The sequence below is a fragment of the Salarias fasciatus genome, chromosome 18 (assembly GCF_902148845.1).
Source record: "Salarias fasciatus chromosome 18, fSalaFa1.1, whole genome shotgun sequence".
Classification (NCBI taxonomy): domain Eukaryota; kingdom Metazoa; phylum Chordata; class Actinopteri; order Blenniiformes; family Blenniidae; genus Salarias; species Salarias fasciatus.
In genome coordinates, this window is record NC_043762.1 from 28,971,651 (window position 1) to 29,091,406 (window position 119,756).

The following is a 119,756-nucleotide window of genomic DNA, read 5'->3' on the forward strand; positions in this document are numbered from 1 at the left end:
TTTGATCAGGTTTCATAGATAAATACAGTTGTGTGTCATCTGCATAACAATGAAAATTGATATCGTGACTTCTAATTATGTTCCCTAAAGGAAGCATATACAGCAGAAATAAAATTGGCCCGAGCACGGACCCTTGAGGAACCCCATAACTGACCTGGGAGCACGGTGAGGACTGTTGGTTAACGTGAACAAATTGGTACCTATTAGATAAATAGGATTTGAACCAGCAGAGGGCTTTTCCTCTGGTGCCAACCTCACATTCTAACCTCTGCAGGAGAATATTGTGGTCAATTGTATCAAAAGCTGCACTGAGGTCTAAGAGAACCAGGATTGAGGCGAGACCTGCGTCAGCCGCCAATAGCAAGTCATTAGTGACTTTAACTAACACAGTCTCAGTGCTGTGATAAGCTCTATATCCTGACTGAAATTTCTCAAATAAACTGTTGTCCTGTAGGTGGCGGCAAAGCTGTTTAACCACGACTTTTTCCAGGACTTTTGAAATAAAAGGCAGATTTGATATCGGTCTGTAGTTGGCTAGAATATCAGGATCAAGATTAGAGTGGACTGCCTTGGTTCCGAGACTTACTCAATGGTGGAGATTTCACTCAAACAGGACTTTTTCGACCTGCTTTCAGTTGGAAGTGTCCCAGCCATCCAACTTTGTCAACATGGTCAACCACAGACGTTGTGTGCTCCAGATGTCCTCAATGTCTTCCAATCCATGTGGTGTCCAAGGTCATATCCACGACCATGGCTTACTACTTCAAGTCAAACGTGTCCACGCTGTCGTGTGCTTTTTCCACAGGTGTTTCCGTAGTGTAGTGGTCATCATGTTCATCTCACACATGAAAGGTCCCCTGGTCGAAACAGGGCGGAAACATCCAGGTGTGCCTAAACGCCACCTGCGTTTTCGGTTGATGGCCTTTGACTCTAATCTGTGGGGCTTTGAAGGAGGCTGTCAGCTGAGACACTCCTGCTTCCTAATGGCCAGCCCTTGCGGACATTGAGGCGCAGTGTGAATTTCACAATGGAATGTCGCGCTTGATATGATGGACTGGAATTGATGATGTCTGCTGTTCATGCTGTAGAGCCAGAAGACATCTACCAAAGATGAGCCATGAGTTATAGCAGCACAAACCCCTTTCACTCGCAACTCGATGAACTTCATGCCACCCCTGAACTCCCAGCATGCAATGCAGCAACCAAAACACAAATGGCGAACCCCTGGGTGGCTACAATATGGAATAATTCCAGTTCATCAAAAATACAAAGAGGACAACAAATGCTTTAGTGATTTTATTCAACGATTTGAAAAACAAAAGATTATAGCTGCTGATTACTTCATTTTGTCACAATTCTCACCAGCATAAATTAACTCAACTCATACAACTTTAGACTTGGTTTATACACTGGCAAGTACCTCATGATTCTGAATGTAAACATAAAGCAGAATAATAATCCCCGAAAATACCACAGCAACATTTATTGCACAGTCGTCACTGTCAAAAGCAGTAAGAAAGAAAATATGACAAATATTCTTTGGTTAGTTCATAAATTTGGTGCTTCTGCCTCTACTACATGTTTAGTGCAGCATTTCAGTGCTCTTCCTCTCACTACAGGCAGCATTTAAGAGTCATCACCTCTGATACAAGGTCAGTGCAACATTCCATGTCATTATTACCTCCGCCAAAGAGGTTATATAGTCACGTCAGTTTGTAGGTTTGTTGATTGGTTGGTTGGTCTGTTAGCACCATTATGGAAAAAGTAATGGACGGATTGCAATGAAACTTTGTGGAAAGGTGGGTCTTGGGCTAACTTACAATCCATTAAATTTTGGTGATGATCCGGATCACTGTCTGGATCCAGGAATTTTTTTGAAGGATTCTTTGTCATTGAGAGATAGGACAGTCTTTGACATGGTTGGGCATAACTCAACAATAAATGACAAGGGAGCCTAGCAAAAAAATTACAGTCTAAGTTCTTCAATGACTCTAAGAGATATCAGCTGCTGGTCCAGATCAGGAAGTGTTCCGGATACCAGGATCCAGAACAGACAAAAACAGGGGGATTCCAGAGTGTCAGTTACTGTGAGGAAACACATTGAGATATGAACATGCAACAAACATCTTTCTCCCAGACATTGTTTGTGTTGGGGAGAAATAAAATGTTTTTTTGTATATCTGGTGTTCTTATTGTTGTTGGTGACTGATTTGAGCTGTGGCGGAGGTCTGCACTCTCTGAGTGCCACATTCTAGCTTTAACATGGAATGTTCTACAGGTGAATCCCAGAGAACCAGGTTCTCATTTTCAACAGTGCCTTTTAGTCCGGTTTGGTACGGACTGACGGGTTGAGAATGATGTCGTCCAGGGACCGGAGGCTGTGATGGGACTGTTTCATGCCATGTATGTGGACAGATAAATAAAAATGAACCAGTGAGTGGTTCTCCACATGGACAGTGAAGGCCAGTTTAATGAGGAGTGCAGTGTACAGTGAGGTGCGAGGCGTTCAAAACCAGTTAAGAATCTCAAGGCACCATGATATGCAGCGGCCACATGATGGAGGGAGTGAGCAGGGGCATTCATATGAACAACAACACCGCAAACCAGGAGCGGCAAAAAAGTAGCTCCAACAATGCATTTCCCGCTCAATGAAAAGAAAAACAGGCTGTATTTTTGAAGAAAAACCCCAGATTCAGCTGCATTTAAGCATTTGTCATTGATTGACTGATTGATTGATTGATTGATTGGTGTGTAAAGTACAGAGGATCACTCTTTCCAGGAGAGAATGTAGACCAGGCCGTATCCATCACCACAGACCAGCTCAGTGGGTTTTGCTGGATTTACTTCCAAAACCAGAACCGGTCCTTTACACACAAACATGCCCACCTAAAGGAAGAATTCACACACAGGGTAATGTTATTTTTGGGGTATTTACCTTTATGAAACTTGAGTAGAAAATAGTTTAATTTGATTTGATTTGTTGATTCAGAGGTAACTGAATTCCTGTTCATTTACTTCACTTCCTTAATCTGCAATTGCACACATTTCACTGCATGTTGCACCTCTGGACAATAACAGCTCTCTTGTTGCACGACCGTGATGAAGTACCTGTTTCTTGGAGCTGCGGTCCCACAGCTTCACTGTGCGGTCGAGGGAAGCTGAGATGATGGTGGTGTCAGTCAGTCTCAGCTGAGTGATCCTGTCACTGTGAACCTGACAATTGAAGAAACATCCCCATCAATAAACATCATTTACTGTATAACCATTTCTTCTCTGTGAGGTTTTGCTGGAAGATCTGAATTTATGGAAGTAATCTGAACAAAAATAAAACCTACTGGGCTGTCACATGTCAGGATCTGTCAGTGCAAATCTAAATTTTGGAGTTTGAGGCATTCTTGCTACATATGCAAATTGCCTCTGCAGTACGATTCCACATTGAAATGACCACTGACGATTTTACATAGTTACTCACAGAACTTGTTGCAGCACAGTCAGATGAAATACTGTACTCACAGTGCTTTTAGGTTAGGGCATGTTTGAAATAGAGAAGCCCATTAATGTCTGTTTAACTTTATCTGATGAAAAGGAATCATCACAAGAAGATGTTTGTGGACATTATAAGAATCAGCGTAGAAACTACCCGATGTTATCCAATAAAAATTTAAGATGCACTGAACACATTCTAGAAAAGATAAAACAATGAAAACCTTGTCTTGATTTGAAAATGATTTCTGTGAACAAGCAACAGATAACATCTGTTGAGCTTTGAAGCTGAATCACTCTTCTCTTACCAGTTTTTTGTTGCTCCACGAGAAAAGCTCAGGAGGCAGATTAAACCACATGTTGCCCTCCATGTCACCGCACACCACAAATTCTGACAGAAAAAGAAGAAAAAACATACTAAGCATCATGTATTTAAGTGACGAACAAATTATTTGTTGATAAATCGAATGAACAAAAGTTACAAATGTAACTAGAATTCAATGAATCCCTGATGACCGCAAGAAGGCGTTCCCTTCGTGCATGCACAGTTCTAGTGTGCACACCAACAGCATCACCTGTGACCCCTGAGTGACCCTGGAGAGATCTTAATTTCTGGTGTCACCACAGGTTCAGTCCTTACTAGGGGTGTAGCAATACATGTATTTGTATTGAACCGTTTCGGTTCGGTTCGGTACAGGACTGTGCACGGGTGAGTTCACGGGCCAAAGTTTTTTTTTTTTTTTTCCCCCGGCTCACGGGCCGGATGGTGCGTGTGTTTACGTTCTGCCGCTAGCATGTGCAGCTACACCTGCAGCCATGATTGCTACTGCTAGCAGCTTCGTCCATGCCTCACATGTCCGCGTGGCGCATTGGTCCTGGTAATGTCATGAATTTCTGTCCACGGACGTCCGCGCGCAGGACAGATTTTGTGACCGCGTTGCGCGTATGCGCACGTCGCGCCGGTACACACATGCGCCAGAGCGCCACAGCAAACAAACCATGACAGACGCTAACTTTGAAAAGTGAGTCTGTGAAGCGAACAGGCTGCAACTCTGTCTGAAGAAACTCAGAGAAAAGCTGGAGGACGGAGAGAGCAGACTCTGTCAGGAGGAGGAGAAGGTCTGTCACAGAAGAGAAGCAGTATACCGCGGCTGTCGGGGGGCTCACTTATTGGGGGGGATGCGCGTGCCTCGGAGGGAATATGTCTGCTTTAAGTGACGCTTAAGGCATAGCGCCCCCACGCTTCAATGGTGAGGACAAGTACTGCATGCAGGTCGGCATCTTTATTAAAGTGAAATCGTGATGCTCAAATCATCCATTAAAATTGGCCTAATTCTGCATATAATCCATGATTATGATCATACAAAATCAAGAATAATAAATTAAAGGAAATACATGGGGGAAACAGCATTTTTCCAATATTTAGGGCCCCCCCCAAAATTTCACAAATCATGTTTTCAGGGGGGCTCATGTCTCATCAAGGGGGGCTGAGACCCCCCTGGCCCCCCCATAATTCGCACCCTGATTGAAAAGTATCTAATCGCTCGGACGCCGCCCCGAGATTCAGAAACAGAAAACAAAGGCTAAATAAACTGTGATACTAAATGATAACGTACTGACAATGTATGTGCCTCATTTCCTATAAATAATCTGAAATAAAGGAGCAGATAAACAGTCTAGAGAGCCGGAAAAGCTTCTGGAGGATGTGTGGATCAGTGCGCCTGCATGGAACGTACACAGCTGAGCCCAAATGTAGCAGGAGAGAAGAGCGTTGGCATCGGTGATGTGCCGCAAAGCAGACACAGACACGCGGACATGGGAAGCATGGACAACAACAAGAACATTTAGGTTTTGCATTTTGTTCCCTACTGTATCAAAACCGAACCGAACCGTGACCTCAGAACCGAGGTACGTATCGAACCGAGATTTTTGTGTATCGTTACACCCCTAGTCCTTACAGAACCTTCTTGCATGATCATGAGGATTTTGCTATTTCATTCCTACTGACCGCCAGAAGGCGGTGCTGAAATCACGGAATGACTTATCCCAGCGCAGTCATGAGGAATTCCAGAAAAACCGACCTCACTGAGAAGCCTCTGCAGAGCCAAGGACCACGCCCACTGGGGTGGAGTGAGACATTTACCCTGTCACCCTTCTTCTAAACCTGGAAAGGTGCCAGGCGTCGTCCAGGAGGCACTGGCATATATTTCATCCAGGGGTACTCCCCTCAAGGTGGGTCTGGATGTGGACACCACCTTGGTGGAGAGGCACACCTGGTAGCAGAGGCGGCTCATCGCCTGGTGAGACGGGCGAATAGTGTCCACAACCCAGTGGGATAAGTGCTGCTTGGAGAGAGCACAGCCTCCATTAGGGCCTCTATTGCAGACAGAAAGCTGTTTGGACATATACATGCCTGTGGTAGCATCAGTGTTACATTTCAGAGCTCTGACTGGGCACAAGATCAAAAGAAAAGTTCTGCCCTGCCTCCAGGACTGCTCGATGGAGGGTCAAATCGAGCGAGCCTTATAGGTTGGTTAAAATTTAAACCCGACAGCACCTTCGGCCGCCACACTCCGGAGAGCTCTGTCAGATGCCTCCTTCAAGGAGGACTGCAGAAGACACACGTGGTGCCGTGCTTGGACCAGCAAAGACATCATCCGCCTGAGCTGTTTTGATACCAGAGCCTGTAGAGCCGTGCCGCTAAAGGTCATGGCAGAGGAGTTGACGCTGTCCTCTTGCAGGGAAGCAGAGAGGGGAAACATGAAGTGAGCCAAGGAGTTCCCAAAATGCCCAGATTTCTGCACCGGTGTTACAGGCTCCTGTAGGAGGTCGTCAGTTATCCGACCCTGGAGTCGAGGGGACTTAATGATAATGCATTGGTTTTATATAGCGCTTTTCAGGACACTCAAAGACGCTTTACATTGCATTATTCATTCTCTCCATACTGGGTGGTGGTAAGCTACTACTGTAGCCACAGCTGCCCTGGGGCAGACTGACGGAAGCGAGGCTGCCAGACTGCACCATCGGCCCCTCCGACCACCACCAACCATTCACTCTCACAACTTTCATACTAGGCAAGGTGGGTGAAGTGTCTTGCCCAAGGACACAACGACAGTTTTACGCCTGCGGGAGCCGGGATCGAACCGCCAACCTTCCGGTTATGAGATGACCTGCTCTACCAACTGAGCGACTGTCGCCCCCGACTTCACAGCTGATGGAAGAGTCCCCTTTGGAGACACAATGAGGGATGCTGTGGCCTATGGCTCAACCTTGGGCATGCATTCCAGGCCGGCTTCAGCTGCACCATGCATGGCCACCAGTGCTCGGCTGTCGACTAAAACTCTGAAGGAACCGTGCTATCCCTCCAGTAAGAATGCAGCTTCCTGAAGAAGTCCTCTGGGGGAGGGACAGCAAATGCAGAGGGGTACTGGGACTGCCTGCACTGGAAGAAGGCAAGAAGGTGTGTCTGCCATCGCAGCCTTGGAGGGCAAACTTCGCTGCTCCGACCAACACAGTCGTAAGGCTACCAGCAATGAAGTATGATGCCATATCGGCAAGACCCATTATCTTCAAAACTGTAGTTTACTGTCGCCGGCGACACTCAAGAAGAAAAGAGGAACCGAACCTGTGGTGACACCAGAACGTATTACCTTTCAGGGGTCACCCAGGGGTCACAGGCTGGTATGAATACAACAACTGTACATGCGCAAAGAGAACATTTCACGCTTTCAGCACCGACTTCTGGCAGTCAGTAGGAATGAAATAGAATTTCCAAAGATCCTTTTTTCAGTCTTACGTGGAACTGAATGGATTTTTTCCCCCGAAGTTTTTTGTTTCTTGAGAACAAATAGTTGAGAAATTAAATTGAAGTAAATAGTAAATACCTCTGTCCTTTGTTAGAGCAGTTATGAGGCTCCCCCCCTTCTTCAGCTCCTTCTGCTCCTCCTCATCTTCTTCCTCCTCATCCTCTTCGTTCCACTTCTCCTGGTTCTCCTGCTCCTCCTCATTCTCCTCCTGGTTCTGCTCATCATCATTCTTTTGGCTCTGCTTCTCCTCATTCTTCTTCTGTTCCTGATGTCCTGTCATGTTCTGCTTCTTCTCATCTTCCTCCTGATGCTCCAGCTCCTCCTCCTCCTTCTCTTCCTGACTCTCCACCTTTTCATTCTTCTCATTTTCTTGCAGTTGTGAGAGCTTCTCCTCCTCATCCTCCATGTTTTCATCTTTCTGATCTTCCTCTGCTTTCTTTACCTTCTCTTCCTCCAACTTTTCTTCCTCCTCCTCCTTCTCATCAGTCTTCTCTTCCTCCTCATCACCTTCCTGCTCCTCCTCTTCCTCATCCTCCTTCACACACCTATCAGCCTCCTTCAGAGTGATTGAGCTGAATCCTGAACTGTGTCTTCCTTTGGAGCCCATGTTGAACTGCAAGAGAGGACAAAGTCATGTTTCTCTAAAAACAGCCGTTAGTTTTGATTTGGAGATTCAGAAAAGATGCTCCTAAAGAAAAGTAGAACAAAGCAGAATTTTTCAGTGTGTGAAGCTTCAACTATATGAAGGAGCCTGTGATTGCAAGTCTAATTGAAGCTGATGTGTCTTATTGGGAAACTTGTAAAACAGGAATACATTCCCCCGAGACAGTGGAGATTATTGAACTATTTAGTTGAGGTTGACCAACAACATTAAGGTGTTACAGTCAAAGTAAAACTCACCAAGAAGCCGATGGTAACATTTCCGTCTTCTTCACCGAGCAGCCACGCACTATTGCTGTCTTTACGGATTACAGCATGGATACGAAAAGTGAAGCGCCAGCTTAAAATGAAAAAACACACACAGAGGTGTTTTCCTGAACGATGCAAATTCTTGAATGTACCATTATTACACATATACAAAGACATTTAATTAACAACGTGTGCTGTTGTAAATGTTTGCTGCATTCAACAATTCTAAAAATGGTTTACTCTGAATTTCCACTTCAAAAACTCAAGCTCTCTGGAATGCATAATTCCCCTTTTAAACCTCATCATGTCACTGCTGTATCCCATTGAACTGGTTATATAAAGTAATTTGACAATCCATGGCCAGTGTTTCAAAACAAAATTAAAATGTTTTCATTCTCACACAAAAAAAATCTGTTTCAGAAGCTAAAAGGTTGTGATTAGGTTACAATATCACTAAAGCATGAGCTTTTAATGATTTCCATTCTGCTGCTTTGGGGTTTTCTTGAATATAAACTCACTCTGTGATCACATGATCCCGTCTGTCGCTCATGTCAAGTGAGACCTCGGATAACCATCCACAGGAGGACACCCCCAGCAGTACTGAGCAGTAGAAGAGGTGCTGCACTTCCTCTTTCGCTTTGTAGGAGGTCACCTTCACCAGGCTGCAAGGAACAAACACAGAACAAGCAAACTCTCACCCAGTTTAACACGGACGCAAGATCTAATTATTAAACTTTTTCAGCAAGCAGCACCATGTTGGTTCTGCATTGAAGTAAAGCTCAAAGTTGTGCATTATGTCTGCAATACACAACTGCCTGCAATGTGTATTTAAGACTGTAATTATTTTCAGGACAAAAAGATTGATTTTGACTTCATGTGAGACAGGTTGAGGCATCTAGTTTGTGACTGAATGCTTGTACAGAAGTCCCAGGGTTCACCGTCATTAGTTGTATATATATATCAGCACAAAGCTCCAGTGGGGAACATTTTTTTTTTTTTTCAGTTTTTGAATTATTTTGAGGTGAAAATGGGTGTAGGATAAGGGGATAAGGATTACACCTGGAATATCCTGTCACAGGAGAAAGAACAAGAATGGAAGGGTCATTTTAGGATTCTGAGTTACACTTCTGGTGGTAGTTGCAGGGACAGTATATGAGAGCAATGTTTAAACATTTTCAAGAATGGCGAAAATAATTGAGGATCCAGGACGACGTAAAGTTGTGCCCCATTGCGACTTAGTTTTGGACTTTTGTGGAAACAAAATTCAGTGATGTGGGTTCAACAGTCTTGCTAAAATGGACATTATGGAAACTGCAAATACAGTAGTATTTGGTGAAATTAGATAGCCTTCTGTAATACAGAGAGTACACTGAACTATCTGGACTCAGGTCACATCTGAACATAAATCAAGGCTGTGATTTTTAGGTAAAGAAAGGTTTTAGAGTAAGATTAGATTGACCACAAAGAAGAGAGATGTCAGAACTCTGATATTTACCTGGCCTTGTTGTGTTCTTCATTCCACATCATCTGCCAAACATCAACCTGCAGCGATGTCTTGTTGCTAATAGCTAGCTGGTCTTTGGGCATGAAGCAGGCTGCTGTGATGGGGGAGTCGGACACCTGACACAAACATTCATCTGGTTCACTTCAACATGAAAACATATGTCTACATCGATAACCTTTCTCGTGGAAATACTCACCTGTTTGTGGGTAATAATGGCGTGGTGACGCCACACCTCCACCAAACCGGACTCATAACCAGCAACAAACATTTCACCGTTTTCAGAGTAGCTCATAACTGCAACCGAGTTCTTCTGGTCCTTGGGATAGTCTGTCCAGAAAGGGGATAATATGGTTTTAAAAATGAGTCTGACATGACAAAAGACAGCTGAAGAGGAAACTGTGCTCATCTGGCTGTGCTGCAACTGAACAATGTGCATCTGCATATCTACACTTGTGAGACTTTTATTCAGATTGAAAAACTAGATGGAAGCTGAAGTTAAAGGGGCTGTATCATGCAAAATTCACTTTTTGTATGTTTTAACCTTGTTATATAGTTATGTACTCACCAAAAACACCCCCAAAGCGTTTTTTTCCTTCGTGCCTGCGTGTTTGAGCTTTCCTCATGTTTGTGCTGCTCAGAGAGGCAGCCCCTCCCGCACCCGTGAAAACGCTCTGTTTTCCCACGTTCACGTCACACGGTGAAGATGGCTCCCCTGAGCCCCCCTCCCGCAGGCCCTCGGCAATCAGCGTTGCTGCTTTTTGTCACTCCGATTACGGAGATAAAGTTTAACCATCGTCTGAAAGCAACAATCAAGCAAAAGCAGGAGTCTGAAGAGTCTGCGCTTGGTGAGTTTCTAACAGGAAAAGAAGTTTTCGCGTGTAGAGAAGCTAGAGCTAAAGAGCTAAAGCTAGCTAGCGTATTTGTTTTGAAGCGCTGATTGGTTGAAGTACGCTGTCAGTCAAAGTCCACAGGGGGAGAGGCGGGATTTCAGTGAAACAGAGCGTTTTCTCTTCCAGGTTTCAGAATTAGCCCCAGAAAATCTTTTATTTCACACAAAATTACTTTTCCTTAGCGCCAAAAATAAACTATTACCATGTTAGAGCCATTTCTAGGGTTTGGACTAGCTAAAAAAGCATGATACAGCCCCTTTAAGTTCTGTAACTGTCTGCTTTTCATCATCTTAAAAATTTTATTGTGTGTGTGTCATTTCTGTCATCCTTTTATTTCAAGTCTATTTTCCCCCATTGTAATGTTCTCACATCCTCCGGTCCCCCTTTAAAAAAGGGGAACCACCACCCCAGTCTGCCAATCCAGAGGCACTGTCCCTGACCGCCACGCGATGTTGCATAGACGTGTCAACCAAGACAGTCCCTGAACATCCGGAGACTTAAAGCTGGGGTTGGCGATCTTGGAAAACTAGCATGTAGCACGAATGTAGCATCTCCCCAAGGCTCCGCCCAGCTCCCACCCCATTGGAGGAGCTCCGTTGGGAGCGGAGACGCGGAGACGTGCGCGCGGTGCGCGCAGCGCTTCCGCGTCCAGTGCGTTCCTGGCGTAACCTGTCCTCAGCGCTTCGTTTCTTCGTTTTTCTTTATTTGGACTACTCCAAGTTATGGCGCACTTCTCCGCCATTCTGCAACGACGCTCCGTCCTTCTACGCGCGCACTGAACCAGCACGCCATTGACATGTACGCGCAGGGGGCAGGTCGAACGGCGAAGGGATTTGATTGGTTTAAAAAAAGGTGTCCCGTCAAGACGATTGGTTGCTGTTTTCCCCGTTTTACTCCTGCTGTAGATAGCGGATATTTTCCAAACTACTTTAAGAACACGCCATGAATTGCTTCCTATCGGGTCATAAAGATCATTTTAACCAGTATTTAAAAAAATGTATCTCATTCAAATCGCCAACCCTAGCTTTAAGGTACTCAGGGCCAATCTCATCCACCCCCGGTGCCTTGCCACCGAGGAGCTTACCGACCACCTCGGTGACTTCAGCTTGGGTGATGGACGAGTCCACCTCTGAGACCTCAGTCCACCTCTGAGACCTCAGCCTCTGCTTCCTCCACGGAAGACGTGGCGACGGGATTGAGGAGGTACTCGAAGTATTCCTTCCACCGTCCAACAATATCCCCAGTTGAGGTCAGCAGCTCCTCCTCCACTGTAAACAGTGTTAGTAGAGACCTGCTTTCCCCTCCTGAGGCGCCGGACGGTTTGCCAGAATTTCTTTGAGGCTGACCAATAGTCCTTCTCCATGGCCTCCTGAACTCCTCCCAGATCCGAGTTTTTGCCTCCACAACCGCTCGAGCTGCAGTTCGCTTGGCCTGCCGGTACCTGTCAGCTGCTTCCGGAGTCCCATGAGCCAACAAGGCTCGATAGGACTCCTTTTTCACCTTGACAGCAGCCCTGACTTCCGGTGTCCATCACCGGGTTCAGGGGTTACCGCCACGACAGGCACCTGTTGAAGTTGAAGTTCCCCAGTAGAACAATGGAGTCCCCAGTCACCCCTCCCAGAGACTCTAAGAAGGCCGGGTACTCAGCACCGCTGTTCAGCCCGTAAGCCGAGACAACAGTGAGGCACCTATTCCCGACCCGAAGGCGCAGAGATGCGACCCTCTCGTTCACTAGGGAAAACTCCAACACATGGCGGCTGAGCTGTGGGCCTATAAGCAAACCCACACCAGTCCACCGCCTCTCACCACGGGCAATGCCAGTGAAGGGGAGAGTCCAGCCCTTCTCGAGAGGTTGGGTTCCAGAGCCCTGGCTGTGTTGAGGTGAGCTCGACTATACCTAGCCGGTACCTCTCCAGGGTTTCCGCCAGACCTTTTCAGTCCGGGTGCCCCGCCCGCGCTAAATTGTGCAGCGCCCGGACAACGGAGAGGAGAAAAAAAAAACAAAACTCTCCGACAGTCGAACACCGGCAGCGTTAGGCGTTAGCAGTGACACCACACGCCCCCACCCCCCCCCACCGGCCAAACTTTTCTCCTTCAGAAAACACTGCTCCCAACCACCCTCAAAAGGTCAGGCTCCTTTCCCCCCCAACGAGGATGTGCTCCAACTATAGGGGAATCACACTCCTCAGCCTCCCTGGGAAAGTCTACTCCAGGATACTGGAGAGGAGGATTCGACCGATAGTCAAACCTCGGATTCAGGAGGAACAATGCGGTTTTCGTCCTGGTCGCCGAACACTGGACCAGCTCTAGACCCTACATAGGGTGCTCAAGGGTTCTTGGGAGTGCGCCTGACCAGTTCACATGTGTTTTGTGGACTTGGAAAAGGCGTTTGACCGCGTCTCTCGTGGTGTCTTGTGGGGGGTGCTTCAGGAATATGGAGTCCGGGGCCCCTTGTTAAGGGCCGTTTGGTCTCTGTATGACTGGAGTAGGAGTCTGGTCCACTTTGCCGGCAGTAAGTCGGGCCTGTTCCCGGTGCATATTGGACTCTGGCAGGGCTGCCCTTTGTCACCGGTTCTGTTCGTCATTTTTATGGACAGAATTTCTAGGTGCAGCCAGGGGCCGGAGGGGGTCCGGTTCAGGGACCACAGGATTTCATCTTTGCTTTTTGCCAATAATGTTATCCTGTTAAATTTATCATACCTGGACCTGCAGCATGCACTGGGGAGGTTCACAGCCATATGTGAAGCGACAGGGATGAGGACCAGCACCTCCAAATCTGAGGCCATGGTCCTCGACCAGAAGAAGGTAGTTTGCCCTTTCCAGGTTGGTGGAGAGACTGCGGCTGTGGTGATGCAGTCGTTGTATCGGTCCATTGTGGTGAAGAAGGAGCTGAGCCGAAAGGCGAAGCTCTGGATTTACTGGTCAATCTACGTTCCCACCCTCATCTATGGTCATGAGCTTTGGGTCATGACTGAAAGGACAAGATCCCGGATACAAGCGGCTGAAATGATCTTCCTCCGTCGGGTGGCTGGGCTCCCTTAGAGACAGGGGGAGGAGCTCAGTCACCAGGGAGGAGCTCGGAGTGCGCCGCAGCCGCATCGTGATTAAAAAAAAAAAAAAAAAAAAAAAAAAAAAAGAGGCTTTTGGCCGAGTTGGTAAGCAGCTTACAGTCAAGTTGGCACCGACCAACTCGGCCACTTGAGAGCCCCCCCCCCCCCCCCCCCCCCCCCCCCCCCCCCCGCGAGGCCGACTTGGCTTTGATGCCGACTTGACTGTATCCCAGAGGCGGTGCCGAGTTGGCCAGGGCCGACTTGGATTGGTGCCGACCTGACTGTATCCCCCGGACAAGCGGTAGAAAATGGATGGAAGGATGAATGTAATGTTCTCCTCACCAGTCAGCATGAAAATAGTCATGAACTGACTCCAAGTCGTTGAACTGTGCAGCCCGAGCAGGACGAGAAGCATTTAATCCTGCTCATGATTAAACATAACTACACATGCTTGGAGCTCTGTTCTTTCAGTTTAAATAATCACTTAGTGTACCTTTTAAAATGTAGTTTTTCCACTCTTATCTTGAATTTTCACTTTGGTTTTTCATCCTTTTTGCCTTATCTCTATTCAATCTACTTGTCAGCCACTAAAAAAGATCCCAACCTGCACGGGAAGTGTCACATGAACACAGTTTGGATGATCAGCTGATCTGTACCTCGACCCGATGCCCACATGCGAACTGAGCGATCTTCAGACACTGTGATGATTTCGTTGAATTCCTCCCTCAGAACAAAACCTTGAACGGCTCCACTGTGACCATGGAGGGTGGCGATGTGCTCCACCTGGTCAGAAACACAGACAAAATACTGCAAATGTGAAGATTAAGTCAAACCAAACCTTTGTTTTGCCTCTCAGCAGCAACGATAACAAAATCACAAAACAGGTGAGGATAAATCTGAAAGTCAGTCATTACCATTAATGAGTGGGGCTGCTTTCATGTGACGTATTACTTAAGATATAATTTCATACCAACTGACCTGCAAAGGCTTCCAGACCTTCACCATCCCATCATTAGATGCAGTGAACACAGTCATCTCTCCAGGCTTGATTTCTTTTGTCTTGTCTTTAATTCAAAGCAAGAAAAAAAGAAAGTTAAAACAAAAACAAACATTGAGCATCTGCTCTGTCTTCCCCAGGAGTCCAGCACCTGTGTTTGCCTGGAGGCAGCAGTGGTTGATGCGTTGCTTGTGAGCAGCGATGTGGCTGACCTCTGCCTTTGTTTCCCACTCCCACACATGCAGCTCCCCGTCTGCAGACCCTGCAATCACATGTTCTCCCTGCTCACAGGGAGCTCAGTCAGTTCAGCCTCAACATGACAGATTCTCCTGGAGACACAGTGGAGCAGTTTACTCACCAGGCAGCAGACTGAAGTCAGGGGACTCTTCCAGGAGATTTCTCTGATGCACTGACCTGCCTCAAGGTCCCAGAAACAAAGTCTCCCATCATCTGAGGAGCTCACCTGAGACAGAAACCAGTCCATGAAGACAAAGCTCTCTGAGATAAATCAACAATGTTCAGTGCTGAGATTAGATCACGTGATCAGCTGGACAAGATGGCGGCTTAGCTCGATCCTGCTCAACCCAGCATTGACATTTTTAACGATTTTTTACCGTTGTATCAGTTATTTACTGTTACAATTGAACGTGCGGCTGGCTGTGCACGCGGAATGGCCGAGTCAAGTAAGAAATTTGAGACTGGTCTCACTGTGAAGACGAGAGGAATGTCCGACATGGAGGCCATAGCTGAAGCGGTTCTGGAGAAACAACGTGGATACTTGGAGGCGCGCTTCGGCAAACTCCAACAGGTAGCAGAAGACACTGAGGCAAAATTAGGAGTCATTCAAGCGGATTTACTCTCTCTCAATGAGAGTGTCGGCTGCGTCAACGTAGAACTTGACAAAATACGAGCTAATGTTGAGAGTAACCGAGGGAAGCTGGCTAACCAAGAGACGGTGCTGGAGATGATGCAGCGTAAGCTAGCCGACCTGGAGGACCGGAGCAGACGCTGCAACGTCCACGTCATCGGGCTTCCAGCAGGATCTGAAGGGAACAACGCCGTCCAGTTCCTCACGAAATCGCTGCCGAAGTGGTTCCCCACTCTGAGTAACATGGAGGGAGAAATCATGCGAGCCCACCGTGTTTACAGCGACGACAGAAAGAACTCCAGAGGTCCCCCTACCCTAATCTTCAATACACTCCGGTACACTACACGACAACTCATCCTTCGCGCTGCCAAGAAATCCCCGCTCGTAGTGGATGGACGGCCGGTGCGTTTCTCACCTGACTACAGCGGCCACACAGTCAAACGGCGACAGGCTTTCACCCAGGCTATGAATATGGCCAGAAAGAAAGGAGTGGAGTTTTTCCTGCTCTATCCCGCCACACTGAAAGTCAAAGCTGCCGGCAAGACGGAAATCTTCCAGTCCGCTGATGATGCTGAGGAATTCATCAGCTCCCTCCCGACACCGCGAACCCCGCCTGCTGCAGAGATTGATGACTCGGATCCTGGACCATCCAGCGTAGCTGCCGAATAACCATGCCTGCTTTGTACCGGCGCAGCTTAACAGGTGCGGAGACTAAAGTGCTGAATTTCGCCTGGAGCTCCAGCCTTGAGGATACCGGTTTGTTAAATAACTTTCAGTGCTGTCAGGCTCCTCTCCTCCCTTTTTTTTTGTTTTTGTTTTTTTGTAATAGAGACGGGACTCCTGTAGTTTGACATTAGCCAGTGCACTACCGCTATGATCCTTAATTACTTTAATTTGTTTGTTTATGTTGGCGGAGATTATGGGATAATAAGAACAATGTTATTCAAACTGTGCACTGATAATGGACGACTTCTTCCTTCATTTTAAGTCGCATTGCTCCCTATTTAGTTGTGCTGTCTCTCTTCCACCTGCTGCGCGTAGGAGAGAAAGCTTGACGGCACGTTACTCCAGGATGTGGTCATGTTTTTTGTCTTTTTCAGCACAATATGTTGCCAATTTAACTAGTCTATATTTGTTATACGGGCCTATGTTCGCAGTTAGTTTTCAAAAGACAGTTTGGCCTGATCTGATTCCAACGGTTCTGTTTGCTAATTGCTGGGTTTGAGGCTTAGGTTTGATTCTTTGCAGCCCATATCCATACTAGATCATGGATCAAAATTTGAGGTTTGTTTTTCATTTTAGTGTAGTTAATTTTAACCTTATTGTTTATTTGGTTTCATGCTTTTTGTTGGTTATCTGGCACCATCAGGAGATAATGGGAAGGGAGAGGATGTATGTGTGTGTGTGTGTGTGTGTGCGTGTTTGTTCTTATTATACAGTGGGAAACAGGATCTGGTCTTTAAACTATATGTTAATGTCACACATATGGTCAGTTATTTTGATGTTAACAAGCACTGATGGGTGAGTCGTCTATTTTGGTTTGGAATAGTGATGGGTTAAATAAACCACACAAAAGGACGAGTGCTCTTACTTTTATGCATCGATGTAAAATTGATCTGGCTTTATTACAAGAGACACACCTTCTAAGTAGAGACTCCAATCGCATGGCCAACAGATTTTATCACACAATTGCATCCTCTTCGGCTGAGTCAAAGTGTAAAGGAGTAGCAATTGTTTGGAAGCGCACTCTCAAAATAAAGGTGCTGGATGTATGGGCGGACACTGCGGGAAGGATTGCAGTGGCCAAGGTTGAACTATTTGGGAGGAAAGTAGCCATTGTTTCCGCGTATGCTCCAAACAAATATGACAAGGCTTTTTATGACATTCTCACACAGAAAATGTTAGAACTGTCTGAATGTTCATTCATAATAGGGGCCGATATGAATGCAGTTTGGCACTCAAATGACCGATCTAGTTCAAATGCCTCAAAGGATCAACAATTAGCAACTGCAGCTTTACATTCCTGGGTCGAGACTCTTGGTTTAATAGACGTATGGCGTTCAGTCAACCCAACACTGAGGGATTACTCCTTTTTCTCAGCCAGGCATAAATCATTCTCTCAAATAGATTTTCTCTTTACTTCACCACAACTTTTTTCAGAAAATTAATGATGCCTCCTTGTTACCTATTGCTTTATCAGATCACAAAGGAGTGTTATGTAGTGCAACATTGAGCTGTCTGTCTAAGCGTGCAGCTAGATGGCGGTTTAATATCACCCTGTTAAAGAATGATAATTATAAGTCTCAGTTTCTTTCCCACTTAAAGGAGTTTTTGGAATTTAATTTAGGCTCTGTCGATGACTCAAGAATTTTATGGAATGCGGTTAAAGGTTTTATACGAAGTAATGCCATTTGCTTCGCTTCATCCTTGCGTAAAGCTAGAACGGCCAAATTACAAGCTTAAGAAGCTGACCTGGCTAAAACAGATGCCGCCTTACAAAGTAATTACTCTCAACAAACCGAATCCCAGCGTGAGGTCCTTAAAAGAGAAATTAATAACATTTTAAAACAAGAGTCGGAGTTTTTGATACATAGGACCAGGCAGCGTTACTACTTTCAGGGATCTCGACCCAGTCACCTCCTGGCCTCCAAAATTAGGACCAACGAGCACTTTGCTGAAATTCCATCTGTTAGATCTACAACAGGCCAAATTGTGACAGATCCTAAGCAGGTGAATGAAACTTTTCGTACGTTTTATGCTAATTTATACCAATCAGAGATTCACCTGGATGAAGATAAGTGCAATTAGATTTACCACAATTACCAGTAACAGATTCTGCTCGAATTGATTTGCCCATTTCATTGGAAGAACTTAAAGCTGCGGCTTTTGACATGAAGAGAAATAAGTCACCAGGGTTTGATGGAATTCCCCCTAAAGTATATGTGGAATTCTGGGATGAGCTAGGGCCGCTACTCCTTGACATGATTATGACTTCTATAGGCAAAGGCAGTTTTTCAAGGGACGTCAACATAGCCCTAATATCCTTACTCCTTAAGAAAGACAAGGACCCTGTAGACTGCAGTAGTTATAGACCGCTCAGTTTATTAAATGCAGATCTTAAAATATATGCCAAGGTGCTGGCCAGACGCATTCAGAACTACATGTCAACATTAGTCAGCTGCGATCAGACTGGTTTTATAAAGTCGAGGTTAGCTTCAGACAATGTCAGACGTCTTCTACATATAATTGATGCATCTAGAGACAAAAAAGAACCAACTGCAGTGCTTTCACTTGATGCCATGAAAGCGTTCGATAGGCTGGAGTGGTCGTTTTTGTGGGCGGTCTTGGAAAAAATGGGTTTTGGTAACAGCTTTATTCAGATGGTGAAGGTTCTGTACTCAAATCCCTCAGCCTTGGTGCTCACCGGTCAACTTTCCTCTACATTGTTCCCAGTCACCAGATCATCCCGACAGGGCTGTCCCTTGAGCCCGGCACTGTTTGCACTCTCGCTTGAGCCACTTGCTCAAATGATTTGTCAGTCCTGGTCTGTGCGCTCAATTTCAGTTAACGATACTCAGCATCACCTATCATTATATGCTGATGATGTGCTGGTATTTATGGAGAAACCTCTGTAATCTCTACCTAATTTATTATTCATCTGTGAAGAATTTAGTTCTCTCTCAGGCTTTAAGATCAATTGGACAAAATCTGCACTGCTCCCTCTTAATGACTCGGCTAAAACGTTGCAATTTCCATCTGGAATTCCAGTTGTACAGGATTTTAAGTACCTCGGAATACACATTTTCCCATCTCTGAACCGTACGGTAACTTATAACTACACACAAACACTAAATAGAAACCAAGCAGAGTTGGACAGGTGGATCAGCCTTCCCAACTCCCTCAGAGCTCGTGTCTCTATAGTTAAAATGAACATCCTGCCCAGGATAAATTTTATCAGCTCAATGATTCCCCTCTCGCATCCTGTGAACTATTGGGACAAGATAAATTCTGCTATCTCCCGGTTTATCTGGAACAGGAAGCGCCCACGTCTCAAACGATCCACAATACAGAGAGGAATAGATAGCGGTGGCCTATCCGTGCCAAACTTTAAATATTACTTTTGGTCGTTTGTGCTTAGACCAGTACTGGTGTGGCGTAACACAGATGCTTCAGTCTCCTGGCGCAAGCTGGGAGAAAATTGTGTTAGACCCTGGAGCTTGCAGGAGGTTCTTTTTGCTAATCTATCCAATAAACAATGCCGCTTACGCTTTGGCCCAATTGTATCACAACTTATTCAGACATGGCGTGCTGTTGAGCTTCACTGTAAAATCTCCTGTAAGTGGCACACCCGTACGCCACTCTATAACAACTCTGGTCTCTTGATTGGAGGTAGATATGTGTCACGATCTGCCTGGATTAATAGTAATATTCGCACTTTGAATGACATTTATTCTGATGCTGGGCTGTGTTCATTCCAGGACATAAGAGATCGGTATAATGTTCCAACACGATCTTTCTTTTTCTATCTTCAACTTAGATCTTCGTTACAGGCACATGGTGCCCCGATGCAACAAGCATTACCTGTACATCCTTTACACAAATTAATTCTTACTCGTTGTAAGAATAGAGGACCAGTATCTGTATTATATTATTTTCTCCTGAAGGCTTCCTACACTGAACTTCCTCTTGACAGAATATGGAGGCGTGACTGTCCTAATTTGAACTCAGATTTTTCTTGGTCACAAGTTTGGACACATATTAAAGAGGCTTCCCGTAACCCAGACCATCAGCAAATTCATTTCAACTATATACACAGAACATATTTGACCCCCCGCAAACTCCACTGTATGAAGCTGATAGCTGATCCTTTGTGTAGCTTATGCCCTTTGAAAGTCCATGGTACTTTTTTACATATGTTTTGGGACTGTCCTCCGGTCTCGCAATTCTGGTCTGAAGTGGCAGCCAAGTTATCAGAATTAGTGTTAGTAACTATTCCAGTGTCTATATCAGTCCTTTTGTTAATTGATTTGTCAGAAATAAATATTTCCAAGATCAAAAAACGCACTGTCCTAGCTGGCCTAACAGCTGCCAAGAAACTGGTTGCAGTTAGATGGAAGCCTCCCCATTCACTTATCGTCAGGCAATGGGCCCTCACTTTCCTTGATGTAGTTTACTTGGAATTATCAACTGCCAGAGTCAATGGTGCGGGTGAAGCTACCACAAACAACTGGAACAGAGTAGCTGACTCGCTGAAAGAGTTTGTGAGTTGAGCTTTCTCCTCACTTGACCAGACTGTTGATTTCCTGTTTCCCCTGAATTGAATTTTCATGTATGTGTATATGTTGTGTGTATGTGGGTGTGCGCTCAAGAAGTTTATCAGAGACTTTGTGGTGTCACTAGTTTTGCAAGAGCGTGCTAGTGTGAGTGTTGTTTGTGGGGTGGGGGGGTGGTGCCCTGGTTTTGTGTTTTTTGTTTTTTTTTGTTATTATTTTTATTTTTTATTATTTATTTATTATTTATTTTTATATATATATATATATTTTTTATTCTTAACAATTTTATTATTTTATGTTATTACTTGCTACAGTCAGTCATTGACGACAAAATGTTTTGGTTGTACGGTCAATTCATGTCTTTGACTGTTTCTGTTTTTGTTAAATAAAAAACGTTTGATCACAAAAAAAAAAAAAACAATGTTCAGTGCTTTCAACATATTTCAAATACGTTCCTCTTTGAGCCACTGAGGGACAGAAAACACATCAGGAGTGAATATAGCTGCTGCCAGCATGGAAACCTTGGATAAGAGCCAATATGGGGCTGACACTGACAGGCAGGACTCCAGCTGTGCTGAAGACTCACCACACAGCCGTCAGTCCAGGCGCAGCCGGTGATCCAGTCCCGGTGAGCGTGATGCAGAGGTTTGGAAAGACGGCCAGGCACCGAGCTCACGTCCCACAGCATCAGAGCCTGAAACAAGCAGAGCATTTCAACATCATGTCTTATTACATGAGGACATTTTAGAGGGAGTATTAAAGGTTTCACTCAATGCATTAACCAAACTACTTTAGATAACTTACATTATTGCGATTCTTGAAAAATAAATAAGGCATGAAACAAGTGATTCTGCAGCAACTCTTATAAAAATGTCAACTATTTGCCAAATAACCTCTGATTAGATGATTTAATCATCCAAAAAGTGATGGCTCACTCCTCCTTCATTATTCATGGGGTAAATATTGTTTGCTCTAACTGCCCTGAATGAGCTGCGACTGGCTGCAGCTCCCTGCAACCCTGGACAAGATAAAGCAGCAGAGAAGACTGTCAAAACATTGAAGTTCTTCCATTCGATTCAAGAGAACATTAATCAGCATTTCTCTTGATTTTTTAAAAAACAACTGAACAATCAGAGGAATATTTGCGTTACCCGATCTTTCCCACCAGACAGGAGCTGTTTCCCATCAGGACTGAAGGCCAGGCAGGTGACTGCTGAACTGTGGCCCTTCAGCAGCGCACATGGAAGGTCCGGTGGGTCATGAGCAAGAGTCTTAATCCGCCACAGAGCAACAGTATGGTCCTCTGATGGGAAAAGAAATACAACATGACTGACATCTGAAAAATGTTGACAGTTGTCTTGAGTATCAGTGTTAAAACCAGTCCTGCTTACCGGACGCTGTTGCCAGGTAAGTGGAGTTTTGCGCCATTGCCAGGACGCCACCCGACTGCGAAGCAAACATGCCCACATACTCGAGGCTCCCCTCCTTGTTCTTGTACGCCCTCAGTCGTTGATCACTTCCTGAAAACACCAGTACTTCTGTCTTTTCCTTCTTTGTCTCCACAACGACCCACAGCATGCAGTGGATGGACAGTTCGATGAACTCAATGGACTGGATCTTCTCGCCTGCAGTCACATCACATCATGTTGTGGTTGGCAGAGCGTGGCTTACCAACAATAAAACTGGGATAATTTCTGCTCCGATACAACAGAAATCTGACATGGAGAATAGACAGGTTTGATCAGTATAAGCCATTTAATTTTTCACCATTACAATTAGACAGCCAAATACTTATTAATTAATATAGCAAGCTCATAGATCGACAATAAGTCATGCTATAATTACATTTAAAACATCATCTTCATTTTATCACATCTGGAACTGATCATTTATTGATTTTCCCCCCCATTCTGATTAAGATATATGTGACTTAGTGTAATACCGTATTGGCCCGAATATCAGACGATGTTTTTTCCAGAAATTGCGTCCTAAAAAGTGGGGTCGTGTTATAATCGCGGACTTACGGTAGATGGTCAATACGCATCCGCGCCGCTAGATGGAGCCAAAGTATCACTGACCAGAGAGCGATGAAATGAGATCAAATGATCTGATGAAAAATGGCGGATCATCTGGAACAAAGGGGCTGAACGCTGGACAACTGAGCAAACAACAGGCGAAGTTATGATACCAACTTTAAACTGATGGTGATCAACGCAGCAGAGTCATCAAACTACTGCCAAGCCGCCAGGAGACATGGTGGAGCAGAGCCTCGTTCTTATTGGAGAGCACAGAAAAAAACGCCTTCAGATGCTAACGCTATGAGAAAAGCTTTCTGTGGTCCTGAGAGCGACGCTTCAGAGAGACTAATAGAAGGATGAGTGAATACGTCTCTGAAAAACAGAAAGACGGAATGTCCACCACCAGAGCCTGATTCAGCGAAAGGCACTGGGAAGTTATTTACATCATTTATGCAGTTTGGACCCCTTGAGGCTTCTTATTTTTTCATTTTAATGCTCGTGAAATGTTGTCTCAGTAGTGAGTTTTTGAGTTTATAATAATCGTATAATAAAAATTTCTTTTATGGGTGACCTTACTGTCTTCAGCATTTTTTTTTTTTTTTTTTTTTCACAAAATGATCTTTGAAAAATAGGGGTCGTGTTATAATCGGAGTCGTCTAATATTCGGGCCAATACGGTAATGCTCCTTTTACCGTATAACTATGATCCATTTATGAGTGAAGCTTGAAGAACACTTTCAGTTTTTATTTCTTCTGATGTACAAGTTTGTTGAAAAACCATTCATATCACAAAAGCATACCCGAATGAAGACTAAAGATGTTGATGCTGTCAAGGTGGTATCCCACTGCAACGTAGTCTCCGTGTGCAGCCACACACAGAGCAGCAGGCTCAGATGTGTCAGCCTGCTTTTCCTTCTTTGTAGGCTCCTGCAGACTCAAACAAAAGGCGCTATCAACAGTTTGAAGAACAATAAAAACGCTCCCTGGCTATTCAGTCACATCGCTTCATTTGTCCCTTGAAGGGCAATTTGATTTGCAGCAGACAGCAAAAAGGTCACATTTATAAAAGACATAAATGTGTGAGAGTGGGCAGTGAATTGACTCAGGTGCAAAATGTGAAAAATACAAATAGCACAACATCATCAGGGAAAACAGAAAGCTGACCAGAATATACACTCAATAAATAGATATAAATACACAAGCATCAACCAGGTAAAATAGTCCACAGTGTAGAACAGTTACTTCCTCCACTCCGAGGCGTTTAGTGTCCTGATGGAGAGCAGCGCAAAGGAGAACCTGTATCTGTTTTTCATAGGTGGTCAGACACCAGAAGGAAGTATTTTTTATTCCAGATTGAGGGGATGAGTTTGATCCATACAAATGGTCATAGTTTTCTTAAGCAGCTGAGTTTTGAAGGTCTCCTCCAGGCTGCTGAATTTCACCTCAGCTGCTTTAGATGCTATCCAGACAGTTGTTCTGAGGGGGTTCTTATCTTCCTCAGACAGAACAGGCCCTGCTGGCCTTTCTGGCAGAGCATCTCACAGCTCATGTCAGATTTTAACTTGCTCTCGATTGTTGTTCCCAGATATTTATAGCTGGACACCAGCTCAACTGACTGTCAACAATCCTGCACAAAGGGAATGGGGATGGATGTCTGAAATCTATACAAACCTCCTTTGTTTCAGAGACATTGATTTGGAGTACTCCTGGACTCCAGGATGTAAAATCATCTAAAACCGAGCCATGCCCAATGTCATCGTTGCCAAGCCGGCTAACAATAACAGAGTCGTCAGAGTACTTCATTCTAAATCTGTTTGTTTGGGGGGGGGGGGGGGGGGGGGGGTAAAACAGTCATTTGTGTGTAAAATGTATAAAAAAGGCCTTGAGGTGAACCTATGGAAGAACTGGATAAGGTTCCATTTACTCATACTTGTTGTGATCTATTTGTTAGGAAATCAAGGATCCAACCGAATGAGTGAATAAATAGGTTTGTCTGCTAGAATATGAGGCTGGATCGTGTTAAAAGCTGACGAGAAATCGACAAAGAGCAATCTGGAATGGTTCTTATTACCTTTAAGGTGTTCATATACAAGATTTTGTCAGGTAACTGCGGCGTCCTGGACACCTCTGTGAGCTCTAGAAGCAAACTAAAGAGGGTCCAGTAGACTCTCAGTTTTTGATATTTCTGTTTTGACCAGCTTTTCAAATTGTTGCATAACCATGGAAGTTAAAGTCACCGGTCCAAAATCATGAAGTGTGATTGTGGGGTTGTTTGTTTTGGCAACAGGCACCACAACAGACCACTTCCATGAAGATGGCACCTTCTGCTGGATGAGAGACATGTCAAAAATGAAGTTAAAAAAAGAGCCAAGCTGCTCAGCACAGGCTTTTAACAGGTGACCACCAATATGACCTCGTTGTGGCTTTTCCTTGGTTTACATTTTTTAAAACACTTGACCACGTCCTCCTCGTCAAAGTAAGAGTTCTGAAAATGATTTGATAAGAGGCTGTTAGCTTTAATGTGGACACAGAGGTGATCTCAACTGGGAGCTCTTATTGTACTGACAACATTAAAGATGGTGATGCAGATAAATCAGGTGAATTTAATGTGAAGTATTGGTTGTGCAAGTTAAGTAAGAGTTTACTGACCTCAGCACTTTTCAACGTCGCGACTGAACGTCCGAGACCACCTGACCACAGACGGATCTGTTTGTTTTTTGAACATAAAAACAACAAAACAAGAATACATCAGAAATGGTAAAGCAAGAGAGTTTCCTTGTTCCACATGTGTGGATGTAAATGTTTGATGTACATGAGAATATAAATCTGTTCTGAAGCCATTTTGCTACAGCAGTGCAGCAATGGTTCTTCCTTCAGCCATCACTGTCTTCAGTATGCAAAGTAAAGCCTCACCGTGTGATCAGAGCCAGCTGTCAGCAGCAGCAGTTCTTCCTCCAGGAAACTCAGAGCCTCTGTGGCTCCGTCATGAGCCTGGAAACATCCCACACAGGTGGAGGTGGGCACCGACCACACCCGCACCTCTCCGGAGATGGAGCCAGAGCAGAGCATCGAGGACGTAGACGAGAAGGCCAGACTGCGCACGGACCGCTGGTGACCACGAAGCAACTGAGGAGACGAAAAAACGCAGAGGAAGGTTTTGGCCGAATGCTGCAGCGGTCTGGATGAACTGTAATTCTGGATCAGACCAGAGTCTCACAGGAAGCTGCTGATTCTGGAGCCAGTTCCACACCATCACGTCTCCGTTCCAGCAGCCAGCAGCCAGCAAGTGAGCTTCAGGGTCAAAGGTCACACAGTTCAGGGGGCTGATGCTTGAAAGAGAGGCCACTTCATGGCCTTTAGTGGAGGACCACACCTGAAGAGCAGAACGTTTTACTCATTGTGAAAGACGTTGAAAAGATCAGAATTGTTGAAATGTTTGAGACTCACTTTTAGCTTGAAGTCAAGGGAAACCGTCACAAGGTGCTTCTTGTCTGCACTGATGTTACTGGCTGTTATTGCATTATTGTGTCCTTCAATCAGAGCAGTCCTGCAGTGAGAGGAAGCAGAAATCAGGACACCAACAAGAGCATCATTTGTCGTTAGTTTAACTGAGGATGTGAAAGGATTTCCTCTGAACGCTCGTCTCACCTGCATCCATTCTCCACATCCCAGAGTTCGATGCGTCCATCAAAGGAGGTGGTGGCAAGACGCCCGTCCTCCACAAACATACAGCTTGAGATGCCATCGCAGTTGCTCACCAGAGACTTCACTTCCTGCTCACAAATGGAAGAAAGAAGACATGCAACATCATTTTTTTTCCCTGAAACAATGCATTCTCAGTTGTGGAACAGATGACATGTGACTTCCACCAAGTGGAACCGAACAGAAGGGAGAAAATAACATTTCTAGAACTTGTGTTCGTACCAGTCCAGTCTGTACATTGAGGAAATGCAGCATTCCCTCACAGCTGCCGACCACCATCTGCAGTTTATCCGGACTCAAGGCAACGCAGGTTGGTTCAGAATGGAGAGTCGACCTCAGCATGCTGAGATGAAACACAGAACAAAATAATCCCATCTCAATACAATCCCAGCTAAATATCTGTCAGGATCTCAAGTTAAGTTATGCTAACAGTTGATCTATCACAGAGTTATTAAGTTCGAGATCAGAAAACGGGGCATTGATTGAGTGCTACTATCGGACCAAGCCCAGTGAAACGGCGTACATGTAGAGAATGTGGGGTGAATGGTTGCTTAGAAACCCCACGTATATACTGAGGAAGAAACAACTAATCACTCAGTGCTCAAATATCTGAAGGGGAAAACTACTGTCACAGTTGTAGATTAATGGGACACAGTGTGCCTCATCCACAGAACAAATATTCTACAGCAAAGAGGAGTCAGGATGGGGTCAGGTCAGTATGGGGGGGATTTCAGCATCACCCCTAAGCAGCGAGATTGGGTACCAAGCTGAGAACCACTGAAGGGGAGAGCAGCTAATCTGAAAGAGAAGATCATGAATTCCAGGGGGAACAAAACTACCTCTTGCCTGCCAAAGCTACAGAACAAAGTACCAAAAAGACCTCTACTGAACGATGAAAACACAGCACTGCTATCCCTACCCAGGACGTCACCGAGACCAACCAGCTGATCTATACTACGGTATCAGTCGTCCTACAGACACTTGGCTACAGGATGAACAGCATGAGTCGCCAGAAGTCAGAACCTCCATGGAAAAGAAAGCTGGAGGCAAAAATGAAGGCAACACGGAAAGAAGTTAGCCTCCTGACAGAACCGAACAGTGGCGTGAAGCTTAAGAACGAACTGCCCAAGAAATACAGCAAGCTGTCCACAGCCGAGGCACTGGAGACTGCTAAACAAAGACTCAAAGCCCGAGCGACCCGTCTAAAGAGACGTACAAGAGAAACGGAAGCCAGGAGAATAAACACAACATTCTCCAACAACCCAGCAAAGGTAGACTCTCAATGACAGGACAGTAAGACAACAGCAGACCCACCCAGAGCATTGACTGAGCAATACTGGAAGAAAAAGGTGCCACACAACACTACCGCACACTGGCGAGCAGACCTGCAAGCAGAAATCTCCCAGAACAAGAACCAGTAGTCATCACAACAGCAGACATTCAGAAAAGAGTAATTAAGTAAGTAAAATTTATTTATATAGCGCTTTTCGCAGACAGCAGTTACAAAGTGCATCACAGGGAGAGAAAAAATCATACGAAGATCAGAAATCAAAGATAACAGAACATTAAACAGAGCATGTGGCATATGAGATCAGAGAGCGTAAGACATTCCACGTACATAAAAGCAGAGAGATAAGAAATCGTATAGACAGACCGTGACACACTGTGTCAGTGGGTCTGGGATGCCTTTTGAAACAGAAATGTTTTTAAGTGATTTTTGAAGGCATCCACTGAATCGAGGGAGCGCAGGTCTAGAGAAGCTCGTTCCAGAGGCGAGGTGCGGTGGATGTGAACGAGCGGTCACCCCTAGTTTTACAGCGAGTCTGTGGGACTCTCTGCAGGTTCTGTTCAGAGGACCTCAGGCTTCGGGCCGAGCTGTGGGGCTTGATTAGGTCTCTGATGGGAGCATGGCCATGTAGGGGTCAGAAGGTCAGCACCAGGATTTTAAACTGGACCCGGAACACAGCAGGGATTCAGTGGAGAGATTTTAAAACAGGTGTGTTGTGGGACCTCCTGCTGGAGCTGGTCAGTAGCCTGGCAGCTGAGTTTTGGACGTACTGAAGACGAGCAGCTCTTTCTTGTTGAGGCAGTGAACAGGCTGCTGCAGTCGTCTAGCCACAAGGATTTGAAGGCATGAGTGATCGAGGTGGTTACATTCTCCGTTGAAATGTGTTCAACAGTGAGCAAAGCGACATATCAAAGCGAGTTTGACTGAGGACGCTCCTCTTCACGGACATGCAGCACAGCGCCGCCACGACCGATGTAACCCGCTTGATCAGCGGGGTCCAGCCAGCTGGTGAGCCCGGCTGGTCTCCTGAGTGAAGTCCCCCACCGACTCTGGTGACTGACAGGTTAGAGGTGGATAATGTGCCTGAAGCTTCGTGTTTGCCGTTCTGTTTGAACTGGCTAGTGTAGCTACAAGCGAGCGGGGGCTGTTTGCTCATGTGATTACGTCGTAAGCATGATGGGAACCGTAGTCAAACAACTCGGACTGACAACCGGGTGGTCTTTATTACCGTATTTTCCACAAAAAATGGGCACTGTTGTTTTTTTGGGAAAATTAGAGGCTTTTAGGTGCGGAAAATACCGTATATGAAAAATAATCAGAATGCACTCTGGGGGCGGGACCAAATGGGGAGGTGGGCCGTATCCAGCCCGCGGGCCGTAGTTTGGGGACCACTGCTGTAAACAAAGTGCAGTGAGGGAGGCCGAGAACTGGTGAGTGTCAAAGCCGCCATCCAGGAGGAAACATCATCCCTCCAAGAGTACAACCAGAGAATGGGCCCCAATGACAACCTGCTCAGTGAACGCCTCAGACAGTGGAACCCGGTGAGAAAGAGGAGCAGAGGAGGGATCAGGGAAAGATAAAAGCCCTACACGGCATGAACCACCAACAAATTGCAGAAGCAGCTGACAGAGAGAACATACCAGTGGCTGGAAAAGGCAGGACTGAAAGACAGAACAGAGGCTCTGATCATGGCTGCACAAGAACAGGCCCTCAACGCAAGATCAATAGAGGCCGGGGTGGATCACTCTAGACCAGACCCCAGGAGCAGACTGAGACAGGAAGCCCCGAAACAGTACAGACCATACAGCAGGGGCAAGATGCTGGCAGGAAAAGCAGACACGAACGCCATAAACAGGCTGAGGCAGAGTATACAGAAACACCTGTGGCAAGTCCGGACTGGAGATCCCAGACACCCCTGTAAGTGGTGGAGAACAACCAAGACAAGATTCTGAGGGACTTCAAGATTCAGACTGACTAACTGGTGAAGTCGCCTGACATTGTGGTGGAGGAGAACCATGAGAAGAGAGCAGTATGATGGATGTAGCAATCCCCAGTGACAGAACATCAGGAAGAAGGAACAGGAACAGCTGGAGGAATACCAAGGGCTGGAAGAGCAGCTGGAGAAGATGTGGGCTGTGAAGGCAGCAGTGGTGCCAGTAGTGATGGGGGCACTATGGACAGGAACCCCAAAGCAGGATGCATGGCTCAAGGAAATACCAGGAACAACATCTGAGATCTCTGTCCAGAAGAACGCAGTGCCAGAACAGCTAAGATCCTGCAGAACCCTCCAGCCCCCAGGCCTCTGGTAGAGGACCCAGCTCGAAGGAGATACCGACCAGGACGGGCGAGAACACGGTTTATACACAGTATAAATGTGATTCACTCCTGTGCAAAAGAAAAAAATCTCCTTGCGATGACTGAAAGCCAGTTTTGAAAAAGACGGGTTTACCTGAACTCTTGAGGATCATATTTTAGACGAGAACGACACTCAATAATCCGGTTTCCTCCTTTCCCCACCAGACCTTTGGCCCAGGACTGAGCAGAGGTCTCTGGAGGACAGTGAAGGGCTTCTTGGATGAAAAGAGCCGGCCAGGAGGAGAGAACGGCACTGTGGCCCCAGAGGAAGTTGTGGCAGTCCCAGACGTTTCCACAGAAGGGTCCTGACAAGACAAAGACGTGATGTGATGAGGACTGAAAACACACTGAGCAACAATTCCAAGGCTAAAGGTTGTTTAAACACTTACTTGAGTGGTCAGATTTACTCTCCTTCTCTACAGGAAAGACAGAAATTCACAGGATTGCAGACATCAGGATGTTTCATTTATTACTATCACGACTACTATTATAGACAAAACAGCTTCAGAAGACGTTCCTTCTATTATATGAGCTGATCGGCTGTACTCACTGTACAAGTCGTACATGTCCATGAGGTGCTGCAGGAGCCCGTTCCTCACGTTAGCATACAGGAAATAATAGTTGGACAGCAACGACTCGACTGCCTCCATCTGTCCACTTTCAATCTGACCAAAGCCAAATAAAGACATGTAATAGTTAAAATATTCAATGAATATCAAGCTCAAACATGCTTAAAAGTGTTTAGCTTATTACTGAAATCAATATATTCTCATTATTGGAGATTTGCTGGTAGATGATGCTCATTTGCTGCATCACAGGACTGTCAAACTGTTGAACGGTAGAAAAGTCCCACTGTTGATGTGTGAAGTAGTACTGATGAAACCAAGGCTTCCTCACCAGGCTTTGGGGCAGGTGCATGACAGAGTTGACCTCACAGTGAAAGAAGGTCTCTTGTCCCTCAGGATCAGCCCGTGTCCACAGATGAGCTGCAGAAAAAGAAACCTTTCAATCAGCACTCACCGACAATTTTTCCATTCAGAACACAAAAAGAAATCAGCAGAGTTTACCAGCCAGTATGAGGTGGGCTCTCTTTGTTTCACTCTCTGCTGGGAGGAGAAAGTCCTCAAAGGCTCGCTTCACCTCCACATTTTTCAGAGTCAGCAAGTCGCTGGTATTGTAGCAATGAGATGGATCCATCAGGCTGCAGGAAACATACCAAAAAGATGTAATGCTTCTCTAATATTCACATTGCTGAACAATGCATCCTTTGGAATTGGGGTTGAGATTCAATTAGAGCTGTCGAGGAAAACGGCGTCTCATGAGGTGAAATGAAAGAATACTCGACGTTACAACTTCTTGAAGCAAGTTGAGAATTCTACCTTTGTAAACTCTGCACTATGCGGGTGAAAGCTGCCATGGGAATGCGTCCTCTGGGCTTCCTGGACAGCTGCAGGACTTCCTGCCATGTGACCTGTCCTTTCTGAGAGGACAGACTGTTGCATGTGTTCAGCACAGAGTACAAGTCTCTCTCTTTCAGACCTGAGAACGGAGAAAACAAAAAGACAGACATGGTTGGTTCAGTCTCAGCATCTTCCTCTAAGTTTCACATTAATGAAATTCAACATTTAAGTGTGAGGATGACATCTTGGATTTGAAGACACACTGCCTCAGCCACAAGAACACAATAAACTGCTCTAAACTGAACCACAGTTGATTAGACCTTTTCATACCGACCCCTGACCTGCCACCTTAAAGTGGTGGGGGAGTTTGAGCGCCTACGTGATCCCAGGTGCTATGTTGTCCGGGGCTTTATGCCCCTGGTAGGGCCTCCCATGACAGACAGGTCCTGGGTGATGGGCCAGACCAAGGGCAGGTCGACAGCCCTTATGAAAACATTAAAATCTAGGTCTGTGACGTCGCCCGGTATGGCGCAGCCGGGGCCCCACCCTGGAGCCAGGCCTGGGGTTGGGGCTCGCAAGCAAGCGCCTGGTGGCCGGGCTCAGCCCGAAAGGGCGATGTGGGCCAACCCTCCGGAGGACCCACCACTTACCGAGGGAACCGTAGGGGCTGGGTGCAGTGTGGACTGGGTGGCAGCCAACGGCAGGGTTCCCAGCAACCCGATCCTCAGACACAGACACCAGCTCTATGGACGTGGAATGTCACCTCACTGTGGGCGGAGTAGCCTGAGCTTGTGAGTGAGGTTGAGAGGTACCGGCTAGATGTAGTAGGGCTCACCTCCACACACAGCCGGGGCTCTGGAACACAATTCCTCGAGAAGGGCTGGACACTCCACTGCTCTGGAGTTGCCCGTGGTGAGAGGCGGCGGGCTGGTGTGGGTTTGCTTACAGCCCCACAGCTCAGCCGCCATGTGTTGGAGTTCACCCCAGTGAAAGAGAGGGTCGCATCCCTGGTCCTTCGGGTCGGGGACAGGTGCCTCACTGTTGTCTCGGCTTACGGGCCAAACAGCAGTGCTGAGTACCCGGCCTTCTTGGAGTCCCTGGGAGGGGTGCTGGACAGTGCTCCATCTGGGGACTCCATTGTTCTACTGGGGGACTTCAACGCCCACGTGGGCAGAGACAGTGAGACCTGGAAGGGGGTGATTGGATCGCATGGCCTCCCTGATCTGAACCCCAGTGGTGTTCTGTTACTGGACTTCTCTGCTGGCCACAGTTTGTCCATAATAAACACCATGTTGGAGCACAGGGGGGTCCATAAGTGCACTTGGCACCAGGGCATCCTAGGTCGGAGATCGATGATCGACTTTGTTGTCGTGTCATCTGACCTCTGACCTCATGATGGGTGCAGAGAGGAGCAGAGCTGTGGACCGATCACCACCTGGTGGTGAGTTGGATTCGCTGGCGGAGGAGGAAACCGGACAGACTTGGCAGACCCAAAAGTATTGTGAGGGTCTGCTGGGAACGTCTGGTGGAACCCTCTGTCAGCAGGGTTTTCAACTCCCACCTCCGGGAGAGCTTCTCTCATGTCCCGAGGGACGCTGGGGACATTGACTGCCCATGCACACTGGATGCGGTCCGCCAGCGTTCCAGCTGCAGTCCGGCTCCGGCCCGGTACACCGCAGCACTGTGATTCACACCGCCTGCGGTGTCTCTGCAGTCCGCTGGAGAAGGTTGCCAGATCTGTCGTTATCCCCCGTAGACCATTTGAAACCAGTTTAACTCAATAGAAAGCAGCCCAAACCTCCATCTCGGATGAAAATGCACGTTAAAACCGTATTTGTATGATAAAAAACACGTCATAAACACATAATCATTTCATCAACCCGTCCGACGTGTTCAAAAAAGATGCTTGATTTGGTACAAACCTGCCCAATCTGGCAGCACGGAGCTGCTCCGGTCACAGAGCTGTTTTTAGCCATTTTGGAGTCATTTGACTTTTCAGCAGTGACTAAGTACAAAACCGTTCATTCTTCCAATCCGTATAATGACTACATTACATTGTTGTTCTGTATTCCACCAGAAGAAGTAAAAAAATAGAAAATTAAGGCGAAAACACGACACAGATTTTATTTTGAGGTCACTTATTTTGGAACACGTAGTGCGTTTCCTTCCGGCACCCGACTTGCTTCCGTCTGAATTGACGCGTTAGGCCTGCGGCATCCGGAAAAATAGGATCCTTGCGGAAAGATACCGGAGCTCCACAGAGGCTCCGGAGCCGGACCGCAGCCGGACTGCAGCCGGACTGCGGCCGGTGTGAACCACAGCATTGATTTTAATGACTACGGATTAGCTGCGGTGTCCGGACCGCATCCAGTGTGCATCGGGGGTGAGTCCGACTGGACCATGTTCTCTACCTCCATTGTCGAAGCAGTTGCCCGGCGCTATGGTCGTAAGGTCTCCGGTGCCTGTCGTGGCGGCAACCCCCAAATCCGGTGGTGGACACCGGAAGTAAGGGCTGCCGTCAAGAAGGAGTCCTATCGAGTCTTGTTGGCTCTTGGGACTCCCGAAGCAGCTGACAGGTACTAGCAGGCCAAGCAAACTTTAGCCCAAGTGGTTGTGGAGGGAAAAACTCAGGTCTGGGAGGAGTTCAGGAGGCCGTGGAGGAGGACTACCGGTCGACCTCGAAGAAATTCTGGCAAACCGTCCGGCGCCTCAGGAGGGGAAAGCAGGTCTCCACCAACACTGTTTACAGTGGAGGAGGGGAGCTGCTGAGGAGCAGGAGTCTGGTCCGCATTGCCGGCAGTAAATCGGACCTGTTCCCGGTGCAGGTTGCACTCCGGCAGGTCTGCCCTTTGTCACTGGTTGTGTTCATCATTTTTATGGACAAGGGGGCCATAAAAATGATGGGGGCCGGAGGGGGTCCGGTTTGGGGACCACAGGATTTCATCTTTGCTTTTTGCAGATGATGTTGTCCTGCTGGCTTCATCGAACCCGGACCTACAGCATGCACTGGGGCGGTTCGCAGCTGAGTGTGAAGCGACAGGGATGAGGATCAGCACCTCCAAATCCAAGACCATGGTCCTCGACCGGAACAAGGTGGCTTGCCCCTCCAGGTTGGTGGAGAGACTCTGGCCCAAGTGGAGGAGTTTAAGTATCTCGGGGTCTTGTTCACGAGTGAGGGACGGATGGAGGTGAGATTGACAGGCGGATCAGTGCAGCATCTGCCGTCATGCAGTTGTTGTATCGGTCCGTTGTGGTGAAGAAGGAGCTGAGGTGAAGCTCTTGATTTACAGGCCAATCTACGTTCCCACCCTCACCTATGGTCATGAGCTTTGGGTCATGACCGAAAGGACAAGATCCCGGATACAAGCAGCTTAAATGAGCTTCCTCCGGAGGGGGGCTGGGCTCCCTCAGAGACAGGGTGAGGAGCTCAGTCACCTCCACATCGAGAGGAGCCAGCTGAGGTGGCTCGGGCACCTCTTTAGGATGCCTCCTGGACTCCTCCCTGGGGAGGTTTACCGGGCATGTCCCACTGGGAGGAGACCCCGGGGAAGACCCAGGACATGATGGAGAGACTATGTCTCTTGGCTGGCCTGGGAACGCCTTGGGATCCTCCCAGAGGAGCTGGAGGAAGAGTCTGGGGACAGGGAAGTCTGGGCATCTCTGCTGAGACTGCTGCCCCCGCGACCCGGCCCCGGATAAGTGGTGGAAGATTGATGGATGGATGGATGGATTGACGGATATCGATTTATTTTCTTATCTGTGTCATTGTCCTATTAATAACCTCACAGTCACTGGATTCCCTCACAGTGACTAATCTTACCAGTGGTGCTGACAGTGAGCACTGCCAGCGCCCAGCGGAGTCCCTGCATGTCTCTGTAGTGTGAGCAGAGTCTCTCCAGGCTGTACTGCACCAGCTGGCTCAGAGACCCTGGGATACCCAGAACATTCTCCTTCAACTGAGACACAAAGACAGACAACAACACATTTAATGTAACAGTTATTTAAAAAGATGAATAATCAAACAGGTAATGTAACATCCTGAATGCCCCCCCATTCTGAATCAATGTTTTTCACTCAAATAATCATCTAAACTACTGCAGAGGTGGCTGAAAAGCATCACGGCACCAACCCTGTCGAAGGAGGCAAAGTTCCTCAGGTCTTCACAGGCCAGGTGCAGGTAGAGAGGACTCAAAGCCCCCTTCTTCATGATCAGCGTCTGGAGCTGAAAAGGTGAACCAGTACAAGTTTAACACAATAAAAAGCACAGACGTTACACAGATATGGTGCCTGCAGTAGAAAAGTAAGAAGAAAACCTGGCTGTTGAACGCAGAGTCACTGAGTTTCTTCCCGAAGGCGTCCAGCTCCTTTTTAACGATTTCCCTGCGGTCCGGCACGGTGAGCGGTCCCAGGGAAAACAGGACTGTGCCTGTTTTCTTGACCAGCGTTTGTAACAGAGGCGCTTTGGAGGTCATGCTCACAACCAAACACACACCCTGAAGAACAAAAGACAACCTGAGTGGCAAAAACGTCTGATGACGAGCAGAACACACCATGAATTTAAGACTTACTCAACGCCTTTAAAGGTGTAATACAACATTTTGATTTCCGGGTGGATCACCTAAATAATTGGTGGGTCTGTTTGTCAATCATTCTGACGAGCTGCTTTCGTAAGGCGGTTCTACGTGCTTGCGCCCAATCAGCTTCTCCCTTTTGCGCATGTGCATTCAGAGTGTTTATGTAGCCGGTGAGCTTCTGAGCTAGTACTTACCGATGGCGAGTCTGACATAATGAAACTGTAACTGTTTCGGAAAAAAAAGCTTTATTTATGAGCGAGGCGGATCGCAGAAACTGTAAACATAGCCGTGCACGCCGGAGAAGAGGAGATCGCGCTCGTACACTTCCGCGTTTCCTGGGAGAAGCAAGAGAGCTGGGCGGATGGTCTGGCGCATGCGCGTTGTTCAAAAAGTGAGTAACAGACGTGGGGCTTCGTCTTTTCGAGAAAATCGTGTATTAGACCTTTAAGACATGTTCACTTCTGTTATTTGATGTTCATGAGCATCAGTGATGAGTTGCAGATGCAATCCACTGACCTTTGGAAGCTTTGGAGGGAGCCAATCACAGCTCAGCTGACCTCTGCCGTCTCTGATCAGGTCTACTCCGTCAATCAGCAGCACCAGAGGAGTTGTCATCGTCATGGTGGTCAAGGTGGAGTGAAACTCTGTCAGCAAGTCTCTGAGACGAAAGAGAGAAAACTCATCACGTCAACACAGAAGGAAACAAAATGTGATGAAAAATCAGACGACAGTCACTTACTTATACGAGCGAGGAAGAGGTGATTCCTCCTGTGTGTCTTTAATCTTTCTCAGCAACTGAACGAGGCACCCAACAAGGTTTTCCCCGGAGCGTGCCGACTGGCTGGCAGCCGTCGAGTAGTAGACGACTCGGCAGACGAGGTTTCTCCTGGACTTCTGTCCAGTCCGGAGGGCTTCTGCCAGACCAGCCTGTAGGAGAGTAAAGGTTTAGGCAGTGGTCACTTTTAGCAGAAGTGACAGTGAACCTTTCTGAAGCCAAGTCGATCAATTTTCAATTTTTCATGTTTAATCTTCTGATAGATTTACCATGAAGAGAGTTTTGCCCTCTCCAGCTCCTCCTTCCACCACCATCATGTGCCCCTTGGTCTGCAGCTGCTCCACCATCTCCACAGCAGCTGACAGCAGCTTGGACCTGCCAAAGAACTGCCTCTGTAGCGCCCCCTGGTGGACCTCCTGCTCATTAACCTCTGCTGCCTCCTCACGCTCCTCAGACGCCTGCGATGAAGAACAAATGGCTCAGTGGACTTTAAAGAGCTGCGATTAATTAAATACCAAACAATAGTTCATATTGCACTGTTCTTGACATTAACAACTGTTTGCCAATATTTGAGGCAGAAACTGGAATAGAACAAAAAAAAAGCTAAATGGTACGACTTTTGATTATTTTGAAGGATTCTCATCAGTACATGTTCAGAGTGACTCACATCCACAAACAGCTTCTTGACAGCCGTCCAAAGATCCTCCAGAACGGCTTTGCCAAACTCATCCAGTTTTGTCAGATGTGGTTTCCCGTCCACGACGCCTCCCCACTCACAGGAGTAACTGTGATCAGCACACAAGACAATTCAGCAAAATGCTCCCATCATGCCGTCATGGTTCATTTTATAATGCAAGTTATTCATTTATTCAAGTATAAAACCAAAAATGTGATGTATTCTAAAACATGGCATTTGATTTTACAACGTACATGACTGAGAAAACTCACTTTTCAGTGACCTTCACATTGCTGTCTCTGAGTGCGTTCTTCAAAGTGGTCATTTTCTGCTCAGCATCGTTTGATTCAGGGGTAAAATGAGATCTCCAAGCAACAGGAACTGATCTGGCAAAACAGGACAAATACTGAATGAAGCACTCAATATCAGTTCTTGTTATGTACTGAACTGTAACAGGATAAACTCATGGAACTCAAACTACAAATAAGCTCATTCAAAGTGCATACTTGATGATTTCTGGGTCTCTGAAGTAGCAGAACATCCGCTCATGTGCAACACCCGGGTAGAGAGACTGGAACTGACGGATCTCCATCTCAGTGACAGACAACCCCTCCGGCGCCGTGGCCAGCTGCACACAGAGAGAAAATTCAAGGAAACTCACTTGAATAAAACAATTTTATGTCAAATGAAAGTAAAAAAAAGGCATGTCATTCAGTTCAGAGACCTGAAGAATGCCCAGGTGAGAATATCCTACTGGCTGTGTTTTATTTAACTTCTCTTTAGCTCAGGAGTTCAAGAAAAAATTTTCATTTGACAGAAATCTTTATTTCTGTTAAAATAACGGACGTCCTCCTCCAAGAAAATTCAAAAAATTTTGATGGATTTCCTGTATTCTGGTGGATTTTAAATGATGAAATATGTTTTTGACTGATCCTCTTGTTGTCAAAAATGGATAAAAGAGGTAGAAGCTCTGTCTGTAGCACTCTGCATAAAATGATGTCTTCATAATTAAAACTAATGGCCATAAGGATGCCTTAATATAATTTTACAGAATTTGCCAATAGAACTGTTTGAATTGCAAATTATTTGGTGTAGAGTATTTGCAGTCACGTGGCCCGGGATTTGGCAACCGAGGGACCGCCGCCATATTGGAGTGAAAACAACCAGTGATACGCGTGCAGTGAGGCGGTGTTCTTTAAAGATAGGGTAGGCGATGTTGTCCAAAAGCACTTTTTGTCATACTGAGTGAAACGCTCCTTCCCCCTGGGAGAAGTCAATACATTATGTGTGTGGAAAAAGGTGCGGAAACGATTTTAAAACAACAGTAGCGGCCACAGGACTTTAAAAACTCCAACCAATCGTAAGGCGTGGACCGCTCTTAAGGAACCAATCAGATTGTGATGTCAGATCAAGTGGACAACCTTGACGTAACACACAAAGACCGATACCGGGAGAAAATGCGGATTTCAGGCTTGCAGCATGATCTGTACTTGAAGCCAACCGCCTGTTCCAGCCATGCACGGCTGAGACTCAAGAACTCCCCGATCTGGAGTACGCCGACATTTACTGTTATCTAATCGACAGTTCTTCGGCGCACACAAAAGCAGCGATGAAGGCGTACAAAAACCTGGATTCCTACAAGTATTTTGTTTCCGGCTTTGTGGGAGCATCGGGACAGTATCGAATCTGCAACACGGACAACGTTCTTGTAAAGTCTACAGTGTGTAGATCTGCTAACTTAAAGGAGTCATATTATGCAAAATTCACTTTAAAAAGGTGTCTTTAGAGTCATATTACCTTCCAGAGCCAGATCCCCCAGAAGTGAAAAATTCAGTCGCCTCCCTCAATTGCGCTCTCCACTTTTAAGAAAATATACACTCAAACATGTGATTCTGAAATCTTCCTCTTGATGACGTCAACAAGAGGAACACCACTCCCACCCCCTGGAAGAGGATCCAGCCTTCGGGGCCCCCGGATAGGTGGTTAGGTGGTATAGTAGTATGTGTTCAAATTTGAAAACTGTGTTTGTCCTCCTTGTCTCTCGCTACACCATATTTTTCAAAATGAAACTGAAACTTAAGCTGAAACGGTCGAGGAGACGTGCCTCTGACTGTGACACCCCCCCATGGGAGAGAGTCGGCGTGGCCAGATGCATCCAAGTGCATCCCGTAAAGTACGCTGTGAAAAACAAGAGGGCTCCTGAGAGCCACTTTTTAGAATGCTCAAACTCCGAACATAGGATGAATTTGGTTCAAATAAACTTATATACTATGTTTTTGGGCTTCTGTGACCTGCATGACGTGACTGAAAAATAGCATAATAGGTCCGCTTTAAATGTCAGAGTTATCTCCAGGCTAAAATGGACTTGTTCATCATGGAAGTCATTGAACCCGTTCGGCCCGATGGACCCTGTACCGGGTCCAGCAGCCGTCTGCTCCACTTCAACGAGTGTAAAAAGTGACTAAAATGCTGTGAGGATGATTTCTTTCAACTGTGTCTCAAACAAGAAGCCTTAATCTCACTAACTGAAGGCTCCAGCTGCACTTTGACGACCGAGTGTTTGTTTTATAACAACTTTAAAATCCAGATGCAACAATTCGACACGCCCCCCTCACCCGCACCTCCAGACACAAAACGCTACAGAACCAGAGAGCCGTTTGCTCCACTGCAACGTGTTGGGTCTCATATGAAACTAGAAAATCTACACTTTAAGATGATAACAGAATATTCTCTGAGCCGACCGCCTCCCGTCAGCGGCAAAACAAACCCAAAACAGATCTTCACATTTCACAGCCAGCACCTCAGATCATGTTTCCCACACACTTCTTCACCAAATCTCAAAGCTTTTCACACCAAACACAACATATTTTATGTCCTTACCATTTTGTGGCCATTTTCCATCTATTCACGCTCTCCTCTGGCCAAAATTAGCCGCATAATCCTCTGGAGTAGTGAAAGAGCGTCATGCGCCTGAATGTTTGTTCTCACTCCAACATGGCGGCGACTACCCGACGTGCATTGCGAGGCCGGGTGCGTGATGTCAGCTGTGAATACTCTATTCTTATGAAAGCTGCAGACTGTTTTTTCATCAAGGTCAAAAAGAAAACACAATTTTACTCCACCACTGAAATCTAGATCAAGTAGTCTCATTTCAGCACTATTAACTCACTTGTCGCGGGGCAGCTGAGCTGTCTGTGATCTGCTCTGCTCCAGGACTTGTTCAAAGGTGGAGACTCCGCTCTGATCAGCCTGCTTTCAGGCCATCTTACCCGGCCCAGATATCCCAAAGTTCATGTTGACTTTTCATGGAAATTCAAGCACCCAAGAGTCTCGTGCCATTGTTGAAGCAGCAGACAAGTTCCACAGGTGCTGCCAGGTTTGAAGTCGACTGGGCTTTGCCGTTTCCCCAACACACCTTGGCTGACTCAGTGTCAGAGAAGCCTGGAAAGGCTTCAAAACTGACAGTGGCGGGATTTGAACCCACGCCTCCTGAGAGACTGGAACCTGAATCAAGCGCCTTGGACCACTCGGTCACACTACCTGCTTTGAGCAGTGCATTATGACAACATCGCTCAGTACAATTTCATGTTCAACCTTTATAAAACACATTTTCTGAGTGAGATTGAGTCAAACTAACAGAATTATAGATTAGGGTCGCAGTGGGGTTCGCACACAGCTCCACTTAATACTGCTTTAACTATTTTTCAGAAGTCTTACCCAGCTGTACTGCGGCAGATCAGGAAGGGCAGGCCGATCGGGCACCTGGCCGTACCTCTCTCCCAGGATTCCCACCAGGATCTGGCTGCGACACACCTCCGACAGGCACAGCTCGGTGGCCCGCTCCGACTCCTCCTCCGTCACACCCCAGCGCAGTTCCACCTCCTGCAGGTAAAGGCAGTGTGGTGCGGCACGGCGGCGAAGCTCTGGAAAGACGCTCTGCACCAAGACGTCTCGCTCAGAGTGCATGTCCCTGAAGGTGGAGGAGATGAACACCCGCACACCTTTCCACCTGGAAACCAACAAATGAGCCCAGGTTACACAACCTGTGACCCACAATTAAGAAAAGTGTATCAATACACTGATGATGATCACTACTGCTGCACATGTGAGTCTTGAAGTCAGCCAGCTAACCAACGAGATGGACACATCCTAAGTTTTGTATATCTTCTTTGAAGAAAGTATTACCTCAGCTTTGGACTGGGTGGAATCGTTACAACATCCTTGGTGGCCGGAGTGCCTTTAGCGCCCTCTGCTGGTTTGATGTTGTACAATCTGTCCAGATGCTCCACATGTTCCAGCAGCCTGGAGGATCCCCGCTCCGACACAAATCTAGTCACACAGTCAAACACTCAATCCACTTTTGGCCAGGAAGTAAAGAAGGTGTTTTCCAAACATCTCAACCTCCCATATATGTACAACAGATTCCTGATGATGTTGCTAAAGTAGCCGTTAGCAGAGCAGAGATTAAAGACTTGCCACACCATGACAACATGAAAATAATTTCCAAAAAAATCTCATCATCGAAAATGAAACTGATGAAATTTGTCCACTTTACCTCAGGATTTGCTCATTAAAACCAACCAGCGTCACAGTGTTACCTCCAGGGCGAATTTTGGGGTCGTAGTTTCTAGAAATAGAAACACAAGCATTGAGTGTGTAAGTTTCAATCAGAAAGTAGATGAACAAATCCATCCTTTATTTAAAGGATCTGCAATCAAGTTAAGCAGTCATCAGTGTATTTTGACATTACTAACGCTGAATCCCATTTCACCCCTTAGCCCTCCCCCTTGGCCCTACCCCTCCGTTTTGCGCGTTCACGTGGAGGGGTAGGAGTGTCCCAATTGTCATTATGACGTAGGGGTAGGGCCAAGGGGGCTATTCACCCCTCCAAACGGAGATTCTCCCGAGGCACACTCCAAATGGAGGGGTATGATCCGGTGTTGGCCGGTGGCGAGGGGCGGCGGCGGGAGCGCTTGCTTTGTCCGTCTACACCGTGAGTGGCGGGCGGGGTTAGTTCACTTCCGCATTGGCGGGAGCGCTGGTTTCCACACCCGCGCATTCCAGGCGCATTCCAAACACAACAGATAGACGATTATTTCCAAAAACTGGTTTCTTCAACACTGCCAGCCTTTTTTGCCCCACTGTGTACGGTACATCAGAAAAACAAAACATTACCTTTCTGCAAGGTAAATCTGCATGATCACGGTTTTGCTGTTCACATTGGCCCTGTAGCTCTCGATTTCCCACTCGGCTTCGTCACTGAACCAGTGCTCAGCAAGTACGATGATGTTGTCCACCTGGAATGAATGATTTCAGGCTGATAGTCTCTTGTAAAGCAGTCCACACAGTCCCAAGTTTGCATTTATTGTTAGTGATTTTTTTCTAAATCTTTCTCTCCACACACACACACACACACACACACACACACACACATATATATACATAATAAGATAACTAATATAGAAATAATGAATATTAAATTTGCAACTACAACAAAGCAGCAGTGGAGGAAAAAATCCATCTTATGTCATCACAAAGGAAAAAAAAATTACAAAATGTTACACAAATAACTATACCTTATTTTCCTTTGAGAACAGTCTGTTGAAGCTGATGCTGTCCCTACCTTCGAAAGACATCTCCTGGATTTCCTGTGTCAGAACGGACATGATCCATTAACAGGCCGATCAAGTTAATGTTTTACAAAATGGTCAAACAACTTAAAAGTTTACCTGTGAGCGCATAAATCAAGAGATAATAATAATAATAATAATGAATTTTATTTATCATGCACTTTACATTTGTAAAACAAATCTCAAAGTGCTACAATGGAATTTAAAAACAACAGTGACAATTAAAAGTAACAGATACAGGCTAAATCAATAAAAAACTCTCATACTTTTGCACGTCATAAAATACAACAAAGTACAGTAAAATCATTCAAACGCTTTCACAAACAAAAACATTTTTAAGCAAGATTTAAATAAGTCCACCGACTGTGGTGCCCTCAGGTGGGCAGGTAGGGCATTCCACAGTCGGGGTGCTGCAGCCTGAAAAGCCCTGTCCCCCATGGAACACAGTTTGGTTTTGGGGACCTTTAGCAAGTTGATGTCGGCGGAGCGGAGGCGTCTGGTCGGGTCGTGTGGGGAGAGAAGTTCTTTTAGGTACACTGGTGCACTACCATAGACACACTGATGGGTCAGGAGGCAGATTTTGTATTCCAGCCTGAACCTTATCGGGAGCCAGTGAAGGTTATGGAGAATGGGAGTGATATGGTGTCTTTTTGGCACCCTCATCAGGATCCTGGCAGCACAGTTCTGGATCGACTGAAGCCGTTGTAGGCTTCTTCCAGAGATCCCGATGAGGAGTGCATTGCAGTAGTCCAGCCTGGAGGAGACAAAAGCATGGACCAGCTTCTCAGCAACGGGGAGGGAGAGGACGGGGCGTAGTTTGGAGATGTTCCGGAGGTGAAAAAATGAGGTCTTACAGATGTGTTGGATATGGAGGTCAAAGGAGAGGGTGGGGTCAAAGCGGACACCCAGGTTGGTAACGGCAGTTGTTGGGTTGATTTTGTGGCTGGCAAATGATAGGACTGTGAAAGGGGAGGACTTAAGTTGATGTGGAGTTCCAATTAATAGAAATTCAGTTTTGGAGCTGTTGAGCTGGAGAAAATTGTCATTCATCCATGCTTTAGTCTCCTCCAGGCAGGCGGTGAGTGATTGGATAGCAAGGGAGGAGGTCCGGTCCAGCCTGACATAGAGCTGAGTATCATCAGCATAGCAATGGTAGGAGACTCCATGCCTGCTGATGGTGTGGCCCAAAGGGAGCATGTAGATGGAGAACAGGCTAGGCCCCAGCACTGACCCCTGGGGAACCCCACAGGTGACAGCGTCGGACCTCGACCTGGCTTCCCCAAGGGCGACTTACTCAGCCCGACCAGTCAGGTAGGACCGGAACCACTGGAGCACTGTATCTGAAAGACCAATGAAATGCTGGAGTCTGTGGAGGAGGATGGAGTGGTCAACAGTGTCGAAGGCGGCTTAGAGGTCCAGGAGTAACAGGAGTGATGGAGAGCCCTGGTCAGAGGCCACCAGCAAATCGTTGGTGACCCTGACCAGAGCTGTCTCAGTGCTGTGAGCTGAACGGAAACCGGATTGGAATTTGTCGTACAGATGGGAGGACTGGAGATGTGTGTGAATTTGAGAGGAGACTACCTTTTCAATGATTTTTGACAGGAAGGGAAGATTGGAAATGGGCCAGTAATTAGATGTTTTTTCAGGGTCAAGGGAGGGTTTTTTGAGAAGTGGTTTAATTATTGCATTTTTCAATGACTGTGGCAGGTGACCGTGTTGCAGGGAGTGATTGATGATAGTTGTGATTAGGGGGCTCAGTGTGGAAACATGGGATTTGATCAGGGATGTGGGAAGTGGATCCAGGTGACAGGTGGAGGGCCTCATCTTGCGGATGACGTCCTCCACCTGTCTGTCTGTGACAGGGAAAAACTGGGAAAATTTGGAAGCTGGAGTGGCAGGTGTGGAGTTAGGAGAACTAGAGGGCAGGAGAGCAGAACGAATGTTATCAATCTTGGATATGAATGTATCCAAGAATGCATCACATTGTTCGTTATTGTTTGTTTTTTGTGTAAGTGGTTGTGGTGCGAGAAGTTTGTTTACAGTTTTAAAACTCAAAGATGGTGACAGAGACAGAGCCTGACCTTCATTTGCTTGACCACAGTTCTCACGTTATCCAAAAGGACATCAGACTTCAGCTCCACTTCTTCACAGTGACCGGAATCCACTAAGCAAAGCTGACAATCTTCTGCACTGCTCCTGATCAACAGTGCAACCAAAGCAGCCACCTCCTCCAACTGTGAGGGTATCAGCATGAGGCAAGTTGAATCATTTCGTTGGTTTGAGACAAAAGAGAAACAGCACAATCACTCACCGAGGGCCTGAGAGTGTCTTTCTGTTCAACGGTTTTCCGTCTATTGTTGTAACGGCCCTCATTGTCCTTTTTGTCTTTTTGCTCTGGGTCTGGAGGAAGGCAGAAGTCTTGTTTTTCAAGCCAGCTCGGAAACTGATACATTCCTGAGGAGAGAAGGATGACTGTCCGTCCAGGGAGCGGGGGCAGGTTGTAACGGCAGGAGATCTGAACCGCTGTCTCCAGAGCTTTACGGTAACGGTCCAGCAGAGCCACGGTGAACACCTTCTCCCTGCGAGTAGACATATGGAGCGAATTCAACACACAGAATCAAAATTGTATTTCATTTTCTTTCAACTACCGTAGTGCTAATTCTTCAGGGAATGTAAAAGAAAACTCACACAATAGACTCCTGTGGGACTTTATTTATAACTCGTGTTGAAAATGTTAAAATGATGACTGAACTCTGATCCACTGTCTGTGGGATGGAACCAATTGTCAAATGTTTCTGGACGGTTGTTGTTTGTGTGCTGGGTGTCTCGTAGGGAAGAACTGTGCCACTCAGCCCCAGACTGTGTTTATTGGCTGATAAAGGACAGACAGCTAACACGTCAAAAGGAAAATGTTATGGTTGGGGTTTCAGTGGCTGCTATTATTCTTAGACACTGGAAAACCTCCAAAGTCCTGCAGCCTAAAGAATGGGGAAACATGATGATAAAGACTGCTTCATATGAACCTTTGCTGTTGGGAGTCGGGGATGGAGACACAACACCAGACTGGGAACGTTTCGGCCTGATGTTACTGATCATGCTGGACACACCTTGCTTTCTTCAGCTGGGCCTTCTGTTGCTGGTACAGTCGATAGACGAAAGGCACACCAAGCGCCACCTTCAGCCTGCTTTTCTTCGTCGTTTCCCACTGCAGACGGCGGAAATGACTGCTCTTAGGAATCTTCTTCAGGATGCCCCGCAGGATCTTCATATTGCCGGCCATTGCTGGCTGGGTTGCAGAGGCTAAAAGAACAGTGTTCAGTTGAGGTAGGTTGTTGAGCATTTGTAGCTAACGAAGTAGAATTTATAAAACTAAATAGTGAAATGCTATTTTTACTCATCACATGAAACTCAACTACTTGTAAAAATCATATTTAAATTTTTCTCAGCTTGCTGTAATTGAGCGGTCCCAGGTGAGCGGTCCGAGTTTTACTCTATGCGCTTATTTCCATCACTGAACTCCTCCCTTGTTGGGGTGTTTTTATATATTGTCCTGCCAATCCATGGAAAAATTATGCTTCTTGAAATCAGTCCATGGTGGACTGTTTTTCAGTCTGAACCGAAAATATGAACCTTCTAATGATCGGGGCGACCTTATATTTGATCTGATATAGCAATAACGACAATCAAGAGCAGGCAGAAAGTAAATCACATAAAAATATTAATGATCTGTGTGCTTTTTATGAACAGTCAGCACATTTTACACAGTGGGAATAATTTCTTGAGTAGGAATAGAGATTCTTGTGCATTTTCACTTAATTTAATAGATACTTTTTAAAAGTTCAGGCTCTGATGTGTATGCAAAGTAAAAACTAAATTTGTTTAAGCTGATAACATGAAAAATGTCCTTTTAAGTCCTGAAAAAGACTTGAAAAAGCTATTGACATCTGGCCTGTTGTATGACATGTGGTTGAAATGATTGAGGTAAATATTTTCCATGTATAGTCCCAACACTGACAATGTGATGCTGATGAATTTGGGATCCACCATGCAAGCCCCAGAAGGAATAAATGCAAGATTTATTGATGTAATCGTGAATGAGTCAGATACACTTGATATATGGTCATTTTAATTTTTAATATACTTATCCTATTTATTCATTCTATTTTTACTATGTACTTTTAATTTATTTTATCTTCTATTTTATAATCTTATCTTACTTTTTAATTTTTTTTTTTTTTTTAGCTTTGTATCATGTCTTTTTAACATCTGTTTAACTCCAGTGTTTCCTCAGGGGGGTCCTTCACACCGGGAGTTGGTCCTGGTCCTCTGCTGGGGTCGCTGCGCTCGAGTCCTCTGGTCCTGGCTGGCCTGGGGGTCTCCACACCTTGGTGTGCGGGATCCCGTTGGTCTGACGGGGTTGGGGGTTGAGCGCTGGTGCCCCAGTACTAATGACCTTCGCCTTCTCCTGGTGTCAACGGCCCCACTGGTAGTGTTTTCCCATGATGCTTAGTGCCATGCCATGTCTCCTCTGCCTTGCTTTGGGCATAAATTGGGCGTGTGTGTGTGTGTGTGTGTGTGTGTGTGTGTGTGTGTGTGTGTGTGTGCGTGTGCGTGTGCGTGTGCGTGTGCATGTGCATGTGCATGTGGTGTACACTTATTGATGGTGCGCTTTTATTCTTTTTTTTTTCTTTTTTTTTACTGTTAAGCACTTTGCATTGTTTTTATTATCATGAAAAGTGCTATACAAATAAATAAAGTTTGAAGTTTGAAGTTTCTATCTCACCAACTGGGAGAAGCTCCAACATGACTTTATAGGCAGCCAGGAATCTGAAAGGAAACTGACGGCTCTCCATGACTGCTTTCTGAAAAAGGCACAAAGGTCAAAACAACTCAGTTTACTGCATCTTAGGAGTTCAGTCACCAGAGAAACAAGTACAGCGGATTAGAGCATGATGTGGCTGTGGCTCGGTTGATAAGGTGGATCGTTTTCCAATGGCAAGGATGGAGGTTCAATTCACATTTTGTCATGATCCAGATAGTATAAAGTACTTCTGCAGCAAAATTAGAGATTTTATACAGGAAGGATTTTGGCCAAAAATAAATTTGCTCAAACCAGTGGAAGCATGCTGTCTGGTGACCATGAATGAATGAATGAATTGAAAGAATGAATGAATTATGCCTGTCAAACACAGCAGACACACTGCACTGCTCTGGTGCGACTGCCTGGCGTGCATTGCGAGGCCGGTGTGTGTCAGCTGCAAATACTCCATATAGGGAGGGGAGGAGCAAGTAGAGAACTATAGAAAGCCTCAGAGAGCCACACAAGAACCATGTCTTCATGCTCAGCATGAAAGTAACCATACTTGAAAAAAATCATATCAAAATCAATGAAAAGCAAACTGCATCAAAACCATCCACTGCAATGTAAAAGGCTGAGTAAGAGTAAATTACTGAATAAAAAATGAACCAGAATTTGGCCAAATAATGAAAAACACACAAAAAAGGATTTCATACAGTCCTTTTCACCCTGTCTATCTGTCAAAGTGTCTTTGAGATAAGACATTGAAGTTGCGCTCATGGCCCTCATTTATCAAACGAACGTACGATAGAAAACTGAGCGTACGGCCATTTCCACACTAGTATTGGTATTTACATATTTGGACGAGAACGTACAGTACGGTCAAATCTCACGACAGGTCTGACGTTGTGTACACAAGTTTGAGTCAATACAAATGTCACCTCTGTGCTATTTGTAATAGAAAATACAATCAGGGTTAAATTGACGGACCTATAATTCATTCCAACTTCATCCAGTGGCCGTTGGGCCGCGGTGACGGTGTTCACGACCAATGTGATCTTCTTCCAGACTGCGTTTCTCTGGGCTCCTGTAATTCCAGTGTTCATTCTTCCAAAGAGCTCGTCCTTCTTTACCGCCACCTCCAATGTGAAGGGATCAAATTCCACAACTGAAAAGTTTCGCATTTTGCCAAGGTTGTTCCTCTCCATGCCCTCAGTGGGCGAGGCCTCTGAACCACGAATATTTCAGGGCGTGACATGTTAATGACAACTGATTTCATCAACACCCATTCATTCGTACACTAAGATCGGTCGGATACTAAACTTCTGTAAATCTCACGGTGAGATCAGTGCTCGGGATCTGCACCCCTTTTTCACGCAAGACTGATAAATGAGGCCAATGTGTGACAGGCAACGATGCTGGTGTGTGAGTGTGTGAACGATACATAGTGCATTTATCACTTGTCTGTCAGACCTTGTCAGTCAGCCTCTTCAGGATCTTGTTGTGATGTTGCTCGCTGATGCCCGCAGTGATCATGTTCCTCAGGTTCCTCAGCATGGCCATGAATGGAAGAGACTTGTTGTCTGTGCAGGAGAGAAATTATCATCACTGCACATGCAAGCATGTTTGTGTGTGTGTGTGTGTGTGTGTGTGTGTGTGTGTGTGTAATATCTTGTATTGTAATCCAGTAAACAGCTTACAGGTATCATTTCTCCAATTATGGATATTTAACTTAAATATGAGACTATTTAGATCAAAGATCCATATTAAGATGAAAGAAGGGTTTCAGCAAAGACTCAAAGTACTTTTGTTCCTGAGTGTCAATAATTTTTTAAATGAGATGTAATACTCAGTCATGTTATCAGTCAGCTTGACAGGGTTGGGATTTGCACTACAGACCTATGAGCTTCTCCCAGGTAGCAGCTTTGTTGCCTTCACGACTGACAAGCCGTTCCCACGTCTGTGGCTCCTGGAGCTTCATTCGCTGGCCGGCCTTGTCCGGGTCCCATTCACCCTTTAATCCACTGCGACTGAACGCTCTCTGATCACTGGGATACCTGGGGAGAAAAGCACAATTAATTTCAAAAACTAAAGGAACTGAATTTTGTTATTGGAAATACAAAACGCAGAGGAAAGCATTTCATGCATGACAGTGTGGAGGAGATGGAGCAGATATTAAATGTCTGCTACATTAAACTGAGGCAGGTTCCAGCCAAAATTCAACTGATTGAGAAATACTGAATCCATGTTGTGTCCTCACACCAATAATGCATTTTTACGTATTTGTGTGTCTTACTTTCTTCCCAGAATGGCCATAACGTATTCAGCTGGTTCTTTGATGTGAAGCCTCTTGATCAGCTTCTTCAGGCTGAACTCGCTCTGCTTTTTCTCCACTTTGCCTGTTTTTTGCTCGAGCTGCAACTGCACACACACACAAACAGACACACAAGTGTTAGTTTGGCTTACACAAAAACAAACATATAGTGAAAAAAAATCATTTGATGGGTTTTTCATTGTTTTTCTGGATTTTTTTGAAAAAAACACAAATCATATTGACAAGAGACTCACATTTAAAGGACTTTTTTTTAACATTTTAGATAACAAGAGACTGCATGTTGACTTACAAACTTCTTCAGAATGGTTTCATCTGATCTCAGCTTGTTCGCCCACTGTTTCAGCTGTTGGGAACTTGGTTTCTAAGAATCACAGATAAATTTACAACAAAGAGTTATTTCATAATCTGACCAACAGAAACCAGACAAATGTAAACTGTGTGAACCATAATGCACCTGTTTTAATGCTGGTGAACCTACTATTTAATCATCTGACAGTAATTGTGACTAGTTGTGCAACAAAGGACCACATGATGGTCTCTGTACCTTTCCTTTGGGCTTGTTCCGGTTGTGTTTACAGCGATGTTTGCGTGTATTGTATTTGGCCAGCTGATACTCGCTGAATTGCTTGAACTTGTCCACCATTGCCTTCTTCAGGCACGACGGCAGGGAGCGCTTGAAGCACTGAAATCAGACAATGACATGCTTTATACAAACTCAAAGCACCAGGATAGAAATCCACCAGGAGACATTCCCTGAAACTCACCGCTGTGTAGATTCTGACCACTTCCAGCCAGTCAGAGGGCAGCTGTACGGCAGCACAGAAATATCTGCGAACATGCGACTTGGTTTCATCCAGACTGGCAGCCAGAGCCAATAGGAAGTTTGCAGTGATGCGAATGTTTAACCTCTGTCGAGTGTACAGCGCCACCTGGATAGCAGGCAGAGAGAAAACACACCCAGGTGGAATCATTAAAATGAGTCCTTTCACAAAAACTTACATCAGTGATTTGGGGCCGATGTTAAAATGTAACACATGAACCAATTTCTTCTGCAAATACATACTATTACTGCTGTAATTCATAGTAACACACACACACACACACACACACACACACACACACACACACACACACACACACACACACAAAATCATGAATATGTGTGGCAGGAAACGCTGATGTCCATACTTGACACATTAAGAAAGAAATAATGTCTTTCTGTAAAGTTAAAAATGACAAGTGTCCATCGAACATGTAGAGGCAGTCTTGTTTTGGGAGCTGCACTAAACTGAAATCTTTGTGAGAGTGAATTGAGATACAAACTGATCATCATACAGATGAGTACTATGTCGTGTACTGCTTGATTCTAAGGGCTGTACAATGATAATAAGGGCTGTGGTGTTCATGTGTTCATCACTCTTGCCTTGTAGTAAGAATTTCTCCAGGTAAAACACAGAACATCGTTCAGTTTGCATGTTCTAATTGGAAGAGTTTGGGTTTTCTTCAACTACTTTGGTTTTACTCCACAGTCAAAAAGGGCATTTGCAGCAACCTGGTGACTCTAAATTACTCATAGTAGTGAATCTGCTGGTCTTTCAGTGACCTGTTCAGGCTTCCCATGATCAACTTGCAAAGCTGTACAGAAGATGTATGGATTGAAGGAATGTATGAACAACAGTGCTCCAGAAAAAAATAAAAAAATAGTAAACAGGCATAAATTATATGCTTTTGTTTGTTGACAAAACGGCAAACTAAAGAGAGTCACACATTTAAAATCCCAATAAAGCATGCATACAGCTTCTATATCTCTTTTTACAACATGAAGTGTTGGAGCCAACAGTCACCAGCTGAACTCTGATGATGTCTTTGGTCTTCGTGAGGAAATCATAGCACCCTCAATCAACCCATGCAGAGGGACAATGTGCAAACTCTATACCCGGGTTCCTCAATTAGCGGACCGCGGTCCACGACCGGACCGCGGCACACCTCGCTGCGGACCCAGGGCAAATATAATGGAGAAAAAAAAAAATAATAAAAAAAAAATCTTTCTTTAAACGCTCCGTGTTCCGTGTGAGCACCCCTCAGTATCTCTTCAAACCAGGCAATTTCCTGGGGCCCCCTGCTGGCCTGGGGCCCCAAGACAACGACTGTCATGAATAAAATGCAACGACAAACCGTGTGAGCGCCCCTTGGAAATGGCCCTGAATGTAATCCAACAGAACCTCCAGAGGCTAATATATAGCATCACACAGTGATCTGCTGGCACTGCACCAAGTTTTTTGTGGGCTGTTTTGTTTACCTGATTAGGAAGTTATAGGAGGTGATAGGAATCACTCATGAATGGACCAGTCATAGGAAGTGATCATAGTCTTAAAAATTGAATGAAAACCAATACATGCCTTCAGAATAAACTCTGGGTCTTTGGAAGAAATGTCCTTTACGAGCTTTAGGATCTTACGCCAAACATTTTCCTTTGATTTCCAGGTCTTCTGGCCCGGAGGTACGGCGCTCATAACCAGAGAAGAACTCACAGCATTCAGCAGGAGATACTGAGGAAGGAAAAAAAAAAAACACAAACTAAGTGTCATGTTTGAAATCAAGCTTTTCTTGAAGGTATAGTGGACGATGTTCTCAGCCTATGAATTCCGGGACGTGAATCTCAACTATTGGTCCTCCAACATGTCAATCACACTGGTGTTCGAGATGTGTTTGGATCAAATATGACTTATATATTCTTTTTTATGTTGATTTGTATTATTGCATTTTTAAATGATTAGACCACCGTTAAATGCAGTTTGAGACAGAGTTTTGAATGTCACAGTTTAAGGAATGAATCAGATACAAAGGTGTGCACATTCTGTGTGTTAAATAAGTGTAGTACTTTTTGGTTCTGAAGCTCCTCTTCAGCATTTTTATTTCCTCCATCAAGCTCTGGAAATGTATCTTCTAGGTCCATCTCAATGTCCTCATAGTCCTCATCCTCTAACGGAGTGTCAGAGGCCTGTAACTTCTCAGCTCCTGGAGCATCAGTCTCCTCCACCATCGTCTCTTCTTGAGACAACACATCATGTGTCTCTAAACTCTGCTGATGCACAAAAGGTGAAATTATCAGGTTTGTCCAAAACATAAAATGACAACTTGTAAAAGGATGAAGCTTTAACACACCTCACTTGTTTCTTCAAAAGACGACTCCATCACATCGGGTGTTTCCTCTCTTTCTTCTTCTCCATCAGCATCTTTCCTTTCTTTGCCCAGAACTTGAGGGAGAAATGAAACAGGCTGCGCAAAGCGACTGATCAAAGCACCACTGGTCATTGTGGTGGTGAGCAGAGTGTCGGTGGTGATGGGGGAGGTCAGAGAGAAAGAGGGACGAAGGGAATGTGTGGTTAAGAACTTGTTCTGGGTACTGAGGAGGGGTGAGGAGAGGGAGGATGCCAATGCAGAGGTGGAAAGAAGAGAGGATGAGGTAGAAGACAGAGCAGAGGGCTGAAGAGAGGGGCAAGCAGTGGGCTGTAGAGCCACATTGACGAGTGGGGAGAAAGACTCGGGCTTCATCACTGAGGCCTGGGCTAAGTACTTATTCTCAAGATTTGGAGGAGAATAGTTAGAAGTCAAGCTTCTCCCACATGATGTCTGCTGCGGTTGCTGTCCAGGAGCAACGTCTGGCTGCTGCACAGTCAACGCCTTCATCTCTGCAGGGAAAGACATCAATCAGTGAGCCACGCATACATCCCATAATCCACACACATACGGAGCTCCTGGGCTTTGCACTTCATTTTGTTCTTTCAACATTTGACCTCCGAGAACCATCCATCCACATATGTGAACATCACATTTTGGGTTATGTCGAGCACAAACTTGACAAATGCCTCATGTCTACAAAGAAGGACATTAATGATGGCAAAAGAGTGCAACACATTTTTATTTAATTTTTCTCATCATGTTGGAAGATTTGTCAGACATCAGTGAATACAGATGTTTACGGATTGATTTTTCACATGAAGCAGACGTATCAAATTGGTTCAGTTATGAAGAATCTGGTGACTGCAGCAGTGTAGAAGCTACCATCTGACAGAAAAATGAAAAAAAAAAAAAACAGACAGAGGAGGTCCCTCAGGACAAGTTACCACCAATATTTGCTTGGTGAAGTGGAATATGACAAAACTGGAATTGATGATGTCTGCTGTTCATGCTGTAGAGCCAGAAGACATCTGCCAGAGATGAGACGAAAAACTGAAAAGACCTGAAACCATGTCACGGCGAAGTACGGTCCATGAATGCAACTTCAAGATGGGTGTAAGGTAAGTAAAGTTTATTTAAATCACGCTTTTCACATTTGAAATCAAAAAGTCCTGTACAGAACACAGTAAAAGACCATACATACAGTCATACAAATCACAGTTGTATTTGGTGAATATTCAGCCAAAAGCTGTTCTAAATAGAAGACTCTGAGTTCTTTTTGAAGGAGTCCACAGATTCAGCCATTTGGAGAGACAGGGGGAGCGGTTCCAGAGTCTCGGGGCAACAGCCTGAAAGGATCGGTCTCCCCAGGTTTTAAACTGCGTCATTGGGACCTTTAGAAGTTTCTAAAGACCGGAGGGTTTGTTGTGGGGAGTGGGGGCACAAGAAATCCATAATATAGTGGGGGCCTCATCAAGTAATGCTCAGAACGTCAGAACGAAAATTTTGAAGTCAATCTGAGACTTGACAGGGAGCCAGTGAAGACCAGACAGAACAGGGGTAATGTGGGATGTTTTGGGCGAACCTGTCAGTAGTCTTGCTGCAGAGTTTTGTACGGTTCGGAGTTTGTAAAGAACAGTTGTGTTAAAAACATGCAAAAAGAGAATTACTATAGTCTAAACTTGATGAATTATAATTATGATCTAATCATGAGTTACTGTCGCATGAGTAGCGACAGTAACGACAGTGAAGATGAACAGGCACATACAGCAATCCATGAGCAGAGCCCAGAAAGGCATTGGCAGTAACAGCAGAGGAACCAAGCACCAGTTACTGGTCGACAGGGCAATTGCACAAGACTGTAAAACCAGAAACAACAACCTGTACTCTTCACATTCTCCATGCTTCCTGTAGGAAACATCCTCAGGAAACACTCCATTAACTTCCATTGTTATGTAGATACACAAATGTACTTATCCATGAAGCCAGTGGACACTGATCAACTCGTCAAACTTGAAACTTGTCTTAAAGACATAAAAATCTGGATGAGTTGTAATTGTGTGCACCTGAACTAACCTCCAGTAACACTGATTAACCTGGGAGTGACCCTTGACCAAGGCTTATTCTTCAACTCCCACATTAAACAGGTGTGCAGGACCTCTTTGTTTCACCTGTGTAAAATTTCTAAAATTACGAACATGTTGACCCAAAATGACACCAAAAAAATGAATCTATGCATTTATTCCCTCCAGAGTAGGACGATGTAATTCCCTGTTCTCAGGTCCCAGGACCAGACTGTCTCTGAAACAGCACAGCACATCACAGCAGGGGGCCAGATGCTGGCAGGAAAGGCAGACATGGAACGCCAGAACCAGGTTGAGGCAGAGTATACAGAAACATCTGTGGTGAGCACGGACTGGAGATCCCAGAGTAGATGGAGAACAACCAAGACAAGATCCTTCAAGATTCAGACTAACTGGTGATGGCCCATCAGCCCGACAGTGGTGGAGGAGATACAGTGGATATAAAAAGTAGCACACCCCTGTTGAAATGCCAGGTTTTCCTGATGTACGACACAATTGAAAAAGAAACTGAAATCTTTAAAAGGCGAAAATATAAAATAATAAACTGAAAAAACCTGGTTGCATAAATATGCACACCACACACACAAGTAATACGTTCCTGCAGCATCTTTCGCTTTTATTCCAGCGCTCAGTCTTTTCAGGTAGGAGCCTATCAGTGTGGCACATCCAGAAGTGGCAATATTTGCCCACTCTTTTTTGCGAAACCACTGCAAATCTGACAGATTGCGGGGACATCTCCTGTGCACAGCCCTCTTCAGATCAGCCCAGAGATGCTCGATGGGGCTGACGTCTGGACTGTGGCTGGGCCATTCCAAAGCCTTCATCTTATTCTTTTGTTGATTTTGATGTGTGCTTTGGGTCGTTGCTGTGCTGAAAGATGAAGTTCCTCTTCATCTTCAGCTTTCTAACAGAAGGCCGAAGGTTTTGTGCCAACACTGACTGGTATTCTGAACTGTTCATAATTCCATCCACCCTCACCCCAGTTCCAGCCCCAAACCATGATGCTGCCACCACCGTGCTTCACTGTAGCTAATGGTGTTATTTTGGTGATGTGCAGCATTGTTTTTGTGCCAAATGTGCCTTTTGGAATTCTGTCCAAAAAGTGTAACCTTGGTTTCATCAGACCAGAACACATTTTCCCACATGTTTGGGAGATTTCAGATGTCTTCTTGCAAAATGAAGCCGGGCTTGGATGTTTGTCTTTGTAAGATGAGGCTTCCGTCTTGCCGCCCCGCCCCATAGCCCAGACACATGAAGAAGACGGGAGATTGTTGTCACATGTATGACACAGCCAGTACTGGCCAGAGATTCCTGCAGCTCCTTCAGTGTTGCTGTTGGCCTCTCGGCAGCCTCCCGGACAAGTTTTCTTCTCGTCTTATCATCAATTTTGGACGGACTCAGTTTTTTTTCAATTGCGTCTCAAAGGTTATAGGTCACATTAAAGGTGGAAACAGTTGTGAAATTATTTGTGTCGCTGTTACCTTTTTACGTCACGAAAACCTCGTATTTCAACAGGAGTGTGTCGACTTTTAAAATCCACTGTACATGAGAAGAGAGCAGTAGTGATGAATGGAGCAATCCCCAGTGGCAGAACATCAGAAAGAAGGAACAGGAACCGCTGAAGAAACACCAAGGGCTGAAAGAGCAGCTGGAGAAGATGTGGGCTGTGAAGGCAACAGTGGTGAAATTACTGAGGGGGGGTGGGGAGGGGGAGCACCAGGGGCAGGAACCTACAAGCTGGATGCATGACTCCACGAAATACAATACAACAGAAAAAGCAAAGAGAAGCTACAAATGCATGTCATGCAAGAGTTCAGGTCTGAGGAGGTTCAGGGTGTGCTGCACAAGAGAGCAAAGTCTGCAAATAATCAAGAGCCGACAGCAGATCATAAAAAGAAGCAAACTCAAAGTATCAAGCATTGAAATAAACAACATCAAGAGAGACATGAGACATGGACGACCACATTAAAAAGCCTAAATGTTACAAAGTGTAGATTTTAATGTATTAAGGCCTCGAACAGCACTGTAAAAAACGTCTGTAAAAAATACAGTGAAAACTGTCAAAAAGCAACAGCAAAGCACCGTCAATTCAAAAACTGTGTATCACCGTAGTAAATAAACTGAATTTCTGTAAATCAAGAAACGGTGCACAACTGTAATTTTACGGGTGCAATATGTTAAAAAAACACAATTTTACTGTGATTTCTTCAAACAATTGTAAAATGTATGAGAAAATACCATAAAGACAAAAGTGGATTATAAGCCTAAAATCTGCAGTATTATTCAGTATAAATCACAGATTCCACTGATGTGTTCAGGAGAAAACCATTAATCATTCCGCATGATATACACTGTCATTTCTACAGAAAAAACATGTTCAAAATATGGTCCAGATATTGCTGATTTAAAGAAAACTGATATTTCACGATGACATAACATCAGCCGTTGTTATTTAATGGTATCGATCGACTGTTTGGAGTGCAAGGGGAGCGTGTACAATGCACGAGCGTATCCTAAAACAGCTAGCTAAAACTGTGACAGGCCGCACGGTAGCGCAGTGGTTAGCACTCTTGCCTCACAGCAAGAAGGTCCCAGGTTCAAATACTGGTTGGGGCTCGTGGCCTTCCTGTGTGGAGTTTGTATGATCTCGCTGTGTGTGTGTTGGATGTCCGGCTCCCATATCCAAAAACATTAATGCCAGGTTAATTGTTGAATTGCCTCCAGTGAATGTGTGTGAATGTCAGCCCGGTGGCAAACTGATGAACCCTGCCCTTGCCTGAAGTAGCTGGGATTGGCTCGTCCTCTGACCCTAAAAAGTGGCCTGGGAAATGAATGAATATTCATTCTCTAATTTTCGAAGTACCATCATATATTATACAGTTACTGTTGTGTTTATTACTGAGATAGAGTGTAATTTTGACAGGAGATTATTATAAATTTTATAAACAGGTTTATGTTTTCACTGTTAATTTTACAGCAAACTACTGTAAACAAATAACAGTTATGTACTGCAAAATTAATAGTTTTTTTATGTTAATTCAGCTGTGATTTCATTTCCTGTAAATCAATTTACATATTGTGTCTGTAAACTTATCTACTGTGCTGCTGTATATTTTACAGGAATTCTCTGGTAACCACAGCTGCCAGCGTTTTCCTGTAAAAACAAAATGTTTTTTTTTTACAGTGAGGAAAAAAATCATAAAGCAATAACCTTTACTCATGTGACTAGAGCGCCGATGATGAGGGAAGGCAATAAATGGGTAAAATAAATGTAACATGCATGCAGGAAGTGTACTTCTGGCAGCATGTAGCACAGGCCAAGATTTTTCCAGTGCAAAGCTCATGAACAAAATCATGGTTTTATTCTTGTTTTTTCTAAAATTCAATACAGTGACACAGAATTCAAGAATACTCTAGCTTTTCAAGGCAAAATGTTTCTCAAAAGAAATACACTGAGCAAGTGACAAATCTCCTTTACTCTCTTGTCTTTATCTCTGGTAATAAAGTAAACCATATTACCTAGAAGTAATCTCACACATTACTTTAATTTTGTGGTATTTTGAGTAAGTTAGTGATTGTATTTCTCAACAAGTAACTTTGTCAAGCAGCCACTCAGCCTTGCTGTTTTTTTCTACTGTTTGAACAAGCATTGTGCCCTTTAATAAGGGTGTGCTGCAGAGGAGAACAAAGCCTGCAAATAACCAAGAGCTGACAGCAGATCATGAAAAGAAGCATTGGGAAAGTCAGAGGATCGTGAATCCGTGTATCATTCGTTCATTTGATATTCAATTAAGAATCAAAAAACAAAATATTGAAAAATGAGTCGTTTTTCCTTTTTTCGTTTTTAAAATGAAAACAAATAAATGAAAATTGGTTTGTTTTTCAATATCCCGTTTGTTAAGACAGATCAAATAAAGGAAAGATGAAATGCGGCCACAGAGCAGACTTTAATGTGATTTTTCAATTTCTTCGATCTCCGTGACCCGGAAGTTCTATCGTCTGTGTTTTGGTTTTTGCCGGCGGGAAACGTGGGCGGGTCACGTCAACCTGTAGTCCAGCACACACTACATAAGGATCAGGCCGAATTTTGCCCCGATTTTCTCCTCCCTACCGAAGACAAGGTCCGGGAGTATGCTAATGAGTTCGGGTCCGATCTTCGTGTAGTGTTCCGGGGGTTCAGAGAGATGTTTTCCAGTCGGAGCCTCTCAGGAGGCGTCGGAAGGGGAGATCGTAGATAATGAACATGTTTAATATTTCTGATCGCAAATCCTGTGGAGTGTGGAGCTCTGAGAGGCGCTGATCAGCTCCGAGTAGAGCTGTCCACACCCTCGAAATAAAGCTTCCTGATTGGCTGGTGCTGCTGCTTAAAAAAATCCCCTCTCAGCTGTCAGAGATGGAGACATATGTGAAATATATTCACTATATGACAGTGAAAGAGAAAAGTCAGAACTCCTAAACTCAGCAGTGAAGAAAGTGATGGTTAATCCTCAATAACTGGATCGCTCCAGGATAAACTGGATTTCCTCCATTCAGACCCAAACTCTGATCTGCATTGCAAGTCCTACATTAACCATCACGGAAGAATGAGGAAAAAAATAAATGAAAAAAAAAAAAAAACAACTTTAATATCCTGACTCCGTGCCTTCAGAGAGAAGAGCGACGCATGATGAAATTTACCTAATCAAAGCTCAACGAGGTTTTATTCTGGTGTAAACTATCCAATCTGGGGACAAAAAGAATGATTTAAGATATTTGGTGATCTAAAAAAGTAGCTTTGTCAGAGTCTGCTACTGCTCTTAAGCGATTAGGTAAATTTCATTATGCGTCGCTCGTCTCTCTGAAGGCAGGGAAAGTTGTTGTTTTTTTTTTTTTTCCATGATGGTTAATAGTGGACATGAATTCAAACATCGGGATTATTGCAGGACTGGCGATGCAGATGAATGAGCAGATCAGAGTTTGGGTCTGAATGGAGGAAATCCAGTTAATCCTGGAGCGATCCAGTTATTGAGGATTAACCATCACTTTCTTCACTGCTGAGTTTAGGAGTTCTGACTTTTCTCTTTCACTGTCATATAGTGAATATATTTCACATATGTCTCCATCTCTGACAGCTGTGAGGGGACTTTTTTTTAAGCAGCAGCACCAGCCAATCAGGAAGCTTTATTTCGAGGGAGTGGACAGGTCTGCTCGGAGCTGATCAGCGCCTCTCAGAGCTCCATGCACCACAGGATTTGCATCAGAAATATTAAACATGTTCATTATTTACGATCTCCCCTTCCGACGCCTCCCGAGAGGCTCCGACTGGAAAACATCTCTCTGAACCCCCGGAACACTACACGAAGATCAGACCCGAGATCATTATCATACTCCCGACAGTCGGACCTTGTCGGCTTCGGTCGGGAGGAGAAGATCGGGGCAAAATTCGGCCTGATCCTTCTGTAGTAGTGTATAGTAGTGTGTGCTGGCCTTAAACTGACCCACAGGGTTCCGTGACCCGCCCACCTTCCCGCCGACAAAAACCAAAACACAGACGATAGAACTTCCGGGTCACGGAGATCGAAGAAATTGAAAAATCACATTAAAGTCTGCTCTGTGGCCGCATTTCAACTTTCCTTTATTTGATCTGTCTTAACAAACGGGATATTGAAAAACAAACCAATTTTCATTTATTTGTTTTCATTTTAAAAACGAAAAAAGGAAAAACGACTCATTTTTCAATATTTTGTTTTTTGATTCTTAATTGAATATCAATTGAACGAATGATACACGGATTATCGTGCACTGAAATAAACATCAAGACACAAGACAGTGATGGAGAAACACTAAAAAAAACAAAATGCTCCCAGGTGTACATTTTTGGTGTATTATTAAGGCCCAAGAGGGACAGATAACAATAATAAGTTTACTCATGTGACTAAAAAATATTAATAACTATGTAGTGTACAGTAGAAGAGTGAAACCTGTCACCAGAGAAGTTATTGAAAAGTATAACTTTGTAGTATTTGTCTTCATTGTTGCAGCGTCTTGTAATTTGCAGACGGTCCCTTAACACCGCAGCACAGCCGGCTGCTCATAGAAATCAATGTTTCTGCTGCGTGAAAGACAAATACTTTTAATCAAAATGTTACAGCATACAGGCCATCTCACAGCGACGGGACGGAGGCGCCCTTTGTGTGTTACTGACGTTTTGTTAAAGAGTTATTGAGAACGTCAGTCTGAATCTGTGAGTATCATGCCAACTTTACCAGACTGTAATAGACAGGTAAAAGTAAAAGTAGCGTCCATGAATGAAGTGTACTTCCGGCAACATCTACCGCAGACCAAGCTTCATTCGGTGCCTGTGTTTAGGATTGTAATGACTCCAGAGTTTTTCATTCAGGCGTGGTTGGATAAGTCACGAGCTGCGCGCTGAAAACTCACCGGAAACCCCCCAAGTTCTCCTCCTCAGCGGAGAGGAGACTCTTCATTCAGAAAGTTTTTACCGTATCTCTGTGTGAAACAGCGACGAAAATATCCCACCTCGCTCACTTCCTGTAAACGACTCACCGGAGCAGCTTCGCGCGCTGATTGGTCAGTCTGGACTGTGTACTTTTTTACCGTAATAACGGAGACGAGCGCCTCTGATAACGAATCAAACGTATAATCACACATTACTGTACTTTTCCAGCGCAGCCACAGAGTGACTTTCACTAAAAACAAAACCGACCTGCAAGAACCTACAATCCAGAAAGCCAAACCACCAAGCTAATTAGGAAAATTAAAGTGATAAACGACCACAAAAGCCAAGAAATATATAAACACCACAAATAACTGAACAGGGATGAATTGTGCCTGTTGAGAGAGCAGGGGGCTTTTATTGACATTTTAAAAATAACAAATATGAGCTTGATAAAAGTTAAAGTCTTCATAAAATAGTGATCATCATATGTTTCATGTTATGCAACTCAGGTTAGTTTAGATTTCACTGTCCATGCAAACTCTGCTCATTAAAATATGGAATAATTCCGGTTAATCAAAAATAAACAACAACAAAGTAGTGCTTTAGTGACTTTATTGAACGATTTGAAAAATAAAACATATTTGATAATTATATTTGTTCCACTTCATTGTGTCACAATAGATACATTCTCAAAACCATCAATTAACTCAACTCATAAAACTTTAGGCTTGATTCATACACTGGCAAGTACCTCATGATTCTGAATGTAAACATAAAGCAGAATAAATCCCTGCAGATACCTTCACAACATTTATTGCACAGTCGCCACTGTCAAAAGCAAAAAGAAAGAAAATATGACAAATATTCTTTGGTTAGTTCAGAAGTCTGGTGCTTCTGCCTCTACTCCATGTTTAGTGCAGCATTTCAGTTCTCTTCCTCTCACTACAGGCAGCAGTTAAGAGTTATCACCTCTGATACAAGGTCAGTGCAACATTTCATGTTAGTTTTTCTTTACAAATTCATCGAACAAGACAATTATCTGAAACTAATTATGGAAAACAATTAACATAAAATCTTAAAATTAGTGCAAGTAGTAAGTGCAAGTAGAGAAGCAGTTTGGAACATGTGCAGCTTCGGTTCCTGCTGAAGTGTGATCCAGGTTGCAGGGGCAGAGCACCTTCATGATGGAGGGAGTGAGCTTCATATGAACAACTTCACGGTAATCCAGGAGTGGAAAGAAAGTAGCCTCAACAATGCATTTCCTGGCATTTAAAGAAAAACAGGCTCTATTTCTGACTCAGCTTTTCAGACTCAGCTGCATTTAAGTATTATTCATTGACTGATTGATTGATTGGTGTGTAAAGTAGAGACGATCACTCTTTCCAGGAGAGAATGTAGACCAGGCCGTATCCATCACCGCAGATCAGCTCAGTGGGTTTTGCTGGATTTACTTCCAAAACCAGAACAGGCCCTTCACACACAAACATGCCCACCTAAAGGAAGAATTCACACACAGGGTAATGTTATTTTTGAGGTATTTACCTTTATGAAACTTGAGTAGAAAATGGTTTAATTTGATTTGATTTGTTGATTCAGAGGTAACTGAATTCCTGTTCATTTACTTCACTTCCTTAATCTGCATTTGCACACATTTCGCTGCATGTTGTACCTCTGGACAATAACAGCTCTCTTGTTGCAGGACGGTGATGAAGTACCTGTTTCTTGGAGCTGCGGTCCCACAGCTTCACTGTGCGGTCGAGGGAAGCAGAGATGATGGTGGTGTCAGTCAGTCTCAGCTGAGTGATCCTGTCACTGTGAACCTGACAATAAAAGAAACATCCCCATCAATAAACATCAGTAATCTGAACAATAAAACCCACTGGGCTGTCACGTGTGGTCAGGATGTCTCAGTGCAAATCTCGACTGATTGTTCTGCAAAATGCAACAAATTCCATGAGAATTTTCACCCAATGTTTGGATTCTGAGGCATTCTTGCAAAATATGCCAATTGTCTGTTCGGTATGATTCCAAATTCAAATGAATGTTGTCACTAATTTGCATATCTACTCACATGCCTAATATTCCAGCTACTCACAGGACTTGTTGCAGCACAGTAAGATGAAATATTTTACTCAGTGCTTTTAGTTTAGGGCTTATTTATAAATTGAAAGCCCGACAACATCTGTTTCATTTGTTATCACATGAAAATTTATCACAAAAGATGTCTCCTCTGTGCACTTCAGAATTTTTAGTGATGTAATTTACATTTAAGCAGTCCAATTATATCATTAATTGATTGAGAGGAAATTTAAAAAAAAATCACCTTAAAGGGGTACAGCGCAGTTTTAAATATTAAATTATCAATTATTCACACCCACACAAGTTTTCACCTTTGCCTGATGGGCAGCAAGAGCTATTTTTGCAAGATCGCAGTCGCTCCTATTTTCCTGTACAGGGCACTGAAGGCACAGAAATATGAGTGATTCGGGTACGAATCGCTCTGAGCATGACGTAACGCGCGCTCCCGCTGGCCTGGTAATCCTGAAGTTTCGATTTGTCCGCCATTACTCCGCCAGACGCTTAGCAGCAACAACTGAGCAGTACTGAGGATGGAGCTTCCAGAAAGTAAGAACAGACCGGCTTCTAGCACTGCCACAGCTCCAGCACAGACCCCACCAGGCAAAAGAAACTTACATTTTACTCGAGCGCTGCTAAAAGAGCGAGGAAGGAATTCCCCTCTTCTGTGCACGTACATGGGCACAAGCCACAGACACGAGCTTTTCACTCAGCTGCAGTTACGCCCAAGGCCTGCAGGGGTCAGTGTTTCGCATAAAACGAGCAAACTGCGCTGTGCTCCTTTAAGGTGCACAGCGTTTGCACAGGAGTTTGCACATTTTATGCGAAACAGCGCCCCCTGCAGGCCTTGGGCGTAATGCAGCTTAGTGAAAAACTCGTGCCTGTGGCTCGCGCGCACGGAAGAGAGGAACTCCTCCCTCGCTCGTTTAGTAGCGCTCGAGTAAGATTTAAGTTTCTTCTACCTGGTGGAGTCTGTGTGGAGCTGTGGCAGTGCTAGAAGCCAGTCTGTTCTGACTTTCTGGAAGATCCTGCTCAGCTGTTGCTCACTAAGCATCTGGCGGAGTAATGGTGGACAAAACGAAACCTAACCAGCCGGAGCGAGCATTACGTCATTCCTTTCAAATTCTCCCCAAAAACATTCTGGTGCCAGACCGGCACTGCAACTTTCAAGTGACAACTTAGCGCTGTTAGAGGTACTTGTAATGAATATGTCAGGGCACATTGTACACATCATTAAAAATGTGTAACATATTTATGGTGGAAAATAAGTATTTTTAAAGTTGAAAAACTCCTTAATGCACCTTTAAAAAAGCATTTTACATTTAGGCTTAAAGAACATGCACTACTTTACAATGATTTCCTCTTTTTTTCTCATAAGTTTGGTATTTTAAAGTTCATTTAATTGATCTGATGAAGGAAAGGAAAACAGGTTTCAACACAGCACAACAGTTAATTGTGGACGTTGTGAGAATCAGCGTAGAAACTCCCAGATACTGTCCAATAAAAAATTAAGATGCACTGAATACAAGCTAGAAAAGATAACATGAATACTTTATCTTGGCTTGGTAAATGATTTTTTTGGCTAATCAATAAATAAAATTTGTTGAGCTCCGGAGGTGAATCACTCTTCTCTTACCAGTTTTTTGTTGCTCCATGAATAACCCTCAGGAGGCCGATTAAACCACATGTTTCCCTCCATGTCGCCGCACACCACAAACTCTGTCAAAAACAAGAAGAACCAGGTTAGACATTGTGTGTTTCAGTGATGCATTCATGCTTTGTTGATAAATCCAGAAACTTCCAGAGATCACGTGGAACTGAACGGAGGTTTTCCCCTCAGCTTCTCATGTTTCTGAGAACAAGAAGACGACAACAAACTGAAGTCAAAGATAAATACCTCTGTCCTTCGTTAGAGCAGTTATCAGGCTCTCCCCCTTCTGGAGCTCCTTCCTCTCCTGCTCATCTTCCTCCTCCTCTTCCTCTTCATCCTCTCTGTCCTGGCTCTGCTCCTCATCCTCATTCTCCTCCTGGCTCTGCTCCTCATTCTTCTTCTCTTCCTGCTGCTCCGCCATGTTCTGCTCTTCCTCATCTTCCTCCTGATGCTCCAAGTCTTCATTCTCCTCATCCTCCCAGCCCTCCTCCTTTTCGTCCAGATCCCCCATCTGCTCCTCCTCATACTCTTTATCCTCCTGGTCCCCAGAGTCCTCCTCTTCCAGATCTTCAGAATCCTCCTCTTCCTCCTGCTCTCCGGATTCCTCCTCCTCCTTCTCTTCCTGACTCTCCACCTTCTTTTCATTCTTCTCATTTTCTTGCAGTTGTGAGAGCTTCTCCTCCTCATCCTCCATGTCCTCATCTTTCTGATCTTCCTCTGCTTTCTTTGCCTTCTCTTCCTCCTCCTCCTTCTCATCAGTTGTCTCTTCCTCCTCATCACCTTCCTGCTCCTCCTCCTCCTCCTTGTCCTCCTCATATATCTCTCCCTCCTTCATGGTGACGGTGCTGAAAGCTGAACTGAGACTTCCTTTGGAGCCCACGCTGAACTGCAAGAGAGGACAAAGTCATGTTTCCCTAAACACAGTCGTTATTTTTGATTTGGAGATTCAGAAAAGATGCTCATAGACAAAAGGAGCACAAAGCAGAATAATTTAACTTTGTGAAGCTTCAACTATGTAAAGGAGCCTTTGATTGCAAGTCTAATTTAAGCTGGTTGCCTTATTGGAAAACTTGCATAACAGGAATACATTCCCCCGAGACAGTGGCGATTATTAATATCAATATTTTTTGAGGTTGACCAACAACATAAAGAAGTTACAGTCGAAGTAAAACTCACCAAGAAGCCGATGACAACAGTTCCGTCTTCTTCACCGAGCAGCCACACGCCACTGTCGTCATCACGGATTATAGCATGGATACGAACAGTGACGTGCCAGCTTCCAATGAGAAGCACACACAGAGGGGATCAGATTCTCCTTAATGGTGCAAACTCTTGAATGTATGAACAAAATTCAGTAACTGCTGAGTATTTAGTCAAAATGGATTCCAATATAACAAATGAACAAAGAGGATTTACTGACGATTTGCTGCATTCAACAATCTTTCAAACAGTGGTTTTCCCTGAATTTTCACTTGTTTCACAGAAATGTTTCTCTCTCTCTCACACACACACACACACACACACACACACACACACACACACACACACACTTCATCTGTTTCAAAAGCTAAAAGGTTGTGATTAGGTTACAATATATGAAACATACGGATATAAACTCACTTTGTGATCACACTTTCCCACATATTGCTCATGTCAAGTGAGACTTCGAATATCCTTCCATAGCAGGACACCCCCAGCAGGGCTGAGCAGTAGAAGAGGTGCTGCACTTCCTCTTTCACTTTGTAGGAGGTCGCCTTCACCAGGCTGCAAGGAACAAACACAGAACAAAGAACAAAGAGACCAACTTCACACAGACGCCCAGAACGCAAGATGCTGCACCGATCCATGTGTCAAGCTCACGCTCCATCCTCCCCCCAGTTATGAACAAGACCCTGAGATACTTGAACCCCTCCACTTGGGACAGGGTCTCTCTACCGACCAGGAGAGGGAAAACAAATCCTGACCATGGCCTTGGATTTGGAGGTGCTGATCATCATCTCTGTCGCTTCAAGGGAAGAAAACTGCATCGTTCCTCCCGAGGTTCAACTACCGGTCGATTCTTTCCCTCCAGTACCCTGGAATAGACTTTCCCTGGGAGGCTGAGGAGTGTGATCCCCCTAGTGTTGGCAGGCACTCTCCAGTCCCCTTTAAAAAAGGGGGAACCACCACCCAGTCTGCCAGTCCAGAGGCACTGTCCCTGACCACCATGTGATGTTACAGAGCCGCGTCGACCAAGACAGTCCCTGAACATCCGGAGACTGAAGGTACTCGGGGTGAACTCAGGATTGAAATGATCCTCAAAGTATTTCTTCTACCATCCAATAATACTCCCAGGTGAGGTCAGCGGCTCCCCACCTTCACTGTCAACAGCAGTGGTGGGGCAAGGGTCCTTGGGGGCTCCAAGCAAAAAAATTCATCGGGCCCCCCATCCGTGCACACCGAAAAAAAAAAATTCTTTGCTCTCGCAGTGCAGGACAGGTTCGGCTTGTTCACCCCCCATAGCGTTATTCAGCCAGGCTGGGCCAGGCATACATCCACACTAAAATATATAGAAGTGAATTGCATAGCTTGCATGTGTAGACGCAGCTCCCAGACCCAACTTTGAAAAGCAATGATAACGGCGACATTTTTTTTTCTCGCGCTCTAAGAGTCTCGTGGTAACGCAGCACGTTACCGCCGTTAACGGCCCAGCTATAATATGTATACTGAAAAACTTAGAGAACCCTGAATCTCTTCTGTTAGACCCAGGGACCAACAGAAGTCCTTGAAAGCCCTGGCTTATCAATAATTATATGATACAATAAACCTTGCGGCTCGCCTGATTGACGCAGACAGCGCTGAAGGCTGATAGGGCCGTGCGGGGCCCCCCCAAGGGGGTTTGCTACGTCGTTGTTTCATAATTGCATCATAAATGTCGATTGTTGTCGTTTCTGTGCAGTACATGTATTAGCACTTGGGGTACCCAGTCTCTCAGGGGCCTCCTTGCGGGGCCCCCTAAAAGCCGGGGCCCCAGGCAATTGCCTGGTTTGCCTGTTGGCACGCCCCGCCTCTGGTCAACAGTGTTGGTGGAGACCTGCTGTCCCCTCCTGTGGCACCGGACGGGTTGCCAGAATTTCTTTGAGACCAACCGGTAGTCCTTCATGGCCGAAGGCGCAGGGTCACAACCCTCTCGCTCACCGTGGGCAATGCCGAAGAAGTGGAGAGTCCAGCTCCTCCTGACGGGCTGGCTTCCAGAGCCCCGGCTGTGTGGACCTGAGCCTGACTCTATCTAGTCAGTACCTCTCAACCCTCTTCACAATCCCAGGCTCCTTCTTCCTCAACAAGGTGGCAGTCCATGTTCCAAGAGCCAGTCTCTGTGTCCAGGGATCAGGTCGCCGTGCACCCTGCTGTGAGCTGCCACTCAATCCACACTAGACCCGGCCAGTAGGCGGTTCCTCCAGCGGGTGATGAGTCCACTGGCGGTTGGGCCCACGTCGTCTGTTCTGGCTGAGCCTGGCTGCACTCGCATTCAAACCTCAGCCCGGGGTGTAGCTCAGGGGTGTAGCTCGGGGGTGTAGCTCCGGGGTGTAGCTCCGTGGTGTAGCTCCGGGGTGTAGCTCCGGGGTGTAGCTCGGGGGTGTAGCTCCGGGGTGTAGCTCGGGGGTGTAGCTCCGGGGTGTAGCTCCGGGGTGTAGCTCGGGGGTGTAGCTCGGGGGTGTAGCTCCGGGGTGTAGCTCGGGGGTGTAGCTCAGGGGTGTAGCTCCAGGGTGTAGCTCCAGGGTGTAGCTCCGGGGTGTAGCTCGGGGGTGTAGCTCCGGGGTGTAGCCCTGGCTGCGCCATGCCAGGTGACGCCGCGGTCCTTGTTATGATTCTGCTTGTAGGGCCTTTTGAGCTGCTCAGTCTGGCCCGTCACCCAGGGGCCGTGACAGACCCTACCAGGGGAATAAAGCCCCAGCTCCTGGGCTCATGCAGGCACTCAAACTCCCCGACCACATTAAAGTGGCACTTCAGGGGGGAGGGCTGCAATTACACTCAGAGCAAATAGACCTATTTTGATTATATGTGTAACCAGTTGATGCAGCAAGTTTGTGACTGAATGCTTGAACAGAAATCAAGAAGGTTCACTGACACGAGTTATATCAGCAAAAAGCTCCAGTTTGAAAATTTTTTTTTTTTTTAGATTTTGGATTATTTTTGGATAAAATGGAGGTAACGAGGAGTAAACCTGGTAAATCTTGTCAGGAGAAAGAACAGGAATAAAAGGGTCATTTCAGGAATGTAACTTTCTCTTCCACTGGTCGTTGCTGTGACAGTATGGGACTACAGGAGAGCAATGTTTGAACGTCACAAAGAAAGGTGGAAATAATGTAGAAGTGCCTCAATGTTAATTTTAGACTTTACGAGAAACAAACAACAAAAACTACAGATGTGGGTTCAACAATCTGACTAAAATGGACAATATGGAAACTGCAAATAGTATTTGGTGAAAATAAACAATTATTTAGCCTTCTATCACCACCTGAACAAAAAGAAAGGCTCTGATAACTAAAGCTATCATCATTTTTAGGTAAAGAAAGGTTTTAGAGTAAGATTAGATTGACTACAAAGAAGAGAGATATCAGAACTCTGATATTTACCTGGCCTTGTTGTGTTCTTCATTCCACATCATCTCCCAAACATCAACCTGCAGCGATGTCTTGTTGCTAATAGCTAGCTGGTCTTTGGGCATGAAGCAGGCTGCTGTGATGGGGGAGTCGGACACCTGACACAAACATTCATCTGGTTCACTTCAACATGAAAACATATGTCTGCATCGATAACCTTTCTCGTGGAAATACTCACCTGTTTGTGGGTAATAATGGCGTGGTGACGCCACACCTCCACCAAACCGGACTCATAACCAGCAACAAACATTTCACCATTTTCAGAGTAGCTCATAACTGCAACCGAGTTCTTCTGGTCCTTAGGATAGTCTGTCCAGAAAGGGGATAATATGGTTTTTAAAATGAGTCCGACATGACACCAGAGAGCTGAAGAGGGAACTGTACACATCTAACTTTGCTGCAGCTGAACAATTTGCATCTGTACATCTACACTTGTGAGATTTTTTTCAAAAAATTGAGGTTTTTTTATTTTCCTGGACATTCAAATGCAGCACTTTAAATGGAAGTACATACATCTATTAACTATAGATGAAGAAAAGCTCTCTACACATAGAAATCAAATTTGATTGGTGTTTTGTCTCAGCAACATTTGAATAATTTACATTAATCTAGCATTTCCTGCTTTTAATTTATCCTGTCAAGTGTCCCTTTATTTCATTAGTCCTAAATTCAGTTTTATCATAAATAATTGAACATGCATCGTATTGTTCCATTAAGAGGGGATAAAAATTCTTTGACAAATTTAAACAGATTCTTTTTCAAGAAATGCAACACGTAGTTTGCCTACTAATTAGATACATTTGAAATATTATAACTCAGTTACTAAATCAGTTACTTTTTTTAAGTAAATAGCAACTATAAAATCAGTTTTAAAAGTAACTTGCTCAACACTGCTTCTATGTCAATAAAAATGATCCCAACCTGCATGAGAAGTGTCACATGAACACAGTTTGGATGATCAGCTGATCTGTACCTCGACCCGATGCCCACATGCGAACTGAGCGATCTCCAGACACTGTGATGATTTCGTTGAATTCCTCCCTCAGAACAAAACCTTGAACGGCTCCACTGTGACCGTGGAGGGAGGCGATGTGCTCCACCTGGTCAGAAACACAGACAAGATGCTGCAAATGTGAAGATTAAAGCTAGGGTAGGCGATGTTGTCCAAAAGCACTTCTTGTCATACTGAGTGAAATGCTCCGGAAAAAGGTGCGGAAAAAATCTGACAACTGTAGCGGCCAAAGGAGTGTAAAAACTCCGATCAATCGTGAGGCGCGGACCGCTCTTAAGAAACCAATCAGATGCCGTGCTCCGCTGTCTGACCAGCCCCGTCTGCTCCGGTCCATCTGTGTGCGTGCGTGCGTGCGTGCGTGCGTGTGAGCGGTGGCGCAGATCGGCTCACAAGGCCCTCTCTCGGTAATTACGTCGTGCAACAAAGTATCAAAGTACTGTGCAAAGCGCTGGTCAATTTACGTTTATGTGCTATGAGAAACATGAACCCCGGACATTTCCTTGAATTTACAAAAACCCGCCCGGACGCCCCGGACAGGACGTAAAAAGTGGACATGTCCGGGTAAAAGAGGACGGACACGGCGCGGTCACGTTTGTGGGGGTGTGGCATTGGGCCAAGCACTGATTGGAGTAGGAGGAGCTTAGGGGGGATGGGTTGAGGTGTGGGACTTTCAAATCTTGCAGGCTCTTAAACATCGTCTACCCGAGCTTTAAAGGTGCTGTAGGCAGGATTTTGCTAGTCAATGCTAATTTTTCTGTGTTTTCTTTGGATTAAATGTTAGAGTATCCATTGATAATCCTTTAGGAGTGGAGCATAACTGCACTACCGCGAGGGCAAAGCGTTTCCATCTGTCTCTGTTCTGAGCTGAAAAGGAATCTCGACAGCTCCAGGTATCTTTGACCAATCAGAAGAGCCCTGAGGCTCTAACCGTGATTGGTCGAGGGGTGTTCGTCGCACGTTCTTGTGGGAGGGGATTAACTTGCGTAAGGGCGTAATGTCAGAGAAAACAGGACCGGATTGGCTGTGCTGGGTTTCAAATCGCCATCTTAGATGGGTCAAATCGCCATCTTGCTTAGGTAACCCTAAGCAAGATGGCGGAGATGTGGAATCCTGCCTACAGCACCTTTAAGTCAAATCAAACCTTTGTTTTGACTCTCAACAGCAACTATAACAAAATCATACAACAGGTGAGGATAAATCTGAAAGTCAGTCATTACCATTAATGAGTGGAGCTGCTTTCATGTGGCGTGTGTATCAATTAAGATATAATTTCATACCAACTGACCTGCAAAGGCTTCCAGACCTTCACCATCCCATCATTAGATGCAGTGAACACAGTCATCTCTCCTGGCTTGATTTCTTTTGTCTTGTCTTTAATTCAAAGCAAGAAAAAAAGAAAGTTAAAACAAAAAACAAAGATTGAGCATCTGCTCTGTCTTCCCCAGAAGTCCAGCACCTGTGTTTGCCTGGAGGCAGCAGTGGTTGATGCGTTGCTTGTGAGCGGCGATGTGGCTGACCTCTGCCTTTGTTTCCCACTCCCACACATGCAGCTCCCCGTCTGCAGACCCTGCAATCACATGTTCTCCCTGCTCACAGGGAGCTCAGTCAGTTCAGCCTCAACATGACAGATTCTCCTGGAGACACAGTGGAGCAGTTTACTCACCAGGCAGCAGACTGAAGTCAGGGGACTCTTCCAGGAGATTTCTCTGATGCACTGACCTGCCTCAAGGTCCCAGAAACAAAGTCTCCCATCATCTGAGGAGCTCACCTGAGACAGAAACCAGTCCATGAAGACAAAGCTCTCTGAGATAAATCAACAATGTTCAGTGCTTTCAACATATTTCAAATACGTTCCTCTTTGAGCCACTGAGGGACAGAAAACACATCAGGAGTGAATATAGCTACTAGTCCAAAAAGGTTCATTGGTCTTCCAAGTTATAATCCAAAACAAAGGTTCTTTTCCAAAGACCAGGGAGGTATTTTGTTATTTACCTGACGGTTTCGGCAGCTGTCAGCTGTCTTCTTCAGAGTGTCACGTGATGTTGTGGTGACGTATCTTGTCAGCTGATTTATACAGGTTTTGGCGCTATTCTCCCACTAGTGGAAGCGGGAGAACAGCACCAACTGCAGTCCGACTTCTTGAGTACAGCATCCCAGGTGTGTGAAAGCAAAAAGGCCCCCTCATCCCGGTTCACTGTCTCGGGGGCACGTTTCCGAATTTCAATAGCCTCTTTTATCCAGCGTCGGTGTTTGTTCTCTTCTGTCCCGATGACTCTCGCTCCGTCCCAATCCATAATGTGATTTTCTCTTTTGCAATGATCTGAAATGGCCGACTTGAGTTGTTCCTGTTCAGCTTTTCTTTTTGTTGCTCGTGTTTGTGCTGTTGTGGTTTCGTTCTCACATTCTGTCTTGTGTTCCTTTTTTCGCGTGCTGAAAGTCCTCCCTGTCTCTCCAGTGTATGTTTTGTTAGATAACTTACATGGGATTTCGTAGATAATATTGCATTTTTGTTCCGGTTGTATTCTGTCTTTGGGGTGTACAAGTATTTGTCTGAGTTTTCTATATGGTTTTACTGGAGTATTGATGTTTTGTTTTTTTCATTGCTCTTTGTACTTTCTCTGTGATGCCCCTGATGTATGGGAGGGTTACCATCGTGCTGCTCTCCATCCGCTCTCTCTTGTTTTCTTTTGGCTTGGGTCTCTTTTTCTTCTCCTGAACCTGCCTTCTTCCTTTTTGTATTGCCCAATTGGGGTATCCGCATTGTTTAAGCGCTTGAATGATGTGTTGTTCTTCTTTTCTCCTGTCCTCCTCCTCTGTGATTATATTGGCCCGGTCAAAAAGTGTTCTTATTACAGAGAGTTTGTGCGCTGTGGGGTGTTCAGATGTCCATAAGAGATATTGATCGGTGTGCGTTGGTTTCCTGTAAATGTTTATTTTAATGCTGCCGTCCTCTTTGTGGGAAATGTTGATATCCAGAAAATTTATTGCATGGTTCTCTTCTTCTTCATGTGTGAACTGTATTTTTCTGGTGGTGTCGATTGTGTTTAGATGTTTTGTTAATTCTTGTGTGAGTCCTTTTTTTATTTTCTCCAAGATGTCATCCACATACCTCTTCCACATAGTAAGTCCACATTGAGCTGGTGCAGTGTTGATGGCCTTCTCCTCCAGATCCTCCATGAAAAAAACACTCATAATGGCTGAGAGGGGGTCCCCCATGGCGAAACCCTCTTTTTGTCTGTAAATGTTTTGTTTATACTGGAAATATGTTGACGTGGAGACAAAATGTAAAAGCCGGGTTATGTCCTCTACTGTCAAATTGGTGCGTTTCTTGAGTGTTTTGTCCGTCCTGAGTCTGTTTTCCACTATGTGCAGGGTAACATGTATGGGGGTCTTTGTGAAGAGGGATATGGCATCATGCGAGATTAGGATTTCATCTGGGTGTACTTGGATGTTCTTAAGTTCTTCTGCCAGTTCTCTTGAGTTTTTGCAATGTTGTTTCGATTGTCCAAGTAATGGTTTAATTAAATCCACCAGTGCTTTTGACAAGTTGTAGGTAACTGATCCTATGCTGTCAACTATGGGCCTCAGGGGGGCATCCTTTTTGTGGATTTTAGGTGTGCCATATATACGTGGAGTGATATAGAAGAGAACAAACACCGACGCTGGATAAAAGAGGCTATTGAAATTCGGAAACGTGCCCCCGAGACAGTGAACCGGGATGAGGGGGCCTTTTTGCTTTCACACACCTGGGATGCTGTACTCAAGAAGTCGGACTGCAGATGGCGCTGTTCTCCCGCTTCCACTAGTGGGAGAATAGCGCCAAAACCTGTATAAATCAGCTGACAAGATACGTCACCACAACATCACGTGACACTCTGAAGAAGACAGCTGACAGCTGCCGAAACCGTCAGGTAAATAACAAAATACCTCCCTGGTCTTTGGAAAAGAACCTTTGTTTTGGAATATAGCTACTGCCAGCATGAAAACCTTGGATAAGAGCCAATATGGGGCTGACACTGACAGGCAGGACTCCAGCTGTGCTGAAGACTCACCACACAGCCGTCAGTCCAGGCGCAGCCGGTGATCCAGTCCCGGTGAGCGTGATGCAGAGGTTTGGAAAGACGGCCAGGCACCGAGCTCACGTCCCACAACATCAGAGCCTGAAACAAGCAGAGCATTTCAACATTATGTCTTATTACATGAGGACATTTTAAAGGGAGTATTAAAGGTTTCACTCAATACATTAACCAAACTACTTTAGATAACTTACATTATTGCGATTCTTGAAAAATAAATAAGTCATGAAACAAGTGATTCTGCAGCAACTCTTATAAAAATGTCAACTATTTGCCAAATAACCTCTGATTAGATGATTTAGGGTGAATTCCAATTCTCCCCTCAGCCCTTGCCCTTGGTTCTAACCCTTCGTTTTGAGCGTTCACGTGAAGTGGTAGGGGCGTCCCGATTCTACTGCATGCATGCCCTAAACATGCTCGAAAACTCACCAAATTTTGCACAAAATTTAGTTGCGGTTAAATTTTTTTTTTAAATATATGTTTCAGTATTGGGATTTAAAAATTGGCTCTACAGCGCCACCTGCAAATATCAAAATGCATTGCGTAGATGGGAGGGGGTCCGCAATAAACTTTGTCGTACAGCCACAAAATTCGGGATACACATGCGCCTTGTCGGGATAAACAAAAAATGTTATTATGACGCCGCCCTCAGAAAAGCTGGAAAGCAGCTATTTGGGATTGAATTTTCAAAAATGCTGAGTCATCGTTTTCCAGGACGTCTTAAAAAATGTTCACTGTGATCGCGCGCTTCTCCAAATGAGCTGAAATTTGGTGGAAACCATCTACACAAGTAGACAATTAAAAGTTATCCAAATCATAAATCTTCAGATCACGGTTTCCGCGTGGCAATGCCGCAAAGTTGATGTCAAATTTTGCCCTTTTTTGAGTTTGATAAATGGCTTCCATTCCTACATAACGAATTCAATCTCAAGCAAACTTTAAACACTTATTGACCCTTCCTATCTGGACACATTGACAGTGACATTTTGACAATCGGCATTACAGCGCCCCCTACAGAATCAAAGTAAAATCTGTATGGGGAGTAAAATTGTTAGTTTGTCAGAAACGAATGAAATTTGGGTGACTAATCCTTTATGTGGTCCCAATCAAAAAAGCCAATGGTAATCATATTGTACTTTCAACAGTGTTGCCGTGGCGATGGCTGAATTTTCCCATGTTTTTCTGATGGGCCCAATTGAAAAATCTCCCATTAGATCAAATTTACTTGTTACCATGGAAATGTAGCAAATTTGACATATGAATTCTGACACACATGCAGGTCAAAAACATCAATGAAAGAATAAAACGGGGCGGGTCAGGTAAGCGGCGGGCGAGGGCCTTTTGACGCCGCTTGCAGCTTTAATCTTCTTCTTCTTCTTCTTCTGTTCTTTAAACTGGAATTTGACCCCCTAAACATGCTGGAAAACTCACCAAATTTTGCACAAAAATCAGTTCCGGCGAAATTTTTTTTTTAATATATGTTTCAATATTGGGATTTAAAAATTGGCTCTACAGCTCCACCTGAAAACATCAAAATGCATTGCGTCAATGGGATGCGGTCCGCAATAAACTTTGTCGTACAGCCACACACATGCGCCTTGTCGGGACAAACAAAAAATATTATGATGACCCCACCCTCAGAACGGCAGGAAAGCAGCTATCTGGGATTGAATTTTCAAAAATGCTGAGTCATCGTTTTCCAGGATGTCGTACAGAATGTTCGTTTTGATCGCGCGCTTCTCCAAATGAGCTGAAATTTGGTGGACACCATCTACACAAGTAGACAATTAAAAGTTTTCCAAATCATAAATCTTCAGTTCACGGTTTCCGCATGGCAACGCTGCAAAATTGATGTCAAATTTTGCCCTTTTTGGTGCATGATAAATGGCTGCCACTCCGACATAATGACTCCAGTCCAAACCAAATCTTAAACACTTTTTGACGAGGCGGGTCAGGTAAGCAGCGGGCGAGGGCCTTTTGACACCGCTTGCGGCTTTAATTCACTTTGCTTTTTATACAGGGAAGAAGAATAAGAAGAGGAAGAAGAGCAACAAGCTGATTCACTTTTTGAAAGAGGAAAGAGCAAAGGAGCAGAAGTGCCACAAAGACAGTGAAGTCAAAACGGAGCGTTTTCTTGAGCCTTTTTGCCAGATGCAAATAATTAATCCTTGTCCAACCATGGTGTGTAAAACCCTTTTGCACATTTTATTATTGTTATGGTTTGTTAAATATATAAGAGTCCGTTTTTGTTTTGCAGAACTACTGGTTTGAAAAAAATGTTTATTTTGGTTGTTGTGCAATATTGATGGTGGCTGTTTACACACAGCTTAATCCTTTTATATGTTTATACTATTTTATTAATTTTGGAGCAAAAAAAGTTAAAACTGTTGCTGGTAATGCCAATTGCATAATAAAATGCATTCTTTCTAATTTGTATGAATTATTATTAACATTTTTATGCAGCACACAGAAAAAGCAGAAAAAAACAAGGAGAGGGAGATCAGTGCAGCTGGAGACGCATCGTAAACAATACCGGTGTCATTTTACTACGTCACGGGCGACGACTGATGACGTATGATGATCTCGAAGGGTTGTCCCATTTCTTAGGGGGGGAATTTCAGGCCCTACCCCTTGACACTCTGTTTCAAGGTGTAGGGAGAGGGGAAGGGTTAAGGGCTCAGGGTAGGGGAAGGGATGAAAAATAGAATTGGAATTGGGCCTTAATCATCCAAAAAGTGATGGCTCACTCCTCCTTTATTATTCATGGGGTAAATATTGTTTGCTCTAACTGCCCTGAATGAGCTGCGACTGACTGCAGCTCCCTGTAACCCTGGACAAGATAAAGCAGCAGAGAAGACTGTCATAACATTAAAGTTCTTCCATTCGATTCATGTGAGCATTAATCAGCATTTCTCTTGATTTTTTAAAAAACAACTCAACAATCAGAGGAATATTTGCATTACCCGATCTTTCCCACCAGAGAGGAGCTGTTTCCCATCAGGACTGAAGGCCAGGCAGGTGACTGCTTTACTGTGGCCCTTCAGCAGCGCACATGGAAGGTCCGGTGGGTCATGAGCAAGAGTCTTTATCCGCCACAGAGCAACAGTATGGTCCTCTGATGGGAAAAGAAATACAACATGACTGACATCTGAAAAATGTTGACAGTTGACTTGAGTATCAGTGTTAAAACCAGTCCTGCTTACCGGACGCTGTTGCCAGGTAAGTGGAGTTTTGCGCCATTGCCAGGACGACACCCGACTGCGAAGCAAACATGCCTACATACTCTAGGCTCCCCTCCTTGTTGTTGTACACCCTCAGTCGTCGGTCACTTCCTGAAAACACCAGTACTTCTGTCTTTTCCTTCTTTGTCTCCACAACGACCCACAGCATGCAGTGGATGGACAGTTCGATGAACTCAATGGACTGGATCTTCTCTCCTGCAGTCACATCACATCATGTTGTGGTTGGTAGAGCGTGGCCATGAAGATGATGCAACTTATTGTAATAATGCTCCTTTGACCTGATAACTATGATCCATTTATGAGTGAAGCTTGAAGAACACTTTCAGTTTTTATTCCTTCTGATGTACAAGTTTGTTGAAAAACCATTCATATCACAAAAGCATACCCGAATGAAGACTGAAGATGTTGATGCTGTCAAGGTGGTATCCCACTGCAACGTAGTCTCCGTGTGCAGCCACACACAGAGCAGCCGGTCCAGATGTGTCAAGCTGGTTTCCCTTCTCTGTAGGCTCCTGCAGACAATGGTTTGAAGAACAATAACAATGCTCCTTGAACATTCACTCACACAGTTGCACACAGTTACTTTACATTACTGTAGGCGAGTTTTAATGTGGACACAATGGTGAGGTCAACTGGAAGCTTTTATTGGACACAAACTTGTCAACATTAAAGATAATGAAGTGAATTTAATATGAAATATTGGTTGCACAACTTAAGTAGGAGCTTACTGACCTCAACACTTTTCAACGTTGCGACTGAACGTCCGAGTCCACCTGACCACAGACGGATCTGTTTGTTTTTTGAACATAAAAACAACAAAACAAGAATACATTAGAAATACAAAAGCAAGAGTGTTTTCTTGTTCTTCCTGTATGTGTGTGAGGTGGGAGGCCTCAGAGGAACCAAGATGCACATGAATGATGATGCACTCATTCATACATTCAAATATGCAAGTATGAATTTGTTCACTGCCCTCGGTCCACACTGTGCTTGTGGACAAATGTACAAATATTCCTGCCCACATAAGAGCAGATGTAAAGGTTTGATGTACATGAGAATATGCACCTGTCCTGTCTTCAGTATGTAAAGTAAAGCCTCACCGTGTGATCAGAGCCAGCTGTCAGCAGCAGCAGTTCTTCCTCCAGGAAACTCAGAGCCTCTGTGGCTCCGTCATGAGCCTGGAAACATCCCACACAGGTGGAGGTGGGCACCGACCACACCCGCACCTCTCCGGAGATGGAGCCAGAGCAGAGCATCGAGGACGTAGACGAGAAGGCCAGACTGCGCACGGACCGCTGGTGACCACGAAGCAACTGAGGAGACGAAAAAACGCAGAGGAAGGTTTTGGCCGAATGCTGCAGCGGTCTGGATGAACTGTAATTCTGGATCAGACCAGAGTCTCACAGGAAGCTGCTGATTCTGGAGCCAGTTCCACACCATCACGTCTCCGTTCCAGCAGCCAGCAGCCAGCAAGTGAGCTTCAGGGTCAAAGGTCACACAGTTCAGGGGGCTGATGCTTGAAAGAGAGGCCACTTCATGGCCTTTAGTGGAGGACCACACCTGAAGAGCAGAACGTTTTACTCATTGTGAAAGACGTTGAAAAGATCAGAATTGTTGAAATGTTTGAGACTCACTTTTAGCTTGAAGTCAAGGGAAACCGTCACAAGGTGCTTCTTGTCTGCACTGATGTTACTGGCTGTTATTGCATTATTGTGGCCTTCAATCAGAGCAGTCCTGCAGTGAGAGGAAGCAGAAATCAGGACACCAACAAGAGCATCATTTGTCGTTAGTTTAACTGAGGATGTGAAAGGATTTCCTCTGAACGCTCGTCTCACCTGCATCCATTCTCCACATCCCAGAGTTCAATGCGTCCATCAAAGGAGGTGGTGGCAAGACGCCCGTCCTCCACAAACATACAGCTTGAGATGCCATCGCAGTTGCTCACCAGAGACTTCACTTCCTGCTCACAAATGGAAGAAAGAAGACATGCAACATGAAGTTGTTTTCCTGAAACAATGCAATCTCAGTTGTGGATGAGATGACGTGTGACTTCCACCAAGTGGAACAGAACAGAAGGGAGAAAATAACATTTCCAGAACTTGTGTTCGTACCAGTCCAGTCTGTACATTGAGGAAATGCAGCATTCCCTCACAGCTGCCGACCACCATCTGCAGTTTATCCGGACTCAAGGCAACGCAGGTTGGTTCAGAACGGAGAGTCGACCTCAGCATGCTGAGATGAAACACAGAACAAAATAATCCCATCTCAATACAATCCTAGCTAAATATCTGTCAGGATCTCAAGTTAAGTTATGCTAACAGCTGATCTATCACAGAGTTATTAAGTTTTAACACCTCATTTACCGATTTCTGATTGTAAGGGATGTGCATTAAATGGTTCTGTATTCTCACAGTATTTAAATAGGACTGACATACATTTTTTTAATTAAGAAATAAATGGAAGCCTAGCTCAGATCTATGCAAGTTCAAATATCTTCAGTTTAAAAAAAAAAATGTATTCAAAAATGTAAATCTTGCAAAGACTGAAAGCCAGTTTTGAAAAAGACGGGTTTACCTGAACTCTTGAGGATCATATTTTAGACGAGAACGACACTCAATAATCCGGTTTCCTCCTTTCCCCACCAGACCTTTGGCCCAGGACTGAGCAGAGGTCTCTGGAGGACAGTGAAGGGCTTCTTGGATGAAAAGAGCCGGCCAGGAGGAGAGAACGGCACTGTGGCCCCAGAGGAAGTTGTGGCAGTCCCAGACGTTTCCACAGAAGGGTCCTGACAAGACAAAGACGTGATGTGATGAGGACTGAAAACACACTGAGCAACAATTCCAAGGCTAAAGGTTGTTTAAACACTTACTTGAGTGGCCAGATTTACTCTCCTTCTCTACAGGAAAGACAGAAATTCACAGGATTGCAGACATCAGGATGTTTCATTTATTACTATCAAGACTACTATTATAGACAAAACAGCTTCAGAAGACGTTCCTTCTATTATATGAGCTGATCATCTGTACTCACTGTACAAGTCGTACATGTCCATGAGGTGCTGCAGGAGCCCGTTCCTCACGTTAGCATACAGGAAATAATAGTTGGACAGCAACGACTCGACTGCCTCCATCTGTCCACTTTCAATCTGACCAAAGCCAAATAAAGACATGTAATAGTTAAAATATTCAGTAAATATCAAGCTCAACCATGCTTAAAAGTGTTTGGTTTATTACTGAACTGAAGATATTCTCATCATTAGAGATTTGCTGGAACGTCCTCCTGACAACCAGGAAAAAAAATATTGTCCAAACTGTTTTGTTCTTCCGACGTAAAACGTGGGCCAGTGTGTTCCATGTTTTAGATCTTTCCCTGCTTCAACACACCTAAATTTGACACTGAAGTCTTCATCAAGCTTGTACACATGCCCAGAAATGAGTCGTCATTGCAGTCAGATATGATGCAACTGGGAGAGACCTGAAGCATGCAGGACACCGGCCCCCCCAGGACCACAAATGAGCACCCCTGCTGTCGGAACTCAAAATTCGGTCAGCCAAGTCCATGCTCCCACACAATTCTAGCCAGACTCAGACATCCTTGCCTCATTTTGGTGAAGGGGGGCCTGATTTTCCACAAGAGATCACATTTTCTGCAATAAAATTCACCATTCTGAGAATAACTCCCTTTATTGTCATTTGGAAAAAAACAGAAGAAATTGTAGAGAATAACTACATTTGTCCTCTATGGAGGATATTTCTTCAACACTTGGATACCATGCTAAAATACAGTTAAAATAATTCAGACAATGTTTTTATGTGTTAAGAGACTTATTTAAAAGATATCAACAACACTTCAATCTAAAATTTTCTCAATGAAAAGTTTTGTGCAACTCGCTTTTCCTCTTACCAAAAAATACACCTGAGCAGGTGAATGCAATTTTCCTGAATATGAGAAAAAAGGTCTTAATGCCCCAACCCTTTACATTTGGAGTCATTGAAAAGTGCTAAATGTCCTCTGTAGAGGGCAAATTTGAATTACTGGTAGCCACAAGGTTAAGATGCTCATTTGCTGCATCAGAGGACTGTCAAACTGTTGAAGTGTGAAGTAGTATTGATGAAACCAAGGCTTCCTCACCAGGCTTTGGGGCAGGTGCATGACAGAGTTGACCTCACAGTGAAAGAAGGTCTCTTGTCCCTCAGGATCAGCTCGTGTCCACAGATGAGCTACAGATAAAGGAAACTTTTAATGAGCATTCCATCCATCCAACCATTTTCTACCACTTATCCACGACCGGGTCGCGTGGGCAGCAGTCTCAGTAGAGATGCCCAGACTTTCTGTCCCCAGACTCTTCCTCCAGCTCTTCGGGGAGGATCCCAAGGCATTCCCAGGCCAGCCGAGAGGCATCGTCTTTCCAGAGTGTCCTTGGTCTTCCCCGGGACCTCCTCCCGGGGGGACATGCCCGGAACACCTCTCCAGGTAGGGATCCAGGAGGTAACCTTAACAGATCCTGAGCCTCCTCAGCTGGCTCCTCTCGATGTGGAGGAGTAGTGGCTCTACTCTGAGCTCCTCACCCTATCTCTCAGAGAACACCCAGGCCCCCTACGAAGGAAGCTCATTTTAGCCGCTTGTCTCCGGGATCTTGTGCTTTTGGTCATGACCCAAGGCTCATGAGCATAGGTGAGGGTGGGGACGTAGATTGACTGGTAAACTGAGAGCTTCGCCTTTCAGCTCAGCTTCTTCTAGACCGCGAGATACGTAAACTCCTCAACTTGGGCCAGGGTCTCTCCACCCACCTGGAGAGGGCAGAGCACGTTCTTCTGGTCAAGGACCATGGCCTCGGACTTGGTGGTGCTGATCCTCATCCCTGTCACTTCACACTCGACTGTAAACTGCCCCAGTGCATGCTGCATCTCCAGTTTTAATGAAGCTAACAGGACATCATCGGCAAAAAGCAAAGAAGAAATCCCGAGGTCCCCAAACCGGACCCCCTTCGGCCGCTGGCTGCACCTAGAAATTCTGTCCATTAAGATTATGAACAGAACCAGTGACAAAGGGCAGCCCTGCTGGAGTCCAACATGCACCGTGAACAGGTCCGACTTACTGCCGGCAATGCGGACCAGACTCCTGCTTTGGTCATACAGAATGGTCCCTGGACTCAGTACTCCCAGAGCACCCCGCCAAAAGACATCATGAGGGGCGCAGTACAATGCCTTCTCCAAATCCACAAAACACAAGTGAACTGGTTAGAGGGTATAGAGCTGGTCCAGTGTTCACGACCAGGACGAAAACCACATTGTTCCTCCTGAATCTGAGGTTCGACTATCAGTCAAATCCTCAGCTTATCTGTCGAAGTAAGCAGTCACCTACAATATCATAGTAAAAATACAAAAAGAAATTTTTACCAGCCAGTATGAGGTGGGCTCTCTTTGTTTCACTCTCTGCTGGAAGGAGAAAGTCCTCAAAGGCTCGCTTCACCTCCACATTTTTCAGAGTCAGCAAGTCGCTGGTATTGTAGCAATGAGATGGATCCATCAGGCTGCAGGAAACAGACCAAAAAGATGTAATGCTTCTTTAAAATCACAATAAATCGTATGGAATTGAGGTTGTGATTCAATTAGGACCGTCAAGGAAAACGGCATCTCATATGGTGAAATAATAATGAAATAATGAAAGAATGCATTACATACATATACAGTATAACATTACAAATTTCTTATGGGTTGTTGAGAATTCTACCTTTGTAAACTGTGCACTATGCGGGTGAAAGCTGCCATAGGAATGCGTCCTGTGGGCTTCCTGTACAGCTGCAGGACTTCCTGCCATGTGACCTGTGCTTTCTGAGAGGATAGACTGTTACATGTGTTCAGCACAGCATACAAGTCTCTCTCTTTCAGACCTGAGAAAGGAGAAAAGAAGAAGATAGACATGGTTGGTTCAGTCTCAGCATCTTCCTCAAAGTTTCAATATCATTAAATATCAACATATAAGTTTGAGGATGGAGGTGATTCTATTTGGACACCTTGGATCTGAAGACACAAACACAAAAAAAAGAAAACCAAACAACCATTCACTCAAATGCTCTAAACTAAACCACAGTTGAATAAATTGTAGCGGCCGTGGGGGCCGCTGGGGGTCGCTGCCAGGACTGACTGTGCCTTTGGGAGCCACAAGGCATTGTGGGAGGGAATGTTTGTGAACTTTGGGGGTTATTTAGGGGTTTATTTGTGTTTATTGCCATTTCATTTATGGTTCATTGTGTTGTTTAAGTTCTGTTCTTGTGTCCTGTGAACATTTAGGTGTGTTTCTTTATTTTTGTGTTGTACCGTGACTCGGGAGGGGTTGCTTGGGGAGTGGCCTCAGCCTGCGAGCCGGTATTAACTGTGTGGTCCAGAGTTCTTCTATGTTTCACAATATAGCCCTGGTGTGTTCACTTGAAACCTCTATCGTCATTTCTGCCTCAAGTCACTGCTCCAGCATCACAATATCATTTATTTTGATCTATCCACAAATTATCCTATCTGTGTCATTGCCCTAATAATATCCTTACAGTCATGAGATTCCTCACACTCATTCAATTGTGAAGACATACAAATTTTAAAATAGGACTAACACCAGCATTATAAAGTATGTGCATGACCAATCTTACCAGTGGTGCTGACAGTGAGCACTGCCAGCGCCCAGCGGAGTCCCTGCATGTCTCTGTAGTGTGAGCAGAGTCTCTCCAGGCTGTACTGCACCAGCTGGCTCAGAGACCCTGGGATACCCAGAACATTCTCCTTCAACTGAGGCAAAAAGACAGATCAGAATGCATTTAATGTAACAGTTATTTAACAAGCTGAGTAATCAAACAGGTAATGTAACATCCTCATGCTGGGGCTAATCCCCAATGCACACTGGATGCGGCCTGGCTCCGGAACGGCTGCGGTACGGACACCGCAGCTAATCCGTAGTCATTAAAATCAATGCTGTGGTTCACACCGGCTGCGGTCCAGCTGCGGTCCAGCTCCGGTCCGGCTCCGGAGCCTCTGCGGAGCTCCAGTATCTTTCCGCAAGGATCCTATTTTTCCGGATGCCGGAGCCCTACCGCGTCAATTCAGACAGAAGCAAGTTGGGTGCCCGGAAGGAAACGCACTACGTGTTCCAAAATAAGTGACCTCAAAATAAAATCTGTCGTGTTTTTGCCTTAATATTCTATTTTTTTACTTCTTCTGGTAGAATACAGAACAAACAACGTGATGTAGTCATTATACACATTAGAAGAATGAACCGTTTTGTACTTCATCACTGCTGAAAAGTCAAATGACTCCAAAATGGCTCAAAACAGCTCTGTGACTGGAGCAGCTCCGTGTTGCCAGATTGGGCAGGTCTCTGCCAAATCAAGCGTCTTTTCTGAACACGTCGGACGGGTTGATGAAATGATTATGTGTTTATGACGTGTTTTTTTTATCATACAAATACGGTTTTAATGTGCATTTTCAACCGAGATGGCGGTTTGGGCTGCTTTGTATTGAGTTAAACTGGTTTCATATTGTCTACGGGGGATAACGACAGATCTGGCAACCTTCTCCAGCGGACTGCAGAGACACCGCAGGCAGTGTGAATCACAGTGCTGCGGTATACCGGACTGCAGCCGGAACGCAGGCGTACCGCATCCAGTGTGCATCGGGGGTATACAGCGTAGAGGCGCGTCCCCTGGGTGGCGGACAGGGGTGCCCTCCTTCGGGGGGGTTGCACCTGAATAAAACGGAATAGGGTGCCGTGGGCCAACATAGCCTAGGAGAGGGACAACTCTGACTCCAAACCTGGGTAGACAGAGCTCGTTAGCCTTGGTAAGCAGTCTGTATAGGAGAAAGGCAACTCCGACTACAAACCCCAGCGTGCCGGTACGCTGTGAGGTGGCAGCCCCACCAACCGGCTATACTGCGGCGGGCCAACAACCCACCCAGGAGAAACCTTTTTTGTTACGAAACTGACCAGAGAAAGAAGCCGGACTGACCAACACGGTAACGGACCCCAGCCTGCCCCCGACCAACGAGTACAGATCGACCTTCGTCATAGGACCCGTGTTACCACATGGAATGTCCAGACACTCCTTCGCCCCGGAGCTGCCACCCTGCTGTCCCGAGAGCTCTGCCGCTACAACATCTCCCTGGCAGGGCTCTGTGAGGTCAGATGGCAAGGTAATGGTGAAACAACAGCAGGCGACCATTGCTACATCTGGAGTGGCCCCGAGAGCCGGACCGGCCTTTATGGTGTGGCTCTTGCCATTCCAAAAGCCCTCCAGAGGTCCCTCATCAGCTGGACACCTCTAAGCGACAGACTACTGTCTGCTCGCTTCCTCCACCACCAAGGCAAGATGACAGTGGTTGTCGCCCATGCCCCCACGAATGTCGCTGATGAGGATGTGAAGGACGTGTTCTTCGACCAACTCCACCAGGCTGTCAACCAAGCTCCACCACACTACGTCACCATCATTCTCATTGACGCCAGCGCCACTCTATCCAGCAGCGATCGGTCCCCCGGCTCACCTGTCGGCACCACCCTCATCGATAGGAAAACAAATGACAATGGCAACCGCCTCCTCCTCCTCTGCCACCATAACAGCCTCTGCATTGCTGACACCTGGTTTCCTCGGAAACAAATCCATCACTGGACGTGGTACGGCCCAGATGGCAGAACCAGGAAGGCGCTGGACCACATCCTCATTTCTCGATGCTGGAATTCATTTGTCACCAACTGCCAGGTGCACAGAGGAGCACAGCTTGGCAACACAGACCATCGTCTGCTGGTGGACCAGCTTAAGCTAAAGCTCCGAGCCAACCAGCACCAGACCCTGCCTCGCCCCGACTCCTCCCGACTCAATGACCCCGTCATTGCCACAGACTTCAGCTGCTCCATTCGCCGCACTCTTAATGCCCTGGCTCCCGACAAAGTGACAGATTGGGTGACCTTCAAGGAAAGTGTCCTCCAGTCTGCTCACAATGTCCTCGGACACTCACGACCATCCCCGAGAAAGCCCTGGACATCAGAGAGGACACTAAACATCATTGACCAGTGGCGTGAGGCCCGGCTCCGAGGCGACTGAACCGCTTGCGCAATGTGGCCATCACTGAGGATAGGGAGAGGTTCTGGGAAACAGAAGCCCGACAGCTTGACTCCATGGCCAACAACAATAACTAGAGCCGTGTAATCAGTCTACTGCGCCAAGCCCATGGCGGCCCACACATAAAGACAGCCTTGGTAAAAGATTCTGACGGTAATCTCGTTACAACTGAAGCCAACTGCCTCGAGCACTGGAAGGCACACTTTAGCCTCCTCCTGCAGCACAGCACCATCCCGGCTGATCCCACCCTCCTAGAGGCTGCCAACGCTGCCCCCAGTAGCGACGCCTGCTGCACAGACCCTATAACACCCGGGGAAGTGAGAGCTGCCCTGAAGAAACTGAACATCAGGAAAGCCCCTGGCATCTGTGCCATCACCAGTGAGATGCTCAAAGCCGGAGCTGACGGTATGGTGGAGTGGCTAACCCACCTCTTTTTGGCTGGCTCTCGGAGGTGGCGGACGCTTTTTCTATCGCTCCCTGTTTGCTCCTCCCTCCCTATTGTCTCTGCTTGCTGCTCTCTGTCTCGTCTGTTTTACTGGAGGAATCACTTGACTTGGTTTTTCGAACTAACCAAATATCAACCATGGAATTGATCAGCTGGTCTCTCTATGCAATTGATATGAGTTTTTCAACAAAGAGCACAGGAGCGGGGATCCTGCCTGTCCGGACGGGACTCAGCATGCTGGGTATGTGATGAACGCCCGGGAGAAGTGGAGGGGTATCACATGCCTGCCACCCCTGTCCGTCAAGGTCATTGTGGATGATTACATTTTTGGATTTATTATGATCGGCCTGCTGCTGATTGGCTTGTGCTGCGACCTGATCCTCTGGAGGATTAAGAAGACCGCCACCACAAAAGACGTCCACGGGAGGACGGTCTTTTCAAATCAATGGGCAAAAGCTGAGACTGACCGTTTGTGCGAACTCTTTCGAAAGGTGGACAATTTGGGTTATGGACGATTGAGACGCAAGTTGGATGTCACCAGCTTCTGTCTGAAATGTGGAGATACCGAGCAAAAGAAGGTCAAATGGTTCCTTCTACACTAAAACAAGATAACTTCTGATTATGTCTGGCGCCCCTGGAAGACTAAACATCTCCCTGAAAATTCAAGGACAAGATTGATTGCTCGCTCTACCTTCCCTCTCTCTCTCTCCCAGCTGCAACCCAAGTTCACCTTTGGACTGCTTTGTTCAAGGCCCGGCAACGACCATCCGAGTTGGAGCGCAAAGGTGAGGCGGGCCAAACCACACACACACGTACACGGATTGATGAACTGAAATGCCACATACACGCCACACACACTCCCTCCCCAACTCTCAATGTCTCCACCACAGCTCTCTGCTGACGACTAGTGGTGATGACGTGTTGCCCTGATGCTATTGACGTGTTGCGCTGATGCTATAGCTGCGACCGCTGATCCGCTGGTCTGATAGCAACTTGTGTCATGTGTCTTGCTGTATATGTGCACAGGTTGGCTTTTTTTTAGTCTCTCACTTCTAATCACGACTCCCTTTTGGAACCGTGATCTGAACTGATGTATCTTTTTTTTAACCACCACCCTACCCCCCTCCCCCAATTTCTGTCTGAGTTTCTTTAACTCTGTTTCTTTTTCAAGACGGAGCACCGTAATTGGCTGCCTGGGCGTCTTTAAAACCCAAGTAATTTCGTTGTAACTTGTAACTTCGCTAACTTGTTGCGATGACAATAAAGGCTATTCTGATTCTATTTAATCAGGTGTGGGAAACAGAGCAGCTGCCCACCGACTGGACCAGAGGGGTCATCCTGCCCTTCTGGAAACGTAAGGGTGATCGGCTTGTCTGCGGAAACCATAGAGGCCTGCTCTCCATCCCTGGCAATGTCTTCACCAGGATCTTGCTTAACCGTGCCCTTCCAGGGATCAGAAGCCGCCGCCATCCCCAGCAGGCTGGCTTTATGCCCAATCGCTCCACAATCGACCACATCTCTGCCGCACGTCTGCTGATAGAGAAGATCCGTGAATTCCGTAAAGACCGCCATCTGTATATCGGATTCATTCATCTGAAGGCCGCCTTCGACACCATCTGCCACTCCTCACTGTGGAACATCTTCCAAACCCTTGGAGCACCACCCAAGATCATTGCTCTGTTCGAGCTGCTCTACAGCAACGCAGAGAGCTGTGTCCGTATTAACGGTACTGACTCCAGCTGGTTTACCATCTCCAGTGGCGTTCTCCAGGGCTGTGTGGCTCCTGATCTTTTCAACTGCATCATCGACCATCTGATGTCCCAGGTCTGCGAGCGCATCCCCAGAGTGTCCTTCAGCAACTACCACCTGACTGACCTGGAATACGCTGACGATACCATCCTGCTCAGCACAACCTACAGTCAGCTGACAGACGCTCTGGGCTTTATAGTGAGGAGGCAGCACAGCTCAGCCTCCAAGTGAGCTGGACTAAAACCAAGTTCATGTATGTCGGTGACGGACCAGATCCACCTCCCATGCAAATTGGGAGCGACATCGAAGAGCCTGTCAAGAACTTCATGTACCTGAGGTCCATGGTGACAGACAGCGGGGACCTAAAACCAGAGATTGATCGCAGACGAGCCCTGGCAGCATCTGGTCTGCAGTCCCTCTGGAAACCACGGTGGCGGCACCAGACCATCTCACCAAGACGGAGCTCCAGATTTACAAATGAGCCGTACTCTCCCTACTGCTTTATGGCTCAGAAACGTGGCCCCTGAACGACACTCTGGCCGCCAGAATCAATGGCTTCGATAGCAGGGCTCTGAGAACCATGGAGAACATCAGGTGGGCAAGACACTTCACCCACCTTGCTTAAGTATAAAAGTAGTGTGAGAGGGAATGGTTGGTGGTGGTCGGAGGGGCCGATGGCGCAGATTGGCAGCCTCGCTTCCATCAGTCTACCCCAGGGCAGCTGTGACTACAATAGTAGCTTACCACCACCCAGTATGAAGAGAATGAATAATGCAATGTAAAGCGTCTTTGAGTGTCCAATAAAGCGCTATATAAAACCAATGCATTATCATTATTATAGGTGGCCCCAGCAAGTTTCCAATGAAGTGCTCAGAGCCCGCACAGGCCAGCCCCGAGCATCTTCCCCGGTCTCACAACACCACACTCGCTGACTCGGCCATGTCCCCCGTCTACCCCCAGAACATCCGATGTGAGCCATTCTCCAGTTTGACCCGAAGGCCGCAGGCTGGAGACGACCTCGATGGAAAGCCCGCGCCCGATGGCTCGACGTCATTGTGGCCAACCTCCAACAACACGGAGTTGCTGTGGAGGATGCAGAGCAGCTGGCACAAGGCTGCCAGCACTGGAAAAATCTGGTTCATCTGGTAGGCTCAACGCACCAGGACGGGATACCCTGACCCTCGCTGGAGCACTAAGTAAGTAATTAGTAATGTAACATCCTGAATGTCCCCCCATTCTGAATCAATGTTTGTCACTCAAAATAAATAAATAAATAAATAAATAAAACTACTGCAGAGGTGGCTGAAAAGCATCACGGCACCAACCCTGTCAAAGGAGGCAAAGTTCCTCAGGTCTTCACAGGCCAGGTGCAGGTAGAGAGGACTCAAAGCCCCCTTCTTCATGATCAGCGTCTGGAGCTGAAAAGGTGAACCAGTACAAGTTTAACACAATAAAAAGCACAGACGTTACACAGATATGGTGCCTGCAGTAGAAAAGAAGAAAACCTGGCTGTTGAACGCAGAGTCACTGAGTTTCTTCCCGAAGGCGTCCAGCTCCTTTTTAACGATTTCCCTGCGGTCCGGCACGGTGAGCGGTCCCAGGGAAAACAGGACTGTGCCTGTTTTCTTGACCAGCGTTTGTAACAGAGGCGCTTTGGAGGTCATGCTCACAACCAAACACACACCCTGAAGAACAAAAGACAACCTGAGTGGCATAAACGTCTGATGACGAACAAAACACACTGTGAATTTAAGACTTACTCAACTCATTTGAGACATGTTCACTTCGGTTATTTGATGTTCATGAGCATCAGTGATGAGTTGCAGATGCAATCCACTGACCTTTGGAAGCTTTGGAGGGAGCCAATCACAGCTCAGCTGACCTCTGCCGTCTCTGATCAGGTCTACTCCGTCAATCAGCAGCACCAGAGGAGTTGTCATCGTCATGGTGGTCAAGGTGGAGTGAAACTCTGCCAGCAAGTCTCTGAGACGAAAGAGAGAAAACTCATCACGTCAGCACAGAAGACGAAATGTGATGAAAAATCAGACGACAGTCACTTACTTATACGAGCGAGGAAGAGGTGATTCCTCCTGTGTGTCTTTAATCTTTCTCAGCAACTGAACGAGGCACCCAACAAGGTTTTCCCCGGAGCGTGCCGACTGGCTGGCAGCCGTCGAGTAGGAGACGACTCGGCAGACGAGGTTTCTCCTGGACTTCTGTCCAGTCCGGAGGGCTTCTGCCAGACCAGCCTGTAGGAGAGTAAAGGTTTAGGCAGTGGTCACTTTTAGCAGAAGTGACAGTGAACCTTTCTGAAGCCAAGTCGATCAATTTTCAATTTTTCATGTTTAATCTTCTGATAGATTTACCATGAAGAGAGTTTTGCCCTCTCCAGCTCCTCCTTCCACCACCATCATGTGCCCCTTGGTCTGCAGCTGCTCCACCATCTCCACAGCAGCTGACAGCAGCTTGGACCTGCCAAAGAACTGCCTCTGTAGCGCCCCCTGGTGGACCTCCTGCTCATAAACCTCTGCTGCCTCCTCACGCTCCTCAGACTCCTATGATGAACAAATGGCTCAGTGGACTTTAAAGAGCTGTGATTAATTAAATACCAAACAATAGTTCATATTGCACTGTTCTTGACATTAACAACTGTTTGCCAATATTTGAGGCAGAAACTGGAATAGAACAAAAAAAAAGCTAAATGGTATGACTTTTGATTATTTTGAAGGATTCTCATCAGTACATGTTCAGAGTGACTCACATCCACAAACAGCTTCTTGACAGCCGTCCAAAGATCCTCCAGAACGGCTTTGCCAAACTCATCCAGTTTTGTCAGATGTGGTTTCCCGTCCACGACGCCTCCCCACTCACAGGAGTAACTGTGATCAGCACACAAGACAATTCAGCAAAATGCTCCCATCATGCCGTCATGGTTCATTTTATAATGCAAGTTGTTCATTTATTCAAGTCGAAAATGTGATGCATTACAAAAACATGGCATTTGATTTTACAAATGGACATGACTGAAAAAACTCACTTTTCAGTGACCTTCACATTGCTGTCTCTGAGTGCGTTCTTCAAAGTGGTCATTTTCTGCTCAGCATCGTTTGATTCAGGGGTAAAATGAGATCTCCAAGCAACAGGAACTGATCTGGCAAAACAGAACAAATACAGGATGGAGCGCTCAATATCAGTTCTTGTTATGTACTGAACTGTAACAGCAATAACTCAAGGAACTCAAACTACAAATAAACTCATTCAAAGTGCATACTTGATGATTGCTGGGTCTCTGAAGTAGCAGAACATCCGCTCATGTGCAACACCCGGGTAGAGAGACTGGAACTGACGGATCTCCATCTCAGTGACGGACAACCCCTCCGGCGCCGTGGCCAGCTGGACACAGAGAGAAAATTCAAGGAAACTCACTTGAATAAAACAATTTTATGTCAAATGAAAATGAAAACCACATGTCACTCAATTCAGAGACCTGATGAATACAATGGCTGTGCCTTATTTAGCTTCCCTTCAGCTCAAAGGGCTGGACTCCCCACTTCTCTGGTGTTGCCTATGGTCATAGGCGGACTGGTCTGAGGTTGCTTATAGGCCCACAGCTCAGCTGCCATGTGTTGGAGTTCACCCCAGTGAACGAGAGGGTCACACTTCTGCGCCTTTGAGTCAGGGATAGGTGTCTCGAGCTCACTGATACACATTGTCGACAGTAAGTCGCACCTGGTCCCAGGGCATGTGGACTCAGGGCTGACCTTTGTCACCGGTGCTGTCCATAATTTTCATGGAATGAATTTCTAGGTGCAGCCAGGGACCGGAGGCGGTCCGTTTCAGTAAGCACAGGATTTCATCTCTGCTTTTTGCAGATGATGCTGTCCTGGACATACAGCATGCACTGGGATCCGTGGTTCTTGTGCTGGACCGTCCAACGGACTGTACTCAACATAGTCCTAAGCTTTACTTCTTATTGTCTCATGCTAGCTGTTGCCAAAGCTGTCCGTCCCTGGGAGAGGGATCCCTCCATACTGCGGTTCTCCCCAAGATTTCTTCTTTTCCCACTGGGTTTTTGGAGTTTTTTTTTTTTTGCCGGATGTGAGGGTCTAAGGCGGTGGTTGCTTCGTTTTGTCTCGTTACTGTGAATTTGACATATTAACATTATGCTTATTCACTGTTTTTATTTTTACCAACCAATGTAACATCTTGAAGCCTCTGAGGCAACTGTTGTTGTGATACTGGGCTATACAAAAAAATAAAATTGAAATTGAAATAAATTGAGTGGTTTGCAGCTGAGTGTGATGCGACGGGGATGGCATCTCCAAATCCAAGGCCATGGTCCTCGACCGAAAGAAGGTGGTCTGCCCTCTCCAGGTCAGCAGAGAGATCCTGCCTTTAGTGGAGGAGTTCGAGAATCTTGGGGTTTTGTTCATGAGTGGGTGACGGATGGAGTGTGACATTGACAGGCGGATTGGTGCAGCGGCTGCAGTGAGCCAGTTGCTGTATCGGTCCTGAGCCAAAAGGACAAGCTCTTGATTTACCAGTCAATCATCGCTGCTGCCCTCATGGATGGTCATAAGCTTTGGATCCTGACCGAAAAGACAAGATCCGGATACAAGCGGCTGAAATGAGCTTCCTTCGTGGTGTGACTTGTCACTCCCTCAGAGATAGGGTGAGGACTCCTCCACATTGAGAGGAGCCAACTTGGGTGGTTTGGACTTCTGTTTGAGATGCCTCCTGGACGCCTCCCTTGGGAGGTGTTCTCACCTCACTTTCTGAGTTAAACTGACAGAATTTTAGATTTGGGTAGCAGTGGGGTTCGCACACAGCTAAACTTAATACTGCTCTAATTATTTTAAGTCTTACCCAGCTGTACTGCGGCAGATCGGGAAGGGCAGGCCGATCGGGCACCTGGCCGTACCTCTCCCCCAGGATTCCCACCAGGATCTGGTTGCGGCACACCTCCGACAGGCACAGCTCGGTGGCCCGCTCCGACTCCTCCTCCGTCACACCCCAGCGCAGTTCCACCTCCTGCAGGTAAAGGCAGTGTGGTGCGGCACGGCGGCGAAGCTCTGGAAAGACGCTCTGCACCAAGACGTCTCGCTCAGAGTGCATGTCCCTGAAGGTGGAGGAGATGAACACCCGCACACCTTTCCACCTGGAAACCAACAAATGAGCCCAGGTTACACAACCTGTGACCCACAATTAAGAAAAGTGTATCAATACATTGATGATGATCACTACTGCTGCACATGTGAGTCCTGAAGTCAGCCAGCTAACCAACAAGATGGACACATCCTAAGTTTTGTATATCTTCTTTGAAGAAAGTATTACCTCAGCTTTGGACTGGGTGGAATCATTGCAACATCCTTGGTGGTCGGAGCGCCTTTAGCGCCCTCTGCTGGTTTGATGTTGTGCAATCTGTCCAGATGCTCCACATGTTCCAGCAGCCTGGAGGATCCCCGCTCCGACACAAATCTGGTCACACAGTCAAACTCAATCCACTTTTGGCCAGCAAAAAACATCTCAACCTCCCATATATGTACAACAGATTCCTGATGATGTTTCTGAAGTAGCCGTTAGCACTATGACAAAATAAACATTTAAAAAAAGTATTTCAACATATGATGAAAACAAAAGTAAAACTGATAAAATTTGTCCACTTTACCTCAGGATTTGCTCATTGAAACCAACCAGCCACACAGTGTTACCTCCAGGGTGAAGTTTGGAGAAGCTGTGTCTAGATATACAAACACGCATTGGGAGTAAATTTAAATCAGAAAGTAGATGAACAAATGCATTGTTTTATTTAATGTATCAGGGGGGACCCAAAAGAAACCAGACTGTGGTTATAAAAAAAAAAAACAAGAATGATTTCAGACTTTTGGCCGTTATATGTCGCTATAGCATAGCCTTAAGCATAACTGTGAAAAATTTCACCTCCCAAAGACACACAGGCAGCTCACAGGCAGTGTTTATGTTATTACAGTCCGGTTTCTTTTGGGTCCCCCCTCGTTTCTGTAATCAAGCAAAGCAGTCATCACTGTATTTTTGATATTGCCGAGAATCACATCCAGGCAGAACAACATATATGGTATGTAAGAAAAACAATACATTACCTTGCTTCAAGGAAGATTTGCATGACCACGGCTTTCCTGTTCACATTGGCTCTGTAGCTGTTGATTTCCCACTCAACTTCTTCAGTGAACCAGTTGTCAGTAAGCATGATGATGTTGTCCACCTATAATGAATGATTTTAGGTTTTTAGTCTCTTGCAAATCAGCCCACAGAGTCCCAAAATAATACTATAGAAACTGGAGTACAAAAAAAAACTAAATAAAGTATTATCCACAGGTGATATTCCCTTAAATATAAACCAATAATCCCTGCTACATGTCACTTCCTTCTGCTCTGAGTTCTGTTTATATTCTGCTTAGGTTGCATGCAAATACTCAGCTTCTATCAATAATGAATGTAGTCAAAATAGCCAGATCTGATCTCTGGTGCACTTGATTTGTACAAAACAAATAACAATCCTACAACTAATTCATGAGAAAGTTAAATTTGAAACTACTAGCTTATGTCACCACAAGGGTAAAAAATTGCAAAAAGTCATAAAGACAAACAAATATACCTTATTTTCCTTTGAGAACAGTCTGCTATAGAAGCTGGTGTTCTTAGATTCGTAAGATGTCTCCTGGCATGTCTGAACATGAGAAAGAACATTATCTATTACCAGCCAAATAAAGGAAATGCGTCACAGATGTTCAAACAAGTAAAAGGTCTCCATGTGAGTACATAAAGATAGACAAAGAGCCTGACCTTCATTTGCTTGACCACAGTTCTCACGTTATCCAAAAGGACATCAGACTTCAGCTTGATTTCTTCACAGTGACCGTGATCCACTAAGCAAAACTGACAATCTTCTGCACTGCTCCTGATCAACAGTGCAACCAAAGCAGCCACCTCCTCCCCCTGTGAGGGTATAAGCATGAGGCAAGTTGAATTATTTTGTTGGTTTCGCTCTCATGAGACAAAAGAGAAGCAGCACAATCACTCACCGAAGGCCCGAGCTTCTCAGTCTTTTCAACATTTTTCCGTCTGTCATCGTTATCGTCCTCATCATCCTTTTTGTCTTTTTGCTCTGGGTCTGGAGGGAGGCAGAAGTCTTGTTTTTTAAGCCAGCTCAGAAAACTATTTACTCTTGCGTAGAGAAGGATGACTGTCCGTCCAGGGAGCGGGGGCAGGTTGTAACGGCAGGAGATCTGAACCGCCGTCTCCAGAGCTTTGCGGTAACGGTCCAGCAGAGCCACGGTGAACACCTTCTCCCTGCGAGTAGACATATGGAGAGACCTCAAAAACCTTCGTCTAAAATGTATCAGTTATAAAACATACATTAGCCAATGAAACTGGCAGCTGCCTCTCAGGGTTGAATAACTCTTAGATCTTCGTGCCTCCAAGCTGTAATCGAAAATATGTAGAATATTATCAAAGCTAGAAGATACAATCTCCCTTCCAACTTTAAAATGGGAAGCACTTTAATGGGGGCACTGGCTCATGCCGGGTGGGGGCCAGTTGTCCTAGGTAAGGTCATGGCCCTCTGACTGAGTGGGAGGGGTCGGCTCGTGGGCTCTTGGGGCCCTGGACCCTCTGCTCTGCCCACCCTGGGCATCTGGTGAACGGCAGGCTTGGTTACTTTCATGCCGAGGCAGGAAAGACCTCTTAGGCATTTAACCAGCTGCTCATTTTCCCACTGCAAATTAATATTAGTGCTGCTTTCAGGAAAAAAAAAAATAAAAAAAAAAAAAACATAAAATATTTTTAAAAAAGTCCACACACCTTGCTTTCTTCAGCTGGGCCTTCTGTTGCTGGTACAGTCGATAGATGAAAGGCACGCCAAGCGTCACCTTCAGCCTGCTTCTCCTCGTCTTCTCCCACTGCCGATGGCTGAAGTGACTGCTCTTGAGAACCTTCTTCAGGATGCCCCGCAGGATCTTTGTAGTGCTCGCCGTTGCTGGCTGGGTTGCAGAGGCTTAAAGAATTGAGTGTTCAGTTGAGGTCGTTTGCTTACCATTTGTGGCTCGTACAGAGTCGACTTATTTGAGTAGGAAAACAGATTCTTTTGCATTTTTACTTGATTTTTTCGGTTGTCCTTACTTTTTAAAAGTTCAGGTATGACGTGTACTCAGAGCAAAAACTAAATTTGGTGGAGTTGATCACATGAAAGTGTTCCTTTAAAGCCTTGGAAAAAAAAGTGAATGAATCAGCTTCATCATCAGTTTTATCTGGTTCAGTTTCAGTCAAGCTGCTGCTAGTTTCCTGCATGATGGTGTAGCCGTATGCAGGTTTCAGGTCGTGGACTTCCTCTTACACCCCAAAAACAAGACTTTTTAGTAGGGATGCACGATATTATCGGCACAATATCGGTGTCGGCGATATCGGCGATAAAAACACGTTTATCGGTATCTGCAGATATGAAAATTTCTGCCGATATTCACAGCCGATAAGGTGACACAGTAATTGGGCACGTGCGGTGACATCCATAGTGTGCCCAAAAAAAAAAAAAATTTTTAATTGAAATGGTTTTGTTCTTCATCCTCATTCCTTATACTGAAATGGACTGGCATTTTAGGGTTGAGCTAGCTAGATAAAATTTTTGCACTGCTTGTTTTTTGTTAAAGCACTTTGTTAGTATTATTTCAAGGAAGCACCCTGCAAGTCGGCTGTTCAGTTAGGATTATTATTGTTTTCCATCTGAAAAAGCTCCTTAGATAAAATGTAGCACTTCATTTATTTGCACTGCAGAGCTCTGTGTCTGTCACCAGGTTGTTACAGTAGCTCTACAGTCAAATGCAACTTGGTTATGTTTAAATTAGTACTGTCAGTTTTAATCGCATTGATCACAATTTAATCGCATTGATCGCAATTAATCGTGATTAATTCATGGAGAACTGTCAACAATTAACTTTTTTAAAGTTGAGATCAATTGCAATGAAGAATCTAATCCTCATAAATCAGTTCCAATGTCAGGAAAAAACACTATTATCCTCTAGTTCTTTTCTTTGACCCAATTGGCAGACCTCAATGGATTAATCGCGATTAAAATTGACAGCACTACTTTAAATATGCATTGCACATTTAAAGTTCATGTGAGCTAAAGAAATTATTTTTCTGTATTTCAACAGAGTTTGAAAAAAAAATACATTTCTTATTTCTGGTAAAATCAAATGTTTTTTGTCTTGTTTTATGTGTGTTTCTTAAACAAAAAAGATTGTCACAATAAGAGTAACATGTAAATTCCAGTACAGGGGAGACTTGGCTTTCTTTACAGTGAAAAAAAAACCTTGTGATTATGGGTATCGGTCAAAAGGGGTTTCGATATATCGGCATATCGGATATCGGCAAAAATCCAATATCGTGCATCCCTACTTTTTAGAGATCTTGAACTGCCCACAGGTTGGAACGAATGTGTGTGTGATTGTTTCTGTCCTGTGATGGATTGCAAATTGGACAGGGTGTAAGCTTTGAGCCTTTGCTCAACATTAGCCGTGATCACCTCATGACTTTGACTTGGATAAAGCAGAACAGTAGATAAATAAGTTGATGGTGCAGTCACAGACGTCACACTCAAAAGGCCCCATTATACAATTTGTTGTTAAAGGGACACGTCAACATTTTGGCAAATTGGCCCATTTAGTGCAATTCCTGAGTCATTTCGAACAGCATACTTACTTTTTTTGTGAGGACGAGATGTTTTTTATTCAGAGGTGAGTCGGGGAAGGTTTTCAGGACGGACACAATGGAAGTGAATGGTATTTTTGGTTCCCCTCGTCAAACTCATCAAATACACAATCCAACAACCCCAAAACACTTTGGTGGACACGTTATAATCCGCACATTCACTACGCTGTGGAACACCAACAAATAATATTGTAGCGTTACGACACTGAAGCAAATACTGGGAACTACTTTTTCTTTTGAAATCACTACGCCCAGACGCCATGTTTAGTAAGTAGTTCCGTCTTAGCAATCTTCGTATAAACAACTCAATCTCGTAATTGTGCATTAATATTTCACAGCGTAGTGAATGTGCGGATTATAACGTGTCCACCAAAGTGTTTTCGGGTTGTTGGATTTTGTATTTGATGAGTTTGACGAGGGGAACCAAAAATACCATTCACTTCCATTGTGTCCGTCCCGAAAACCTTCCCCGACTCACCTCTGAATAAACAACAGCTCGCCCTCACAAAAAAAGTAAGTATGCTGTTTGAAATGACTAAGGAATTGCGCTAAATGGGCCAATTTGCCAAACTCCAAAAGTTAGGAATGCAAAATTTCTTGATGCAAGTGTGAACTGGACAACTATTGTTGACACTTGATGTATCTCACCAACTGGGAGAAGCTCCAACATGACTTTATAGGCAGCCAGGAATCTGAAAGGAAACTGACGGCTCTCCATGACTGCTTTCTGAAAAAGGCACAAAGGTTAAAACAACTCAATTTACTGCATCTTAGGAGTTCAATCACCAGAGAAACAAGCACACTGAGTTAGAATATGATGTGGCTGTGGCTTGGTTGGTGAAGTGGTTCGTTTGACAATTGCAAGGATGGAGGTTCAAATCTGTTTCACATTCAATTCACGTTTTCTCACGATACAGTACAGCTTAGATAGAGATGTTGAATGGAAAGGATTTGGCAATAATTATATCTGCTCAAACCAGTGGAAGCATTCTGTCTTTTGACCATGTCTTTAAACTTCACTTAGCATGAAGTTAACCACACTTGAAAAAGTCCTATCAGAATCGATGAAAAGCAAACTGCATCAAAACTATCCAGAAGGCTGAACAGTAATAAATTACAAAAAGAATCAACCAGAATTTGTCCAAATAATGAAAAGAACTCCAAAAAGGATTTCATATCGCCCTTTTCACCCTGTCCATGTGTCAAAGTGTCCCTGGGATAAGACAAACAATTTGTTGTCAGTAGTGTGAGAACATAACGGCTCTCATTTATCAAACGAACGTACGATGGAAAACTGGGCGTACGGCCATTTCCACAACAGGATTGGCATTTATCAATTTGGCCGTGAACGTACGATACGATCAAATCTCGTGACAAGTTTGGCATCGTGTACCCAAGTTTGAGTCAGTGTGGATTTGTGTAGCAGCACAGCAGACCCTGGCGGAATCTGAAAATAATTATTAAGCAAACCTCAAACATGTCATAAAGCACAAGGAGCCACATGCTCAGTACAGAATAAAATGTAAAAGAAGCAGGAGCGCAGTTGTTGCTGTTTAGTAAAACTTCGGACTGCTCAAAGTGGCTCTGTCTCAGCCCAGGGGGGGAACGTTGCTGTTTACCCCCAAAAAGGTGACATTGTGGGTGTGACATTATTGTGTCCTGTGCAGTTTTACACAGTACTGCATTGGCCAAGGAGAACATTTTGATGTGCCAGCACCACGAGAGGACCCGATGTCCAGGGAACCAGCAGAGGCTCCACTGGGGGCTGGACGGAGGAGACAGAACCTGATGAACCACTTCCGAAATGTAAAGTATTATTTAAAGTTGAGCAAATGCTCTATTTAATCATGTAATGCAAATAGCCTGGAGATGGCCTTTTGGCTGAAGGGAGATTAAACACAGGCAGGAGACTACATTTAGTCAGACCTTTTATCTAGATTTTTTGCCAACAATGCTGGTGTGTGAGTGTGAACGATACATAGTGCATTTATCACTTGTCTGTCAGACCTTGTCAGTCAGCCTCTTCAGGATCTTGTTGTGATGTTGCTCGCTGATGCCCGCAGTGATCATGTTCCTCAGGTTCCTCAGCATGGCCATGAATGGAAGAGACTTGTTGTCTGTGCAGCAGAGAAATTATCATCACTGCACATGCAAGCATGTTCGTGTGTGTGTGTGTGTGTGTGTGTGTGTGTGTAATAGCTTGTATTGTAATCCAATAAACAGCTTACAGGTATCATTTCTCCAATTAGGGATATTTAACTTAAATATGAGACTATTTAGATCAAAGATCTATATTCAGATGAAAGAAGAGTTTCAGCAAAGACTCAAAGTACTTTTGTTCCTGAGTGTCAATAATTTTTTAAATGAGATGTAATACTCAGTCATGTTATCAGTCAGCTTGACAGGGTTGGGATTTGCACTACAGACCTATGAGCTTCTCCCAGGTAGCAGCTTTGTTGCCTTCACGACTGACAAGCCGTTCCCACGTCTGTGGCTCCTGGAGCTTCATTCGCTGGCCGGCCTTGTCCGGGTCCCACTCACCCTTTAATCCACTGCGACTGAACGCTCTCTGATCACTGGGATACCTGGGGAGAAAAGCACAATTAATTTCAAAAACTAAAGGAACTGAATTTTGTTATTGTAAATACAAAACACAGAGGAAAGCATTTCATGCATGTAGGCATGTGCCGATATGAAAATTTGATATCACGATATTATCATGATATTATCACGATATTTGGCACATTGCTTTTAATACTATTGAAAATGCTCAAAAACACTGTGAAATCCATCAACATCTGTCAACAACACTGTGTTTTTTAACATGCCTGAGCACATTTTGATAAAGTAGAGGGAAAAAAATGAAACTTTTACCCTCGCCTATTTTTTTTTCCAGATTCCATATTGAAAAACACCATGATAACAATGAAGCAGTCATAAAGCTGCCACTGACTACATTCAGCAGCTCCTGGACTACAACTGGGCCAGGTTTTTATGAGATCAGCATAAAGCACACAGATTTTATAGTGTTTAGTTTGGATAGAACCAGGAGAATCCTTCATTTGGCCATTTGGAGACCAACCTATGCCAAACTATAATAAGTAGGTTTATAACTTATTTGAAAGGAATCTGACTTTAAAATACTTTTAATTTCCACTACAGGAGCCTGTATGCAATGCAGCCGTTGGCTCTGATATTGAGCCACTATATCATACATTTCTGCACAGTTTTTGTGCAGAAACTTATAATTTTGCACAGTATTGTGCACAGTATAAAATACTTTTTTAATAAATGACTGAGCCATAGCATTTAGTTTCCAACTGAAATATATTTATAATAATAAAATCAATACAAAAATAGCCAATTATATGACAGGGAAAACAAAAAAAAAATCCCCTTAACAACATGTAAACACATCAAGAAATAACAAAAACAATGTGCAATAAGCTGTAGAAACGCGCAATGAAGATAAATGTGCACGTTTCAGACTAAAAAATTGCCAATATCACAGAAACAATCACTGATTGCCATCGTCGTGTGTCTCGCTCTGCAGTGTGCACTGCTGCGTCTTTTAGAACCAAGATGGCGGCGGCGCTCGTATGGTTACGCTAAAAGAAGTCTCCCAGCTGGATGATGCCTCAGTCACGTGTATCATATCGTATGAAAGCTCACCAGACGCGAACGAATGTCAACAAACTTTAAACTCCCAAGATTAAAGCCAAGCCCACAAGATGGCGACAATAACATTCAGGCGCATGACGCGCTGTCACTACTGCAGAGGATTATGAAGTTAATTTTGGTCAGAGGAGAGCCTGGATAGGTGGAAAATGACCACAGAACGGTAAGGAAATAAAACATGTTGTGTTTGGTGTGAATAGCTTTGAGATTTGGCGAAGAAGTGTGTGAGAAACGCGCGATCTGAGGCGCTGGCTGTGAAATGTAAAGATCGGTTTCCGGTTTGTTTTGTCGCTGACGGGAGGCGGTCGGCTCAGAGAAGATTCTGCCTGGTGTCATCTTAAAGAGCAGGTTTTTCAAGTTTCGCACGAGGCCCAATACATGGGGCTGGAGCAGACAGATCTCTGGTTCTGTTGCGTTTTGTGTCGGGGGGGTGCGCTGAGGAGGGCGGTACAGTGTCTGTCGGGTCGGAACGCGTTAATGCCTCGTTTTAATCATCCTGGCATAAAATTACTTACTTTTGGGGTTTTCTATGGATGTGGGACTTTTGTGGTGGTTTGTAGTACATTTTGCTGCAGAGGCTTTGAGACCTTGGGTTAGATCAATAGCTGTTTCGGTAACAGGCTTGTCTCCAGATTAAACAGACGATATCTTGTAAATGACATGATATGATAATCTCGGCTGTCCAATATCGTAAATCGCGATTATATCGTAAATTGGCACATCCCTACATGCATGACAGTGTGGAGGAGATGGAGTGGATATTAAATGTCTGCTACATCAAACTGAGGCAGGTTCCAGCCAAAATTCAACTGATTGAGAAATATTGAATCCATGTCGTGTCCTCACATCAACAATGCATTTTTACGTATTTGTGTGTCTTACTTTCTTCCCAGAATGGCCATAACGTATTCAGCCGGTTCTTTGATGTGAAGCCTCTTGATCAGCTTCTTCAGACTGAACTCGCTCTGCTTTTTTTCCACTTTGCCTGTATTTTGCTCGAGCTGCAACTGCACACACACACAAACATAGACACACAAGTGTTAGTTTGGCTTACACACTGCGAACAGAACAAAAAGAAACATAGATACATTATTAATTTTATGGATTTAGTCATTGTTTTATTAGATTTTTTAAAATCAGAAGTCATATCCACAAGAGCATCAGAGACAAAGGACTTATTTTTAATAAAGCAAAAGCATTTTAGATAACAAGCAACTGCATGTTGACTTACAAATTTTGTCAGAATGGTTTCATCTGATCCGAGCTTGTTCGCCCACAGTTTCAGCTGTTGGGAACTTGGTTTCTAAGAATCACAGATAAATTTACAACAAAGAGTTATTTCATAATATGACCAACAGAAAACAGACAAATGTAAACTGTGTGAACAATAAATGTTTTAATGCTGACAAACCTACTATTTAAAGGACCTATATCATGCAAAATCCACTTTTTTAAGGTTTTTAGAATGCCCCAAAGTTGAATTCCCTTAAAAACCACCCCCAAAAGGTTATTTGCTTCTTCCACGCATGTCTGAGTAATCTCTTTCAGTCTGCTGCTCTCTACAGCAGCCCCTCCCTTCGGGTAGAAAACAGCTCGTTTTAAATTCTTCAAACCTAAGAACGTCACAAAAGTTGAACTCCTCCCCACCACTTCTCCACCCCACCCCCGCACAGACAACAGCCCATGTCCTCTGACCAGCTGCAGCTGATTCGCATCCCCCCCCCCCCTCCCCAGGCCCTCGGCGTTGCCACTTTTTGTATCTCCGATTACGGATATAAACTTTAACCAACGTCTGAAAGCAACAATCAAGCAAGAGCAAGAGTCCGAAGGGTCTGCGCTTGGTGAGTTTCTAACAGGAAAAGATGTTTTCGCGTGTCTTTGCATGTAGAGAAGCTAAAGCTAAAGAGCTAAAGCTAACCCTTAGAGACGCTAACATAGCTCCGATTGGTTGAAGTACGCTGTCAGTCAAAGTCCACAGGGGGAGAGGCGGGATTTTCAGTGAAACTGAGCGTTTTCTCTTCCGGGTTTCAGAATTAACCTCCGAAAATCCTTTATATAACACAAAATGACTTTTTCTTAGCGCCAAAAATAAACTATTACCATGTTAATGCCAATAATAGGGTTTGGACGAGCTAAAAAAGCAGGATACAGGCCCTTTAATCATCTGACAGTAATTGTGACTAGTTGTGCAACAAAGGACCACATGATGGGTCTTTGTACCTTTCCTTTGAGCTTGTTCCGGTTGTGTTTACAGCGATGTTTGCGTGTATTGTATTTAGCCAGCTGATACTCGCTGAATTGCTTGAACTTGTCCACCATTGCCTTCTTCAGGCACGACGGCAGGGAGCGCTTGAAGCACTGAAATCAGACAATGACATGCTTTATACAAACTCAAAGCACCAGGATAGAAATCCACCAGGAGACATTCCCTGAAACTCACCGCTGTGTAGATTCTGACCACTTCCAGCCAGTCAGAGGGCAGCTGTACGGCAGCACAGAAATATCTGCGAACATGCGACTTGGTTTCGTCGAGACTGGCAGCCAGAGCCAATAGGAAGTTTGCAGTGATGCGAATGTTTAACCTCTGTCGAGTGTACAGCGCCACCTGGATAGCAGGCAGAGAGAAAACACACCCAGGTGGAGTCATTAAAATGAGTCCATCGTGAATTCTGAACCAAACACAATGTTTGATGTTACTACAACTGTAATTCATCCATCCAGCCATCCATCTTCAACTGCTTATCCTCAACCGGGTCACAGGGGCAGCATTCTTGGCAGGGGTGCCCACACTTCCCTGTCACTTCCCTGTCCCCAGACACTTGCTCCTGCTGTTCTGGGAGGATCCCGAGGCATTCCCAGGCCAGCCAAGAGACATAGTCTCTCCAGCGTGTCCTGGGTCTTCCCTGGGGCCTCCTCCCAGCAAGACATGTCCGAGCAACCTCAGCTGGCTCCTCTCAACGTAGAGGAGTAGACGCTCTACTCCAAACTCCTCCCTTGTGACTGAGCTCCTGACCCTATCTCTCAATGAGAGCCCAACCACTCTGTGGAGGAAGCTCATTTCAGCCGCTTGTATCTGGGATCTTGCCCTTTAAGTCATGACCTCATGACCATAGGTGAGGGTACGAGTGAAGATTGACCGTTAAAATGAGAACTTCGCTTTTCTGCTCAGCTTCTTTACCAAAACGGACCGATACAACAATCACATCACTGCAGACACTTCACCGACCCACCACTCAAATCTCACGCTCCACCTGACCCCCACTCGTGAACAAGACCCTGAGATGCTTAAACTCCTTGACTTGGGCCAGGATTTCCCCACCGACCTGGAGAAGGCAAACTACCTTCTTCCAGTCGAGGAACATGGCCTCGGGTTTTGAGGTGATGATCCTCATCCCCATCGCTTCACACTCACCTGCAAACCGTCCCAGTGCATGCTGCAGGCCCAGGTTCAATGAAGTCACCAGGACAAGCTCATCTGAAAAATCAGAGAAGAAATCCTGTGGTTCCCAAGCCGGGCCCCCTCCGGTCACTGGCTATATCTAGAAATCCAGTCTCTAAAAATTATGAACAAGACCGGTGACAAAGGGCAGCCCTGCCAGTGTCCGGGAACAGGTCCAATTCACTGTCGGAAATGCAGACCAGACTCCTACTTGGGTCATATAGAGACTGGACAGCCCTTAACAAGGGTCCCTGGACTCCATACTCCCAGAGCACCCCCCACAAGACATCACAAGAGATGCAGTAAAATGCCTTCTCCAAATCCACAAAACACATGTAGACTGGTTGGACGAACTCCAACGAACCCTTGAGCACCCGACGGATGGTGTAGAGCTGTTCCAGTCTTTCATGACCAGGATTAAAACCACATTGTTCCTTCTGGATCCGTGGTTCGACGATCGGTCGAATCATCCTCTACCCTACCCTGAAATAGACTTTCCCGGGAAGGCTGAGGAGTGTGATCCCCCTTTAGTTGGAGCACACCCTCTGATCCCCCTTTTTAAACGGGGGGACCACCATATATGCAGATACAGTATATGTTTGATTTGAATTTACTACTTGGTGCAGTTAAGAAGTGCACGCATATCTCGACACCTACATCTAGATATCTATATCTATATGTCTAGGCGGAAGTGTGACGTAAGCGGGAGCTACGGAAGCCGCAGTGTTGTTGTATGTGTGTTTTTTCGACTGCCGATGCTAACGCATGTTTCTTATACCTATTATACCTGATACCTGATGTCTATTCGCAGACGTGCAGCAGTTTGTTGCTCTCTGACCAGCCGTTCTTCTCTTTGCCTCTGCGCTCACCTTTCGATGAGCTCTTCATCTGTATATTCTGACTCAAAACTGTAAGGACACCCTTCATATTCAAAGTTCTCGTCCACAACATATTCATCCGACAGATATTCGTCCATTTTACACTAAACTGGAAAAAAAAGCACCGTGTGCAGCCTCAGGTTACCCTGGAAACAATGAGCCATATTGCGCATGGCGCGGCAGCCGTAAACAAAGCTTTCAGTTCAGAGGTCAACAAAACAACCAAAACATTTATCTCTGTAATATGCTTGAATGAAGTCCTGAGGCGTTTGGCAGCGTGAGGATGTTTATTCAAAGAGCAGGAATCCGAAACATGCGTTAGCATCGGCAGTCGAAAAAACTACACACAACAACAACACTGCGGCTTCCGTAGCTCTTGTCACACTAGTGCCTAGACATATAGACATAGATATCTAGATGTAGGTGTCTAGATATGCATGTACGCCAAGTAGTAAATTCAAATCGAACATATATCTGCATATATGACAATCTCGACACCGGGCTGTCATGGAGGAGAGGCGTGAGCGGACCATGATGACATATTGGTGAAACGAATGAGTTTTTGGACGATTAAAGCCGTTTTAGGAGCGGCGTTACCGATACCCCATATGCTAGACCTATATGGATGTGGGCCGCTCCATTTTGGATCTAAATTTCTCCTGAAGCACTGTTTGGATCAGAAAAGCCTTCTGGGTGAGTATATTGTTGTACTTCATTCTATAAACAACGTGAAAACTGTTTAAACCGAACTTATCCTTTAACAGTAGGGCTGCCACGATTAGTCGATTAATCACGATTATGTCGACTATTAAAATCATCGACGACTAATTTAATAGTCGACGCGTCGGGGTTTTTTTTTTTTTTTTAATGTTTGTTTTTGTCTCGAAACTGCTGCGGTACCTTCCACTGCTGCGTCTGCCTCGCTGTATTTGACACACATGCGCAGTCGTGTCAGCCGCGACAACACCAGACTGGTGTCATGGCTACCCGGCAGCAGCGGAGCTCCAAAGTGTGGGAGCATTACAAGAAAACGTCAGAGAAAAGTGTGCAATGCAGTATCTGCCTTCCACGGCAGCACAACTGCGATGCATGAGCAGCTGAAACGGAAGCACGTCGTGGCTCGTGACAAAGATGAAGAGGGACCGTCGTCTCGGTAAGCTAATAATATTAGCATAGAGGGCTAACTTTCTGTTTACTCATAGCTGTCAACGTTAACATTAGCGGTGACGACATGATTTATTAGCTGCCTTTAGCACACATTTCATGTTTTCTGTAACGTTCTAACAGTGATGTGTTTTAATAAGAAGTGATGCCAGGCTAATATTTTCTAACGTTACGTTTCAGAGCTTCACCCCATCGGAGCGGATTTTCTCCGCAGCAGAACATCTGCTCCAAAAAGAAACCAAGTCTGTCTCCCAACACATGTAGAAATGCTGACTTTCCTGAACAAGAGCCGTGTGTAGTTTGGGATTATGTAGAGTGAGGGTGTAATAAAGTTGTATACAGCTGAGCACTGAACACAAAATGCACTTTTGTTTTATTTGAGTCAGTGAGATGAAAACTTAAATAATTCCGTAGTTACAGGTGCCTGCCTCATTGTTGCTCTGCTTGATGCCAAACACAAATTAAGGAATAAAAAATGAACAAAGGATTTATTTTTGTGTTGTTTAGGCAAGTGCCTTTTCCGTATTTTACTCAAGTATTTGCACTTTATGGTACACAGTAATATTTCAATAAAGGTTTAATGAACTATCATCTGAATTGTCTTTATATTTATTTAGTATATACCTTAAACACTTAAAGCTGAAATATAATTACGGTTATATAAGAGCAGCTTCTTGGTGGTGCGATAAACTATGTTTTACATTTAATTTACATATGATGTGATTTGTCGACTAATCGAAAAAATAATTGGTGATTAGTCGACTACCAAAATAATCGTTTGTGGCAGCCCTATTTAACAGTGGAACAAAACGCAGTATTTATTCTGACAAACAACCCCCACCCCCCCCAACAGAAAACAAGTGACCAGTTGCTCGAGCGCTCCTCCCTACAAACTAAACAGAAAATGCTGCACAACACGGTAAGTCCATAAAATAAAAGTAAAAAAGGCTCCACAATGTCCTATAGTCTTTTGCCCAAAGTTCCATAAAGTTCAAAGCGCACGTCCCTTCAGGTGACCGACTGAGTGGCCAGCGGAAGTTAATTACTCATGCCCGGTACAATCCTCAGCCCTCTGGTCCCCGATGCTACTCCTCTCCAGCCCGATGGCTCCGTGGCAAAGTATTTCATAATCTAGTGGATCCAAAGGCACAGGGTTATAATCCCTCTGGTGCAGAATCCCCCTGGCAAACACTCCACGGCCTCGCTCTTCCGGCAGGTGAGTTCTTCCACGACAGCATGTGACGTCACTACCCCCTTGCGCATGCGCTGCTTCCCCTAATATCCCTGCTTCAGATACAAATATCCAGATATTGTCTTAGCATATGTTTTTTCAGACAAAATGTGCCCCTTGATTAAAAAAACCCTGTGACCCAAGTCTGACATATTAAGATGACAGCACAGGAAAACATTTAATCATCCCTGCTGGGTGACACATGTAGGGACCTATCCAGTCATTACAACCTGTCAACCAAGACAGTCTCTGCTCATCTAGAGACTTAAGATACTCAGGGTGAATCTCGTCCACCCCCCGGTGCCTTGCCTACGAGGAGCTTACCAACTACCTGGGTGACTTCAGCTTGGGTGATGGACGAGTCCACCTCTGAGACCTCAGCCTCTTCTTCCTCCACGGAAGACGTGGCGATGGGATTGAGGGGGTCCTTGAAGTATTCCTTCCACCGTCCTATGATATCCCCAGTTGAGGCCAGCAGCTCCTCACCTCTACTGTACACAATGTTGGCAGACATCAGTGTTCTCCCCGAGTTGGTGGATGGTTTGCCAAAATTTCTTCAAGGCCGACCGATAGTCCTCCTCCCAGATCTGAGCTTCTGCCTCCACAACTGCTTGGGCTGCAGTTCACTTGGCCTGCCGGTATCTATAAGCTGCTTTGGGAGTCCCAAGAGCCAACAAGACTCGATAGGACTCCTTCTTTAGCTTGACGGCAGCCGTTACTTCCGGTGTCCACCACCAGATTCAGGGGTTGCCACCAAAGCAGGCACCAGAGACCTTGGGGCCACAGCTCCAAGCAGCTGCTTAAACAATGAAGGTGGAGAACATGGTCCACTCGGACTCCATGGGCATGTTCATACCGACTTGGGTCGAACCAGGACCGCTTTTGGAAGTGTGAATTTGTAAATCTGCATCCTCATAAATAACTGAATCGTGTTCTCACCATCGAACCAAAAGAGCGGAGCGTGATGCGCTCTGACTGAAATGATGCGGTGGGGAGCGTCACGGCGTCACATTGACGGAAAAAAATGTTTCCGTTGAGTAAAAATTGTCGGCCCAGATGTCCATAAAAACACTTGTTTCTCTGGAAGTCCAGGTCTGCCCACAGTTGCTCTCCGCCATGCTCGATGTGCATGTTCAGAAGAACAGGAAAAGACGTCCCCACAATGGAGTTACGTGTCGTGCATTATGGAAGTCTCACACGGACAAAAGTGTGGCAAATGAGGAAAGTTGGCTCAACCCAGGGATCGACCGTGTTCTCACTGCATCTAGATCAAGCTGGGGTCGACCTTGGACCTCCTCCTCGAAGCAGCCAAGGCTCGACCCAAAATTAGGTCGACCCAACGTGAAAAACGTGTTCACACTGTCGCTCCCGGCTCGACCATGGGCTGCTACATCTGTTAGGTCGAGCCAAATACCTTTGGTGGGAACACGGCCTCTGTCCCCAGCCTCACTTGGGATCTGGGAGAAGCTGAAAACCATGTTGACAGAAGGTTCCCCCAGAACAGACCCTCACAACACATCTGGGTCTGCAAAGTCTGTCCAGGTTCCTCCTCCACAAGCAGATCCAACTCATCACCAGGTGCTGATCAGTCAACAGCTCAGCAGCTCTTCACCCAAGTGTCCGAGACACATGGCCGGAGGTCAGAAGACACAACAAGTAACAAGTAAGTAAGAGACGATCTGGACTTGAACCAACAGCCGACAAGCTGAGATGAGAGTCCTCATCACTCGATCACTGTAAAGTCCAGCATCAGTGTGACAGCTTTTACACTCGAAGGCTTTTCTGCCGCAACAGGGATTCAGGCCCAAGTCTTCAGCACTCAAAGCAAAATGTGATCCAACAGAACCTCCAGAGGCAAATACGAGGGGGGACCCAAAAGTCCCCGGACTGTGGTTCTAACTTTTTATTTTTTTATTTTCAAATTCAATCAACACTGTCACCTTCAAAGTCCTCTCCTTTGGCTTGAATACAGCGCTGCAGCTGGGATTTCCATTGCTCAAAGCAGTCGGCAAACTCTTGCGTAATGATCGCTTTAAGAGCTTTCTTGGATTTTTTCTGCACCTCTTCCTCATCATCAAATCTCCACCCCTTCAGTGCTTTTTTCATTCTTGGGAAGAGACAGAAGTCGCAAGACGCTAAATGGAGGGAATACGGCAGATGGGGCAGCAGGGCCATGCCGTTTTTCACCAGGAACTGTTTTACGCGCAGATCCCTGTGCGCTGGTGCATTGTCATGATGGAACCACCAGTCCCCTCTCTCCCACAGCGCTGCCGCTTCAGCCTGACCGCCTCCCGGAGCCACCGCAGCACTTCCAGGTAAAAGTCCTGGTTGACGGTTTGCCCCAGCAGCACAAACTCGCTGTGGACCGTCCCTTTGACGTCAAAAAAGCAGATCAGCTTCGATTTTGCGGACATTTTCCTCTGTGCGGGAGGTGGAGGGACGGCCGGAGCGAGGCGAGTCTTCAATGGACATCTGACCACTCTTAAAGCGCCTATAGACCTGTGTTCTCCCCAGAGCCTCATCTTTTGTACGCGGTGTGGATCATGGTGAGTGTTTCTGTTGCCGTTTTTCCCAGTAGAAAACAAAATCAGGTTCCGCCATTTTTGGATTTTTCGAAGAAGGGAGCGGGACTGTAATAACATAAACACTGCGTGTGAGCTGCCTGTACGTCTTTGGGAGGTGAAAATTTTCACAGTTATGCTTAAGTCTATGCTATAGTGACATATAAAGGACAAAAGTCTGAAATCGTTCTTGGTTTTTTTTGTTTTTTTATAACCACAGTCCGGGAACTTTTGGGTCCCCCCTCGTATATAGCATCACACAGTGATCTAATGGCACTGTACCAAGTTTTATGTGGGCTGTTTTGTTTACCTGATTAGGAAGTTATAGGAGGTGATAGGAATCACTCATGATAGGATCACTCATAGGAAGTGATTATAGTTTTAAAAACTGCACAAAAAACAATACATGCCTTCAGAATGAACTCTGGGTCTTTGGAAGAAATGTCCTTTACGAGCTTTAGGATCTTACGCCAAACATTTTTCTTTGATTTCCAGGTCTTCTGGCCAGGAGGCACGGTGCTCATAACCAGAGAGGAACTCACAGCATTCAGCAGGAGATACTGAGGAATGATTAGACCATTATTGAATGCAGTTTAAGACAGTTTATGGTTATCATGGTTTTAAGAATGAAGCAGATACACAGGTGTGCACATTCTGTGTGTAAAATATTATTGTACTTTTTGGTTCTGAAGCTCCTCTTCAGCACTTTTATTTCCTCCATCAAGCTCTGGAAATTCATCTTCTAGGTCCATCTCAATGTCCTCGTAGTCCTCATCCTCTAACGGAGTGTCAGAGGCCTGTAACTTCTCAGCTCCTGGAGCATCAGTCTCCTCCACCATCGTCTCTTCTTGAGACAACACATCATGTGTCTCTAAACTCTGCTGATGAACAAAAGGTTAAATTATCATCAGGTTTGTCAAAAACATAAAATGACAACTTGTGAAATGATGAAGCTTTAACACACCTCACTTGTTTCTTCAAAAGACGACTCCATCACATCAGGTGTTTCCTCTCTTTCTTCTTCTCCATCAGCATCTTTCCTTTCTTTGCCCAGAACTTGAGGGAGAAATGAAACAGGCTGCGCAAAGCGACTGATCAAAGCACCACTGGTCATTGTGGTGGTGAGCAGAGTGTCGGTGGTGATGGAGGAGGTCAAGGAGAAAGAGGGACGAAGGGAATGTGTGGTTAAGAACTTGTTCTGGGTACTGAGGAGGGGTGAGGAGAGGGAGGATGCCAATGCAGAGGTGGAAAGAAGAGAGGATGAGGTTGAAGACAGAGCAGAGGGCTGAAGAGAGGGGCAAGCAGTGGGCTGTAGAGCCACATTGATGAGTGGGGAGAAAGACTCGGGCTTCATCACTGAGGCCTGGGCTAAGTACTTATTCTCAAGATTTGGAGGAGAATAGTTAGAAGTCAAGCTTCTCCCACATGATGTCTGCTGCGGTTGCTGTCCAGGAGCAACGTCTGGCTGCTGCACAGTCAACGCCTTCATCTCTGCAGGGAAAGACATCAATCAGTGAGCCACGCATACATCCTATAATCCACACACATACGGAGCTCCTGGGCTTTGCACTTCATTTTTATTCTTTCAACTCAACAAGCATTGTGCCCTTTGACCTCCGAGGACCAGGCAACCACATATGTGGACATCACATTTTGGGTTGTCTGGACCACAATACTTATTTTAGTCTACAAATGCCTGATGTCAGCATACAGGGATATTAAATAATGATGCAAATAATGATGGCAAAACCACCCACTAATGGGGAACGTGAGCTGGGACTAGACTGTCATGAGACAGGTCAGCTTTACCCTACTCGTGATGTGTTGTTGCAATAGTAATCCTGCTGTAAGAAGCCACCTGCAGAGAAGGGACAAAAAAAACCTAAATGCCATGTAACCATATCATGACCGAGAATTATCCGTGAATGCAACTTCAAGATGGGTGAGGTTGATCTCGTCCATAAAATGATGAGTCACTATCACTTGAGTAGCCCTACAAATTAACGGACACTGCAGATGCTAATGCACATGACGACTCTGACTTCAGCCAACAGCTGGTTACTGTCCCTCGAAGGCATATGCAGCACGCCAAAGAAGAACAAGCAGTTCCTTGAATTTCGTTTGGAAGTGGCCATGACCTTTTAGGCTCAGCCTGACAAAGACAATTCCGACTTTTCAGAGTCTGAAGATGACCCCGATGTTTTCGTCCAAGTAAAAAAGTGTCTACTGAAGACAGTGCTCCATGTCTCAGTCCACAGGAGGGCTTTCTGTAAGGCGGCTCTGGTGACAATGGTTGATCACCATACTCCATAACTTTCACTGCCGATGCATCCGGTCATCGTCTTCCCTTGATGTGAGATGTATTTATATCGCTTCAGCATCCAGGGCGGGTTTATGCCAATGAGGGCCCTGTTACGTAACGCGGCCCTGATTTCTGACACGCCCATTAAATCCTGAACACAGAAGCACTGAAAAAAGTCTGGGAAGTCTACCTCCAAAATTAAATCATAAATGTAGGAATGGCTTTTATATGTTGTAAAGAAACACATTTATGACCTATTTAAGGTGTTTAGAAGAAAATGGCTGATTGTGCTTTACTCGGACTTTAACTTTATGCTTTACATTATTGAAGAGCTATTCTACTGTGTTTTACTTTTTTCAGCAAGCTGCCATTTAATTGCCGGCCGTTTTATTACTCGTTTCCAATTGTGGCCTGTTCATTTGTGTCTGTTGCCACCATAAGTGGAAAAATATAATAGAAAAGGATTGTTATGCATTTTATTCATTTGCACTGACTTAGGCTACCTAACTTGGCATTTTCATGTTATATAACCTATTTACCTTTTCTAAAGGCTGCTGTTCTATTTGTATAGTTGCAGACTGTGTTTTAACTGCAGGTGTTTTATTGCACTGTTACCCAGGTAATGGAAAAAGAGAAGAGGATTGTATTATTGAAGTTTGAAGAGGATTGCATTTTATTTCCATGGGAAGGTCTGACATTACAGGAGGTCTATTATGCATGTTCCTTTTTTTGTTTTTTTTTTTGTTTTTTCAAATTCTCAAAATAAAAATGACACCAAAAATCTGATTTCTTTACTGTATTTCTATAATTTCATCAATGCGACCAAACATAATACATTAATACTGTAATGGAAGTTAAACTTAAAGCACCAAATATCGTGCAGCAGAGTAGTCACGTGGCGTTTCATTCTCTCCAGGATGCTGCAGGGAAAACAGACATTCAATCATGATGCTCATCATGTATTTGTAGCTTACTTACTCATTTTGATAGTAGGCTAATATAGCTAATATACACTTACAGCCTGTGTTTCCTTCATATACGGCTTATATAAGACTTTTAATTTTTTGTGGCTCCAGACAGATTTGTTTTTGTTTCTTTGGTCCAATACGGCTCTTCGAACACTGGGTTGCTGACCCCTGCCCTAAAGGAACTATCAAGCAGTTTCCCCAATATGTGGAAGTAGGGCTGGGCGATATATCGAATTAATTCGATTAATTCGATTTTATATTTTCAATCGATGTGAAAAATATGAAATCGCAACATCGAGTTTCATTTTTTTCTGTCCCTCCGCCATTTTTACCGGACATGTGTAATACACACAGTCGCCACCAGGAGGACTGGCGCTGTAGCACAGACTACAGTCAACATTCTCTTACAAATGAGAAGAGTTAGAGAAGAGTCCCCAGCCAGGGACACGCTCTCCCCCGCCGATCAGATCTCTCCCAGCGCCACGAGAATCCCACACCGCGGCACTTTTAACGGTGAAACACGGTCCGTTCCTCATCTTCTGCCATGATGCGCTTGGGCGAATTATCAGAAAAATAAAAAGGCAAAGGCTGTTCTAAGGTACAAATGAAATGAAGAGCGCAAATATGATAAAAGTGAAAATGAAACTTAAATTGCGTGTTTTGTCGGTTTTTAACTTTGATCTGTGTGGGATTTGAACCCATTTAAATTTGATCTATGTGGGATTTTTTTTATACATTTTTTTTTCTCCAGTTTTCTTTTTAATTATTTCAATGCAGTGCCCATGCAAGTATTCTTGTTAAAATTACCTCAGTAAATAACTATATTGCCTACACAGTTAAATGCTGATGTTTTGGCATTCACTAAAATATCATATTTTTTTTAAAAAAAATGTGTAATTGTATATCTTTACACAGAAAAAAATCGATTAAAATCGTAAATCGGATTTCAAGCAAAAAAAATTGAGATTTAATTTTTCGGCTATATCGCCCAGCCCTATGTGGAAGTTATCTGGAATCCTGCACCACCTGCAACAACACAGGAGTCGCCATCTTTATTCCTTTCATCATCATTGATGTGTTGGTCTGAACAGGTGCTAAACACATTTCACAAGCGTTTGTCATTTTGTTTTTGCACTCAGGAAAGATGCTGCTGTTTTCAAGAACCTTAGAGTTTTACACATAATTATTTAATTCTGACTTTGTGTTCTATCCAACTTTAAAAGGAACATCCTCATATGTGGGCATTGTCTTTCTCAGAAACTACATCATGTGATACTTGAATCCTTTGTTCTACACTCACCAGGCCCCAATCAGCTCAAACAACAAAGAGAAGCTACAAATGCATGTCATGCAAGAGTTCAGGTCTGAGGAGGTTCAGGGTGTGCTGCAGTAGAGAACAAAGTCCGCAAATAATCAAGAGCTGACAGCAGATCATAAAAAGAAGCAAACTCAGACTATCATGGATTGAAATAGACAACAAGTAAATGTAACATACATGCAGGAAGTGTACTTTGGTACATTTGTGTAATGATTCAGTAGTTTTACATAGATGTGCTAGGATAGGTAATGAGCTGGAAGAGGTTGATGAGGTCAATCTACCTCTGTGTTTGAGAAGCATTCATTCAAAAAGCTCACAAACAAAATCATGGTTTTACTATTGTCTTTTTTAAATTGAATACAGTGACACCTAATTCAAGAATACTCTGGTTTTTCAGTGTAAAGTTTCTTAAAAGAAATACACAGAACAAGTGACAAATCTCCTTTGCTCTCTCTGTCTTTAAGTTTGGTATTAAAGTAAACCATATTACCTGAAAGTAACTGACACGTTACTTTAATTTTGTGGTCATTAGAGAAAATTATTGACTGCATTTTTCAGCAAGTAATTTTGACAAAACAGCTTTCCCAACACTGGAGCCACGCATATCTCCTATTATCCTACCCATGAGGAGGTACCAGGCTTTGCTGTTCATCAGCCTTTTTTCTACTGTTTGAACAAGCATTGTGCTCTTTAAGGGTGTGCTGCATAACCAAGAGCTGGCAGTCAATCATAAAAAGAGGCACTGGGAAAGTCAGAGTATCATGCACCGAAATAAACAAAATCAATACTGATGTAGGAACACTAAAAGATAAATAAATAAATAAATAAATAAATAAATAAATAAATAAAGCTACAAGGTGCACTTTTCTGGTGTATTATTAAGGCCCAGTCGGGAACTGCGGTCAAGCCAGCAAACACTCTGACAGAACAGACAACACAGAACAGACAAGTCAGCCGACACGTTGTTTAGCGATGCGCACATATTCTCAGCATTACGGTAAACGCGAAAACTACAATATATACCTCCCAGATTATTTGACCTACTGATCTCAAATTCCATGTGAATCATATTACTACAGTGTCTGGTTCAGACACACCTGTTTGTCTTAGCTGTTAATACTGGCAATAGTTTGTATTGATATATTGATGGAAAATGCAGTGTTTTGGCTCAATGACTGCGAGATTCTTTGCCTCCAAATCAGCATTATTAAAGCTTGCCTTAATTTACTTCGTTGCTCAGTTATGTTTTTTAGCAACAGTATTAACATGTGTCATATTAATTGTAAATAAGGTGAAATTTAGCTTTTAACGTAATGCTGAACATATATGCGCACCGCTGAACAATGTGCCGGCTGGCTTGACCGCAGTAACGACCTGAGGTTTAGTCATGTGACTAAAGAAATGCTGATTTAAAAGGAGGTAATAAACGGGTATAAGTAAATGTAGCGTCCGTGAATTAAGTGTACTTCTGGCAATTTCTAGCACAGACCAAGCTTCATTTAATGCCTCTGTTTTGGATTGTAATGCTCGGATAAGTTACGAGCTGCACGCTTGAAACTCACCGGAAATCCCCGAAGTTCCCCTCAGGCGGAGAGGGGACTGGGTCGTTCAGTGCGCCGCAGAGTTTTTGCCGTATCTCTTCGTGAAACAGCGACGAAAATATCCCACCTCGCTCACTTCCTGTAAACGACTCACCGGAGCAGCTTCGCGCGCTGATTGGTCAGTCTGGACTGTGTACTTTTTTACCGTAATAACGGAGACGAGCGTATAATCAACGTATAATCAAATATTACTGTGATCCTCCAGCGCGTAGAGTAGCTTTAGTTGAAAAAAATACATTGATGCCAGATTAAAAAATAATAAATACTACATTTTAGGGTTAGGTTATTGGGGGGAGTTATTATGTCTTTCAATCTGTAGATAATCTCTAATTCAGAGGTTTCAAAAATATGGTTTGTGGTTCACAACTGGCCTGCAAGAGGCTACAATCCAGCAGGATGACCTTGGTTCTAATTACAAAAAAAAAAAAAAAAAAACTAGAAAGATTTTCAATGGCTGGCTCTCTCATCTAATCTCTCAGTGACTCTACTAGTGTAAATGAGTGTGATGATCTGCTGACCTGTGCAGGGTTCAGCCTGCCTTCATTCATAATTACTGGGATCGACTCCAGTACCTGACCCCATGCTGGATACGGCAGTTATTTTGTTTTTTTTTTAATTGATACTATATAAATAATTTCTCAAGTGGGAGTGAACACTAAAACCTGGAATTGAATAGCAGGTGACAGCAATTGCCAAAAAAAACACAGAAAGCAAACATTAAATTGATGCCTAAATATTCACAAACTCAAACATGATATATGATCGCATACATCCAAGAACTATATAATCATCAAAAATATAATGGGGACAAACTGAGCCTCTCAAGAGGGCAGATGGCTTTTATATAG

At 44.9% G+C, this 119,756-nt stretch overlaps 2 protein-coding genes, 1 long non-coding RNA gene and 1 other non-coding gene across 7 annotated transcripts; 2 read left to right on the plus strand and 2 right to left on the minus strand.

The window, feature by feature from the left end:
* Positions 1 to 807: 807 nt before the first annotated feature.
* On the plus strand, positions 808 to 880 carry trnav-cac (transfer RNA valine (anticodon CAC)). The gene has a single exon. It is a non-coding gene; the product is annotated as a tRNA-Val (tRNA).
* A 1,231-nt stretch (positions 881 to 2,111) lies between these two features.
* LOC115404927 (telomerase protein component 1-like) lies at positions 2,112 to 62,108 on the minus strand. Of its 2 annotated transcripts, none has more exons than XM_030114285.1 (56): positions 62,015 to 62,108; positions 53,496 to 54,022; positions 53,212 to 53,412; positions 52,730 to 52,879; positions 51,095 to 51,259; positions 50,875 to 51,012; positions 50,620 to 50,691; positions 50,292 to 50,416; positions 49,895 to 50,052; positions 49,469 to 49,578; positions 47,981 to 48,059; positions 46,305 to 46,497; positions 45,509 to 45,776; positions 45,279 to 45,431; positions 43,144 to 43,215; positions 42,743 to 42,864; positions 42,123 to 42,194; positions 41,753 to 41,896; positions 41,285 to 41,576; positions 38,074 to 38,195; positions 37,840 to 37,953; positions 37,559 to 37,676; positions 37,161 to 37,349; positions 36,856 to 37,043; positions 36,633 to 36,774; positions 35,856 to 36,035; positions 35,672 to 35,764; positions 35,363 to 35,498; positions 31,522 to 31,681; positions 31,210 to 31,343; positions 31,040 to 31,128; positions 30,693 to 30,807; positions 30,532 to 30,558; positions 30,237 to 30,447; positions 26,722 to 26,842; positions 26,446 to 26,570; positions 26,245 to 26,344; positions 26,015 to 26,170; positions 25,711 to 25,923; positions 25,447 to 25,503; positions 23,598 to 23,724; positions 22,172 to 22,405; positions 21,932 to 22,083; positions 21,367 to 21,474; positions 14,998 to 15,102; positions 14,791 to 14,920; positions 14,621 to 14,706; positions 14,299 to 14,425; positions 9,899 to 10,029; positions 9,694 to 9,818; positions 8,717 to 8,860; positions 8,190 to 8,289; positions 7,368 to 7,902; positions 3,792 to 3,874; positions 3,109 to 3,213; positions 2,112 to 2,886 (listed from the first exon to the last, which is right to left on the minus strand). In XM_030114285.1, exons 2-56 carry the CDS (start codon positions 54,018 to 54,020, stop codon positions 2,767 to 2,769), a joined length of 8,241 nt encoding a protein of 2,746 aa, XP_029970145.1. In that variant the 5' UTR covers positions 54,021 to 54,022; positions 62,015 to 62,108; the 3' UTR covers positions 2,112 to 2,766. The 2 variants fall into 2 exon arrangements, with proteins under 2 accessions (XP_029970145.1, XP_029970144.1); XM_030114284.1 differs by having other exon boundaries at positions 53,212 to 53,415.
* LOC115404930 (uncharacterized) lies at positions 3,075 to 14,371 on the plus strand. Its single transcript, XR_003933390.1, has 3 exons — positions 3,075 to 3,085; positions 13,218 to 13,225; positions 14,288 to 14,371. It is a non-coding gene; the product is annotated as an uncharacterized LOC115404930 (long non-coding RNA).
* Positions 62,109 to 62,628: 520 nt separating the features above from the next.
* LOC115404926 (telomerase protein component 1-like) lies at positions 62,629 to 118,998 on the minus strand. Of its 3 annotated transcripts, XM_030114282.1 has the most exons (57): positions 118,870 to 118,919; positions 114,529 to 114,577; positions 113,684 to 114,210; positions 113,397 to 113,600; positions 113,130 to 113,279; positions 105,887 to 106,051; positions 105,667 to 105,804; positions 104,678 to 104,749; positions 104,329 to 104,453; positions 102,196 to 102,353; positions 101,776 to 101,885; positions 100,417 to 100,495; positions 97,867 to 98,059; positions 97,089 to 97,356; positions 96,850 to 97,002; positions 96,662 to 96,733; positions 96,147 to 96,268; positions 95,696 to 95,767; positions 95,362 to 95,505; positions 94,894 to 95,185; positions 93,299 to 93,420; positions 93,065 to 93,178; positions 92,789 to 92,906; positions 92,394 to 92,582; positions 92,089 to 92,276; positions 91,869 to 92,010; positions 91,533 to 91,712; positions 91,353 to 91,445; positions 85,377 to 85,512; positions 84,467 to 84,626; positions 84,133 to 84,266; positions 82,865 to 82,953; positions 81,764 to 81,878; positions 81,603 to 81,629; positions 81,308 to 81,518; positions 80,845 to 80,965; positions 80,569 to 80,693; positions 80,368 to 80,467; positions 80,138 to 80,293; positions 79,834 to 80,046; positions 79,466 to 79,522; positions 79,119 to 79,245; positions 78,695 to 78,928; positions 78,455 to 78,606; positions 75,468 to 75,575; positions 73,079 to 73,183; positions 72,872 to 73,001; positions 72,701 to 72,786; positions 71,377 to 71,503; positions 70,582 to 70,712; positions 70,377 to 70,501; positions 67,381 to 67,524; positions 66,937 to 67,036; positions 66,007 to 66,646; positions 65,746 to 65,828; positions 63,749 to 63,853; positions 62,629 to 63,526 (listed from the first exon to the last, which is right to left on the minus strand). In XM_030114282.1, the coding sequence occupies exons 3-57, from the start codon at positions 114,206 to 114,208 to the stop codon at positions 63,407 to 63,409; spliced, it is 8,349 nt and encodes a 2,782-aa protein (XP_029970142.1). In that variant the 5' UTR covers positions 114,209 to 114,210; positions 114,529 to 114,577; positions 118,870 to 118,919; the 3' UTR covers positions 62,629 to 63,406. The 3 variants fall into 3 exon arrangements, with proteins under 3 accessions (XP_029970142.1, XP_029970143.1, XP_029970141.1); XM_030114283.1 differs by lacking the exon at positions 114,529 to 114,577 and having other exon boundaries at positions 113,397 to 113,597; positions 118,870 to 118,998; XM_030114281.1 differs by lacking the exon at positions 114,529 to 114,577 and having other exon boundaries at positions 118,870 to 118,998.
* Positions 118,999 to 119,756: the final 758 nt, after the last annotated feature.

Coding starts and splice junctions, on each gene's coding strand:
- LOC115404927 (XM_030114284.1), bottom strand. CDS start 54,020: ATGAAGGCGTTGACTGTGCAGCAGCCAGACGTTGCTCCTGGACAGCAA. Junction 51,013..51,094: donor TGGTCAGAATCTACACAGCG/GTGAGTTTCAGG, acceptor GTCTGATTTCAG/TGCTTCAAGCGCTCCCTGCC. Junction 37,954..38,073: donor AGAGACCCAGAAATCATCAA/GTATGCACTTTG, acceptor CTGTTTTGCCAG/ATCAGTTCCTGTTGCTTGGA.
- LOC115404926 (XM_030114281.1), bottom strand. CDS start 114,208: ATGAAGGCGTTGACTGTGCAGCAGCCAGACGTTGCTCCTGGACAGCAA. Junction 96,734..96,849: donor CTGTGGTCAAGCAAATGAAG/GTCAGGCTCTTT, acceptor TCTCATGTTCAG/ACATGCCAGGAGACATCTTA. Junction 92,907..93,064: donor AATGTGAAGGTCACTGAAAA/GTGAGTTTTTTC, acceptor TGCTGATCACAG/TTACTCCTGTGAGTGGGGAG.